This window comes from Crotalus tigris, unplaced genomic scaffold, assembly GCF_016545835.1.
Source record: "Crotalus tigris isolate CLP2741 ecotype Arizona unplaced genomic scaffold, ASM1654583v1 scf7180000020376.317737, whole genome shotgun sequence".
NCBI classification, from domain to species: Eukaryota; Metazoa; Chordata; class Lepidosauria; order Squamata; family Viperidae; genus Crotalus; species Crotalus tigris.
Window position 1 is genome coordinate 49,323 of NW_024097995.1, and position 144,179 is coordinate 193,501.

A 144,179-nucleotide genomic window follows, 5' to 3' on the forward strand; every position below is an offset into this window, starting at 1 on the left:
GCTTACTTCCTATAATCTCCAATTTGCTGTTCACCCCTATCAATGATAGGATTTAGACTGATTTCCAGGTAAATTTGTAGTCCTAGGTGACAGAGTTGATAGGAATCTTTGAGGAACAATGTCCTCTGGAACATTCCCTCAGACTATATCAAAGTGACTAAACTGCGATAGAACTTAGAACCAGGGGTTCTCAACCTTGGCAACTTTAAGACTTGTGGACTTCAACTGGCTGAGGAATTCTGGGAGTTGAAGTCCACAAGTCTTAAAGTTGCCAAAGTTGAGAACCCCTGACTTAGACTGAAGTCTGGTAAAGAAATAATAGTCTGCTATGGTTATTACAGAAATGAAAAGGTGGAAGGAAGGCCACCCAACTTCAGGATGTAAGGCATGGAAAGGTTTTGAGAAATTTCCACCCTCCTTAACTTAGGCAGGAGATGGGGTGTAAATATGCCCACCTGATGGATGTGCATGTTCAGACAATTAAAAAGCATCAGTGATTTATACTCCCTGGTTGCATTTCAACACATGGAATGTTTGCTTTTGAGGTGGGAAGCTGATGTTCTCTGCTCAGTGTTAACAATCACTCAGTGCCTTGTAACAAGCCTTGACCTCTTCAAAGTTTCCAGCTGCAGTTTAAGCACTGTTGATAAGCTTGAATATGAAACCATCTGACCCCAATTCCACAGATTACATAGGAACACAATTTGAGGACAGGCTCTATCAAGAATTTTGAAGGCCTATGGGTGCCTTCATAAAAGGGCTGCTTGGAAAGGTGCAAATCAATTGCCTTCAAATTTGTTCAGTCACTAAGTCGTGTCCGACTCTTTGCAACCCCATGGACCTTGCACGCCGGGCCCCCTCATCCTCCACTGTCTCCTGGAGTCCGCCCAAATTCATGTCCACTGCGTTGATGACACTATCTAACCATTGCATCCCCTGCCGTCCCCTTCTTCTTTTGCCTTCAATCTTTCCCAACAGCAAGGTCTTTTTCAACAGTAGCATAACCAACCATGAACACTCATTTATTAGAAGGTTGTTTTCATACTTTGGGGGCTTTGGGCTGCAAATAAAATTAACCAAGTTTGTTTTTATGCTATTCCTAATCTGTTTGAAGGTTTTGTTTTCCAAACATCAAACACATCTCCAAGCAAAGCAGGTTCCTGAATCCACCTGATATTTTTATCTGCTTAAGAATCCAAAGACATTCTTATAAAGATGAACAGCAGTGGAACTTTCACATCATTCCTTGCTCCTAGGAACTCTCTAGAGAAGTCAAGATAGTTTTCTTGCAATATTTGTCTTCTTCCTGAAGCTGAAAGTGGGTGACTTGGCCAAAGTCACCCAGCTGGCTTTGTATCCAAGGCAAAACTAGAACTCTCAGATTCCTGGTTTCCACTAACCACTACACCAAAGTAGCTGTCAAAACAGGATGATGTTTTACAGCATCAAATGGATTTCCTGAGAAATTAAAATCAGCTGCCACAAGAAATGTAGCAAGTGTCAAGGATATATCCAATGGCACATCATTTGCCTTACTATCCTGGCTTGTATCCAGCATTTGGAAAGCAGGATGCCCACTTTGAATGCTGAAGGAAGCTAGAATTCAACAAGGCAGAATACAAATCAGAGGAATAAAAGAAAGAAAAGGAGAGAAGGAAGTGCATGCATGGCTCTTTCTCAGATTGATAAATCAAGAATGGATAAGTGGATAGAACCATCTGGGTCAACCTCAATTCCTGATGCTTTTGTAGACAGATCCATACAGGGTTTTTTGGCAACAGCATGGAAGTGGTTTTGCCATCACTTTATCCCAGTTTTTTTTTTAAAATTCCCAGTGTAGCCTACAACCCAGGAATTTGCTAATAGTGTCCCATCCACATATTAATCAACCTAAAGAAGGAAAACCAGGAAGTGACACCTTCTGAGATCTCTTTGAGTTGGCTCGCGTATAACTTCTTTTCTAATTTAGTAGAGGAGAGGGAACACAAATGCCATCATCAGTTGTCATCTTTATCCCCCCTCCCCCTGCTCCAGTGGTCTCCCATTTAATCTTCTCTTTGGGGGGCAAAACATTTGGGATGACCATCATATTGTACCTTAATTGGAAGCTCCTTTGAAAAGTTATCTTGGCTGTAGATTATTGTAGTGCAATAATGTAAAACATACCCATCCCATAGACAACCATAGGTCTCTTTTTTTCCCTGCAATGCAAACTGGGAATTTCTTTCAAAGCTGCCTTTTCTGCATAATATTAATATTAAGCTGCATAATATGTAGCTGCGTATTGTAGAAGTTCTCTCCTTAAACCCATTGAAACAACAACAAAAATAAATAAATAAATCAGTTCTACAAATTTTAACTCATGGCCTTATATACTGGTTCTATGCCAAGAATGCTGATGAACTCACTTTAAGCATCTAGTACTGTACATGCAGTCCCATATGGCAGTAAAATAGCATATCACAAATTGTCGTTTAATCTCTCTTGTGTCACAAGAGGCAGGTGAAACAAGATGAAAATCAGCAGCTACTGATTTTTTTTTTTTTTTTTTAAATGTGGTGGGTGGAAGCCGAGGAAAGGAAATAGATGCATTTATCTTCTCCCAGACTTGGTACTACACTTATTCCATGTGATCTAGAACAGGGGTCTCCAACCTTGGCAACTTTACGACTTGTGGGCTTCAACTCCCAGAATTCCTCAGCCAGCCATGCTGCACAAGCCCATGATTGGCACCGGTAACCTGGAACGTTCCACTGAAGCGAGGGAAACCTGCTATCAAGCCAAAAGCTGCTTCCCGAAAAGGGGGCAAAATAATGGAGATCTCCCCTCTGTCCATTCTGACTGAGGAATTCTGAGAGTTGAAGTCCACAAGCCATAAAGTTGCCAAGAGTTGGACACCTCTGATCTAAAGCAAGTTTGGAAAAGCAAGTTGTTCATGGATTATTTCATTCCTTCTAACCTCTTTAACCTGAATAGCAAGCAAATGCATTTTTTCAGTGTAACAAATATCTTTGTGGATTCTTCTGTGTTCCATTCATGTTGTGCAGAGGGAAGACTGTCATCATTTTAACATATTTGCCCATTTCCTTGCATGTGACCTATTAGCACCTGAGGGGGAAAAGTGTAGCTAGAGGTATCCTCTGTTGCTGGTACTTCCCTCTAATGTTCCTTTCAAATCTGCCTCCAGGACTTCATGAGACTCATGAGGATGATAAATGGAGAGACAGGCTATAAATGTAGTCAATAAGTATAAATAAATTGGGGACATGAACTGAAGCCACAGTATGTTCTGCCTTCTCACTCCCGCCACTCAAAAATGGTCAATTCCTTCCTTTTCCAAAGATTAGTTCCTAACCATGTTTGCCCACATCTATGACAAGTATCTGCCTTGTTCCAACTTGTCATGGGGAAGCCTGACAGATGGAGGAAGAAGAAGAATAGAATAACAAAGTTGGAAGGGACCTTGGAGGTCTTCTAGTCCAATCCTCTCTTCAAATAGAAAACCCTATACCAGTGTTTCTCAACCTTGACAATTTTAAGGCATGTGGACTTCAACTCCCAGAATTCCATAGCCAGCATTGCTGGCTGTGGAATTCTGGGAGTTGAAGTCCATATGCCTTAAAGTTGTCAAGGTTGAGAAACACTGCCCTATACCATTTCAGACAGATGGTTATCCAATTTCTACTTAAAAATCTCCAGTGTTGAAGCACCCACAACTTCTGGAGGCAAGACATTCCACTGATGAAGAAGAATGAGGGCAAATCTGCTTGGCTCACGTTAGTAACACAAAAGGTTTAACACATTCCCAATACTTGGTTGCTCTTTGTGTTTTGAATAGAGGAACTGCCATTTGCACACCGTGTAGAAATAAAAGAATACCATCTAGAATTAATGGGTTGAGTGGTTCACAATGAACCTCATGCTTGCTTTCAGCACCAATATGGCATTTGGCTCTTGTGACTAATGCCTCTTGCAGAAGGCCTTTGGAGAGGCTTCTATTTCCAATGAACAGGTGTAGGTAAAGTCTAATTAGCAACCTCCCAGGGGCTTTCTCAGAGGCAGAAAAACATTGTTACTGAACCTTGACAATTCCAAGTGCTTCAGAACAGGTGATGTTCCCTTAAGGGGCTGTTTAAACCTATCAGAACAATTGTGTCACTTATACGCTTAAGTGTTCTGCAAAATGAAATTCATTTTCAAAATGCCAGCAACCAAAGTGGAAATGTTGGTCTTTTGATAAAGAATGACTATTGAGCAGAAAAACACCAACCCACCCTTGACTTCTAACTGTCACAAATGGAAAAAATGTAAGCTATTCCTCTGTGATTTCACCTTTTTTTTCATTAAAATGTGTTATCTCTATACAGAAGTTCTGGGCAATGCTCCATAGGAGAAACTTCTCTTTTTCTTCTTCTTTTAACACAAAAGAAACTGAAAAAGAGCCTTTGTAAATATGTACCAGGAAGAAACAGGCAACAATGCATTCCTATGCCTAAAACATCATGCCAGCACAAGTACAAATAGGACAAATGAATAAACTTGCAGTTGGGTGCAAACCTTTAACGTAACAGAATGGTAGATATATATTTGGACATGTCAGACTAAATGCAAATAATTAAACAGAATGCTGAAATGGATCCAAAATTATAATCCTTAGCTCTAATTCAAGTCCTCTTTACATCATGGAATTCAAAAGATGTCTCTGGGCCAAACAGTCACTATCTCTCAGCCCCAAATTACAACTTAGGATTGCTGTAAGAATATAGGATACATAGGATATATAGGATAAACTGAAAAGAGATGTCCTTGTATCTGTGATCTGTCAGAGAAAAGGTGGGTTCTAGCTATAGTATAATGTAATACTATGGTGGCTTCTTCTCATACATCTTTGGCTATATCTCCTAATTAATCTTGCCCTTTCTCCAGGGCAAAATTCTTCCTAGCAGCTCCAAGGTCTCTATGAATTTATTCTTCCCTTGATTCTCCTCAGGAAAAGCTGCTAATATTAATCCTTTTTTACTTGATCTCTTAGGTTCAAGAATGAGAACTAGGGCAAATCCATCTGGAAAATAGCTTGTCCTTTCTGATGAAAATAGCAGAAATTGTGAATTTGGCATTGAACACTTACAGAGGGAGAATCGTTCAACAATAAACATCTTATATAGAATCATAGGGTTGGACAGGACCTTAGAGGTCTTCTAATTCGACCCGCTACCCAAGGCAGAAGATTTTATTCCATCCCAGATCAATAGCTCTCTGATCTTTTCTTGAAAACCTCCATTGAAGGTGCACTCACAATTTCTGGAGGCAAGCTGTTCCATTGATTAATTGTTCTTATTGTAAGGAAACAATTCCTCCTTAATTCCAGATTGGATCTGCCTATGAAAAGCTTCCACCCCTCACTTCTTGTCCTGTCCTCAGCTGCTTTGGAGAGTAAGTCAATCTCCTCTTCTCTGTGACAGCCCTCAAGTAGTAGATAACCATTAGGCCATCCCCTAAGTCAGGGATCTTCAAACTTGGCCCTTTTATGTAACAATCTTTTTTTATTATTTTTTTTCCGTCAACATATGTTAATTTTTCCAATCAAACAAGTTGTTTGGTGTTTGCTAAGCTAATACATGTTCACTTCCTAATCCTTCATTCTTTTCTCTAACCAAGAATAGAATAAATTCCAAATTTTATAATAGTCCGTATCTAAACTTGGCCCTTTTATGACTTGTGGACTTCAACTCCCAGAATTCCTCATCCAGGCAAACTGGCTGAAGAATTCTGGGAGTTGAAGTCCACAAGTCATAAAAGGGCCAAATTTGAAGATCCCTGCCATAAGTCTTCTCTTCATTAGGCTAAACATACCTAGTTCCCTTAATCGCTCATCATATGGTTTAGCCTCCAGATTTCTTATCATCTTGGTTGCGCTTCTCTGCACTCTTTCTTTTAACTGGGCTTGCTAGAAGTTGTATTCAATGCTTTGCTAAACTTGTGCTCAATTCTTCTTGCTGTGACTACAAATAAATAATGTTTCAGATGATGTAATTTTCATCCTAATGAAAATTCTGTCATTGTCCAGTAATAATTTTGAACATATATCCCTAGATTATGGACAGAGATGCCATAAATAATCATCCACAAAGCACTGCTTGTATTTTCATATTCTTCCATTCAGTGTTTCTCTCAGGTCCCTGAATATGTTCTTTTTAAAAATTAATGTTGCTTTATTCAGATCACAGCATATTGGTAATGGTTTTTCTGCTTCATCTGACAATCCATCCTTCATTTATACACACACACACACACACATGCAGTTAATGATGTTATGAAGATGAGTCAACACATGGCAAAATTTGGAGCGTTTCATAAAAGGAAAAAAAACTGTTATTTAAATTTGGCCATGACTATAAAGGCCTTTTGATGGATCCAGAAACATCAAGTAAGAAACAACATTGATTTCTCTTTCAGATCAATAGTTTTTCATTTTTTTCTCCATAGTTGTTTGCATACATATAGCTGGAATTGATTTATTGATTTATTAAGAATACTGAAATGCTTTAACTGTGGCTTTCAGGATGATAATATATTGTTGCAAGCTGTGAAGTCAAAAATAAACTTCATTTATACTGAAAGGAGATCCTGACAAAAAGACTTCCGTTTCTCTGAGAGTTTACTTTTCAAAAAAATACCTATCAATATGTGCATTTATACCAAATGACACAATTGGAGCTTAAATTTGTACTTAGTGATTTTAAAACTTTTTAAAGTACATATGGTTTAATAATTTTAATGAACTCATTATTATTACCCTTCCATTTTATTTATTTGCACCTGACAAATTTGGGATTCTAACTTGCTTCAGCCAAAGGAGGACCAATGATTGTAGACAATGGAATGACATCTAATACCAAATGAAAATCACTAGTTTATCATCCTAAAGCGAGCCAAGCTAAAACTCTCCCAGATCTCAGAAGCTCTCCAATTCAATCTCCAGCATCGCCAGTTCAAAGATCTCTTAGTACATTTGAAGAAGAACACAAGACAACAGCATCGTAGAATGGTGTTGTTCAATAAAAGTCAACAACAAGAAGTCAAAGCAGCTTATTCTACATGAACTCGAATGACGCCTGCCACTTGGTGAGTTTATCAAGGGAATGCAGACTATTAAGTGGCTGTGGCAAAACGCGGTCATCTCCTCTTTTTACCTATCCCAGATGAAGTTTTCAAGGGGCAATGAACTAGTTCCGTAAAACAGCTTTCTGTTTTTACTAGATCGTTCTAAGTATAATACAAAATAGTGGGTTGAAAGAAAAAGAAAAAAAATAATAAGTGCTTAGGTTCAAGGGAAAATAACACTCAGCCCACGAATTTATGAACTTACAGTCCTTTGCACTCTGAAATGTTTACTTCTCTCACCAAAGTTTCTTTCATCAGAGCAGTGTAATTCATAATACAGCCAAAAATAAATCTTGCCAGTTACTCCAGAGGCAGGCAGGCTGAGACTATAGAATGAAAGGTTGCAGGTCTTAACCCTCCTTTCTGAGAAGCCCTGTGTCTATATATGCTAACTTCACCTTTTGCATAGCTGTGCTGCTTGTTAATTTTCACTGAGACACTATTTTCCAAGGTGAGCATCCTTCCTCTTAATCCCAGTGACAGAGCTGTAGGGCTCCAAATGCTAGGGGAAAGAAAAGGAGAAGGAGTAGAAGGAGTAGCTATATGGTGCTTTCTCCTGGCAGTGTAGCATTGTGATGGGTGAATTGGGAATCAGATCTCTTCCCTCTGAGCTTTGTCATCAACTCAGTTTCTTAGGTTCTCCCACACAAAGCTTCTTTGACCTATGTATTTTAGCTATTTCCAAATTTAACACTCTGGTTAAAATTCATATTAACTTTATCCAATATATCCAATAGTTAGAAGGCCAAGAATTGTTGCCCAATAGCACTGTGGAGCCCATGATCTAAAAGATCACAACACTCAAAAGCAGTGGGAGCGGCCGTTCCTTATATGCTTTAGCCTCCAGTCCCCTAATCATCTTTGTTGCTCTTCTCTGTACTCTTTCTAGAGTCTCAACATCTTTTTTTCACCATGGTGGCCAAAACTGGATGCAGTATTCCAAGTGTGGCCTTACCCCAAATTCTTTGGGGATTTGCAAAATGTCATCTTAGCTTTGATGAAGATGTGGGTTAAACCACTTTTCCAAACAAGGACAATCAGTTCTATATTCAGGGTACTTCTAGACTTGTCATAATGTCCTTTGGCCAGATGTTAAAAGTCCTGCAAAATGCCAAATGTTCATATGTTTACAGAACTGTTATTGTAAGAAGCAGATGAGGGCTTTTTAACAGTACATCTAGCTCCTCCAGAAATGGAGAAAATCACATAGTAGGCTTTAGCTGATGCTAAGACAACATCTTCCTATAACAGATAGTCCTCCATTTAAAATTGGTCACTTTGCAACCATCTAAAGTTATGATGGACCCCCCCAAAATAGAACCCAGATTCAAAGTTCCAATGGCATTCACACCCCTATCAGTCACATGATCCCATTTTAGGTTCTCAACAATTGACCTGCATTTACAGATGTTTTCAGCATACTAAAGTCATGTGACCACAATTTACAATTCTTTATTTTTTTTTGCTGAAAACAGCATTTATTTCTGGTTTTCAGCAAAAACGACCATTGCAAACAATGAGTTTGCTTAATGACCATGTTGTTTGCTTAATGACCCCCACAAAAAATGTAAAATTGGGTCAGTCACATGAAGATCTGCTTAATGACCAGGACAACTTACAATGGTAATTCCAGGTTAGAGGCCCATTCATACATTAACCAAGTTCTTTAACCTGCAAAACTCAATTGTAGCTGTCCATGGTGCTGACTTCAATACCCTTTACTCAAACAGGTTTTCCCCCTAAGGCAATCTCCTGTGCTGACATCAGCAGTAGTGAAAACTGATGGGTGATCACCAGGAAATTCCAGGGCTGTAGGCTAGCCTGGGAAAAAGCAAGGTCAAAATACTTCCTGAAGGTTGCCAAGAAAACATGTGACATTCCATAAAGTCACTTTGAGTCATGGTTAACTTAATAGAGTTTTAACCTTTGCTTGCCTTGATTGAATTGGACTCCACCTCTTTGTCCAGTTTCATCTGCCTAGGCATAATTATTCTCCAGGGACTGAATTTTCATGCCACTAAGCTGCCCTTATGACCTCTAATAAAATATAGATGAATTATATGTCTAGCACATTGATTTCAATGACAATATAATCTGAAGTATTTTAACAATCCCATTAGAAGGAGAGTTACATGGGCATTAAGGTCCATGGTGTGCAATGTACCAGGGGACAGTGGAAACAGAGGAATGAGAAGGAAGTCAAAGTGAGGACAAAAAAAGACTATAGGCATTTCAGGTACATATGCCTTGGTTTAATTACAGTACAGATAGTCCTCAACTTACAACTGAATCTAAAATTTCTAAGCAGGACCATTGTTAAGTGAGTTTTGGTCCATTTTATGAACTTTCTTGCCACAGCTGTTAAGTGAATGACTGCAGTTGTTAAGTTAGTAACACAGTTTCTAGAGCCCTGGTGGCACAGTGGTTAAGGTCCAGTATTGTAGTCAAACTCTGCCCACAGCCTAGAATTTGATCCTGACGGGACTCAAGGTTGACTTAGCCTTCCATCCTTTCGAGGACAGTAAAATGAGGACTCAGATTGTTGGGGGCAACGTGCTGAGATTATAAACAGCCCAGAGAGTGCTGTAAAGTGCTATTGGGTGGTATATAAGTCTAAGTGCCATTGCTATTCCCCACTGTCTTCACTTGTCAGAACATCACAAAAGCTGATCACATGAACCCCAGGACACTGCAGCCTTCATAAATACATGTCAGTTGTCAAGCATCCGAATTTTGACAACATGACCATGAGGATGTTGCAATGGCCATAAGTGTGAAAAACGGTCATTAGTCACTTTTCTCAGTGCTGTTGTAACTTTGAACGGTCACTAAATGAATGCTTGTAAGTCGAGGACTCCCTGTAATGAATGTCATGTAAAATTGAATCTATTTTGCTGATTATGTCTACTGTATTATTAACAGAAAAACAGAACGGAAGAACAGAGTTGGGAGGGGCCTTGGAGGTTTTCTTGTGCAACCCCCTGCTCAGGCATGAAACTCTATATCATTTCATATACCATTAGGGCAACTTTAGTTTTGTTACTTGCCCTGCCAAATGTATAGTTTCTGGAGAAAATGCCACTAAAAGTCAGTTGAAAATGCTGTGTGAAAAAACTGTCTGCAAAAGTGATCTCAATATGCTTTAATTCTGAGCCATAACAGCAGATCCTCACTATAGTGGGCTTTGTTTCCAGAAAGCACAGCAGCCCACACACAAAGCTAAGGAATGCACCAACTGATAACTCAGTGAGCAATGCGTTTGTGTTTTGTGCAATCTTTAGGAAACTGGTTGCTGGTTTGTATGAATCAAGATTAAGACATAAATTAAGCATGTCTTCTCAAGCATCTCTGGGGGGGGGAGAGAGAGAGGGAGAGAGGGAGAGAGGGAGGGAGGGAGGGAGGGAGAGGGAGGGAGAGGGAGAGGGAGAGAGAGGGAGAGAGGGAGAGAGAGAGAGAGAGAGAGAGAATGGATATTTTTGTCAAATAAATTCAATGACCTGACTGAATTTTTGCAGCCAAGGTCAGTGGGGTGAGAAGGTCAAAAGCCTACCCTTCAATTATGATGACAGCAAGACTGATGGAGATACCAGTCTAATTTTTCTTCAGAAAATTGACCTAGTTGTCAAATCTTTCCTAAAGAGACACAAAAGCTTTGTGTGTTTCACTGTTTTTGTCAACTGAAAAAGAAGTGCAAAATGCAGCAATCAAACCAGAATAACAATGAAGCCTATCATACTGGATTCCAAATCCATTTTAAGATAATTCCTGTATTAAGCTAATTGAAAGGACACAAAAATAGGCATCTAGGCAAGATGCTTCAAAAGACAGGTTGGAGAATCGAAAGGAACTTTTTTTTTAAAGTGTTGATGAAATCAAATCATTAATTCTGCTTGGTTTAAGTTTAACTAGAAGATGGGAAGGCGCAGGAGTTGCTCTATCAAATGCGATAATTGTTAGGTTGAGCCAGCTAAATCCACAAAGCTGCTAGGATAAGGACAGAATAAAGAAGGACCGTTTCCCCAGTTCTGAAAATCAAAGTCAAACTGTCTTTGGCCCCATCTTTTAAGAATAGAACGGCTTGTCATATGTGAAAAAACAAAAAGCAGAACAATTCTCTTCTGGCAGACAATTATGGAAATAAATACTGACATAAGCATAAAACACATTTCCTCACTCTCATCAGCAGCATCAGTAGCACTGCTCCCAGTTGCTGCTTTGGTTCCAAGTGCTTGCTTCTCCTCCAACTGTAGTGCCTACTGGGTAGCCCTTATTCTGGCCATATGCCACTGCCTAATGAATGTTGCTGATGTGTGCGTATGTGTGTGTGTGTTCAGAAATGGAGAGAGAGAGAGAGAGAGAGAGAGAGAGAGAGAGAGAGAGAGAGAGAGAGAGAGAGAGGGAGGTGTGGCAGAAGAAAACTGCTCAAAGCTGGAGGCTGGAGACCGTGGTAAGGACAAAATAGAATGGGATCAATAGGTCAAGGAAGTTAAAAGTGCTTTGGGATATGTTTTCCATAAAATGAGAAGCGTGACCTATAAGTGTCAATCACATGAGCCTTGGGGAATAATCAGTAATGAAGAAACTGGGTCAGCTTCCATTTACATCTCATTCAAAAAGCTGTCATCATCAAGTTCAACACATAAGTTTGAGGAAGAAAAAAAAAATCAGGCCATGATCTGAAGGCACATGATATGGACTGTTCCTGAAATGAAGTATGTTTTGCGCTGGTCTAAACCTGAATAAGAACCCATTTGGATATTGATGGACCCATCCTTCAAGTTTAAAGAAGAAGAAAAAAATCTAATAAACAGGTGCTTTTCAAATGTAAAACAAGCCGAGAAGACTCTTACATAGTAGGTATTGTAACAAAGAGAAGTACTGTACAGGTAGTCCCAAAGGTGCTTTTTCAAAAGGCAACTGGACTTTGTTTTTCCTTGAAGACATTTCACTTCTCATCTGAGAAGCTTCTTCAGTTCTCCAGAAGTTCTTCCAGAACTGAAGAAGCTTCTTGGATAAAAAGCAAAACATCTTCAAGCAAAAACAAAATCCAGTTTGCCTTTTGAAAAAGCACCTTTGGGACATCCATGACCTGGATGACTTAGAATCTCCAAAGATAAATTTACAGTACAGGTATTTACAGTAAATGAAAATATCAATATGCCAAGCGGTGATGAATGTGCAAGAACTGTTCGTGCTATTGTGTTACCAAACTTCTAAAAATATTTCTCCCCAAAACCAGGAATGTATTTTACATTTTTTCTCTTTTTATAGCAGAATGGATTCTACTCAAATAATATGCAGAGCCATTCTTTTTGCTGATTTTCACATTCCCTTAAGTGTTTTGAAAATAGTGACAATATTTACATAAATTCATGACTCTTTCATATTGAAACATCCTGACTTCTAGCATGTGTGATCAACCATAGACAGAGCTCAGCCAGTACATGGCAGAGATTACAAGGTTAAACAAAAAACAAAAAAACTTGTGTTTTCAACATGAGATCTAGCTCTGGCAAGACAGTTTACATTTGACTGTCTCTATCTTGCAAAACTATTTTTTGCACCAGTAGATCCATAATTATCTACTACAGGGCTTGGAAGCTTAAAGAGTTCCTAAAATTCCATCCTAGAAGATGCATTTTTTTCCTGCTGCTTATTGGCTTCCAGAAAACATTCTTTCTATTAATGTCCTTCCTATGCATGCTTTCTGAATATTTAAGGAGCAGGATCAGAAAGGACGCAATAAGGAAAGAAAACAATGTCTTGAAATGTAAATTTCAACTGCAGGGCTACAGCAACTACAGAACGACTAATAGGGGCAATGTATATACTTTTCAAAATACATTACAGAGAGGAGAAAATACTGACCAAGATCTGTCTTGCTTTGGTGTCATTCTTTATTGTCATTTAGCTATACTGGTTTGAGGAAATTGAGATAGAGCAGGGGTCTTCAAAGTTGGCCCTTTTATGACTTGTGGACTTCAACTCCCAGAATTCTTCAGCCAGGCACGCTGGCTGAAGAATTCTGGGAGTTGAAGTCCACAAGTCATAAAAGGGCCAACTTTGAGGACCCCTGGAATAGAGGCTTCTTTTAAAGCCTCTCTTTCAAGCCCCTTTAAAAAACATCCATGTTAGAGGTCATCACTATTACTATTAATCAGCTTTAAAACATCTCCTCATTGGCTGCACTGGACAACCAAAGAGAAAAAAAAAATCTCCTTGGCAATATCCTTCATGTCATACCTGACTTCATACATGTGTTTTCTTAACTTTTCTTAACTTCAGGGTCCCAAATTCTCTAGCTGTTTCTCATGAGCCCCTTGAGCATTACTTGGTTGCCCTCTTCTGATTTTTCCCACCTTCATTGCATACTTTTTCAAACTTAGCAACCAGACACTCCACAGCCACAAATACACAGTGATCACATGCTGAGTCAACATCTTCACCATTTTGACTCCCACATCTTTTTTTTCACATTGGTTACAAACAGCTCGAATCCCTTTTGTGTACACATAACATTAGGAGATTTGCATCATTTTACCCCTCCTCAGAAATATCATTTGAAGCTAAAGAATCCTAAATGTTCTTTAGCTTTTCTCAGAAAACATGCCAAACATCCTCTGAATTTCCCAGCCAGCAAGAACCTTATTCAGAATTAGTGAGGATACACCACTGGGGAATTTACTATTTGATATACACATCTGGTTAAGACTCTGGGCAGTTCACCACAAATTTAAAAACTAAGATAAAGTGGTGCAATTGTGATATTGTCTTTACTGTTATTTTACATTTACATTGTGAGATGGCATGCCACATATATTTTCTAAATGAATAAATTCTTTAAGATTCTTTAGCAAATACATTTTCTGAATAAATAAATTCTCAGAGTTGGACTCATTCAATGGCTTGACCTAATACACACTGAAACAACCAGATCTTAGTGTCTTTTGGAAGGCCAATGGGGTTAAAAATATATGGATTTGGGGTGGGGGGTGGGGGGTATTAGTGGTGATGGCAGCTGCTGTGACAAAGAAGACCTGTGTCAATAGTCCGACTAGCAAACCCAACAAAGGCAATTACGTCCCAAAAGGTAAAACTTTATTGGATACACTATCTTGGAACTAAAGAAGCAAAACCAGCTCTGGGTTTTCCTGCATGAAAGCTTGGTTAGTTAAACAATAGATTCCTGTACCCCCACCCATCGGTTGTTCACATTGTCCAATAGTAATTCTTCCTTTTGTTATGGGAACAGTCCACTTCTCCATCGAGCACCTGCGGTAATGACCTTGGCATTTTGCAGGCTCTCATTGTCCATGAACAGCTTCCTGGCATTCCATTTCTTCCCTCCGCTTTCTAGCTCTCCCCCCTTTTCTATGGCAAGTTGATTAGCGATAGAAGGTAGCAGGCATCATAGTGATTCAATCTTGACAACCTGCTTCTCCTTGTCCCATCTGATGCCATGTCAATATTGTCAGATGTGGAGCAGGCAGAATTAACAGCAGACAGGCAGTCCCACTAATAAACCAGCCCTAGGACATACTGTTGATGACTTGCACGCTGATTTATACCTGGAAACCATAATGAAAGCTAATGGGTGTTGCATTCTGGACAAGTTGCAGATTCTGAAAAATCTTCCAGATCAGTCCCATGTGCACTGCAGTAATACAAACCAATGGTAACTAAAGCATGAATGACTGTGTGTAATGGCAGTGAAGAAGACCGTTGTTATCCTGGGAGAGTTTAGTGAGATATTTTGATTTCTCTTTTATATATATAAAGTATACATCAAAAGTCTAAAGGTTCAGAGCTTGTTCTGAGTTAGATGTCTATGGAGATTCTCTGTCATCCAGGTCATAGTTACCCCCAAGGTGCTTTTTCACAAGGCAACTGGACTTCCTTGTTTTTCTTGAGTTTTCGCTTCTCATCCAAGAGCTGAAGAAGCCTCTTGGATGAGAAACAAAATGTCAAGAAAAACAAGAAAGTCCAGTTGCCTTGTGAAAAAGCACCTTTGGGATGTTCTGAGTTAGCCTGCTTATTTTCTTTACTGTTGTTTACTGGATAAAAGAAGGGGGGGGGATGATCTTCTTATAACTTCAAAGCTTTCCTTGCTGTGAAATTCTCAGACTTTTGATTCCCATCCCAGAATCTTGTGCCAGCCGGTCAAGATCAGGTCTTACAGTCTCCTGACCACAGCAAGCCATGAAGTCATGGTGCCAGGTTTTGATTAAAACCTTGAGGTTGTTGTGGCTGTTTGTTAGGAACTTCTGCAAGGAATCTAGTGCTGGGTATATGGAAATTGACTGCCCTTGGGGTGCATCTCTGCTGTCATTATTAAGGAGTTCCTGACAGCTTGTAAGAGAGTTGGACATCATCTTGCTTGGTATGCATACTTCTTATGTGATGCTTTTAACTCTGTTTGCTTGAGCTAATAATAAAACTTAAAATCCCTTAATTTACTGTAATGTTCATTGTCTCTGGATTCAAAAGAACCAATTGCCTGAGCACCTGATCACTGCCCGTCACTTGGCAAATCATTGTGAAACGTAACTCCTGATCTAGAAGCAATTGGTACATAAGATCAATTAGTGCAAAGGCCCTTTGCATCATAGCTATCACTTGCTACTCAGGGAGATGAGAGAACCCCCAAATTATAAACTTGGTTTTGTCTGAGGGGGACCTGCCATCCTATCCAGAGCTAAAGATCAAAGATCTGTAGTACTAGGGAGGGGTGGAGAACCTTAAAACCTACAGCCAACCAATCTTTTTAGGATTGAATCTAAGCCTGTTTCTCCCTAGCCAGATCTCCAAGGCCTTCTATAAAGATTGTCATAGAAGATTTATAGTATAATATCCTCTTTGAAGTCCTCTTTGAAGACTAACACTGGGCACAATATTCCAAGTAGGTGATTGATTCAGTGGTATAAAAGCATGGATAATACTTGATATGTTTTTTTTTTTAACAATTCCTTTTCTATAAATAAATTTTCTAATCTCCCACATGGATTTGCCACATTCACAACAGTCAACATTCTTTGATAATATCCCAACAGCATTACAGTACTTTGAATTTAAGCACATTTTGCCTCAAGGCTTCCTGTATATCATCAAGAGGATGGCATATAACTGGAGTATTGGAAAGTGAGAAAATAAATCCCACTGTTTTGTTGAACATATTTGAGTTCAACAAAATAAGTTCATTGGGATGGCCTACAAAATATCTTGGTCAAGTCATTCCATTGAGGTGAGCCCTTATCTTCCATTCAAGGCTATATCTAAACTATCAAAAGCACTATAATGACCCCTATCTAACTCTTGTTAAGAGTTCACAGCCTTGACTGGCATAGCATTAACTTCATTCAAAAGATGAATCTTAGGGATTGCAACTATCTGAAAGGGATTCTCATCATTTGTCCCAGACATTTTCCATTAGTGCTAAAAATCAACTATTCAAAGTTCATTTTCTTTTTTTCTTTTCTGCATCACAGTTGCAGATACCACCTACATGCATACTTTTCCTTTTTGACAAAATAGCATTATTATACTGCCTGGCAAAATAATATTAATTTTTACCCTGCAAATAATTAGGGAGAAAAATTATAATTATCATACTGTGTACTGTGATGTGTAAATGTGCTTAAATTTGGCATAATCTCAGCAGAAAATGCTTTCCAAAGAGCAGGTCAGAAAACAAAGTCAAAGGCAGATGTATTTGAATCAAGCTAAAATCACAGCAATGGAGAAAGCACTTTGGTGAGACTGACACAACTCTCTTGTAGAACAAAGTCCCTACACTTTGATACAGAAACCTGTAGCCCCTAGCATCCACAAGACCATATTAGTTATGAAACTGTACTCAACCAACCATGTATTAGGGAGATATAGCAACAGTAGTACTATTCATAGTGTATGTTCACAGACAGCTGGAATCTTGAAACTCTGAAACTATGAATGATATCCAAAAATAATTATTATGACTCCCAGCAAGTTTCTTTTGAAGCCACCAATGTAAATATCTACTAAAAAAGCTGATTCAAATATGCAGTTGGAGAGGGAAAGTGGTTCAAATTTGCAATATTATCTTTGGAAACAACTGCAAATCTGATCTAATTTTCACAGTGATCAGACCTTGTCTTTTCATCCTGTAAGTGAGTTCTGAACAATAGACTGGTCGGGAACAACAGTAAGGATCTCATATTTGATATTCTAGCAATATTCCACAAAGAAAGGAAACAAAGAAGAATGGTCAAATTTAGCCTTCTGCCCAATAGAGTATTTTTAATGGTTAGGATGTTAGACAAGTTGAAGTCCCCACTTAACCACCAGTTACTCTCTCTCAGTCCAACCTACCTCATAGGCTTATATTAAAGTGAAAGAAGAAAAGTCAAGTCATAGCCTTAATTTCACAAGGGAAATAGAAATAAATTTCAAATCCTTGCCTTGAAAATGAAGGGAAAAGACTGGAACCAACTGAGAAAGTCTACAACAGACTCTGGAATTCAAAGCTGTATTCTATGAATACAGGCTAAATTCAGATTTACTGTAAGTAATCAGATTTTGTAGCTGGCTATTTGAAGAAGGACTACTTCAAGCAACTTCTATAAATTCCTCTACTCTTTCATATCTTTCATCTGCATTTAATGACTAGACTATTTTAATTTGGGTTTTTTTCCAGATTCTTGAAGAGCAATAAATGAACAGGATATCATTGTATAATTTATAAAGAGCGAGGAATGACTTGCATTGGGGAAAGTACTCAGCTGGTAAATTTTGAAATTTTGCTTAACAATTGCCACAGGGATTGTGGGGATTGCAGTTGCTAAGCCATGCACTCATCTGAAATCTTGCTTTATGGCCACATCACTTAGCGACCAAAAGTCCAGTAAGTCAAGGACTACCTGTAAGACAAAAGCAGGAAAGATTCTTTACATAATCAGATCTAGATTGTCTATTTTGTTTTTATGTAAAATTATGTAAATTTCTTATAACCACCCAACTCTAATGGACTCTGCACATAGAAATTAGGCTCCTTGGGCTAATGCAGGGGTCTTCAAACTTGGCCCTTTTATGACTTGTGGACTTCAACTCCCAGAATTCCTCAGCCAGGCACGCTGGCTGAGGAATTCTGGGAGTTGAAGTCCACAAGTCATAAAAGGGCCAAGTTTGAAGACCCCTGGGTTAATGATTCTGTTCCTTCCAATTACTAATAATACTGCAGCAACTGGTTTTTAAAAAGGGAACTATCTGAAATGTAGAAATGTTACATTTGTTCATATTGTGGTCTGCTGTACTAGGATGCCTATAATCCTCTGCACTCAGTAAAAGCAGACTGAAAACAAATGATTGTGTTTTCAGAGGTATAGGACCAACCTGTTTATTTTATTAGCATCTTATACAACTATATTTGCTCCACAATCACCATTTTGGAACTGATTTGGAATTCCTCTTTAAGTCATGAATGTGACACCCCACCTAATTTATGGACCTTGTCCTTCTTCCCTGGTCTGCATTCAGGGTAACAACTTGCCTGATGAACTTGAAAACATATAAATTCTTTTTGGGTAATTTTTGTTGGTCTATTTGGCTTGGATTGTTTTTGTTTTATTTTAAGCATGTAAAGTTTAATACCCATTGAAACATCTATTCTCTGATATTTTTATTGTGAGGTTTCATTAAGGCTCAGAGGGTAAACCAATTACTTATTGGATTAATCAGGCAAGATTGGACCAAGCTCAAACAAGGGAAAGAAATCTGATTTGTGGCAGGCAACATCAAGGGATTACAGATATTCCAAATCAACTTTTTTAGCTACAACTTACTCATTTAGAACAGTAGGAAGATATTTGCCTAATAGCAAGTTAAAGTTTTATGTTGGGATCTAGACTTTATCATATATGTAAGAGAAGATTGCCATTAAGCTGAGTTGATCCAAATAGTTAAAATGCTATTATATTTTGAGTCCAAGATAATAAGATTTATTAGTGAACAGATATTACAAAACACTTTTAATCAAATCTCTTACATCTATTCCAATTTTGACTCCAAGCTGACAGAAGATTCTATAGTGCTGGATGAGTATATACATTCTTTTATATGAAAAGTATGAGTATAAAAAAATGAGGATGTGCTTTTAAGAAGAGATTGGACAACCATTTGTCTGAAATGGTATAGAGTCTCCTGCTGGGATGGAGGCTTGGATTGGAGGATCTCCGGTCCTCCCTTCCAACTCTATTCTGTTCTGTTATTCTGTTATACTTTCTATGATCCTGTGTATCCATGTGATCAAGCCCCAGAAATGTCTGGAATGGTATAGGATCCCCTGCCATGGGCAGGGGGTTGAACTAGAAGGCCTCCAGGGTCCTCTCCAATACAATGTTCGATGTTATTTCTTATTTTTTTCCAGGATAACTGTTTGGTATGAGCCTTGGAAGAACTTCTTAGACCAGAGGTCTCCAACCTTTTTGGTCTATTGGGCCCGGAAATGGAGGCAGGCATCATTACGTGCATGTGGTGCACACAAATGGCCCCATGTGAGCTCATGCACACATGCAAATTGGGCTGCGTGAGTGCAAGTGCTGCAAATGGGGTGGGACTAGCATTGGCAAGATGCTCAGGGCCATGCTAGCACTGGTGGGGTGCTAGTGCCGGTGGGATGCTTTGGGTGGAGCTAGCGGGACACTCGGGATGGCTCTAGTGCTGGTGTGATGCTCGGGGGGGGGGCTAGCACCAGCGGGATGCTCAGGGCAGTGCTAATGCTGGTGGGATGCTCAGGCAATGTTAGCACTGGCGGGATGCTTGGGGTGGCACTAGTGCTGGTGGGATGTCGGAGCTGGCGCTAGTGCTGGCAGGATGCTCAGGGTGGTAGCAGTGCTGACGGGATGCTTGGGGTGGCACTAGTGCTGGTGAGATGCTCTGGGGGGTGGCACTAGTCCTGGCAGGATGCTCAAAGTGGCACTAGTGCTGGTGAGATGTTCGAGGCAGAGCGGTGCTAGTGCTGGCGGGATGCTTGGGGTGGTGCTAGTGGGAATGTGGGGAGTGAGTGCCTTCATGCAGCATGGTGGCCAAGAGGCCATGGCCCACAGGTTGGGGTCCCCTGTCCTAGACAATAGACTAACAAGTTGGAATTATGTTGTATCTGGTAGTAAAAGCTTTCACTTGGGCCATGATCCTGAGAACTCAGCATTAAAATTAACGCAACTCCATTGCTGAAAATAGCTTTGACTATGTCCTTCCTTCCATCTATGCAACTTTTCCAACCTAGCACCTTTTAGATGTGTTGGTTCCAGTCTCTGCCAATCCTGCATGTATAAATTCATAACAGAAGGTGACAGAAAACAGCCAATATGGATATCACAGCATAACAAAACATACAGTATATTCCTCATATTGGCCAGCTAGATTTCAGACAATGGAAGAGATCAGCATGGGAATAATATTGACTACCACTAGAATCCAAATAATTAAGCATAAAGCTCCTGCGTTCAAGATCAGCCCATATGAAGTCAAACCATGGATTCTTTCCTCAGCTGCATGAGTGATATAGAAGCAAATCACCACTATTTCATTTCCATTAATCATTTCCTGAAGGACCGACTTGTGTATGCAAAATACATGTTAGGAAGCAATAGAAGGGCTTGTTTTCTAATACAAAAAGGATCTTATCATAACAGGCAGGTAATCCCATAATACATAAATCACCTGTTTTTCTGATTTTCCTCCAGCTCGCCATGAGGGAGAGTGCTCTGGTTGCATGAGGCCTCCTTGTGCATAAGTTCACGCTGGAGAGCATCAAATTAATCTCTCCCTGCTTGAAGGTGACCTTCCCATCTCACCTTCTGCATTCTCCTTGAGTCGAATGCTTCCTACCTTGTGTGAGTAGCTGTAGGTTTCGAACTTCCTCTCTCACTTTCAGCTGGAGCACTTGCTGCAAAATGTGCTGACGTAAGCTCTCCTGAGCAATCCCCATTCGCTCAAGCTTTTTGTCGGTAAGCCTGAGCAGTGCGCGGCCTGGATCCGAAGGAAGAGACGAGAGGAAGAGGGATTACTCAAGCATTTCCATTTAATGAATAATAATAATAAAAGTTCTACATGCTGTCAATGCTCTCATTCTAGGAGACAAAACCTGCCTGCAGCGCAAATATTCTCTTGGAAACAATCTGATTCACAATGGGACAGATTGAGGGAATAGGTGGCCGTGAAATATATGTTGGCTCAGTGATTTAATTACATTCCACACTGGAGATCCAGGTTCCGAAGACAAAATCACTCATTGAGATTCCAGAACCTATACTTGTTATATAGGAAAGGAGCTATGCTTAATATGCTATAGTCAAAAGGGAGTTATGAGGACTGCACAATTGCTTAGGATGAGAACATATACCAATAGCAAGAGCGTTTAGACTTATATACTGATTCATAAAGCTTTACAGCCCTCTCTGAGTGGTTTATAGCAGGGGTCCCTAAACCTGGCCACTTTATGACTTGTGGACTTTAACTCCCAGAATTCCTCAGCCAACCATCAAGTGGCCAAGGTTGGGGACCTCTAGTTTACAGAATCAACAATCTGGGTCCTCATTTTACCAACTTGTGAAGGATGGAAGGCTGAGTCAACTTTGAGCTGGTCAGGATTGAACTGCTTGCAGTCAGCAGAGTTAGCCTGCAATACTGCATTTTAACCACTGCACCACCACAGCTCTGTTTAATATACTTAAGCTCTCAAGTTCAAGCCCTTAGGAGGAACATCTAGCAAGCAATGGGAGATGTCTTTGATGAATAGATAGGAAACCAATAGTACTGGCTGAGGATCATTTGTATAGCTCAGTGTAAAGTAGTTGCACTTATCTACAATATCTATTCTTCCAGTTTATTCAGATGTATCCCTCATAACAATGCCAAAGTAGAGTAACACAATCAATTAAACTATCAAAGGTATTTTAAAAAATAAAGTGCAACAGGAGAAAACAATCTTTAACACAAAACTTGCATATACAACAGGAATGTACTTGGGTGATGGGCTGATGGAAACATCAGTTAATAGGAACCAAGTTAATCTGGAACAATGTTCACAAAGGACTGTAAGCCCCAGCACTTCCTTGTCCTTACGTCCATCAAAAGAATGGCAATGTCTGTGGTGACATGGTGACCTCAGAATGCAATCTTTAACTGTCCTCAGGTCTTGGAAGAGTAATGCTGTATGGCCTTTTATCTAGTAATAGTAATAGTAGTAAAGTTGGAAGGGACCTTGGAGGTCATCTAGTCCAACCCCCTGCTCAGGCAGGAAACCCTACACCATTTCGGACAAATGGCTGTCCAGTTTCTTCTTCTTAAAAACTTCCAGTGTTGGAGCATTTACTGCTTCTGGAGGCAGGCTGTTCCACTGATTAATTGTTCTCACTGTCAGGAAGTTTCTCTGTAGTTCTAGGTTGCTTCTCTCCTTGATTAGTTTCCACCCGTTGCTTCTTGTCCTGCCTTTAGGTGCTTTGGGCTCTCATCTTTATTATTTTTTATAATTAACTCAAGGTGGCATATATTGGTCCAGGGTCATCCAACTGGCTTTGTGCCTAAGGTGGAACTAGAACTCACGATCTCCTGATTTCTAGCCCTGTCCCTTTACCAGTAGACTTTAGATAGCCATATTAGGAGAAATATTTCATTTTGGTATGGCTCCCCTTTATTAAATAGTAGCAATCCTAAAATCTAACCCTGAGGTAATTGTTCTTGTACTATTCATTGTATTTGAGTGATGTTGGGAGAACACTAGCTATCCAACACACTGAAGAAGAAAAGTTCAAGAAGAAAAAGGTAAATAAAAAATAAACATTTTAATTCTTGGAAGTGCTTCAGCAAATAATTTATTGTCCAGATGGGAACTATATTGATCCTTTACAAATCTTGGATATAAAAGACTGTTAAGACAGTTCTGTTTTTCAGCTCAATATATTCAGGAGGCCTTGATGATTTGAAGAGGAAGAAATAATCGTAACTCAAATTCCCGTCTGAAGTATAAATTCAAGCACAAATCATATTAAACTGCTTTGAAAATGCATTGTAAAATGTAAGACAGCCATTTTTAGAGCTTGCAGAAAGAACCTCAAAGACCCCCAAGGCAAATTAAATACAAATCTAAAACTTTGGCAGACTGACTTACACATTTACATTACTTATTCCTTGTACACTTATAAACCTATTTCTTAGATGCACTAACTGTTCAATAAATATGGATGTAAGTAAAGTCTTCTCTGAGGTAAGCTCAAGTCCTGGTAACTTCTGAATCTGGTCTAAAGTTCTTAGAGTTATCAGTGGCCTCCCATTCAAGTGTTAATGGTGCTTGACCTTCTTAGCGTCCAAACCCAACCAAGGTTAGCCAAGGTCAGCCAGCTGCTAAGGCTATGGATTGATTTTATTTTCAACTTGACAAACCAAGACCTGTTGGATCATCATTTCCTAGATAGTTTCTTACCTAAACAGAGAAACAAAATGACCAAGAGTAAAAAAAAGCAGTAAGAGTTCGAGTGAGTGTCAATGATTTAGAAGCTAATCAGCTTGTATAATGTGGGATGAATGATGCAATGTTAGGAATGACTCAGTAGGAGTCTGTATCCCTTTAAGAGCTTGAGAATAAAAGGGATTGGAGTTTGCTGAATTATCACATGTATGTATTTTGTTTCTAGTACATTTGTAGATATTGTAATATAAACCACCACTTAATACAAACCACTGTTTACTGTATTTACTCCTGGGTTACCTCAGCACAATAAGACTGTTCATGCCCCGACAGTGAGTTTTGATTTCCTGCCAGCTTGACCATGGCTGATTCCCCCCCACCTTTAGCAGATGATGGTGGGACCAGTCTACCTGGCTTCCAGAAAGCTAGAATGGGACCAGTCTACCAGATCTCAAGTGGTCAAAGACAGGGCTAGTCTACCAGGTCTCTGGAGGGCTATGCCAGGACTGGCCTGCTAAATCTTAGCAGCTGTGTGGAGGCACATCAGCACTGACTCAACTGTAAATTTGCTAAATTTCAACCCTACAGAAATCATGGATCCCAGATTTTGGATGCATTTTATAGGTTAGTCCAGGGGTTGGCCACCTTGACTCTTTTATGACTCGTGGACTTCAACTCCAGAATTCCTGAGCCAGCAGAGCCAAGGTTGCCTATCCCTGGCACATGATTCACTTAACAACTGTGGCAAAAAGATTATAAAATTGGGCATGATTCCCTTAACAACAGCCTTGCTTAGCCACAGACATTCTGGTCCAATTGTGGTCATAAGTCAAGGACTATCTACAAAGTATTCCTTTTATTTCTTTTTCAGTCCTGTTTTCCTTTTACCAATGGATACAGAAACCTTGAGCTACTAAACCCAAAACAGGATGTTTGGGAGCTGCTTAATGCTTTTGATTTCATCACCATCCACAATATTGTTGTATGAGTATTTCCACATATTTCCCCACAGGCATTCGGTAAAAATCAAAAGGGGTGGATGGCTGTCACCTAGAATTTTATCTGGAGGACTGCCCATCTGCCAAGAAAATACACAATATTATACTAGGAGTGATTAAGGAACACCTTGAGAATATAAAAGGAAGATAGGATTATAAATGTGTTCCCAGCCATGTCCATCACAAAAACATATATAGGTAAATAAGCAAACACCTTCTGGGATCATCCTTACAACATTTTCTCCAACCACTAAGTGCATTCACCATTCCCAAAAAGTTACCTACTATTGGAATAGCCCAATATTATCAACACTGAGGCACACATTATTTTCTTCCTTAGATTTTTCCCTATTGTTTTTTCTAAAGAAATGTTCTTGTGAAATCTTGCTTTGTCCTTTTCTAATATATTTTGCTGTATAATGCTCAGAAAAGAATGGTAGTATTCTTGTCCTGTAGAGGCAGGCAATAGCTTTACAATTTCTAATGCTGCTCTTGGATCTTTCTACATGAAGTTCATTGATATGATATATGTTTGGAGGGCAAAGAAAAAGCTATCATAGATGCTTCTTAATGTATTAGAAAGAGATCATGGCTTGCATGCAAAAATGCTTAGGACTGAACCTGAGTTCAAGTCCCAGCACTGCATGGAAAGATCTACCTTTGAAACACTGCAAAATCATTATCAGTCAGTGAGCTTGATGGACTGTTAAGATCTATTCTTATCTCCTATTCTCTATTGCCTGGAGAAGAAAAGGTCACTTTTCTTGTTTTCTGACTAGTAACAGAAAATTCTCCTGTCTGTCAGCCAAAAAATAGCAGCAATGTTTCAACAGAATGGAATTACCTCAGTGGGAGGCAGGATCACAGTTTTGATGGAGTCAACAAATTATAACTTGAGATTAACCAAGCCTCGTGCGATAGCAATCTGCAAAATTAATTCTACAAACCAATCCTTATGAAAATATTAGTTTACCTTCAGTTCTGAACAAACGTGCAGTGCTTCACAAACATACAGATCCTAAATCTTCTTCTTTTTTTTAACCAAATACTATTAAGAATGTCAAACTGAGGATGTTGTTAATATTTATAAGGTTAAATAATTGACGTTAATATAAATGGAAAATTAAAAGTGCACTATATATAAAGGAGAAAAGAATGCAGACAGTGAGCTATGCTGTTCAACCTATATCTCCTTAACTCTCTATAGAGATTCTATAGGAAGTTTATTGATTTAATAGCAGGATTATCTGATGGACCTTTTTCGTGATGAACCTTTCAGCCAAGTCTGAAAGATACCAGATTTAGGAATAGTGTGAAAGTTAAAGGATGATGTTTAGCTTTGAGGATCTGTGTGTCAGCTAATCTTGGTTGATGGGCAATGGCTACACAATTGCACAGGCTAGTATCATGTAAGTAAGCTACTCTTGTATTGCCATTTCATTGGCATATATATGGAAGATGTGATGCCACAGCTGGCAAACAGGTTTCAATCAGCCTGCAATTTTATTAAAAATATAAACTGTTTATTAAGTTTTCACAATTGTAAATACAAAGCCTTCAGCTCTGCATCAACAAAACAGTGTCCTGTTTTTATCTTCTATTCATACACATAATGCTAATCTATTCTAAAGCAGATAGGTATTCTTAGAAGTATTCAGCAGTATTCTTAATTGCACATTGTTAATCCAATATTATGTATAAACAATAAAGGCAGCCTTTCAAAAGTAATGAAATGGGGAAGAGTGAAGCTTGCCAACTGGATTGTGAGAAAGAAAGGGAGGAAAAGACACATTCCGCAAATATGAAAACTCTTTAATACTTTAATATAAGGTATCCTCATTTCTTTTAGGCCCATCTGCCAAAATGAATTTCTATAACTGGTAATATATACAACCTACCAAACACAACAGCAAATCCACAAAACACAGTACTTATTTGAAAATAGATGCCAGATCTCCAAGCTGGCTTTTAAAAAGTTTGAAGAACGTGAAATATTATTACGAAGTATTTTTAAAAAATACAAAACAGATCAGTATGTGTTTGATTGACTGGTGAAAGACTTTTAGTTGTGTCAATCATATCAAGGTGGACTGTGTTTGGAAAAATGGGAATCCCAGAAGATCTTATTCTCCTCATGAGAAATGTCTATCGAGATTCTCAGTTATCCAGGTCATAATTGTCCCAAAGATGCTTCTTCAGGAGTCAACTGGAGTTTCTTGTTTTTTTATTTGAAGATGTTTTGCTTCTCACCCAAGAAGCTTCCTCAGCTCTGACTGGAGGGTGGGAATGGTGAAGAAGCTTCTTGGATGAGAAGCAAAACATCTTCAAAGAAAAAACAAGAAACTCCAGTTGACTCCTGAAGAAGCATCTTTGGAACAATTATGACCTGGATGACTGAGAATCTGCATAAACATTTAGTGATGCACTTTGGGAAGAAAAGAGGAAAAAAAAGGAAAAGAAAAAGTTATAACTGGCTTCCAGTCTTCTTAATAGCAGTTACAAGTATATTTATATCTTTCTCTCTCTAAGATTAAAACATAATTTCCTTCTTTCCATAGCCTACCCTTTGTAATAATCAAATCCCTAAATCACAAGTTCACTTTCTTTTTTCAGCAAAAAGTCCCTAAGGGGTTTCCAGGAACTAATAACTGTAGTTATAGTCTTTTCAAACAACTCAATTTTGTCATCTCTGCTAATTCTATCATTTTCACCAGACATACCTCTGCTGTTATTCAGGTCTTTCAATTTTTGTGTATGTAATAATGTTGTAGCAGTTTTCATATATAAAATCAATTTTCCATAACTCTTTTCCAATTATCTAACCATTAGTCCCAACAAGAAGAGTTCTAGTTTCAATTCAAATTATCCTATTTTGGACCATTATGTGAGGAATTGGTTCTCTGAAGAAGGCTCTAATGCTAGGAAAGATGAAGAGGGAAAGAAAGAAGAAGAACAAGGCAGATGGACTCAGTCGTGGAGAAAATCTATCTGTTCACTAAGAATTGACACTGATTTGATGGCACATAATCGGTAAAGGAATCAATCAAACCATATACCAATAAGACATCTATAATATATATGTGTAAAATATGAAATTTAAAATAGCACTAGCATTGAGACTTATATATCACCCCATAGTGCTTTACAATTGCTCTGGTGTTGTAAAGGATCAAACTCTTGCCTGCAATATTGTATTCTAACCACTGCCACTGAACTGGCCCTAGTGCCTGGTGGAAAAGCCAGGTCTACAAATAAACAGAGTTGGGACCTGTCATCTACCTATTCCTCCAAGTTAGGTGATCATGTTCTGATTAGAGGAAGAGGTAATGGTACCTTTCTTGCCACTCTTATCTAATAAGAATGCTTCAACTTCGTTTTCCTTTCTCAGTTAAATATTATTCCTAAACCAGATATTTGACAGGAAACTGGATAGTGTATAACCTAGATGAACATATCTGAGAAGGGCAACATACTTCTTAGGCTTCATGCCAGTTTAGCCACATCTTTGTCTTGGCTGTGTAGCTGGAGCCTGTTGATGGTGATGGTGATGATGTTAGCCAATCAATAGTGTTTGACTCTTGGCTTCCAGGAACATTTCAAGGTGCTGATTATCACTAATTAAGTTTTCATTATAATGATGATGTTATCCATTCAGTTATGTCTGACTCCTGTTGATTCTATGGGCTGAGTCTCTTTACATTCTTCCAATCTTGCACTACTTCTTTGAGTTTTTCTGTGCTCTGGCTGGTGTCAGCTTTGATGATGTTGAGTGACCATGTTCTTTGGTGGCCTGGTTTCCTTTTACCACTAACTTTTCCAAACATAATCATTTTCTCCATTGAATTCCCCAACATGGCCAAAGTAAGTGAGATGCAATTTCATGATTTTGCCTTCTAATGACATGTCTGGTGCTATGTGTTCCACTACTTGCATGTTAGTCGCCTTTGCTGTCCAAGGAATTCATAAGAGCATTCTCCAGCATCACAACTCAAACGAGTCAATTTTCTTCCTGTTGTGCTTTTTTAAAGTCCGACTTTCACAACCATAAGTATCTATGGGGAACATAACAGAGCAGACTAACCTAAATTTGGTTACCAGTCAAAGCTCTCTTTTATGTTCCTTGCTTCTATTTTCACGATTTCAACCATGAAAGTATAGCCCAGATTACTGAGAGAATGTTCCAGGATAAACCTGAGAACCATCAAAACAGGTTTCTTATTCTTTTTTTTTTTTTTTTTTGACAATCACTGAGTCAAAGTCAAGAAAAGCAAGCAAGTATCTGGTCGAGAAGAATGGCATCTTTGCATTTGGCATAAAGCATATATTTTGCCAATAAAAACTTTTAGAAATCTTTCAGTGCTGTTTGCTAGTCTTGCTTGTTTCAGATTACACGATATCAGGCCTTTTGTTTTTCAAAATTACATTATTTTATTTCAAATAATAAAACAAAATGAAGGACCAAAGAAACAAAGGAAATTGCGACATGCATAAAATTGTAATGTTCCATTTACATTTGTGTTAAAATACTCCTTTAATTCTGTTGCAATTGTAAGCATGAGGAAAAATATTCCTGTGTTCCAGATTAAATTTCCTACATGCAAAAGAAAATAAATGCAAAAATGTCATTTCTAATAACAAATAATATATTTACAAGAACATAGATTTTTTTTCCCTAGAAGGGTGCAATAGCTCAGCAGTTAAAGCCACTGAGCTTGTCAGCTGGAGAGATGACAGCCCAGGTTTGAGATTCCAGTTCTGTGCAGCCTAGCTTGCCCCAGCTCCTGCCCACCTAGCAGTTGGAAAAAAGCATACAAATACAAGTAGATTAATAGGTACCACTATGCCTTTGACATATAGCCATGCTTTGGCCACATGATATGAAAATCATCTTCAAACAACGCTGGCTCCCTCAGCCAAGAAACAGAGATGAGCATCATCCTTTGAGTTGGACACCACTGACATGGAAACTTTTACCTTTACTTTTAGATTTTTTCCCTAGTCTCCCTCTTGCTCTTTCTCTCCAAGCAAGCAAATAAAATTGACATTCCCTCATCAATTTTTATTCACAAAAGTAAGATTCCACTAGATTCAACAGGAGATGATCAGATGCTTCTTGGACTCCAAAAGGTTATGGTTATGTGTCAGGATAATGATTTAAAGGTTAAACAGCTTATGTAATGATGCAATGTAATATAAGGTGGATGATGCAATGATAGCAATGACTCAGCAGGTGTGTGTATCCCTTTAAGATTCTGAGTATAAAAGGGAAGGCTTTGCTGGAGTCTTTCTCTCTCATTCATTTCCTCCTGTAACTGCTGTATATTGGAGTTTGCTGAATGACCACATGTATGTATTTTGTTTCTAGTATATATTGTAGATAATGTAATATAAACCACCATTTAATACAGACCACTGTTTGCTGTATTTACTCCTGGGTTACCTCAGCACAATAAGACTGTGCATGCTCTGACATTATGTTGCAGAACCTGAAAACTACAGTACTTCTGAACCCAGTGCACCCACTTTGATCTCACTGCTAACAACCAGTGGTAGGTTAATGCCAGTGAGTGGGATCTTTCTCCTTAGAAAGCAGATATCACATTTAAGATAAAAATAATAACATGGTAACTTTTATAAATTAATGCATTATTCTGTAAAAAGTATCTTTTTCTAATTTCCTGAAGTAAGATGCACAGACAAGTTTGGCTGTCAGTTAAGGGCAGGGAAAGAACGCAGGAGTCTTCATACAAGATGCAGAGAATACCTCTAGCTTTGATAACTTCAAACAGGTCTCGCAAGGGAAAAATGTGATTCCAACCCAGCTGTTATAATATTCTTGAAGAGCTTTCACCAATCTAAACATTAAGAAAGAGAAATTTGACCAACCCAGTACTTTTTGAAAAATCAGATTCAGGAAGCAAAATAAAATGAGATATACATTCTGAATGGGCCTTTCAAACAGGATATTCTTTTCATCTTTCTTGTTGAAGGTCTAACTATGTTTCTCCTCATTATACAGTCAAGTCCAAGCATTGGGTGCCCTTTCAATTGTCCAAAGAAATTTTGTTAATTTGCCATGTTGCCACAAAATTGCTGTGGCTTATTGTAAAGGCCATATTGATTTTTCAGCACATTTGGGATTGTTTTGAGAGAAACCTGGCTTTTCAATCTTGAAAATGCAGCCTTTTAGAGTTGGATCAAGCCATTTTCCTTTCAAAACCCATTGACTGTTTCTGAAAAAATAGATATGATCACCCCTAATGCACAAAAAAAGATATCAGACAAAAAAGGTACAGAATTGTGCATACTGACCAAATTAACATTCAAAGTGCAATCCTGAAATCCTCAGAAATGTCAGCCTCACTGCTGCATTAACACCTTTTAAGAACACCAAATGATTTTAGTGAAATTAGTTTTAAGAGGTGTTGTCAGCTTTATTTCAGATAAAAGTAGATAGTCAATGAATGTTAATACCCATTAAATCAGTCTCATCCTGATAACCATTTATAATCTTCATTTCCTTGTTGCATTGTTTATAAAATAAAAGTGAATCTGTTTCAACAGAATTCAGCAATATATTGTGTAACACCACACACTGAAACTTAAAATTGATTTTAGTAGTTGAATCTACAACAAAGAGGGCCTTGATTTTATCTCAGAAAGTAGCTCGTTTACCAGATGAACAAAACAACAACTTCAAGACTATAAATACCTTTATGATAGTCTCCCTGTAAGAAAAACTGCAGTGGTCAGTTAGTTTTACTATTCAGACATAGATCTAATGACTGCATTTGTACAGTATGTTAAGACTGGCTAATTTGACCTCGTTTTAAAGTTTTGTGCTTGTTTCGCAAAGTTCAACCCATTTGATTAGTTGATGGTTTACTGCATTGTACAAGCCAATTCAGTAATTAAGCCTCTTTATTAACATACAGTACAGATATTCCTCGACTTACGACAATTGAGCCCAACATTTCTATTGTTGAGACATTTGTTAAGTGAGTTTAGCCCCATTTTACGACCTTTCTTGCCACAGTTGTTAAGTGGATCACTGCAGTCAATACGTTATTAACCCAGTTGTTAAGTGAATCCGGTTTCCTCATTTACTTTGCTTGTCAGAAGGCTACAAAAGGTGATCACAAGACCTTGGGAGACAGCAACGGTCATAAATAAGAACCGGGTGCGAAGCATCTGAATTTTGATTACTTGATCATGGAGACGCTGCAAAGGTTGTAATGTAAAAAATGGTCATAAATCACATTTTTCAGTGCCATTATAACTTTGAATAGTCACTAAATGAACTGTTGTAAGTTGAGGACTATCTGTAGCTACTCTTTTATAACAGCCCTTTCCGATACACAAATAGCTAAAGTTTTGATGTCTGACTTTACAACCCAAAATCATCACCTGGGAATTCCTTATACACTAAAACTGAGGAAGACACTCTCTCAGATTCAAACTCTGTGAAACAAAACATTGTCTTAACAACAAATTGAACCATAGCATACCATTTCTATGTATTACTATCTGTTGTAAAAACAACTTTTTCAGACTTGTCCCAAGTAAAAAGGATAGGCTTCTTTGCTCCTTATTTCCAAAAAACATCAAGTGGTTATGATAAATAATTACCAATGTTGATCTTCCCACAGTTTTTAGGCAGACCATGGATCCCATTGTTTTTTATAACTGAAGTGTTTATTCAGTCTACAAGCTCTCTGTCTGCTTATTTTACCTAAAAACTTATTTCCACTCTTTTCTGCTCCTTCATAACATTGCTTTTCCAGGCTGGAATGGTGACCTTATTTTTCCTCCAACCTCTGATGTATGTTATTTTGTTACCCAACATTTCTTTTAAGGCTAGATCCTGGATTCTCAGTTCCTTTTGCTTTCTACTTCAGCTCTTTCATCAATATCCCAATCTGACAGTCTGGTAAAAACTTTGATGTATGTCTCAGCTTTGTAGGTTCCATCTTCCTGTTATCTTGAGACCTGAATAAGAGCTACAAAGTATCTTTGAGAAGACTTCCAGTCTTGCACAGTAGCGCAGCAGCCAAGGGATTTTGGGGCTCCATGCCCTTTAGCTGAATTTATTCCTATTAGGGGACCCTAAATGGGCCAGAAGCCATCCTGAAGAGGTGACAAAGAAGGAAGGAAGTCCCACAGACCATGGAGAGATGGTGATCGACCCAATCAGTCCAGGAGAAGCTTTCCAAAAACCAACAGGAGAAAGGCTAGCCTAACTTCAGAGTCTACCCCAACCTACAAGCAACCAAAGTCAAAAGGCACTATTTTAAGCTGATTGTAAACAGCACTTTTGAACCTGGGTAAGATCATCAATTTTCTCTATCCTACTTTCCTGGGGGAAAAAATTCCCAAGAAGCAAAAAATCTCCGAACGTAAAGAGAGGGGAATTTTTGCCCCACCCTTTTACTAGCGGCGAATTAAACATTTATGGAGGACCAAAACATACAGAAATGAAATGAAATGAATATAAAACCTACATTTGGATAAGTTTGGAATTGTTGAATGGTTAAGATTCTCATTTTAAAGGCAATTTTCTATTTTGATAATTTGAAAAATAAACCGGTGCTGACATCTAGTGGTGGATAAAGACTATGACAGCTATGGCTTTTATACAGGACTTGGCAAAATCTGGAAAAAACTAATCTGTGTTTGTGACCTTCAAAGCTATAACAATAGAGAACAGCTGTGACAAAAGAAGAAAACAATTTGGGTTGCAGACAAAGAGAGGATTATAAACTTCAGGAAACCTTTTTGAACCTTTTTGGATTATAAATACCTACTAAACTGTTGACTCTAAAGCTATTTGCAGAGAAAAGAAAACCTCGATTCTTGATCACTATGGAAAATCAGAGATTTGCAGAAAGAACTAATCAAGAAAAAATAAATACCTTTCAAGAGGAGACATATGAGATGCTGCAACTAATTCAAACAACAATGACTTCAAACCACAAAGAAATCCAAAATAACTTTGAAAACTCTTATTCAAAACATTGTCGGATCATAGCCCTGTATGGTTGGAGTTATTTGCTGAAGATGGGAACAGAAGCTCTTGGAGACTGAACGAAAATTTATTTAGATATGAGATGCTTTCGCAGAAATGTAGAGAACATTTAAAAGAATTTTTTGCTTTGAATATGCATAAAGGTACTTCGATGGCAATGGTTTGGGATCTAGTAAAGCTTATATGAGGGGTTTTTTGATTTATATGAATAATGGATATAGGCGTAAACAGAAGTAAAAAAATAAAGAGCTGGAAGAAGAGATTAAATCGAAGAAAAAGGCTTTTATTTTAAACCCATCAGATAATAGATTAAAGGTTTCTATAAATATGTTGAAAGAGCAATTTAATATGTTAATGGCTGATCAGATTGCAACTAATTTGCGTTATGCGAAACATAATACGTTTTGCAATGCAACAAGCCTGGTAGGTGGTTAGCTTATCACGGAAGAAACAGAAATCACGTATTATAGAGAAAATAGAATATAAAGGTAAAGAGGTATATCAACAAAAGTTGATTAAAAAGAGTTTTTTAGATTTTTATACAAAATTATATGCTAGTGAAAATACACAAGCTTTAGATATACATAGGTACCTACAGGCTGCACATTTTCCTAGACTTTCAAATGAACAACAAAAGGAGATGAATTGTTTAATTATTTTGGAGGAAATTATTTGGGCAATTAAACAGTTAAAAGGGGGTAAGGCTCCTGGTATAGATGAATTATTAGCAATTTATTATAAAATATTATCTGTAGAGATGATAGAACCATTAAAGAATTTTTTTAATAGTATCCAGATTGGGGGAGAAGTGCCTCCGTCATGGAGAAGGGCTTTTATATCGCTGATTCCAAAGGAGGATCAAGACCTTACCCAGCCTAAAAATTATAGACCAATATCGCTTTTGAATACAGATTATAAGATTTTCTCAAAAATATTGGCAAATAGATTAATGCAAGTATTGGAGCAAATGATTCATGGTGATCAGTCTGGATTTATAATTGGAAGATATATGAAATATAATGTAAGACAAATTGTCAATTTAATTGAGTATTTGGATAAGAACAACCAACTCCCTGCGGCATTGATATTTTTGGATGCTGAAAAAGCTTTTGATCAGTTGAATTGGCAATTTTTATTGAAAGTTGTTGATAAAATGAATTTTGGGGATAATTTTTTATATTCTCTTAGGGCTATATATCAACAACAATCGGCACAAATTATAATAAATGGGGGATTAACAGAGGCATTTAAAATTGAAAAGGGTACAAGACAAGGCTATCCACTACCGCCATTGTTGTTTGTTTTAACATTGGAGATTTTACTGATTAAAATTTGTGAATCAATATAATAAAGGGAATAAAAATAAAACAGAATGATTATAGATTGAGAGCTTTTGCGGATGACCTGGTTGTGACATTATCTCAACCGATTCAATTGGTTTTAGACTTGATGGAAGTTATAACTCAATATGGGAAAGTTTTTGGTTTTAAAGTAAATAATAATAAGACTAAAATATTATCTAAAAATATGACTATGAAGGAAAAGGAAATGTTAGTTCAATTGACAGGTTTCAAAATAGTAAAAAAGGTTAAATATTTGGGAGTATATATTACAGCTTCTAATGTAAAATTGTATAAAAATAATTATGAGATACTATGGTTTAAAGTGCAAAGGGACTTAAACAATTGGAAAAAATTACAATTATCCTTGTTGGGGAAAATTTCAGCTGTTAAAATGAATGTTCTACCAAAGTTTCTCTTCTTGTTTCAAATGATACCTATTTTGAAAAAAGATACCAATTTGGATGAATGGCAGAAGGGTATTAATACATTTATTTGGGCGGGGAAAAAACCAAGAATTAAATTTAAGATCTTACAATACGCACAGGGAAGAGGAGGACTTAAGGCGCCTAATTTGAAATTATACTATGATGCGGTGGTTTTAACATTGGTTAGTGACTGGCTTAATTTAACAAATAAAAGTATACTTCATCTTGAGGGATGGGATTTATTATATGGGTGGCATGCATACCTAATTTATAATAAAAAAGTTGACAAGGTTTTTAAATCTCATATTTTAAGAAGTGCTTTATTGTGTATCTGGAAAAAGTATTATTATAAGTTAAATTATAAAATACCAATCTGGGGGATTCCTGGACACGCGATAGAGGGGGTATCTATGGGTGTGAATTTGGATAGGATTTCTTATAAGGAATTACTTAGATTGGTAGGGAATGATTGGCATTTAAAATCGTTAGCTGAGTTAAAGCAAGAAAATATTGTACAGTCTTGGTTTCAGTACACTCAATTGTTGGTTAGGTGGAAGTTAGATCAAAAGGTTGGTATTACACTAACAGAGGAGAATTTGGTAGAACAGATTAAAGATCAAAATCAAGCACATATAAAGAGAATTTATAATGCTTTAATAGAATTGGATTTGGAAATGGAATTAGTTAAAGATTGTATGGTAAAGTGGGCCCAAAATATTCAAGAACCGATATCACTGGATATATGGGAGGTAATTTGGGTTAGAAATGTAAAATTTACTCAGGCCCAAAACTTAAGAGGAAATTTTTACAAAATGTTTTATAGATGGCATCTGGATCCTAAAAAGTTGTCTTGTATGTATCCTAATTTACAGCCCAAATGTTGGAGATGTGGTAGTTTGGAGGCTACTTATTTTCATATCTGGTGGACTTGTAAAAATATAAAAGCTTTTTGGATTAAGATTTGGTGGAACGCTCAAAAGATTTTTAAGAGAAAGATAAAATTTACTCCACAATTATTTTTACTGGGTGTTATTATAGATTGTGATACTAAAGAAACTAATTTGATGTTGAATTTGATAACAGCAGCAAGGTTATTGATAGGGCAATATTGGAAGAAGGATTGCTTGCCTACTATAGAAGAATGGATGCTTAAAGTATCAAACTTAGCAGAAATAGCTAATATTTCTGCTTATTTGAAGGATCATTCACAAGAAAGATACATTTCGGTTTGGAGAAGATGGATAGATTATATTCAGAATAAATATGGGACTAAAAAGTTCCATTTAGTTTATGAGTAAATCTTAGAGTATTATTAATAGTTTATTATAGTGGAATATTATTATTATTTTAGTATTAGTATTGTTTAACAATTTGGATATTGTATTGTTTAATAATTAGTTTAATAATTAGGATATTATGTTTGTTTATGTTTTTATTATTATTATGTTTACTTTTAATTTGTTTATATTTATGCTAAAGGGGAGTTAAAGCGCATTATGGACTTGGTTATAGATATAGTTGGTTAATGTTAGTTAGATTATGATTATTATAATTGTAACCCTGTATTCAGCTCTGGGAAATGGGGGAAGGAGAGAGGGGGTTAAGGTGGGTTGGTTTTGGGGTTTATATTGTAACTTTTATAAAACTCTTCAATAAAAAAACATTTTTTTTCAATCCATTGTAATTTTCTTAAAATCAATCACATTTAAATATCTAATATATGTCCCTATATATAAGCCATTATAACTTTGAAAACATAATAACTTTGAAAACATAAACCAATTCATCTCCCATTTAACTTTACAACAAAGAAAAATCCCAGGAAATAACAATAGAGAAGGAGCAGATAAAACAGATAACTAAACACAAATTTGAGGATAGAGACTCAAAGATGGAAGTTAACACAACAAAGAAGTATGATTTAACACAAGTGGGAAAAAAATTACAAGAAATATTGGTTCTTTTTTTCTCTTTTTTTAGTCTTATTTATTCCTTAAGTAAGGTAAAAGTTATGGGATGGTTTACATGAGAAAAAAATAGATCAAATATTTAAATGTAATTAACTTTGAGAAAATCTTAACCAGTAAGAATGTCTTGAATATTGTGGGAAAAACAAATGTAAACAAGAACTGTAAACGGGATCTATGATGAGGCAACCAGAATGACTAGATAGAAAAGAAATATTATATTGACGTGATTATTATTTGTGGAAATATTAGAAAAAAATTATATTCAATTGTTATCTATCAAAACAATAAGAATTGTATTAACTTAAGGTTGGTAAAAAACATTATGGGAAGAAGAGGAAATCAAGTAAAGCTATTATGTGGATTATAGATCATAGAAACCAATTGTTAACAAATGTTTTTTAAATGTAAACCCAGACAACACAGTTTACCAAATATTAAGGCGACCATGTTAAAAAATTAATAAAATATATTATATATATAAAAAAGTATCTTTGAGAAAATAACATTGGCAATGCCTTCCTACACCCTGGTATCTAGCAACTACTGGAAAATTAATGCCTTTTTACAGCCTTGTAAAAATCCTTCAGTGCCTATTTAAAGCTACTTTCAAGTGATTCTGTCACAACCGCAGCTGCTCTAAGTGCCTTAACTACAGGCTTGAGCAAACAAACTATCACAGTGAGGAAAGTTTTACATAACATTTCTGAGAAACCTAAAATGGTACGAAACCCCACTGATACACTGGAGATTTTTTGTTTTGGTTTTCCACAGAGATGTGTAATTTAATTGTAGATCTTTGCTTTTTGCTAGATGAATTATCTCACAGCTCAAGCATACTGCTGAATAATTTCTGCAAGTCAGCAGTTCAAAACTATGTAAAGTAATTGAAATTGCTTATCCAAGACATAGCATGAAATATACATAAACATTTTCATAGAAAAGAAGTGGCTCTAGATAGGTTGAGCTTGGGAAGATGGATTTTCAACTCGGGGTACAAAAAGAAGTACTGCTGGGGTATCTGTTTCTGGGCGATAAAACCATTGGGAATCTGCATTTGGAGCATCTAAATCAGTGGTTCTCAACCTTTTTAATGCTGCGACCCCCAACCAGTCGTAAGTCGAGGACTACTCAACCGGTCGTAAGTCAAGGACTACTCAACTGGTGCAGCACCGTTTGCAGAATGGGACTTTTGGCGGGCTCAGCAGGGCAGAGACAGCCTGGACAATTCCCATTGGCTTTTGAAAGCCAATAGAATTAGACTCTATTCAAGAGAGTCTATTCTATTGGCTTTCAAAAGCCAATAGACTAAAAGGGAGTAGCACAGCTAAGGAAAAGGAGAAAAAAATGGCGGACTGCATTGTTTGGCGACCCCCGTGAAATGGTCGTTCGACCCCAAATGGGGTCCCGACCCACAGGTTGAGAACCACTGATCTAAATGCATATAAAGCCCTTCATGGCTTGGGACTGGGTTATCTGAGGGACCGTCTCTTGCCAGTCACATCCATCTGATCCCCTAGATCAGACATGTCAAACTCGTGACATCATGTGATGTCGTGCAATGTATCGGGACAGTTTTGCCATTCCCAGCAGTGGGGTGGGAGCGGCTTCCGGATGATGCATCTGGCCCACAGGCCAGCAGTTTAACACCCCTGCCCTAGAGCAGGGAGGCAAGGAATGATGCGGGTCCTATTCCCTAAGGAGGTACAACTGGCAGGACCCAGAAGAAGGGCCTTCTCCGTGGTGGCTCCCTCCCTTAGGAACATCATCCCTTCAGAAATTAGACTGGCCCCCACTTTGACAGTCTTTCAGAAGGTCTTGCCAGTGGACTGGGGAACCCAGAATGGGAGGGAGCTCATCAAGTGGCTCATTTGACTGTGTGTTGACGCTGGAGGGGGCGAGATATTGTTCATTTATATTTAGTATTTTGTGCTTTTATTGCTTGTAAGCTGCCTAAAGTCGCTGTAAGCAAGTAGGTGACTGTAGGAATTTCATAAATAAATAAATAAATGAACGAATGAACGAATGAATGTAGACTTTTTGTCTTTGCGCCATTGACCACATTTATAACAAGTAACCTGTCCTTTGTAACACTTAGCACCTTTCAATGGACTTGCAGCAATTAGTTTAATGGGATTCTTACGTGAATCAAGAGATCCAAATAATTCCAGCCTGCCTTATAGCAATGGTAATCCTATAATAACTGCTGAGTTTCCATCATCTCTATGAAACGTAGAGTTAGTTTTCAGATGAACTGAGATGGTCCACATGTTTCCTGGCTCACAGCATTAACAGACAGGCAGCTGCCTTAGTCTTCCTGTTCTTGATTTTTCTGTTCAGCATAACTGGGTATGTTTCTCCTCTCTTGCACAGCATTAATATCATCTCCCACAGCAGGCTGGTTTAACTGGGTTGATGAATGAAACCATTTTCTGAATTCACACTAGACACTGAACTTCAAACAATCAAAACAGGTTGCATTCATACCACACCGTAAGCATCAAAGAAAACAGAAGTAGGCTAATACTAACTGGAGCAAATGCATGACATTTTCATATGATCTAGTTAAATATGTTGTGTGAACTGCCACTGTGTGCATGTGTGGGTTGCTCCATACAAACAAGAGTGCTCCTTACCACTAGCACTTCCACTAGCACCTGTCTTATAGCACACTTCTTAGCACTTAGCACTTAGACTTCTATACCGCCTCACATTGCTTTACAGCCCTAAGTGATTTATAGAATCAGCATACTTCCCCCAACAACCTGGGTTTTCATTTTACCAACCTCAGAAGTATGGAAGGCTGAATCAACCCTGAGCCCCATCAGGATCTGACACCAGGCTGTGGGCAGAGTTGGCATGCCTGGCTGAGGAATTCTGGGAGTTGAAATCCACAAATCATAAAAGGGGCAAGTTTGAGGACCCCTGCAATACTGCATTCTAACCACTGTGCCACCAGGGCTCCTTGGTGTTCCTTAAGTTTATCTTGCAATGTAAGCAGACTTTGATGGTCCAAAGCAGAGTTATATGGACAACCCAAGTAATCATGCCATACAGTACATGAACTCAGGAAGATGTTATTTTACTTCTCCTAGCAGTAAAGGACTGAAATGTTCTGTTGGCCCATGACCCAAGGCTGCCCCAATCTTGCCTTCTCAGAGATGACATAAGGCTGAGCAATGTTGAAAAAGTGCCTATAATAATACTTGCATCATCTCTATAGGGCCTTCCTCATAAAATTTCCTTAAAAACTGCTTTCCCCCTGCACAATTTATAAGCAATTGAAGGGAAAATATCTCCTTGGTTGCTTGCATTATCAACTAAATGTTCTTTCTTACCAAATGGGCAAGCAACTGAGGCAAAATAAAAACTTTTTCCTAGTATTTTGTTTTTAAAAGCAAAACCAAAGCACTGGAAGTCCAGGTCCTGGAGGGGAGAAAAGATTTTTTCCCCTTCGTGAAACTTCAAAGTAAGAAGAGAAACACCTCCCATTACTTATGGCCATGCTTTATTTGTTCTGACATCTGAAATCCCAGAACTCACAAATGTTCAAGCTTGATGAACAGAGTTAACCCTGGTAACTATTGGGCTCCGAAACAAGGGAAATCCAACTTAAAAAAAAAAAAAGTCCTAAAATTCTCCTGGAGAGAAAAGCCAAAAAACAAGCTTTTCACTGCCTTTCAAAGAAGGTGGCAATCAATCAAGGATGTTTACAGAGATAATCTTCTGGTTTTTCTAATTCTGAGTTGGAAAGAAAAGGGAACCAACCATAAAATGAATGGCAAAGTTTTATTTTTAAAAGTGCCATCCATTAAATGGTGAAGAAATCCCTGCCTTTATTTTGATCTAAGGATTACTCACAGGCTTGTTTAATTTTGTTTATTTGTTTGCTTTAAACTTTGCTTTTCTACTGGATATAGGATGAAAGACTGCTAAGAAAATTAAAAATAAACAAATAATAAAAAGTTAAAATGCAAGCACATCTAGGAAAACAGGTGGAAATGATACTGATGGAGCCAAGTCTTCTTTAGGCCTTTTGGTCTGTTCCACCCTACCTGGTTTTCCATTTGTTTGTTTGTTTAATTTATAAGTTGCCCATTTTATTATCCAAATCATATAAAAATTAAACCAAGAGCACGAACAGTATCTTCTCCACCAGCCACCTCCACCACTGTGTGTTCCCATCAGGGCCCCAGACCAACCAATAAAGACACATTTTAAGTCCCTTCCAGAAGGCCAAAATGGGGGGTGGCAGATGTTACCACCTACTACAAGTAGTTCCATGGGGGCCATGGCAGAAAAGACTGTTCTCCTAGACCGCACCAGTCAAAATTCCTTGATTGACAGGATCCACAGCATTCTCTAGCATATCTAATCTAATCTACAAAGGATGGAAACTAATCAAAGAGAGAACCAACCTAGAACTAAGAAGAAACTACCTAACAGAGAGAACAATTAACCAATGGAACAGCTTGCCTTCAGAAGTTGTGGGTGCTTCATCACTGGAGATTTTTAAGAAGATATTGAACAGTCACTTGTCTGAAATGGTATAGGGTCTCCTGCTTGTGCAGGGGATTGGACTAGAAGATCTCCAAGGTCCTTTCCAACTCATTCTGTATTCTATATTCAGATCCCTTCTGCTACAGAAAGTGGAGTGGGCAAGACAGTTCCTCAGAAAACCTGTTCCTATGCCACAAAGGGCTTTAAAGGTGATAACTAACAACTTGATTGAACCAGAAGCAAACTGGCAACAATGCAGCTTGCATAACAGCGATGTTACATGCACCACTCTAGGGGCCTCTAGAATTGTGTGCACCACTGTGTTCTATACTAATTGTAACTTCTGAATACTCTTTAAGAATAGCCCGATGTCGTAGAGCACATTGCAGTAATTATGAAAATCATAATAACTTATGAAATACATCACACATTCTTCTAGTCCAGCCTCATGCTTCTCAAAGCAACCTCTGGGAAGTCATTTCATTCATATTTGAAAGTATCAACTCATTCCTTTGGTAGTTTCATGAGAATTTTAAGAGCGTATAGAAAAACCTAGAGATTCTATATAGCTTCATTTTCCTTGAACTTAAATGCAGTCCAACTAGTGACTTTTCCCACATCTGGTAGAGGAAATTTCATGATATAATTACATACTTTGTCAGAAGAACAGACTTCTGTGGGTCATAATCAACAGTTTTGCAACTTGTTGTTTTGCTGATGAGTCAGTGTAGACAGGTTGTCAGGCAGAATTAAAAGCTAAACACCCATCACATTACATACTTTTAAATCTCAGTATTGGTCTCTCTTTTTCTCCGATTTCCAGGATCCAGAGTCTTCATATCCAGAACCAGATCTCCGAGTTGGCTTCTCTTTCACCTTTCTCAGCACTATGGACTTCTCCAGGGAGCTAGATCTTTGCATAATGAGTACAAACCATGGTAATTTAAACCTGGTAATCTGTACCTGGTATGCCTGATGTGCTTGATGATCCATTTGCTTGTTTTCCTGGTTATCCACGGTTTTCTAAGGAAGTTTTCAAATTCCAAACTTCAAAAGTATCAATACTTTTTCTATCCTGTTTCTAGTTTCTATCTCAGTCCAATTTTCATTTCCATAGAGACAAACAGGGACAAACACTGTCTGCATGATTGGAATTATTATAGGGATAGAATATTTTAGGTATCAGAGCATCTTTTCCAAGGCCTGTATTGCTACTCTACCAATTGGTATTCTGAGGCATATTTCTTGACTATTGGTTCCTTTACTGTTGATGGTTGATCCTAAAAAGCAGACACTATCCATCACTTCAATACTTTCATTGTCAGTTCTAAGGCTGGTTGTTCTTCCTGTTGTCATTAGCTTGGTCTTGTTTATATTTAATTTTAATCACATTTTTTCACTGTGCTCTTGACTTTCATTACTAGAACTTGCAGATCATTTGTCTATTCAGTTAACAGAGTAGCATTATTAGCATATTATTAGCATATTAGCATCAAATTGTTGATGTTTCTTCCTCCAATTTGGAAACTATGCTCATCTTCTTCCAACTTAGCCAGCCTCTCTCTCTATTCAATATATAGGCTGAATAAATAAGGAGAGAACATACAGGCTTTCTTGTATGTTCTCCCCTTGTATATTCATTTATTTATTTCCAAATAAATGTATTACATTCATTTATTTAAATAAGTAAATAATATAAATAAATATGAAAGAAAGAAAGAAAGAAAGAAAGAAAGAAAGAAAGAAAGAAATTTTAAAATAAATTTATTTATTTATTTCCAAAGCACCAGAAGACAAGAGAAGGAACAATGGGTGGAAACTAATCAAGGAGAGAAACAACTTGGAATTAAGGAGAAACTTCCTTACAGTGAGGACAATTAACAAGTGGAACAGCTTGCCGTCAGAAGTTGTAAGTGCTTCATCACTGGAGTTTATAAGAAAAGACTGGACAGCCACTTGTCTGAAATGGTGTAAGGTCTTCTGCTTGAGTATGGGGTTGGACTAGTAGACCTCTAAGGTCCATTCCAGCTCTATTCTGATTGACGGATTGGCTTATTGCACTCCTTTCCCTGTTGGTTTCCCATGAGGACCATTAAATGTTCTGAAACTTTAATTTTTCTTCCACACTTGACATAGTTAATACAATCGAAGGCTTTTCTAAAGTTAACAAATCATATCCTAACCTCTTTTTTTTTAATTCCTGGCTTTGTTCAGTGGCTTAATATTGAACATAATGAACAGAAATCTTGCAGATTTGAAGATACTGTCCACAGTTGTTGTTGTTGTTTGAGATGAGGGGATACATTTAGTAGTCACTCTCTCTCAGCCCAACTCAGTTTTACAGGGTTGTTGTTGTGGAGAAAATAGGAGGAGGAAGGAGTAATAGGAATGTTCACCATCTTGAGTTATTTATAAAAAATAATAAATGTCAGATGAGAAAGAGAGAGATAGAAAGAGAACGACTTGAATTTTAAGGCAGCAATCACAAAATACTGATTTACCTGTACCAGGTAAATGTTCTTATGGGCATTCTCTACTATCTGTTAAATGTTTGGTATCTGATGATAACTCAATAGCAAGATTCTGACAGAGGATACTTTATCCTTTTATTGAAAGGGAAACTGCTACAGACTTTTTGATAATAAGTCTTCCACTTCTAAGAAATTTGCTCCCCCATCATTGAGTTCCCTTGATAACCACACTTTGATGAAGGAGAGACATAACTAACCCTTCACCAGATAATGGAAGAATCTCCAAATGTTATGAACTTCCAGTCTTATCTTTCTTCTTTCCTTGGCTTTGAAAAGACCATTAATATCTCTGCTACATATGATGTTTTTTTGCTTGATATAGAATAGAACAGAACAGAACAGAACAGAACAGAATAGAATAAAACAGAACCTTGGAGGTTTTCTAGTCCAGCCCCCTGCTCAAGCAGGAGACCCTATACCAGGGTTAGGCCACCTTGGCTCTTTTCTGACTCGTGGACTTCAACTCCCAGAATTCCTGAGCCACCATGGCTCAGCTTGGAAACCTCTCCCTTTCCCCTCAGCATGGCTGGCTCAGGAATTCAGGGAGTTGAAGTCCATGAGTCATAAAAGAGCCAAGGTTGCCTACCCCTGCCCTATACCATTTCAGACAAGTGACTGTCCAATCTCTTCTTAAAACCTCCAGTGATGAAGCACCCACAACTTCTGAAGGCAAGCTGTTCCACTGGTTATTTGTCTTCACTGTTAGGAAGTTTCTTCTTAATTCCAGGTTGCTTCTCTCTTTGGTCAGTTTCCAACCGTTGTTTCTTGTCCTGTCCTCTGGTGCTTTGGAGAATAATTTGACCCCTTCTTCTTTATGGCAGCCCCTCAAATACTGGAGTACTGTTATCATGTCACCCCTATATCTTCTTTTCTTTAGATTAGCCAAACCCAAGTCCTGCAGCCGTTCTTCGCATGTTTTAGTCTTCAGGCCTTTGATCATCTTAGTTGCTTGGCTTCATTATTTTTTTAATTTTAAAAAGATCCAACAGAGGAAGCAATAATATCTTAGGGTAGTGATTTGGGATGCCAAATTCAGGCCTATAAATAGTGGCCATTATTCATTCCCTTATTCATTCATCTGATTTACATCCCATCCTTCATTCAGCAGCTCAAGGCAGTGTACCGTATATAGCATATCTGCTCCTTCAGCCTATTTTTCCTCAGCAATCTTGTAAAGAAGGTTGGGTTGAGAAAGAGTGAGTGGTTGAAAGTCACCCAGTGAACCTCTATAGTTGAGGGTGGGCTAAAACCTGTTTCGCTCTGCTCCTAGAAGAAAATTTCTCTACTACTCATTCTGGCTCTTAGTACAATTTTTAATAGCTTCAGACCAGCCTTGATTAGTTTCAATCCATCGCTTCTTGTCTTTCCTTAAGCACTTTTATACACTGTGAGGGCACAGATATTTCAAGGTATGAATGAGGATATTTACCATCAGTTTGCCTGTTGCCAATATGTTTTTTTTTTTCAAATAGACTACTGCCTGCTTTTTAACTATTCAAGAAAAGGTTTTTGTTTTGATTTTTTTTTCATGTTTTGCAGGCTACTGAAAACATTTTTAAGGATTGGTTCAAGAGTGCAAAGCATCACTCTAATTGTTTCTAAGGTCCCAACTCCTTGTATGAATGTAATTAAATAATATATCTTTCCTATGACAATAGAGAAAAGGAGAAAAAAAAACAAGAGCAAAGAGAAATTTAAGTGTTCCTCTCCAAGAAATTTTAAAATCAGAAACCAGCAGTTAAATTACAACTTAATAAAAAAAAATCATGACAGAGGAAAGTCATTCTTACTAATTTGTTTATTCTACTTATATCCCTTTTGCTGATCCAATTGAATAGATAAAGTAGCTTATATTTAAATTTTGCAAAAATAAAACAGATAAAAACAAACTGATTAAAATACAAACAGAACACATCACTAATTTTTGAAAACAGAAAGACGCAACATTAAGCGATGACTCTTGTAGCTTAAATGGGAAATTTTAAAAGGATCTGTTGAATTAAACTACTCTTTTTTTTTGATCATTTCGATTCATTCCCAAAGGCTGGAAGATATATTATTGTGTCTCTTGGAACCAGAGAAAACGGCATCGTATTTTGTGTTCAAGCTCCCCCTAGAGGAGCTAAAAATTATTATATGTCTCCAGAGCATCCTGCTGGAAAATCCATTACAAATGAGAGCATTTTTTTGTCTACCAATTTATCAGAGATACTTTGCACAAAAACCTATGGTGTGATATCTCTGCACTTGATGAAATGAATGGAAAATGAATGGGGGAAAAAAGCTTTTGAGATGATGAGATTTATGGGGTTTAATCTGCCACAATTTATTCACGCCTATTGTAATTAGAATCCAGTTCCCCAACATCTATGCAGAGTTATTGGAAGACATCCGATCTCTCACAAGGCTAAGCAGGGCCAGACGTGATAAATACTTAGAATATCAATAGGAAATCCAAGCATCTACCCAAGACCACTTCGTTGTTTGGTGTCTTCAAGTCAGCATTGACTCCGGGCAAATGCCTGGACAAATCCTTGTGTCAAGCTACGAAGAATGTTTATGCTATTTCATCCATTACTACTTCCTAGCTTGCCTACAGATCGGGGGGAGGGGAGGGAAGAAACAGAATGCAGACTCCAGACATCGGACTACCATGATGTGAGGACCAAGGTCATCTGAGAGACTGTTTACTGAGAACCAAAACACTTTCTCATAATAATTACCTCACACTTTATTGGACAATGGGACCTGCATCGTAAGTGGGGAGGGAGATCCTATACTTTTAATATACTCATATTGGCACCAATTAACCAGAGCTGATTTTCCATTCATCTGTGCTGAAATGCTGTACTCAATAAAGTTTTGCATTAGAGACTGGATCGTCTCAGCTGTCCTTGCTTTGTTGGGTTCGTCAGTCACCTTGCAGTTTTCCTGGCAAGGTTTTTCAGAAGTGGCTTGCCATTGCCTCCATTCTAGGGCTAGAAAGAATGACTGGCGCAAGGTCACTCAACTGGCTTCATGCCTAAGGTGGGACTAGAATTCATAATCTCCTGGTTTGTAGCCTGTTGCTTTGACTACTACACCAAACTGGTTCCATACTACAGCTAAAAAGCATATGTGGACACATCCAAGAATCAAGCATGACTCAAAGGAGACATTCATTTAGAAATGACTTTCTGATATCCATATTGAATGTAATTATTTTTCTTTTTTAAAAAATAATTAATATATACACATGCAGACATTTTGAATTATAAACAACTTGGGGGAAAACAAGAGAAGCAGAGGAAACAACAATTACATGAAATGCATAGTTCCTAATATTTTGGAGAGATATACCATATTTTAAATTCATATTCAATATTTCTATCCTAGCACTTATTAATATTAGTATTACTTTGTTAACCTAACTAAAAATAAAGACAAAATATGATTGAAATAAATTTTAATTAAAGGGATCTTCAAGAATTTTTGCTGCTGGGTTTGTTTTTCAGCCATGGTTATTTTCTACAATTTTAACAATCACTGATCAAAAGAAATAAGTAATTTATTTTCCAATGTTTTACTAGGATCAATCTGGCAGGCAAAAAAACAAAATCTAAATTAATTTCATGTATCCCATAACTGTATAAGTTCTGGAAAAAAATAGGTCATAAAGTGGCATTATCATTAATTATTGAAGACTGTTAAGCAATATTTTCAATCTCCTCCTAAATTTCCAAACCAAATGAGTAACTAAATGGACAAAGCCACTAGAACATTCAGCATTACAATCCCTTCAGCACCATTTACTTCCTTTGATTAATACAATGCAGTTTTATGTGAATTTCAGATAAACTATACATTTTTTATAGCCAGTTCTTGCTTAATGGGCAAGCCACTTGTTTCAAGCATACTGGCCAATTGGGATAATTAAGGAATTTGATTTTTATAAATTCTACTTTGTAAAGAATGGACTAATGTGTAAATGATGGCTTAGCTATGCATTTTATTTTGTAGTTCCACTGCAGTTGTTCGCTGCAGCTTTCTACCATCTAAACACATTAAAATAGGACTCCGTACTACCTATCTAGCAATTTGAAAGCATGCAAGTGCAAGTTGATTAATAGGTACCACCTTGGTGGGAAGGTAACAGCATTCCATGCACCTTTGGCATATAGCCATGCTGGCTACATGTCCATGAAAAATATCTTTGGACAATGGCCAAGAAACAGAGATGAGCATCACATTCTAGAGTCAGATACAACAGGACTGGGGAAACCTTTACCATTTACCTCTACTCTTATTTGAATATATGTTTGGATATGGTTGCCAAACTATAGGTGATGATTACAATGAAACTGATGATTTCTCAAATTGCACAGAACTACAATAAGAAAAAGACTGATTTACTCTTAACGCTGGCATTATCCACTCCAATCTCACTGTCTAGCTCAGGGGTCTTCAAACTTGGCCCTTTTGTGATTTGCGGACTTCAACTCCCAGAATTCCTCAGCCAGTGTGCCTGGCTGAGGAATTCTGGAAGTTGAAGTCTACAAGTTATAAAAGGGCCAAGTGTGAAGACCCCTAATCTAGCTAATATGTGATGATACCTTGAGAAGAGCTGTCTTTAACCAAATGCACTTCATTCAATGATTTATCCGTTCAAATGTAATAAATAAATTCAATCTAGATGTAACTCTCTGCAATCTTTTTCTTGCATTTCTACTAGTAGAATCAAGAAAAGTAACTGCTTGGACTTTATTATTGATATTCTTGCGCTATATTTCCCATATGGATTAGTGGGATTGCAAGCTGTCATTCTGAAATTCCCAGCATGCTGAGGAGCAATGTTAAGACAATTGTATTATGGGAAGAATTAAGTGGCTGGTCTGAGAAAGAGACCCAGGCCTTTGGGTCAGAATGAGTAGTGTCCCCATTTTTAGAAATTGTAATATACTTCAGCAGAATTGGCCATTTATTGCCCATTTGGTTTTCATGATATGTGCTGGGTTTTTTTTGTATTTGTTGGTTTTGACTTTCTTTCAAGTTGGGAGCCATATACATGCAATAAATAAATAAATATCTTAGTGCCCTACTAGAGCAACCATTTTTCAAGGCCTCTCCCCTCTGGAATCAGCCAGAGAATTTAGAAACTAATAGAGAATATATGTAGTTTAGGGTTGAGCTGCACCTATTCTCTGTGGAGCCCTTGGTGCTCTCTGGACTTGATTGTATTTTGCAGATATTTCATTAATTGACGAGGTTGCATCTTCAGTGGTACACTACACTACAGTTCATCTGGCAACAAAAAATCTGCAAGAAAACAATAGCAATAGCCCTTAGACCAGTGGTTCTCAACCTTTTTAATGCTGCGACCCCCCAACCGGTCGTAAGTCGAGGACTACTCAACCGGTCGTAAATTGAGGACTACTCAACTGGTGCAGCACCATTTGCAGAATGGGACTTTTGGCAGGTTCAGCAGGGCAGAGACAACCTGGGCAATTCCTATTGGCTTTTGAATGCCAATAGAATTAGACTCTGTTCAAGAGAGTCTTTCAAAAGCCAATAGAATAAAAGAGAATAGCACAGCTAAGGAAAAGGGGAAAAAAATGGCGGACTGCGTTGTTTGGCGACCCCCGTGAAATGGTCGTTCGACCCCAAATGGGGTCCCGACCCACAGGTTGAGAACCACTGCCTTAGACTTATATACCGCCTACAGTGCTTTACAGCCCTCCCTAAGCACTTTATAGAGTCAGCAAATTGCCCTCTCTGATAATCTGGATCCTCATTTTACAACCTCAGAAGGAAGGAAGGCTGAGTCAACCTTAAGTTGTGAGGATCAAACTGCTGGCAGTGAGCTGAATTAGCCTGCAATATTTCATTCTAACTACCGTGCCACTATGGCTCAACAACCAAGCTCAGAGACCACCCCACAATTTAGCAACCTGTGGCTCTGTCACATCTCAAGTACATTGTTAATGAAAGGTACACTGTATAGATTTGGATTTAGGTTTTGAAGAGACACACACTCCTTTCTGGCACATGAAGCTGCCTTTTGATAAAATGATAAGCTCAGCTTCTTCCCTAATAGCAAAGGTAAATGAAGTAGTTGTAGCCAAGGATTCAAGAAAAGTCTTGTCCAAAGAATCATGTTCCAAGGAAGACTTTCTAAGTGGTGAAACAATGATTCTGGGGGGCAACCACCAAAGATCTTATTTTCGAGATCTTATAAAATATTAAACAGAAGTATTGTTGTTTTATTAAATTATTGTTTGTTCCTCCATTCTTGCCTGTCCCAAAGATCTGGTTCATAGATTGAATTTTGCAATTATTTAAAATTATCATCTTTAATCTGGAAAAGTTCCTTATTTGCATTTCCTTCTAGAGCTTATCTACAAAAGCATTTCATTTCACAGACACTGGGGACTAAAAAAAAAGGAGGACAAACCATGTCTGGTGCGTTATACAAAAATGATACACAAATCCTACTCAAATTTTCCAGTTGAGTTTTACTCATGATTTGCACCAAGGGAATAGACGCATAGCTTATGCAACTTCACCCTTCTTGCAATTTCATAGAATTATTCTCTTCTACTTCATTTTTAAAAAATTGCATTGAGAGGAAAAAAGTGTTGCTCATTTGTATCGCTGTACTGCCATTGTGTTTCTTTTTATTGGGTATGTTTTATATATTTTTCCTAAGTAAGCCTTTGAGAGTCATTTTGATTGTGGTGGCCTAGAAATATGTCTAATAAATATTCCTGGGAGAACAGGTCTCAGGTCATTTTATCAATCAAAGTCTTTTCAAAAATACAATAAAAAAATAAGCACGTTTGCTACTCTTCCACCCACATATTTCACTTTTATACTAAAATGTTTTTGTTGTTAGAAACCTTAGTTTCCAAGTAAATTATCTGAATTATTAAGAGTATAGTTATCTAACTACACTTCAGAGTAATGGTAAACAGAGGATACACACTGTGACCGAAAACAGTTTAGGAATATATTATCTGATGAGCCTGTGTTAACCCCTGTACAAGGAATATAAACACAGAATTTCTATGTGAAGACATGGGGTCTTTATCCCAATCTGGAAATAGGTAGTACAGGGAGTCAAGCAAAAGACACACCATGGAGTCTCCTCTGCTTTTAAAAAGGATTTAAGAAAGGAGTACACTTTAGGTAAATGGTGCAACACATAAAGAAGCAATTTGAATTGGCTTCTTCCAGGAAGTGTTTTATAGCTTCCCAATCTAGCCTACAACACTGGTATTTCTACAAGTGCCAAGCCTTAGACCCCACTTAGCTTTTGGGACAACAGAAGAATAGCATTAGGACTAGCCCTTAGACTTATATGCTGCTTCACACTGCTTTACAGCCCTCTCCAAGTGATTTACAGAGTCAGCATATGGCCCCCAACAATCTGGGTCCTCGTTTTACTGACCTTGGAAGGATGGAAGGATGGAAGGCTGAGTCAACCTTAAGCCGTTGAGAATCGAACTGCCAAACTGCAGGCAGCCGTCAGCAGAAGTAGCCTGCAGTATTGCATTCTAACCACTGCATCGCTAGGGCTCAATAAATGTAACAAAAGTGACAGAAACTAGAAAAGAGCAGCCTGCTTCTTCTTTTTCAGATGAGGTCCATGTGGCTTCAGAGAAAACATGGAAGGCAGGAGGAACCTAGAAGCACTGAAGGATTAGAACAGGGATCTTCAAACTTGGCCCTTTTATGACTTGTGGATTCAACTCCCAGAATTCCTCAACCAGCATGCCTGGCTGAGGAATTCTGGGAGTTGAAGTCCACAAGTCATAAAAGGGCCAAGTTTGAAGACCCCTGGATTAGAAGATGATACTGTATCAGAAATTTAACTCCTGCTTACTTTTAGTTATAGCCAATAATGAATTCCAATTCCTAACACCTATGCAACTCACATACACTTTCCAAATATACCAAGCTACACCTTTATATATGAAACATGTTCCTTTCCAAAGAGCTGTTATTATCAGGAATATTATCAGGACAAGATTCAGCAGTCCATTTGCATTTAAAAGACAAAGGCCACGCTTTTGAAGATAGCAAAGTCCACATTTTGGACTGAGAGGACCATTGGTTTGAAAGAGGGGTCAAAGAGGCCATCTATGTCAAAACTGAACAGCTCTCCCTCAACAGAGGGGGAGGGATACGACATCAGCTATCTCCAGTCTACAACACAGTCCTTTCATCAGTTCCAAGAAGGCTCCACACACATTTGCACTACTCAGATGACCCTGAAGACACAGATAAATCTCCAAGTGGCCTCAATGACTCTCTAAAAGAATGCAAATGACCAGTTGTCTGCAAGGAATATAAATCCTTCCATTCCCCACCATCCAGTCAGAGCTGAAGAAGCTTCTTGGATGAGAAGCGAAACGTCTTCGAAGAGAAAAAAGAAAGTCCAGGTGCCTCATGAAAAAGCACCTTTGGGATGTTCTTCAGTTAGACTTAGAACTGAGGAAGCTTCTTGGATGACAAGCAAAACATTTTCAAAGAAACAAACCAAGACAATCCAGTTGTCTTTTGGAAAAACACCTTTGGGACCTCCAAGGTCCCTTCCAGCCCTATGATATTAATTACTTTTATTTACATCCTGAGTTTTATTCTTAAACCACATCCTAAATATGGTCATGCCTCACTCCCCAAAAAGGCCATTAAAACTGATTTTTTTTAAATCACAGAATGACTCCCTCATTGCAAATTTTCTTTTTATCACTCCTTTAAATAATGTTGCATCACACGCTGTTTGTTTCTTCCTGTCCTCAAACTGCCCCAGAGAATCACATCCATTTTATCTAACAGAACCCCCATATAGAACAAATTACTCATATATGGCATTAGAAGAAATTAAACATGTGCACATCTATTTTAAAGTGAAATATGTTTGATATTTTCATACTTTACCAGTTATGTCATGCTGTTTGAATGACTCACTGTAGATTTGATACTGATTGGGGCAATGTTTCTTCAACCACTTGCATACATCTTGCTGTGTCCAAAGGGCCACTGGCTTTGTCAGCTTCACAATATGAAACTGGAAATATAAAATAAGTTAAACAAAAGTTAAACTGATGATTTTGCTTCCACTTCACATATCCACCTGCATTTTGTGCACTACCATGAGCCAGGATGATCAGATCCTGCAGAGCTAAATTTTCTACTTTGCATGAAAAGGTCAAGGATGAAAGGATTATGATTAATCAGATACTTCTTCATGTGGCTAACAATTAATAAACCCTGGATATTACAGATATTTCAGACTCTAAAGGCAGGTAAAGAAATCTCAAATTCAGTTCAAGTAATCATTTGAGTGATCAGCAAATATTTCCAATTCATCTCTATGGATTCTTTTTATGCCACAAAGAAATATCAGCCTTTGGAAAGCTGATCTCAGTGATGTTAACAGTTGTCCATGTAGGAGATGACCAGGCTAAGCCCAAGGGGAGGGGTCAAGCATGTCATCAGTTTGGAATCCCTTCCACCCATAAGAGATCTAAATTCAACCTTCCTTGAATTCTGTTAACTCTTATCTACCACCAATTTCCCTTGACCATTAGAAGTTCAGATTCTTCTTGAGAGCTAGCATGGAGTAAACTTGTACTCATTTGAACAATCCTGGTTCCTGATTTCTTGTGGCTAACAGTCTTCTCATCCAAGAGTCCTTGGAAATAATAGCTTTGAGAAAATGTCTGTCCATCAATTTCCCTCTGAGGTCTAGAATCTCCTGGTTCTTGCATACATGGATCTATAATCTGCCTCTATCTGTTTCACGGCACTTGGCAGAATTTGGGAGTGGTTGCCCTTGAAAAAAAGAAGCAGATTACCTTGGGACTTTTGCCTTTCCCAAACTGACAAGTAATGGCCTACTAGTCCTGCTTTTTGAAATATTGCTGCTGGGACTGCCATATCACTAAAGCAATTTTAGCTGACTAATTGGATGAGTTTTAATTCATTAGGCAAATGATCAAAGGTGACATAATTCTGTGTAGGAAACCACTCCTTTTGAGTGGGGGAATGAAGAATACCAAATGTGCCCAACTGAAAAGTTGTGTAGGACCTCCCTGCTGAGAAAAATGAGGGAGATATGTCCCCTTCTCAGACACACTTGGTATCAGCAATCTGGATTGCTGTGGAGGAGAGCCCAAACTTTGAGATGAGTTAGGCATTGATAGAGTACACCAGAGCTGTCCAACCTTGGCAACTTTAAGACCTGTGGACTACAATTCTCAGAATTCCCCAGCCAGCCATGGACACCTTTGTAGTAGACAATACAGGGCTGTTTAGAGAAAAACTCTGACTTCATAGCAAGGCAGTTTCCTTTGATCCTGACTTACCAAAAACATGAGTGAAAGACAAATGGGTGAAGAAGTCAAAGTAAAATCATCAGGGCACAATAATAACAATAGCAATAGAACTTATATACTGCTTCACAGTGTTTTACAGCCCTCTCTAAGCAGTTTACTGAGTCAGCATATTGTCCCCAACAGTCTGGGTCCTCATTATACCGACCTCAAAAGGATGGAAGGCTGAGTCAACCTTGAGAAAAATCGAAAAAGCAATGAAACTATAACTATGGGAAGTTGCAGAACCATAAGATTTAAGAAAGAAAGGTGTAAAGGCTTCAGGAAGCTTGTGGGGATGGAGGTGATTAGGGAGGACTAAGATGTAAAGGATATTTTATGGGGGGGGGAGTTGGCAATGCTTCATTGACCACCTTGCCCCAGAACATCTTCGCAAGCTCCTAGCCAATCTTGGTTGATCTTGAAAAAATGAACAGAATCAGATCTGGTTAATACAAGGTGGGAGACCATCCAAAAGTCTTGGGGCTGTACGTTAGTCCGTGAAGTCAGGAAACGTTCATAAAGAAAGCAATAGCAACCCATTTTTGGTTGCTGCCACTGAGAAATGTCTCTGGCAACCTGGCTAAAGGATTTAAAGTTGAGGGTCAGTGATTTACAGCCAAGTGGTGGTCCTGGCATTCTAGCCATAGCCAAGAACACTGTATAAGAGTCTGGATTTAAAATTGACTCAAGAGTGCTTTTACCTAATCTCAGATCACAAAAGATTATGAAAATGAGTGCCAGCATATAAATTTGTGCGCAGAAATGGACCAGCAACCAGCATAATTGTTTAAGAATACTAAACAGGTTCCAATGAGTGCTTAGGGGATGATAGGGAACCATGCCAAAGGACTAAGTATGGGATTCATGTTCACAAGTCTATTTGGGCTGGATTATAGTATTTTGTAGATTAAAGCCATGGAGCAATTAAGCTCCTCTGCAACATCATTATTAAGAGTCCATTTAGCACTTCCTGTTTCTTCTTCTTCTTTCCTACATGTGGCAGTTAGAGGAACAAACTTCTTACTTTTAAAGGGAGGCAAGATTCATAATGATGCACATAAAGAAATCATCTCTTTACAAAACAGAGCCACACCTTCCTACAAAGCGGTTGCCAAATGATATGAATTATTGCTGCATTAAACAGCGGGAAGAGGGTGGTCACTGAATATGTAACTGAAGTTGCCAACACATGTAGATTTAATAGTGGAAGAACTCATCTAAACAGCCTGATTTCCACAGCATGAAGACACCACACTTACAGTTGCCAAGAACATGTCCTCAAAACAATGTCTCCATCTCATAAACAAGTTATTATTTAAACAATGTAAAACTGGTCCAAAATGTACCGGCCCAAAGATGGTATTTTCCCAGTTAATATAACTGGAGATCTGTCATGTGATATTCTAAGCCACATACAAGAGTTATCTTGGGTGGTTAGAGACCTGCAGGACTCCAGCAGGCCCCCACAGTAGGATTGTTTACTCCCATCTACCTCCAAAATAACAAATTTTGCTGTAGCTGCCCTACAGTCTTCTGCTGTTGTCCTATGACCTTTTTTCCACCAAGGAAATGCTTTGTAGTCACTGTAGACAATGTTATAGAAAGCAACAGTTACTGAATGACAGATGCACAGCCTCTTCCACAGCTCTTCTAGCCTACAAAAAAAGCAGTCAGAACCTGGAGATTCCAAAGACTTCAGTATAGAACATGGAAGAGAGGATCTTCTCTCCTGTCAGTGACCTGAAAGTGCACCCATTGAGTACATGGGATTCCCTGTCCCAAGGCTGAAATCTCAGTGAAACAAACAAGCCAAGCCAAACCTGCCATCCTGCCCTTTCTTTGAAAAGAAACCAAGATGGGTAACACAGACATTTTCAACTTCTGGGAGAAGGTCCCATTTAAATGCAAGCCTGGCCTCAAAAGCTAAGATCAAATTTGTTCCAACTGGTCTCCTAAATGAGAACCAGTTTGGTGCAGTTCCTAAGGCACTGAGTTAGAAACTGGGAGACTGTGAATTCTAGTCCTACCATAGGCACAAAGCCAGCTGGGTGACCTTGTGCCAGTTCTCTCTCAAGCCCAAGGAAGGAGGCAATGGTAAATCACTTCTGAAATATTGACTACTTCAGGGAACTAGTTCAGCCAAGAACTGAAGTAAAAGCAAAGACACACATGGACGTGCATGTACACACAGACACACAAAAAGTTTCTTAAACTGACTTGTGAAACTTGTACTATAATGGACATCTAACATTAGAACTATCATTAAAAAGCCACAACAAAGAAAGTTCTTTCTCCATCAACTCAGGACTGCAGAAAAAACAATTGCAACCAGCCTGCCTACCACTAAGAACCTGTATACTGCACACATCAAAAGGAGGGCTGAGAAAATATCCACAGACCCCTCACATCCTGGACATAAAATTTTTCAACTCCTCCCCTTGGGATGCTGCTATAGGGCATTGCATGCCAAAACAACTAGACACAAAGACAGCTTTTTCCCCATGCCATCATTCTGCTGTAAACCTAATTATCACAGTACTGTCTTATTTCTAAGGATATTTACCCATGTAGTATGGCTGTATAACTATTATCCTTCTCATCTTTTCTACTACGTTCTCCTATTAGAGAACCCTAACCCTTATTATTATATTACTTTGTTGTTTGTATGTACAGTGAGAAGTTATGCACTGGAGACAAATTCTTTGTGTGTTCAGTCACACTTGCTCAATAAAGCTATTCTATTCTATTCTATTCTATTCTATTCTATTCTATTCTATTCTATTCTATTCTATTCTATTCTATTCTATTCCATTCCATTCCATTCCATTCTATTTGTTGTACTGCCCCAACATCAACAATCTCATGAAACTTTTTTTTCCCTACATAGAATAAGGAGAGACTCATGAAATGGGGATTAAATGCTTCCAAACTCCATGCAAGAGAAACAAATTTATCACCCAATTTATTCCTCTCTTTGTGCATACAACTTTTAAATGTTATTACTTTTACTGTTTCAATTTATTGTATAGTGACTCATTAGTGTCCCATCATCATTGTTAATGCTGTAATTTTAAGCAGCTACTCCGTAACTATCTCTTAATCTATTATGGGACTTTAAATTATAAACTATTCTTGAATCAGACGCTGCAGTCAAATTAATCATTCTGGACCACAATGTTGCTTGAAATCCTTTTTGGGAGGTCAAGTTATGCTAGACAGATAATATATTCTGATGATATTTACCAAACAACCCATGCTAATTTCTTGCTTTCCTAATGTGCCCATTTCAAGATCTAGCCGTGAACTGTGTGCTGCCTCAAATTATTATCCTCATATTAAAACCCAGTGTTTTCCATCTTCTGTTAATTTTATTCAACTTGTAGATTCTGCACATTGCGTAAACAACAGATAATACCATGATGAGCAAGCATTTCCTCAGCTGTATACAGTCAAGGTTATTTTTAATCAGGCTATGCAGTTTACTTGCAGTATTGATTATCTGAATTTCATACATCAGGTTCATGAGAAGATTTAATTGGATTGATTTCTTGCTCAGAGGTTCTGGAGAACATTAAGTCTTCTTAGGCTTCAGTTCTTTTCAGCCATTTATTTTTTTTATCGTTTCCAGTCGATATTTTGCTGCTAAGCAGCTGTTACACAGCTGTCAAATGGTCCCCTCCCCCTTAAACTGCATTGCATTATAGAGAATAGAGAGCAGTGTTTTTCAACCTGGGCAACTGGAAGATGGGTGGACTAACTGGCTGGGGAATTCTGGGAGTTGAAGTCTACCCAAGTCAATAAGTATTCTTGAAAGTATTGCTGCCTCATCTGAATAGAGTAGTACAAAAATGTCCTACATAGTTATCTTCCAGTACTTAAGTGGCTGTCACAGAGAAAAGGAGGTTGACGTATTCTCCAAAGCACCCGAGTAGCAAACCAGACCAGAAGTAAAAGGATGGAAACTCATTAAAAAGATTGTCAAGGTTCCGATATACAAGACCAAATAAATCAGAACTCCGAGGCTTGAGATTTCCTCAAGGAACATGTTTATTGGTTACATAGCATCAGCACGGTCAAAAGTGAAACCAAGTCTGAAGTTCCCTTCAGAAGCAACAATATTACAAAGTTGAACTTCCTACCCCAGAGCTATGCAATCAGCTATGTTCCCCAATAGAAGAGTTTTGTGGGCTTTCTAACTAAATGCCCCAAGCCCAGTGGTGGGATTCAAATATGTGAACAACCAGTTCTCTGTGTGGATGCCGCTTCTGGAAGTCTGGCCTGGACAACAAAAAATTAGCTACTGGTTCTGCCAAAGTGGTGCGAACCAGCTGAATCCCACCACTGCCCATGCCCCTATCTAAATGACAGAAATGACCTTGGTTCCCACGGGACAGTAAAATGTTTTAACTAGTAGAAATCCTTCATCCGCCTCCCAATCCTGTGGCAACTTAGAACAAAGGAAATGGCTACAGCCAGGTTCATTGTAGAGTTGACAGAGAGATCCAGCCTGGAGAATTTTCCTGACACAATTAATCAGTGAAATGGCTTGTCTTCTGAGGTTGTGGTGCTTTATCACTGAAGATTTTCAAGAGATTGGACAACCATTTGTCTGGAATAGTACAAGGTCTTCTGCTCGAGCAGGGGGTTGGACTAGAAGACCTCCACGCTCCCTTCTGATCCTATAACTCTATGATTCTCTGTGTCTTCAATCAAGTTTGGAAGAATGAATGTTTATGTGTTGGAGATGACCCATCATGGAGAGATGTATGACCCAGTAAATTTGTTCAAGCACTTGAACCCTGGCACTACCCTCACTGCAGCATTCTCCACCATCCCTCCTTGTCTCTGAGTAAGACAGGCTCATTTCCAACAATCCACTTTGGAGTGGAGTAAATCACCGATTCATTTTGGATAGAAAAGCAGTGACTTAAAATCTGGAACTCAACCTCTCTGCCTGGGGAGCTTGCCAATCGCTATTTCAAATGACAATCTGTTGTATATCGTGTTCAGTTCCGCACATAATGGTTTCTTCTTCTTTGCTTGTATAAGAATATGTGTGTGTTTTCATGCAAGGCTATTTTAAATGTTCCCATTATGCATGAATACAGATGCTGCAAGGCAAAATTCTTTAAAGCAATTTCAAGTCATGACTGCTTTGCACATCCACAGGAAGCCAACATTTTGCTTTTTCAGTATGCTATGAAGGACACAACAGGAAAGTCATAATCAAATGGTCATGGCACAGAAATTCTACATTTTCAGTAGCAGACAAAACATATTTCCAATATCATTTTCATTTTCAGCTGAGTATTACATCAGGACTTTGCTCTGCTTTAATTTTTCTACATGATCAGTTATCTTCAATGAGCAAATATGTGTTTAAATCAGTGTTTCACAATCTCATCACTTTTATGATTTACTTCTGGCTGGGGAATTCTCGGAGTTGAAGTCCACACATCTTAAATGCTCTGAAACTGACTCTGACACTGGTACTTGGCTCAATAGTAGTAACTGTGAGAGGGATCTCAGAGTCCTACTAGACTATCACTTAAATATGAGTCAGCAGTGTGCTGCAGCTGCCAAAAAAGCCAACACAGTTCTAGGATGCATTAACAGAATGATAATACCATTTATAATGCCTTGGTTAGGCCATACTTGGAATACTATATTCAGTTTTGGTCACCACGATGTAAAAAAGATGTTGAGACTCTAGAAAGAATGCAGAGAAGAGCAACAAAGATGATCAGGAGACTAAAGGCTAAAACATATAAGGAATAGTTCTGAAATTGGGTATGTCTAGTGACATGATAGCAGTGTTCCAATATCTCAGGGGTTACCACAAAGAAGAGGGAGTCAAGCTAGTCTCCAAAGTGCCTGAAGGCAGGACAAGAAACGGATGGAAACTAACCAAGGAGAGAAGCAACCTAGAACTAAGGAGGAATTTCCTGACAGTTAGAACAATTAATCAGTGGAACAACTTGCCTCCAGAAACTGTGAATGCTCCAACACTGGATGTTTTAAAGAAGAGACTGGACAGCCATTTGTCTGAAATGGTATAGGGTTTCCTGCCTGAGCAGGGGGTTGGACTAGATGACCTCCAAGGTCCCTTTCTATTCTGTTCTGTTCTATTCTATTCTATTAATTCTATTCTAATTCTATTCACGTGTATTCCTTGATTTACAACCAGTTGCTTAGTGACCATTCAAAGTTATGAGAGCCCCCCTGAGTCTCTCTCTCTCTCTCTCTCTCTCTCTCTCACACACACACACACACACACACACACACACACACACACACACACAGTCACGTAACCACATTTTGGACAGTTTGGCAACTGATCTGCATTTACAGCTGTTTTCAGTGTCCTGCAGTCCCCATGAGCATGATTTATTATGTTTTTGCTAAAACCAGCATTTACTTCTGGTTTTCAGAAAAAGTGCCCCATAGTGAACAATGGATTTGCTTAATAACTGCAGATTCCCTTAACAACCATGATGATTAATAATTGCCACAAAAAAGGGTCATAAAATCAGGTCAGTCATGATGGGTGATGCACTTTATGATCATCCCGACTTACTATTGCAATGGGCAGTCTCCATTATGGTTGTAAGTCGAGGATTATTTATACTAGTTTAAATTATTATTATAGAGCTGAAGAGGATTATTTAGGCCCTTTAGCACCTTCTGTTCAGTGCAGCAATTTTCATCAAACACAACCAGCAAAGAAAAGCCCATCAACTAATTAGACAACTGGCTACACCACAGAACTGCTGTTCTGGTTTAACTGTGTTCTTAGGAATGTTTTCTCAATAAAGGTAAAGGAGTCCATGTGGATTTTACTCTGCCAGTCGTTGCCGACTATAGGGGTGACATGATAGCAGTATTCCAGTATTTGAGGGGCTGCCACAAAGAAGAGGGTGTAAAACTATTCTCCAAAGCACAGAGGACAGGACAAGAAACAATGGTTGGAAACCGAGTAAAGAGAGAAGCAACCTGGAATTAAGGAGAAACTTCCTAACAGTGAAGACAATTAACCAGTGGAACAGCTTTGCCTTCAGACGTTGTGGGCCCTCCATCATTGGAGGTTTTAAGAAAAGACTAGATAGTCACTTGTCTGAAATAATATAGGTTCTCCTGCTTGAGCACGGGACTGGACTAGAAGACCTCCAAGATCCCTTCCAGCTTAAATTAAATTAAATTAAATTAAATTATTGCATATCCTGTCTCTGCCTGGTTACATGACTCAAAGTGAACGCACTAGTCAAAAGTGGTCTGCATTCTGGCAATGGCCCAGTGTCTATTTTACAGGGACTTTCAACATTCAATATTCACAACATTTTTGGTCTCAGATTGCTTGTGGTTCAGCAATGCTATTAAACAAAATGCAGATCTCCAGTCTAAGAGAGATAGTACTTGATATAAATCCAAGATTTCAGTAACATACAAACATTCCAACTTTTATTTTGCTATTAATATAAAGACATCAAATACAAAAGAATACAGTCCAATGGCTATTAAAATTTTAAAACAGTCCATTAGCAACCATCTAAAGAAAAAACAACTAAGCCTTCTTGTCTTAAGCATAAATACATTCTTGGTGATAAATTAATGCTGAAGTGTCAAAATACTTACTAGAAGCTACTTCTGGCCTCCTTAAACTGTTCTACAGTTCTTCTCCTCAAGGACATGTACCTTGCTCATTCTTTTTCTTTTCTCTTCTTTAAAAAAAAGCATCGATTTTTCTCTCTCTTAAAAAAACCCCTCATGTTCTGGAAGTTAAAAATAGACGCCATTTTAAACAAAGCTATATGGCTGTTTTTAACAGGAAATGGCCTGTGTTGGATCCCTGAGTAGAGGGTAGACTAGCCTGAAAGTGCAATTTTATTTCAATGAACCCTGGGGAATTGAAGTTGGGTCTTCCTTATAACAACAGCAGTTTTCCCACAGCTCCATTTAAAGCAGGGCCATTCTACAGCTTGGTCCAGAAGACTATATCATAAGCAAAGTCAACTGATCTCAAAGTTAATGGGACAACTGCTCTGATATAAAACCATAGAGCAGTGCAGGTCAGGGCCATCCTTAATTATTTAAGGGAGAAAACTGAGGGTTTCAGAGATTGGAGCAATAATAAAAGCAGAGAGAATTATCGTGCATGTTACTAATTCTAGGAGTTACTGAATATAAAAAACCTAGGAGATTACTCTCCAGGACAGTGTTTCTCAACCTTGGCAGCTTTAAGACATGTGGACTTCAATTCCCAGAATTACCCAGCCAGCATGCTGACTGAAGAATTCTGGGAATTGAAGTCCACAAAACATAAAGTTGCTAAGGTTGAAAAACACTGCTCTAGGACACCACTTCTTTTGGGCAACCATGAAGATCTGCAGAAGAATCTTTTTTTTTTTTTTGCATATCCCTTTGCCATCTTTCTGCCGTGCAGGAAAATCCTTCCTCAGAAGTTGTATTTGATCTTCCATCAACTCAGTATTTAGAAAAGCCACTAGACCTTTAGTAATTATGTGATCATTTTTAATTTTGTTGTAACATTTTCAATCCTGCTGTTTCATTTTATTAGCTGCTTTTAATAGTCACTTCAAGGAAAATGATGATAAATATGCATCATCGAATCATGATCGCACAGAAGTTTTTTTCTCTAGAATTATATTTCTCTAATCTGAACTTTCAGATCTTCCATTAGAGTCACTGCATAACTGACTCCATCTGCCTTGTGCTGGTCAGGCTCTTCTTTTTCCTTCCACCTTTCCCAGCATTATACATTTTTTAAGAGAGCAATGACTTTGTATAATATGCCTAAAATATAATAATTTGAGCCTGGTCATTTGTGCCTCAAGTGAGAAGTCTGGCTTGATTTGTTTGATGATCATTTGTTTTTTGGTTATCCATAGTATCTTGAATCTTGTCCAACACCAAAGTTGAAACATGTCAATAATCTTTCTTTCCTATTTCTTCAAAATGCAACTTTCACTTTCATAAAATGCCACACCGTTGCCTGCATGATTCTGATCCTTGTGGGTAAAGACACATCACAGCCTTGGTATAACATGTTTAAAGCCTTTATTACTAATCTACTAAGTGCTAATTTATGGCATATTTCTTGACTGCTAGTTTACTTTACAGTTGATAGTTGATCTTAAAAAGTAGACGATATCCCCAACTCAATACCTGTCATTAGTTTGGTCTTTTTATATTTAATCTTAGTCCCATTTTTCACCGTGCTCCTTAAACTTTAATTATTAGAGCTTGAAGATCATTTGCATTTTCAGCTATTAAAACAGTGTCATTAGCACAGCACATGTTATTGATGTTTCTTTCTCCTATTTTAAATCTACATTCATCTTCTTTCAATCCAGCTTCCCTCAACATGCATTTAGCATATCGCTTAAATAAATAAGAAGATTTACAGCCTTCTATCATTCCTTAGTCAATCTGGGAGCCAGTTTATTTCACCCTGCTTTGTTCACCATGCTCTGTGGCTTCCTCACCTATATGTAGCCTTTGCATGACAATAAAGAGATATTCTGGAGTTCCCATTTTCTTAAGCAGGTTCTGACATGGTTCAGACAATCAAAGACTTTTCTATAATCAATGAAACACAGGTTGACTTCTTAATATTCTGTCTTCCTCATCAGTAATGTTTCTTATTCCTTGGTCTTTTCTAAAGCAAGCTTGATCATCTAGCATCTCCCTTGCTGTCCAATCTGCATTGGATGATCCAAAGCAATATTTTTGGAAGAAATTAAGAATACTGTATGATAGTTTAGTAAGTTTTCCCTCTTTGGTACACAGATGTAGATTGATTACTTCCAATATGTTGGCAACTGTTTAGTTCTCCAGATTAGGTGATGTAGTTTGGTTAGAAGTTTTACAGATATTTCTTCTATTGTTTGACATATTTATGTAGATATTTTATCAAGTCCTGCAGTCTTTTGATTTGTGATAACCAGAACACTGATCTATCTTCACCTTCAAATACTGGAGGTTTCTTAATTGTTGACATCTCTACTATAAATACTCCTTCCACCTTGGTTTGATCTTCTTTGAATTGATTACTATCTATACTATCCTTTAGCATTCCAGTTCAAAACTGGGATTTGGTTTGGAGATCTTTTGGAAGACTTTCCTTGCTTTCATATCTTTTCCAATAGAAGAGAATATATGTAGCTCAGGGAAGAACTGTGGAGTCCTTTATGACTCTTAACTTGGTTGTTTGTTTGCAAATGTTTGATTACCTGTCTAGGTAATCTCATAAATGCTGCTACAGTACCTACATGGATAATGAAATGTCTACAAACAAACAACCAAAAGCAGAATATATTTTATATCTGTTTAACTCGAATCAAATTTATAAATGGCAAGCAGACAAAGTTCAGATTTTCAGGGCTTGGGATGTTTTTTCCCCTTTGCTTCTTAGATAATATTTTAGGTTTTATTAAAGCCAGTTTGGTGTAGTGGTTAAGGCGTCAGACTATAAACTTGGAGACTGTGAGTTCCAATTCCATCATAGATACAAAGCCAGCTGAGTGACCTTGGGCCTCTCTCAAATCTTAGAAGGAGGCAAGAAGAAACTTTAAAAAAAAGGCTTATATTGCATTGTTCCCACACTTCCTGTCTCAAAATGAAAAAAAAATGGAATTCAGTTATGCAGATCCCTCAGATAAAAAGAAGGTTCATCAGAGGTATTGTAGATGTGTGTGAAGCCACAGTTTCAACTTTTTACCAGTAGTTGTAAAAGGGGCTGCCATAAAGAAGAGGGAGTCAAGCTATTCTCCAAAGCACCTGAAGGCAGGACAAGAAGCAACGGGTGGAAACTAATCAAGGAGAGAAGCAACCTAGAACTAAGGAGAAACTTCCTGACAGTGAGAACAATTAATCAGTGGAACAGCTTGCCTCCAGAAGCAGTAAATGCTCCAACACTGGAAGTTTTTAAGAAGAGACTGGACAGCCATTTGTCCGAAATGGTGTAGGGTTTCCTGCCCGAGCAGGGGGTTGGACTAGATGACCTCCAAGGTCCCTTCCAACTTTACTACTACTACTACTACTACTACTACTATTATTATTATTATTATTATTATTATTATTATTATTATTATTATTATTATTATTATTATGTATAACACTTTATCATACTCTATTTTCTACCTGAGAAGAAATGCACATTTTATCATTGAATATCATCTTCTCTCACTGAGTGAATAATATTTTGCAAGGAAACACTCTGGATTTTCTGTAGCTTTCTCACCAATAAAATGGAACAATCTCAAACAGGTTCTCCTTTATTTGTGCTCATCTTCCTTGATCTCTGCTTTCCAAATGAGCTACACTGACTAGAAACTATGAGAATTATTGTCTAATAGATTTTGAATTATCATCTTTAGTACGTCTTTACAGATTGCTAATTCTTTTACTAAAAGAAAAACCTAAAAAAATATTTCAAGCTACTTCCTAAATCACTTTCCTCAACATACATTTCTTTCCAGAGTAGTGACAAAAAATTTACCTAAACTCTTCAAACACAATAAAAAATGTCCAGATCACAACCCAAACAAAAAGAGGAAGTTAGATCATCATATTTAATATGTGACACTTAATTTCATGCTCTGTTTGTTCTTCTGTGCCAAGAAGAAAAAAAGTTATATCACACTTTCAATAATAGTAATAATAAAAACAAAACTAAACAAAAATGATAGCTTGTGCAATATTTGAATGCATGTTCCAGAGATGGGGACATGAGCACTCAAGTCACATGAGCACTCAAGTCAAACTCTTAATAACTATGCAAAGTTTAATCTATGATTTTGTAAAATCTATCTCTACAATACTTTCTATGAAACATGCTTTTCAAAGATCAATGTACTTGCGGGCATTTCCACAACTTTATTTACTGTTATTTCCTTCCTCTTTAACCCAAGCATCTGTACTTCAAGATGGCAAAGATCTGAAGCACAATGTTGGAGCAGCAAGCAATAATTTGGTTCACATATTGTAACTTTAGTTTTTTAAAGGGGTATCAATAGTCAAACCTGACTAACCAACAAAGTACCAGTTTTAATTTCTTTGGTGGCTGTTCCTTTGCTGAATCACTTTCCCTTTGCACTGACAAATGTATGATGAATTTATCCATGTTTATCAATATGCAACACTACCAGCTAGCTCAGGGGTCTTCAAACTTGGTATTTTTAAGACTTTTAGACTTCAACTCCCAGAATTCCTCAGCCATCATAGTTGGATTCTGGGAGTTGAAGTCCATAGGTCTTAAAGTTGCTAAGTTTGTAGACCCCTGAGCTAGTTGGTTGGCCCTTCTTCCTCTCTCCCTTCTGAGCTCTTTTCACAGTGTAGTAAGAACGCACCCCCAATCCCTCCCCTGTACCCTTAAAGACACAGGAATCAAGTGCAAAGCAAGAAAAGCTCACAAAATAAAGAAACACATAAACTCCAGGTTTTTTTCTTTAAGCTGCCTCAGGCGTGTTACAATGTTGTAACCCAAGACTGAAAGGCTCCAGCAACTGCGAAAAGCGCTAGCCTTAAATTAAGCCTGTTTACCTTCAAATAAAACTTGCTAAAAGCCATACACAGACTCAAGATAAGGGGGTAAAACTAATTACATTTGTTTAAAGGAATTAAACCTATGGAAGCCAACATTTTGGACTCATTGCTAGCCTAAAATACAGACTAAAACATTCAAATAACCAAAGCACACAAAGGAGCCTCTGAATGACAAAACGCTGTAAAAACTGTACAAAAATCCTTATGGTAACCCAGTCAAGCTGCCAGTTGATCCAGAACTAAATAAACCCACCTCTTTTCCAACATGCTGGCTTTTCATTTCATCAGCGCTGATTGCATTCTTCTGGCTGGAGAAAACAAACCAGGGAACTTTTTCTTCCAGCAACAGCTTCTTCTTCTTCTCTGTCCCTGTTTCCTCCCTGCCTGCTGACCTCTCCTTCTCTTTCCCTACTGTCTATTTTTCCCTTTTCCGCCCAAACCACCTCCTTTTATAGCCTCTCCTCTCCTCCCCCCCTTTTTCTTCAGTTCACCTCCAGCTCTGTGCTGCTTTTGGAAGCGCCAATCAGCTGGAGCCAATCAGCTGGAGCCATGCTGGCTCCTGGGGCTTCTGCCATGCCCAGACAGTCCTGCAGCTGCCTCTCCCTCAGGCTTGGGTCACTTCGGCTCATTCCCCTCCCCCGCTACACTTGGCTAGCAGTCACGTACCAACTGCCACGTGGCAAAGTATTACAGGTGATACATGTACCACCAGTTGAAAAGCCCTGGACTAGATGACCTCCAATGTCCCTTCCAACTCTGTTATTCTGTTTATTGGAGCCAAAGTATGAGTTGGACTTAATACTCAAAAGAGAGCAAGAAGCTCTTAAAGAAGAGAATTAATTATTTGACACCCAACAAACAAAGCATATTTTTCTTCTGTTGATTAGATTTTAGATTAATCATACTGGATTCAATTCAAAGTCTTCATATACATCATTTTTAGATGACACAAAATGTTAAGATTTTTGAGTATATGTTTATAGCTCACAGCAGTATTTAAAAAAAAATTGGAAGCCAGAATATTGAAACTTGAACTTCTTCCATTGCTAAGAGTTCTTTGGAAGAAGGCGAAGATAAACTGTAGTAAACAATGATGCCATCATGCTCTCAAAAAGAAATTGGGTTCTCTGGCTGAAATGGAACAAATGTACCCACAGCATGAAGAAGCCTAGTTGAATAGAAGTTTTCAGGACCATGGACAGATCGCTTGGGAGGGAACTACAATCATTTGCCTATTTTCCAACCACGCCAATCATTCTATGAACAAACTTGCCTTTCATCATGACATACAGTACACACATACACACACCAAAGCCTGTTTTCCAGTAAGGCCCTTTATGCTCCTATTCATTCTGCTGTTACATTCATCATTTACAGAATGTATAAAACTTAACTCTGTTTTTATAAAGCCCATATGGCAGCAGGTCATGTTGGTGCAGATACAACATCCACTCCAAAGCTCTGATCGTGCACTGCATAACAATATGGAAGTGCTTTGCCTGCATGAGGCCAAAGGGGGTGCTCTAAAAAAGCCACCCAAAGGGAAGATGCAGAGGCACCTGTGGTGTTCAGCCTATGGCAGAGGAAACCTGGATAGGTTGGCTGGAAAGCACTTTTGGAGAAAGCATCAGTCATTCTTGGCCAATCTGTTAAAAGCTGTGTTGTTGGTTTTATGTCCAGGCAGTAATATAACATTTGGCCAGGTGATTAAGAAAAATCCAGAAAGCAACAGGAAATCCAGAAGTTAACCTCCACCAAGCTATCCAGATGTCTTGAAGAAATCAATCACAGTCATGGGAAGATGCCTCTGTCTTTCTCCAATAGTTAGTATAATTGTCTATCTGCTAGATTTCTACCTAGGTTTTTTAGAAGCTCAAGCCAATTTATATGGAAATTTCCCTTTGTTTTCCAGAGAGGGAGATTGATCTGAGAGTGAGGAACTGACCCAAAGTCATTCACTGAGTTTCATGTCCCAACACTTCAATCACTATATTGCACGGAGAATTATGATGAGGATTTCCTTTGTCTTTCAGAGGTTAGGGTTTAGATTTAGGGTTAGGTGTTTGTTCCTTTGCAAACCAATTGTTACCTGGATAATGTTGCTATGTTCCAACTGGCTTGCGCTTATCACTCTTACAAGGGGTGAGCATTTACGTTCTGAAGCACTGAAAAGGGTAGCTTTTTCTCAGGGCTTAAATAGAACACAGAATAATAGAATTGGAAGGGTCCTTGGAGGTCTTCTAGTCCAACCTCCCAGTCGAGCAGGAGACCCTATACCAGTGATGGTGAACCTTTTAGAGACCGAGTGCCCAAACTGCAACCCAAAACCCACTTATGCATCATTAAGTGCCGAATGGGTATGGCCCATTGGGTGGACGTGGCCCATTGGGTGAGCGTGGCTGCAGTGGTAACGACAGACCGGGTGGGACTAAAAAGTTCAATCAATCAATTCCAACTTTGCAAGATTTTTTTTCCCGCAAGAAGTTGAAATTGACTGATTGATTGAATCTTTTTTTTTTTTTTTTGCACATGGTGGCAGAGGCCTAAAGTGAAAAGGTTTTATAAAACCCAGCTGAAGGCCTAGAACTGGGGTGACGGCGTGCATGGCTGCAGTGGTAACGACAGACCGGGTGGGACTAAAAAGTTCAATCAATCAATTCCAACTTTGCAAGATTTTTTTTCCCGCAAGAAGTTGATATTGACTGATTGATTGAATCTTTTTTTTTTTTTTTTGCACACGGTGGCAGAGGCCTAAAGTGAAAAAGTTTTATAAAACCCAGCTGAAGGCCTAGAACTGGGGTGACGGCGTGCGTGCCCACAGAGAGGGCTCTGAGTGCCGCACCTGAGTGCTGCACCCATGCCGCATCTGAGTGCCGCATCCATGCCATAGGTTCGCCACCACTGCCCTATTCCATTTCAGACAAATGGTTGTCCAGTCTCTTTTTGAAAGCCTCCAGTGATGCACACCTAAAACTTTGGAAGGTAAGCTGTTCCATTGGTTGATTGCTCTCATTGTTAGAAAATTTCTCCTTATTTCTAGCTTGCTTCTCTCCTTGGTTAGTTTCCATTCATTGTTGCTTGTCTTGCCTTTTGGTGCTTTGGAAAACAGTTTGACCCTTTTCATAATAGAAAAGGAAGATCTTAAAAATTCCCATCCCTGCACCATGGTCACAATCCCCTTCCCCCGACACGGTTTGAAACTAAACTTATTATTACAACCACCATTTCAACAATGTAACATGTAGTCTAGACCTGGGTTCACGTCTTCCTCTTAGCCTGAATCAGTTACAGAGCTAGGTGCTGAACTGTTATTTCGACTGCTTGCTCTTCCTTAACCTTATCAGTGTTCTGGTTGCTCTCAAGGTGAAAAATCAAGACGAATGGGGACATTTTTTTTCTGAACGCTGAGTTCAGCCTTCATTGTTCTCTGCAGTTGCACCGAACTGCAGAAAACACCCTCAACCCATTTAAAGCAAATTGCTAAAGTCACTCTTTTGAGTCTGAGACAATGATTTTGCTCCTCTCGTGATTAAGTTGTTAAAGGAAAAGTGAGAAGCGAGAATTGGTATGCTGGATTCTGAAGGACATGAGATTTGATTTTCTACTTGAGTATATTGACAGTTAGAGCTAAAAGAAATTAATCCATCACTTTTCTCTTGCTTTTGTTGATCACCAGGAGTCCTCAAACTCCTTTTGAGATAAGCAAATAATAGATGGCAATGTATGTCATGTAATTCTTTGCTCACTTAATTGGATTACTTCAGCCTCAATCATACAAATCAATTGCAGAAATGCAAGAGTTGGGGAAGCAGAAAAGCAGCCAGCCCATTCTTTCATCCTGGAGTCTAGAGTTGGCAGTTGCTTTCTGACACACCACCAAAAAAAAAAAAAAAAAAAAAAATCATGTAGAGACTAACACAGACAATGGAGCAGTGATTAATATCTAAACTGTACAAAAGGTTACAAAAATGCATTACAGTAAAACCTCGCTTTTCCAAACCGATTGGGAAGAAAAGGTGTCTGCTAAAGCTGAATGTCCATTAAATTTGAATTTAATGATGAAAATCAGGACATATGTAGAGGCTGAATTTTTCTGAAAGTGGATTCCGTGCCCACTGTTCTCTGCAGTTACAGAGAATCAGAGAGTATGCTTGAGTCCATTTGCAGCAGATGACTTAAAGTCCTTTAAGTCTGATACAAAGATTTTGCTCCAATTGTGATTAAGTTGTATCTATGTAAGTTATCTGATTTTTGCACATTTTTTATAAAATGTCCATATTTTGGACATTGAAAATGTCCAGTTTGATTTAGTGATTAAAGCATTAAGGTAGAAACTGGGAGATTATGAATTCTAGTCCCACCTTAAGCACAAAGCCAGCTGGATGACCTTGGGCCTGTCAGTGTCTCTCAGTCCTAGGAAGCAGGCAATGGCAAAACACTTCGAAACATTTTACCAAGAAAGCTGCAATAGCAATAGCACTTAGACCAATATACCGCTTCACAGTGCTTTATAGTGTTTTCTCAAAGCAGTTTACAGAATCAGCATCTTGCCCCCAACAATCTGGGTTCTCATTTTACTGACCTCAGAAGGATGGAAGGCTGAGTCAACCCTGAAATGGTCAGGATCGAACTGCTGGCAGTGAGCAGAGTCAGTCTGCAATATTGCATTCTAACCACTGTACCACCAGATAGAAATAGATAGATGGATGGATGGATGGATGGATGGATAGATAGATAGATAGATAGATAGATAGATAGATAGATAGATAGATATAGACAGACAGACAGACAGACAGACAGACAGACAGTTTTACCCAAAAGCAATTTGACCAAACAATTGATACTAATATACTCTTATTTCAGATCATGTGTCATTTGCTCCAAAATTAACACAACATTTAATACATGATTGCCAATGAATTAACCTGAGTCCCCTTGACTCCATCTTATTCCAAATGGATGTGGCATTAACTTAAAAGTAATTTTAACTATAGTAAAATTAACATGGTCCAGGCTAAGTTTACCATCTCTCAAAGGAAGAGTAATTAGGTTGAAATTAACCTTATTCCTCCATATTTCTAGTTAGGAACATGTCCATTTTGCTAGCCATAGCAAAATTAAGTAGAAAGTTAAGGATTGCTGTACTTTATTATAATGTCATTGATGGGTTATTCTCTCCAGGAAATTCATAATAGTACACATGCAACAGTTCAATACAGACTATTGCTGTAATGGAATGTGAACAGATAGGATGAAAAGGAAACCAGCTTCCAAACAAGTACAAATAACAAAGGGAGAAAATTTTAACATAGTAAATTTATGATTTCCACCGAATCCAATATGTCAACAGTAGAACATTAGCTGACCTTCTCCAATTGGTTTCAAGGTTAGAAACAAACAATGGTCAGTCTTATGCATGACTTATGATAAAATTTTAATATCAAAGTCAATGGGAAAGCCAGATTCACTTAACAACCATGTTACTAATTTATCAACAGCAGTGATTTACTTAGCAACTATGACAAGAAAGGTCTTAAAATGGAGCAAAACTCATTTAACAAATGTCTCACTTATCAACAAAACGGGGTTGATTGTGGTCATAAGTCAAGGACTACCTGCACTTCAATGTAAAGTCCCTGTCATTTCATTCTTGTTTTTTTTAAAAAAAAAGCTATCAAAATCAATTCATGCACTTCTATGTAGATTTTTAAAAGTCATTACTTACAAAAGCAACCCCAATCATTAATATTCAGTGAAAATATCCAATCATTGACGACATTCACAATAATAAACTGATCGGTTCAACAATAGCTTAGCAGAGACAACTGTGACAAAACAAAAGGATGCTCTGACATGTGAGCAGAAAGAAGAGAGAATTAATACAACATGTCTGTAATTTAGAGATAAAGGAAATATTTCAAGTGATGTCTCATATTCTGGAACAGCAACGTAAATATACTTGGCGCTCAGTACAAATGTGAGCTGCAAAAAATAAATTATCATTCCTTTCAAGCTCTGGAAATGGAATATTAATCTGCAAATCCTTTTGCCTCTTAAAGTGGCTACTTGTGCTGCACATTATCAAAATGTCAATCACCAAATTGTCATGCATAAAGATGCAAATCGCGAAGGCATTGCCTTAGTATTTGTCAGTATTCAAACATTATACAAAGGATTAGATATCTGTTTGTCAGATAGCATAAGCCGCCTTTCCAATGGTTCCAATATCTGAGGGGCTGCCACAAAGAGGGGAGTCAACCCAGGGCTTTTTTGTCTCATAGAACGCCCAGAACTGAGTTCTGGCACCTTTTTTGGATGGAACCTTGTAGGGTAGGCAAGGCGGGTTGTATGACGTGTGAGTTCCGGCACCTGTTTTTTTTTTTTCTAGAAAAAAAGCACTGGGTCAACCTATTCTCCAAAGCACCTGAAAGCAGGACAAGAAGCAATGGATGGAAACTAGTTGTCAATGCTGCTAACATTGGATGTTCTTGCTTGACAATATATGAAGATGGAGACATTTTCTATTTAACCTGTGTATTACTTTTAGAGTAAAAATTAGATGGTGCTGGAAGGGAAGGGGGAAAGAATGTACTTGGGGACTAGTTAGCCATAACAATATTTCAGTAGCTATTCTTCAAGGCTAGTTGTAATAAGAGGAGATAAATGCTGGCGGGTTATGGAACAGGAGAGAAAGTTCATACTTCAAACCAATTGGAGAATGTGATTTATGACTGTTAAATGAAGGAGTGAGTTATGCTTAGATATTGTGTGTTGGGGGAGGAGAATTCCAGATTTTGGCTTCTCTATGTATATGCGGAAGCTATGTTGCAAATTAAAGGTTCTTTAAGGTAAACAATGCCTCAAAGTTCTTTGAAGAGCTTCTTCTTTTGGAACCATGACACTAGTTAAGGAGAGAACCAATCTAGAACTAAGGAGAAATTTCATGACAGTGAGAACCAGTGCTTTTTTTGTAAAAAAAAAAAAAAAAAAAAAGGTGCTGGAACTCACCCACGTCTTACAACCCGCCTTGCCTATCCTACAAGATTCCATCCAAAAAAGGAGCCGGAACTCCGTTCTGGATGTTCTATGACAAAAAAAGCCCTGGTGAGAACAATTACTCAGTGGAATGAGTTGCCTCCAGAGGTTGTGGGTGCTTCATCACTGGAAGTTTTTAAGAAAAGATTGGACAACCATTTGTCTGAAATGGTATAGGATTTCCTGCTTGAGCAGGGGGTTGGACTAGAAGACCTCCAAAGTCCCTTCCAATTCTGTTATTCTATTATGAAAGCCAGCTGGAGGACCTTGGGCCACACTCTCTCAGCCCAAGCTATCTCACAGGATTGTTGTTGTGGAGAAAAGCAGAGGAAGGTGTGTTGGACATGTTCACCGCCTTGAGTTACGTGTAACAATACTAACGTCCTACCTAATGTCCAGAAATCAAAAGCTTTCTATCAGAATTCTTTCCCCTCCCATTTGAGCTGATGAAAATACAGTAAAACTAATTCCAGAAAATCCATTCAAAGGCATATGTATGCATGAAAGGGCCAAATGGATTGAAATTCCTGTCCGATGGGGTGTAAAGTAAATTTGGACTCCTGGTGACCTATTCATTTATGTTGTTGTTCTAACTCTTCGCATTTGATGGCCAGATACATTTTCCCTCTCCCCCCCCAAAAAAAATAGTTAGATTACAGCAAGCAAAACTTGATGATTCCTTTTGTTAACATTTACCTGCTTACCTAAAAAAATAAAAAATAAACAAACAACAACTGCAAAAACTGGGCAACCACACAAAACAGAAAAGAAAAAGGACACAGCAAAACTTACAGACAAGCTCATTTTTAATTTTGAGGCTGATAGAGAGAATTCTCTCTTCTCCCCTTCTCAAACACCTGACTAAAAACTCAGCATTTTCAAGGACTGAGAAGTGTCTTTCCCATTGCTGATATTTAGTAACCTCTTTTAACCACTAATCAATTTCACAATGCACAATTTATGAGTAATAATTGCACAGATTAATGAATCTATTATTCTAAACACAGATTGGACCATCTTGCAAATGTTATTTGCACCACTTGCTGTGATGCATTAAGTGCCTAATTGGATTTAAGCATTAGTTAGATTCCTTGATATATGTTATTTATTTAATATAAATATGCAATTTCTTTTCATCAGTATAGTAGGGCTCTTCCACGCTATCCCCAAACCATTTCCACCACGTATAATAATTCATGTGATTTCATGATTAAATACTAGAAATATCTTCTGCAAAAGTGTTACAAAACCTGCTGATACCTTTTTGTAACAATAACAAAAAAGACATTTCAGTACTTTTGTGATGCAATTAATATTGGAAGCACTTCAATATGAAAACTTTGGCTCAAAAATATTTTCATTCCATCTGCCTTAAGACCTTTTCATCTATTTTCTCTTCCATTTCATAAATGATCGGAATACTTTATTAGAGTTTTTTAAATCACACACACATAATTAGTTTTTCAAACTATCAATTAACTGATGCTCAAGCAAATTAAACATAGCAAAAACAGTGGAAAAAAAGCACTGAAAAATGAAACCACATCTTACAGTATAATCCATTTTGGAAATTAATAGCAAGCTATCTCCAATAAATCTATTGCATGCTCATCTTTTTTTGCACAACCCACATATTTATTCTTTTATTTTACTTCTTAATCAAATTTATGTGGCAACCCATCTCATGAAAAGTGACACATATATTTTGTCCATTCCACTTTCCGTGCACAATGCCATTATCATGTTTATCTTCTAGAATTACTTTTGACTTAAGCTTGATTTAGCCTTGTCTGCAACTGTGTGTAGGCGTTGACGCATTCCCACACTGCAAAAAGGTTGATGGATAAGTATAGGTTGCAGATGGTTGTAAATGGGCCCGATGCTCATAGCTCCCAAATCTCAGTTACATGTTGTGGAGAGAGGGGTATCCTCCCTGCTGATTGGTTGATATCTTCTATATTTTCTGTGCTTTGTTGTTTGAATGCCCCTTAACCAGAACATTAACATTTGCAGAAGTATAAATGCAACCATCTCCAAACAACAGACGCATACATTCTCTGATGTGCAGTTATGCAAAGTCTAAATCAAGTTCATAGTCCCAGAAATATAGTAATCTGCTTTGAAAGTAAGAACACAACACCATTTTTGCTAGTACTTTGATTACTCCCTCAGGGGAGCAATTTGGGAGTTCTTTTGGACCCTGCACTTAACTGAGGAAGCTCAAGTGACAACAGAATTACTGTATGGTGTTTTTATCAACATAGTCAGTTACAATACCTGCAACTCAATAAACCTCATTTTTTGCTTTGGTTGTAGATACACTATTGATATACAGGCTGGACTCCTATAGTGGACTACTCTGAATTTAGAGATAGTGTCAAAACTCCCAACCTCCAGTGATGTGGGTAGACCCAGCAGTCAGTTCACATCATACCTATGCTAAACCTGCTACAATGAATTAATTTACTGTTTTGTTATTTCCAAATGTTATGGAAATAATGTTATGGGCCTATCTGATGAATTATACTCTGAACTGGAAAAGCAGAGCTTGATAGATTGTGACCTCACAGTTCGGGAATCAGCAAGCTGATAGATATCTGCAGCTGAGGCTTGAAAGAACCAGACCGGTTGGGTCATAAGCCTGCAGTTCTGAAGCAATCAGATAATCATAGTGGGTTGAGTCAGATGGTTCAGAAGGCCTAACTTGGAAAAAAATACTCAGTCCTTTTACAGCAGGGGTGTCAAACTGCTGGCCGGATGCGTCATGTGGAAGTCAAGCTTACCCCATTGCCGGCAATGGCAAAACTGGCCCAATACATTGTGTGACTTCACATGACGTTGCGAGTTTGACATGCTTGTTTTACAGGAAGAAAGATTAAGGAAGTAAAACAAAGGAGGAGGAGGGGGAAGGAGGAGGAGGGAAAGAAGAGGAGGATGAGGAAGAGGAAAAGAAGGAGTACTGAGGAAAATACAGGTAGTCCTTGATTTTCAACCATTCTTTTAGAGACCATTTAAAGTTACAATACTGAAGAAAGCAACTTATGATCAGTCCTTACATTTACAACCAAGACAGCATCCCCAAAGTCAAGTGATCATAATTTAGGCACTTGGCTACCAGCATGTATTTACAACAGTTGCAGGATCCCAGGGTTAGGTGATGATTATTTGTGATCTTCCCTGCTGGCTTCTGACAAGCAAAGTCAATGTGGGAAACTGGGTTTGCTTAATGACCCTATGATTCACTTAACAGCTGCAGTCATTCAGGTAACAGCATGTGGCAAAAAGACAGTAAAATTGGGAACAACTCACTTACCAACTGCCTTGCTTAGCAAAGGAAATTCTGGTCCCAATTATAGTCTTAAGTCAAGGATTCTCTGTCATTACCTGCCCAGAGTCATTTTATAGGAGAGATGGACGGCATAAAAATTTAATTAATTAATTAAAAATATTGCTATTAAAGATCTTGAGAGTTGGACTTCTGAGAGCAAAACAGCTACCAGCCTTCAGATGGGCTTTCTGAATGTAATGGTTGACCTCTCAACTTTGCAAGACTATACATATAGTCTTTGACTTACAACTGTTCTGTCAATTTCTGAAATGAACCTGGCTGAAGCCATCTTTATTGTTCTAAGTTCCCACAGGTTGGGGGGGGGATGGGGCAAAAAGAAAATGAAAGTATTGCTAGACTAAAAACAGAGTGGTCCCGTGGGAACCAAGGTCATTCCCACAGGAGCTGGAAGGTGGAGAGAAGAAGTGTCACCGAACCCACCAATTACTTTCATTGGGTAGTGTGATCAATAGCCTAGCAGAGGGGAGGGGAATGGTACATTTAGTTACGTTGAATCTCTAAGGGGAATTTTAGAGTTGGTTTTGCTTTTGACTGTGCTGCTATTATGTATCCAATAAACATGTTCTTTGAGGAAACTTCAAGCCTTATTTGGTTACATTAGTCGGAACCTTGTTCAAAATTCAGATGCTTGGCCACTGGCATGTATTTAGGATGGTTACAGTGTCCCTGGGTCACGTGATCCCCTTTTGTGACCTTCTGATAAGCAAAGTCAACGAGGAAGCCAGATTCCCTTAACAACCGTGTTACTAACTTAACAACTGCAGTGATTAATTTCACCACTGTGGCAAGAGAGGTCATAAAATGGAGCAAAACCCACTGTGTGGGTTAGCAACAAAAATTCTGCGCTCAGTTGTGGCCATAAGTTGGGGACTATCTGTAGTTCTGATTCCTAGATCTTGGACGTGTCTGCATGAAATTATTTCTTCTGAGAAAAGATGGCTGGGACATTACAATCAATAACTTCCCAAGACCTTCTTCAAATTTAGGCTGCAAAGGACAAGGATGGGTCTTTTCTACTATGATTCCTGTTTTCTAGAATCAGCCTCCAGCTAGATTTGTCAGACCACCACTTTGATAGCTCTCAAGACAAAGCAATTTTCTCTGACTTTCAACAGGTTTCATATCTGCAATTATTTGTTTTTTTCTTTTAGTAGTCTCATTATTACTTATGAGCATTTATTAGTTTTACTATAGGACTGGGCTTTTTTAAAATCTGTAAACTACCTCAAGGGAACTATATTCTTAATGGCAATCTATAATGCTTTTCAATAAAGCAAAGTAAATTAAAATTCATTACCACATGCTAGGATGTGGGGGCCTCAATCTCTTTAGTGACATTTTTAGATTACATCTAAAACATCTCCATTTTAAGTATTTAATTTGGCTAGTGGATTTATCTTTAAAAAAATGGTGCAAATTGGAAAAGGAGGTAAAATTGTGTCATGCAGGTTGGCTCCTGGTGGAGAAGGCTGCAATTATCATTTTATTTATTTATGGTTATCATTGGTTATCATTTCTTATCATTAAGTATATAGTGGAGAAATATTAAAGAACACCCAAAACACCAATGAGTTACTTGATTCTTCTAAAAGTACAGTAGGACAACAAAGAGGAGATCACATCACTTACTCCATTTAAAAAAAAAAATCAAGTTTTTTTTTCACTTTGAGATTAATTGCCTTTGGCTGAGTTATAATAACAATGCACCAATTAGTTTTTAAAGGAGAAATGTAATTCTACCTTTAATGGTCAATATAAAAGAAACTCAATTATGTCAATGTTTACTCTACAATGAGCACAAATCCTTTGGGATTTGGAATTCAATTTTTGTTCAAAACTTTCATACCTAAATTACCAAATATAATACTGTACCCCAGTGAGTTATAAGAAATAAAAATATGTACAAACCCATATAAAAGTTCTTGGTATGGATTTTTTCCCTTCTTTCTTGAACATAACCAAATGATTAAAGTATTTCCTTTACTTGATGATAAAAATCTTGTACACATATCTAAAGCTGATGATACAACTTGAGAAATGAAATATAGCCCTAAACATGATGGCACAGTTACAATAGTTAAAAAGAAACTGATATGTAGAATAATCAGATGCTTATCAGATATATTTTAAAGTATAGCAGTTTGTTTTCTAAATGTGACATTTACATAACAACATCAGGCCAATATAGGATAAATCTAACCAGATGTGACGTTTCCATTTACAGTATGACTATAACCATGTGTTTTCTTAATCTGAACACTGAACAAATAGAACACAAAACTACAATTAATAGAAAATGGGAATTGTTGATTACAACCATAAATAAAGGGAATATTGTCTACTTTCTTGAATGGCCTTCTTCAATCCTCCACAGAATCTCTGAGTGTGATATGTGCATTTCAATCCATGAAGGAAACAGGAAGAGGTATTGCATAATGTTATTACATTAATATTCTCACCAAACTCACAAACATATCCATACATTCTGGATTCCACAGGGAAAAAGACAAGATCCTTTATAAGTCCAATCCAGTCCAGTCCCTATTCTTGGGGAAAGCACCTTTGAAATAAGGTAGTCCTCAACTTACAACTGTTCATTTAGTGACTGTTTAAAGTTACAACAGCATTGAAAAAAGTGACTTATGACCATTTTTCACACTTACAACCATTGCAGCATCCACGGGATCACATGATCAAAATTCAGAGACTTGGTAACTGACTCATATTTATGACAATGTCCTTCTGACAAGCAAAGTCAATGGGGAAGCCAGATTCACTTAACAACCATGTTACTAACTTAACAACTGCAGTGATTCCCTTAACAACTGTGGCAAGAAAGGTTGTAAAATAGGGCAAAATTCACTTAACTACTCTCTGTTGGGTTCTGCTCTGGTCCTTAAGTCAATCATGGCTGGCTGAGAAATTCTGGGAGTGAAGTCCACAAGTCTTAAAGTTGCCAAGTTCAGAGACTGCTAAATTAGTCTACTGACAGCCCAACATCTGATATTTTTTGCAACTGGCAATTCTACAAAAAGGATCACTGCAAGTCTCTTTGGCATTACATGGTAGTCAATCTTAAATAAAAATTTAAAAAGAAAAATATTCTCTTCTACAAAGGCTGGCTTTTCATGGTGATACATTTTCTGAATATCTACCTTCGAGCTTCCAGCACAATGAAGGATAAAGAACGATGTTCACAGCAGTTTCAATTATTGCCAGGAACCAAGACAGTAGGCTTAAATCGGAAAGGATTATTTGCCCAGTCACTGCCATTGGATTCATTTGGTATGCTAAGATATCATTTGAATAATTCAAACTGGGTTTAATAGGCTGCCTGACCCCAGACGCTATGGGGTTTTTTAAGCCTTGGTTTATCACTGTGCTGTTCCATCTTCCAGATTCAAAGATAAAGGTATTTTGGAGCACGTGGGGATGGACCTTAACATCTGCCAGCAGCTGCTCAGAGCAGCTATGCCTCATCTTGAGGTCATTCATCTGAGGTCTGCAGCCACAACAGGGACCCAGGGAAGAAAGCATTTTGTTTAAGGAGCTGCCAACAAGCATTGAATGGACAGTTCTGTGTGTTCCAAAGCCTATTTTTGCCTTTGAATCTGGAGCACTGCATAACCCTCCTACCCAGATTAGATGCAGAATTTACAGGCTCCTGCCAACTTTCTGCAGCCCCCAGAGCATTTATGAAAAGGGAAAAAAGATAAAATTAATCATTTTATTTGTTTCTTTGTTTGATGAGTTGCTTGGTTAGGAGGAATAAGATGGAGGGAATTAAAAATTGAATGGATTGACTTTAATCCCCTTTAACCCTCCTCATTCTCCCCACCACAGCCCTGTTGAGTTGATTTGTCATAGTAGTTGGGGCTAAATGGAAAAATTGATGCCAAAAGCTACCTTGAAGCATTAATTCCTTCTCTCCATTGCCCATCTCGACTCAGACCAAAGATTTTGATCCAGACCTATCAGATGATGAATGGCATCTATGGCCCCATTCCTTGATTCTAAGGGATTGAAGTATAAGGAACTTGTGGACTTCTGGCTTGGTGTTTTGTGCAAACATAGTCTATTGCAGTCTGTTCAATCAACTTATTAAATAAGACATGATACAGTGTCATGTGCCAATCCAACTGCTTCATTTGGAAGCCAGTTTTCCAAAATCTCACCCACACAGAATTCCCTTTGGTAGATGGGCAGCTATATAAATGTAGGAGAAGAGATGGCAGAACCTGGGGACAGAATGAAAAGGGGGATCAGCCTGGAATCCTTACATAGCCATAAAAGAACTAAGTCCAACCCCTCTGAGTGTCATTAATCCTTATCTAACTCTTAGAGATGCAGACCACTAGTTGAGAAGATTCTTGTGCATAAGCTTTTAGCAATAAATCAAGTTAATTGAACCTTGACATGTGGACTTGGTCTTTCGTGCTTGCCAATAAATTTGTTTAGTAAAAAACAATTATTTTAATATGAGTTGTAGTGGTTCTTTTTCAATGTTGGATGCAAAAGCTAATAAAGAACATGTTTGTAATACTGCCATCCTAATTTGTGATTATAAAAACATTAATAGGATTTTTTTTCTTTCTCTTTTTAAATTCTTGATTTTCTAAGCTATTTAAAAATAGAACGTTAATAATTTTTAAACTACTGTATAATGCATAAAAAGTAAAAGAAAGATGAATAGTATATTCCACAAAACAGACACAGGAAGGTTCTGATTTCAAATCTTCTATGCTTGAGTAGGATCAATGCTTTTCTTTGTACATAGATCTTTTTTTAAAATAAATTAAGTCGGACTGAGTGAGAGAAAAATATTGTTTAATATTACACACACACACACACACACACACACACACACACACTCAAGACTTCCATCTCCTGTGCTTTTTTATTATTTTTGACTGGAGAAGACAAGGATTCAATCTTTTGGGATTTAAAACACACTCACTGCACCAACCTATGGTCATCTTGCAACTGAACACATCTAACCAATTTGTCTTCAGTAACCATTCAGGCTTTTTTTCCCCAGAGACCTCTGGAACTGAATATGGAAAATATGTGTGTTCCTTACTAGACTGAACAATCTCTTAAACTTTGGCTATTACCTATAAACCTCTTTGGGGTATGAGATGGTACCGAGATGTCTCAGGAACTGCCTGGCAAAATGTGATTCTGCTTGTCCAGTCCAATCATCTAAACCAGGGGTAGGCAACCTTGGCTCTTTTATGACTCGTGGACTTCAACTCCCAGAATTCCTAAGGCAGCATGGCTGGCTCAGGAATTCTGGGAGTTGAAGTCCACGAGTCATAAAAGAGCCAAGGTTGCCTACCCCTTATCTAAACCAAGGGTGTCAAAGTCGCAATGTCACGTGACGTGTCGTGACGTATCGTGACTTTTTTTTCCATTGCCGGCAATGGGGTGGGCGCAGTTTTGTCATGACACATCCGGCCCACAGGCCGGCAGTTTGACACCCCTGATCTAAAGACAGATTGCTTGAAGATCCCACTGCCAGAGGAAGTATCTTCAGCTATCAGCCGAGTGTGGCAGATGTTTTTGGTAGTAGCAGCCATATTCTGCAACATGCTTTTTCTTGTAGCCCTGACCCTCCATACATTTTGCAATGCTTTGAAAACCATTCAGGTCAGGCATACCTCTGATTTGGGTGAACTGCGGGTGACCATCCATTATTTCGATTACATATTGTGGGTTTCAACCTCATTGGTTTTTTTTCTCTCCTCTTGTATACAGTCCAGATTCTGAATTATACAGCAGCTTACAAATATTGGAGGGAAAGGCAGAGAGTAAAGAAAGAGGTGTGGTAATACCCACCTTAGATGCTTCTGATTCCAGCGGCTGCCTTTGGAGAGTTTCTTTCAACTCAGGCAATTTAGAGGTTTCTTTCTTAAGTGAGGTTGGCTCCACTCTTTCACCTTCAAGTTGCAAGCTAATTCCTTCAGTACACACAGAGAGATCGATGCCATTTGGACTGAGGCTGCAGGGGATAGCTGAGAAAAGGAATTAGAGTGAGTTTAGAGGTAGGAAAGAAGAGAAGGAAAGGCTGTTTTAAGTTGTTGTGTGCTGTGTTCTATCCTGCACACCTCCAGCATCTCACAAAGGAATGGCACTTTGAAGTGTGGGTTGAAATGGTAGGGGCATCAACCAGGAGCTAAATGAGTTTGCAATTTTATGGGGCTGAATGGATGTACCCTATGGTTGCACAAAGTTTATCAAGGATGCCCTTGATTTGATGACAAGATGTGTATTCCTCCGAAGTCCATTTTGATTGGTTCTAGCAATTTAAAAAGTGAAATGAGTGAGTTAAGCACAAAAAAGACAAAAGGGTGATCTAAATTTGGGGGCATATTTATTCTGGAAGACTCTGGGGACCACAAAAGGAATGCTGCTGCCACCACCACCCCATTTTTGTACCTGTGCCCCTTAATCAAAAGAGGGTATTGACTACACTAGTACTGTTCCTGCAACTGTTCTTATTTTTCATATAAGATGAAGGCCCTGTTCTGGGCCCAGTACTCTTCAACATCTTCCTCAATTATTTGGATGAAGGGATAGATGGGGAACTCATCAAATTTGCAGATGACACCAAGTTGGCAGGAATAGCCAACACTCCAGAAGACAGGCTTAAGATACAGAAGGCTCTTGACAAACTTGAACATCTAAAAAAATAAAATTCAATGGTGAAAAAAGTAAGGTGAAATTCAGTGGTGAAAAAAGTAAGGTGAAATTCAGTGGTGAAAAAAATAAAGTGAAATTCAGTGGTGAAAAAAGTAAGGTGAAATTCAGTAATGAAAAAAGTAAGGCATTTAGGCAAGAAAAACCAAATGCACAGGAATGGTATAGGTAGTACCTGGCTCAATAGTAGTAACTGTGAGAGGGATCTCAGACTCCTAGTGACAATCACTTAAATATGAGCCAGCAGTGTGCTGCAGCTGCCAAAAAAACCAACACAGTGCTAGAATGCATTAATAGAAGGATAAAATCAAGATCGCATGAAGTATTAAATACCACTTTATAATGCCTTGGCAAAACCACACTTGGAATCCAGTTTTGGTCACCATGATGTAAAAAAAGATATTGAGATTCTAGAAAGAATGCAGAGAAGAGCAACAAAAATGATCAGGGGACTAGAAGCTAAAACATATAAAGAATAATTGCTGGGATTGAGTATGTCTAGTTTAATGAAAAGAAGGACTGGGGTGAAATGATAGGAGTGTTCCAGTATATCAGAGGTTGCCACAAAGAAGAGGGAGTCAAGCTATTCTCCAAAGCACCAGAAGGCAAGACAAGAAGCAACGGATGGAAACTAACCAAATAGAGAAGCAACCTAGACCTAAGGAAGAATTTCCTGACAGTTAGAACAATTAATCAGTGGAACAACCTGCCTCCAGAAGTTCTATGTTCTCCAACACTGGATGTTTTTAAGAAGAGATTAGACAATCATTGTCTGAAATGGTATATAGGGTTTCCTGTCTGAGCAGAGGGTTGGACTAGATGACCTGAAAGGTCCCTTGGAGGTAATTCTGTTATATAAGAATATAAAGATAGTCCTCAACTTACAACCTTTGGTTAACGACCATTTGAAGTTATTCGGCACTGAAAAAAGTGACTTATGACCATTTTTCACATTTATAACTGTCGCAGTATGCTTTTGATCGAAAGTTGGATGTTTGGCAACTGGCATGTATTTACAGGGTCAACATTTGCATATTTCTGACAAGCAAAGTGAATGAGGAAGCCAGATCCACTTAACAACCATGTTACTAACTTAACAACTGCAGTGGTTCACTTAACAACTGTGGCAACAAAGGTCATAAATGGGGCAAAATTCACTTAACCTTAGCAACAGAAATTTTGGGCTCAACTGTGGTTGTAAATTGAGGATTAACTGTATTATAGAGCACTCAAGAAATTTCCCTCTGTCTCAAATGAATGCATTTGAAAAGGAAATAGGTACAAAAACCTATTAAAAAGGAAATAGGTACAAAAACATGTTTCCCTTGCACATTCATCATGTTTTGTAGCTGAAATAGCATGAGGGGTACATCACCTAATATTCTCTTGGTGTTTTAGATTTCTCTAATCAGGGAGCAGTATTCAGGGATTATGGAAATTGAGATTCAAAATACCTGAAGAGCCCAACACCATTTTCCTAAGAACGCCAATTACTTTGGAGATTACTTTTCTGCCAACTTCAAGTCAGTGCGTTTCTGAGTGGCAGGTAAGATGGAAGTTATTTTATCCATGGCTAACCAAGCAAAGACTGGCACCTCACTGAGACCAAGCAGAGAAAGTTACTGAGGCTGAGAAACAAAAGAGGATATTTCAAAACATGACTAATAAAAAAAAGATGGATGCTCCAGTGCCAACTTTATCTGGGAGGAAAAGGTATTAGCTCTTCACCTTTGCATTCAGGGAAAAAGAGGTTCAAACAATTCTGAGACACCACCTTAATGTATTTGCTCATGAATGAGGGTAGAATTGTGCTTATTCACTTTCCAACAGCCTGTATCCTAACTATTTCTTCCTTGATTCTAAGCCTGATTAATGAAACTCTGTGTAAGGTTTGTTTCCCTGGTCAGGGTCTGCTGCTAGGGTCTTGACAGAGTACATTTTTCACTTGTAAAGATTGCATTTCTACCAGTTTAATCTTTAAGACAGTTATCTTGAATAACTGCCTTGGAAAGAGGAAATATTTTAAACCAACAAAAAAAAAAAGCCAGGGTAATTATTGCACATAGACATAGCACAGAAATACACATTTCAGCTTCAGGATCAGAATATTAGAAAAGCCTTCCTACCAGACCCCCTATCTTTCTGAAAGTCCCTGAAGACCTGGCTTTGCCAATTGGCCTGGGGACCAAATAGGGAAGTTCCACACTGGAGGTGATTGCTGGATTGAAGGCAAAGTCCACCTCCCCTCCTTGTTTTCTGCTCTCCAACCATCCATATATTTTTTTTTGTTATCGTATTAATGTTTGGAGTCCTGGTGGTGCAATGGTTAAGTGCAGTACTACAGGCAAACTCTGCTGATAGCACAGAGTTCCATCAAGGTTGACTCAGCCTTGCATCCTTTCAAGGACAGTAAAATGAGAACCCAGATTGTTCGAGGCAATAATGCTGACATTGTAACCCACCTAGAGAGTACTGTAAAGCATTATGGGGTGATATATAAGTCTAAACACTCTTGTTATTGCCATTGTTCTTGTTGCCATTGTTTATTTCATTGTTCTGTTATTTTATTTTTTTTCTGTTTACACTCAGTGGAGAAAGCAATTGTGTTTGGAAGAGTTAGCGGTAAAAGGAAACCAGGCCACCAAAGAACATGATGGCTGGACACCATCAAAGTTGACACCAGCCACAGCATAGAAAAACTCAAAGAAGTAATGTAAAATTGGAAGACGTGAAAAGACCTGGTCCATAGAATCACTAAGAATTGGACGTCACTGAATGGATAACATCATCATTATCTGTTTACACTCATTTCATTGTCTTCCTTTTTATTATTGTAAATTGCCTAAAGTAGCCTCATGGTAAGATAGGTGGCAAATAAATGTAACAAATAAAATAAATAAATCCCAAAAAAGATATCTTCTCACACTCATCAGCCTGAGAGTCAGAGTGTTTCAGGCTGAGCATCTATTCTATATTATGGATGTTCAACATTTTGGCTTGCCTGGACCACGTTGAATGAAGAGGAATTGTCTTGGGCTGCATATAAAATATATAATATAACTAATGTATATAAATAACAAACTTCCTTTATTTTTTAATATTTTTATTATATCTTGTGGCACTGCATTACTAGCTGTCCAGGGCCACATGTCGGTTGGAAACACTTGGTCTATATGTTCATACTAACTTTCTTTCTTTTTTTACTGAAGACAACATCATGTGTTTTACTAAGGCCACTCATACAATGTCAGCCCCACTGTGCAGGCCAAACTGAGAAGCCCCAAAGGCTAGAATTACAGTACTTGGCTACAGCAATAGGTTCTTGCAAAGTCTGATTGCATATTACTTCCCACTTCCCTTCATACTTGTGTGAATTAGGGAGGTGCCTGCTTGAATCTTTTATACATGTCTTCTTGTTTTGGACTTAAGCCATGTTTTTCCCTTGATGCTTTGGTAATGAATCTGGTCTATCTGTCAAGATCATCTTCCTTACTCTCTACACCAGTGATGGCGAACCTTTTAGAGACCGAGTGCCCAAAAACTGCCCCCCATCCCCGCTCTGCCCTACTCACTGGGCCACCCACCACCTCTACAGCCCGCCACAGATCACCCAGGCAGCCCAGCAGCACCATGGCGGCCATGCCCTCTGCCCGTGCCCTGCAGCATCATCTGTGTGCAACAGGGCGCAAGGGTGGAGTCTTGTCCCCACTGCCCAGCTACCATGTCCTTGGCTGCGCTGCTTCGTGTGGGTTGCACTAGGGCGACTCTCCTCCGGGGGGGGGGCTGCTGGTTAGGAAGGGGCCGTGGGAGGAGACAGGGCTGGGGAGATGGTGCGTGTGCCCACAGAGAGGGCTCAGAGTGTCACCTCTGGCACCCGTGCCATAGGTTTGCCACCACTCCTCTACACATAATTAATGAACCACTTTCTTCCATTTGCAACAAATAACCTCATAGACTATTTTTGTGCTAGTAATCTGGCCGAAGTTTTCTGCCTGTCCAGATTACAGGTATAGATATGAAATGAAGGAGAAAAATAGCCAGCGTTCGTTGGTCCAATTTCTACTGAGACCACCTAATCCCTTATTTACTCACTTCTAACATTGTCAGCTAAAAATAGGAACATATAACAAGAAAAGATCTGGACCCAAATCCAACAAATAAAGTGATACTGTTGTTGCTCTTTCCTTTGCTCATCAAGCCAAGGAAAACATGAAGACTAGGCTTTCTAAAATTAAATTGCAGATCTTTCCAAAAAAAGGGATGATATAATAATGATGGGAGTTTTCAATTACCCCAACATCTGTTGGGAGACAAACATTACCAATTCCTGACTTGTCTTGTTGACAGCTTTCTCCTTCAGAGGATAAAAAAAAAAAGACAAAGGAAAATCATTTATCCTTGACTTGAAAACCAAATGAGTCTTTAAATAGAAAAGAATATCTGTAGCTCAGAGTCCAACTGTAGAGTCCTTGGTGCTCTCTGATCTGGACTGTTTGCTAAAAAGATATGCCATTACCCAACTAGGGGTCATGGGTAACTACCCATTGTTGAGTAATGACATTTACACAAGCAAACAACCAAGTTCCACACTAACTAGCATTGATTCTGTGACCTAGGTAGTACTAAAATGTCCCGAAAGCAAATAACCACATTCAGAGTACACTAAGGACTCCAGATGAATCTTTTCCCAGGATTGGGCATCACCTGTAGAGTTGAAAACACCTTCAAAGGATGAGGAAAAGATTATTTTTTATCATGGTGCCTACATGCACACAAAATCCCATTTTGTCCTTCAAATTCAGAACTCCGTTTAAGCCTTTTTTACATTAACCAACAAAAGAGAGGCATTTTTGCAATTTGGGCGGCTTTATAAATTGTTCAATAAATAAATATTAAATCAAAAATGGGAAAAGAAATGTCAAGAATCTTAGAAAAGAGAGACTGAGGCACAATGGCAAAAAGTTCCACTACAGAAGGAAGGAGCAATCAAGCACACAAAACCTCAGGAAAAATTGAAAATAAAATGACACACTGAGGAACTGGAAGCTGAATCAACTCACCAAGAGTCAATATACTCCAATAGACTGAAATTGTAAAGATGGTGCTCAGAGCAGAATGAATTCAGGTTGGTGAAGGCTGGCTAAGTAAGAAAAGGAATTTCTTCATGTATGTTCCAGATAACTGAGGAGAAAAATCAGCTTACAGTATACTCAGTGAAGGCACTAAATGCTAGCCGATAACTAAAAAAAAACAGAAATCATAAATCTTGTTTAGGCTCAGTCTTCTTAAACTAGAGTCATGATGAAACCTACAGAACTTTTTGTAGTGTATTATCTTTGATATCCACCTTCCTTCTCTTACTTTTCCTACAACAACAACAATCAACAACGAGGTGGCGCAGCAGTTAGAGTGCAGTACTGCAGGCCACTTTAGCTGACTGTGTTCAGCAGGTCAGCAGTTCAAATCTCACCGGCTCAAGGTTGACTCAGCCTTCCATCCTTCCGGGGTAGGTAAAATGAGGACCCAGATTGTTGGGGGCAATGTAAATATATATATACATTGCTTATTAGTGTACACTGCTTAGAGAGTGCTTGCACTTAAAGCGGTATATAAGTCTCACAAATAAATAAATAAATCCTGTCAGGTGGATTGGGCTGAGAAAGAGTGACAGGCCCAAGGTCACCCAGCTTTCATAGCTAAGGCAGGATTAAAATTCACAGTCTCCCACTTTCTAGCCTGGTGCCTTAACCACTAGATGAAACTGGCTATATAAATGCTTTAAATAAATAAATGAATGAAGTATTCACATAACATTCTTATTGGCATGTTAGTTAAGTGTTGGCTAGATGGTATAACAATTAAATAGAAATATAATTAGCTCAAAAATTATACTCAAAGAGTATTTATAAATAATTCCTAATCAAACTGGACTGAGGTGTTGAATGCAATGCCTTAAGGATTGCTTCTAGCCCTTATATTCTTCAGTATTTTTTAAAAATTAATGGTATGGTCTAAGAGATGGATGGAATGCTTACTGAATTTGTAGATGAAAAAAATTGAGTATGATATCCTAGAAGACAGTCATAACATTCACGTGAATTATAGGGTACATTATATTGCAAAGCAGATTTAGTGAAAGCATTGTTACAACATTGCACAACTCATATGTATTGAACTATATTAATAATTATACTGTACTAATTGGCAGTGTGCAAAAGCAAAAGTATCATTTGTTCAGCTGCATAAATATTTCTTATTCAAGCATTCTATTTTAAGAATACAATGGTTCCATCTTAACACTGCCTTCTGAAGACTGGAAAAAGAGAACTGAACTTAAACAAAAGTTGGATCCTCCATAATTTCATATGGAGTTGATTTATTTCAAGAAAAATATCCATTTGTAATTCATGCTATATACCAGTGGTGGCGAACCTATGGCACGGGTGCCAGAGGCGGCACTCAGAGCCCTCTATGAGGGCACAAATGCCACCGCCCGAGTCCTAGGCCTTCAGCTGGGTTTTATAAAACCTTTTCACTTTAGGCCTCCGCCGCCATGTGCAAAAAAAAAAAAGGTTCAATCAATCAATTTCAACTTCTCGCGGGAAAAAAAAAGATCTTGCAAAGTTGGAATTGACTGATTGAACTTTTTAGTCCTACCCAGTCTGCTGTTACCACCGCAGCCACGCCCACCCAATGGGTCACACCCACCCAATTGGCCACACTCACCCAACTGGCCACACACAGCCAATGGGCCATGCCCACCCGGCACCCGACGATGCATAAATGGGTTTTGGGTTGCAGTTTGGGCACTCAGTCTCTAAAAGGTTCGCCATCACGGCTATATACCCAATAAATGTTTTAAAATGAAGAAATTGTTGGATGGAGAAATAGTGGACACCTTCTCTCTCTCTCTCTCTCTCTCACACACACACACACACACACACAGAGAGAGAGAGAGAGAGAGAGAGAGAGAGAGAGAGAGAGAGAGAGAGAGAGAGAGAGAGAGAGAGAGAGAGAGAGAGAAAGTATATGCCTGGTATTTTACAGTCCAGATAGTTGAACTATATAACACATCACTTATAAATGAAAAAAGGAAGTTCTTGAATACTTCTAATATTCCCTACTTGGAGCTCCATCGGTTATTTCTTAAGACCTTTTTCCTGCCTGCAGAGCATAAAGAGCAAACGTTCATATTTTGTGTCATTCTCCTTTACATAAGGGAAAAGAACTTTGTGCAGATACTGACAAGCTACTAATATATTGTTGAATACATCAGAAATCTGTAAGCTGGTAAGAAAATCCATTTAACTATATAAAAGCTAATGCTACATGAGTAAATAATTTCCTGAACAACCATGTTAAGAAAGAGGAGAAAACATCTAAGCTTTGATTATGTGTCCTTTTAATGCTTTTCAATACTTTCATGATCCTTTTCCACAATCCAGAGTCTGTTGCAGTTGGGGAGGGGGGGCTAATAAATTCTAAATAAATAATAAAGCACTCACTGTTTTGAATGTATAACATCTACAAAAAGAGAAGGCCAAAGAACACGAGGCAGAACCAGAAGAAGATAGACAACCTCAAAGACATGCTACAATAGCATGGCATCAAATGAACAACAATTAAGGCCATTAGATGTGCAGGAACCAGAATTCTTTATGTACCCCGACATCGAAAGAGTAAAAGAGGAAGTAAAGAAGAAGACTTTTTGATGAAGTTCACCACAAATAATGAGTAAATTAAACTTTCTCTGACTTATTGATCTTACTAAATTCAGGATGAGATGGAGTCTTCCTGATATGGAGGATTTATTTGGGTGATTTATTATCTTTACTGACCAAATCTTAAGAAATCAATACTAACGGCATTTGGATAGGATTTCAATTTCCTGGAAGATATGAAACCTGCGTCAGAGCCTCATATTAAAACAAAATTGTGCAATTGTAAAATAAACCCCAAAACACCTATGTTGATGTTACTCCTCTATATTATTACACTTCTAACTCACCACAGCTAAGACCCTAACTCTCCACTAAATTTCTTTTGGAGTCCAATGGATGTGAAAAGAAAAATATTTTATTGAATTACATTAATCTTAAAATTATAGGATTCCATTCAACATACTTTAAAACTCCAACCACTGATTTGTTGAAATATAATATTTCAATTATCAGCAATATCCAAGTACCCAGGGATTTGGCAGGAGATGTTAGTTGATACCACAAGCATTGTGACATACAAATGATGTGAATTATATATTTCCAGAATGTCAATTTCTTTTGAAAATTGAAATAAAATTTCAATTTCCATTCCCCTTAAAAACTTGCAGTTTTTAAGCTAAGAAAACCTACTGTGCTACAGTTAAAAAACAAGAACTAAGTGCCTGCCATGCTATCAAAGGGGTCAAATACTATCTGCTCCCATAATGGCTTTTGAGATAAATCTGTCACTTAAATTCTGTAAGGAAATAGAGGTCAAACTGTCAGCCCAAATCTTGTAGGGAAGTTATAATTTAGATTTTAACAAAAAAAAAAAAACACCCACCTTTAGGAGTTCAGCCTATCCCTTAAAAAACTCTGAAAGTATTTCATCCTTGCCAGTCTGCCAGGACAGCCATTTTACAAAGATCCAAATCCCATTGTAACAACCATTTTGTGAGTGCTCACATCTCATGCTCTCGACATTCCAGATATAATGATCTATTCAAAAACATTGCTCAATAACTGAAAGCTCTGCAAGTATCTGGGTTCTCCTCTTTTCCCTTTTACAAGGTGGGATGACAATTGCTTTCACCCTGGCTTCTAAGACCACACCAGAATGACAGAATAGAATAGAACAGAGTTTGAAGGGACCTTGGAGGTCTTCTACTCCAGCCCCCTGCTCAGGCAGGAGATCCTATACCATCTCAGACAAGTGACTGTCCAGTCTCTTCTTTAAAACCTCCAGTGATAGAGCGCCCGCAATTTCTGAAGGCAAACTGCTCCACTGGTTTATTATCCTCACTGCTAGGAACTTTCTCCTTAATTCCAGATTGCTTCTCTCCTTGATCAGTTTCCAACCATTGTTTCTTGTCCTGCCCTCTGGTGCTTTGGAGAATAGTTTGACACCTTCTTCTTTGTGGCAGCCCCTCATATACTGGAACACTGCTATCATGTCAACCCTATTTCTTCTTTTCTTTAGACTAGCCAAACCCAAGTCCTGCTACCGTTCTTCATATGTTTTAGTCTCCAGGCCTTTGATCATTTTAGTTGCTCTTCTCTGAACTTTTTCCAAGGTCTCAACATCTCTTTTGTAGTATGGTAACCAAAATTGGCTGCAGTATTGTGGGTGTGGTCTTACTAGGGTTTCATAAAGCACCACTAATACTTTGTATGATCTTGATTCTATGCCTACCCAGGATTGTATTAGCTTTTTTGGCTGCTGTTGCACATTGCTGGCTCATAGTTAAGTGATCATCCACTAGGACTAGGACAGAGTTGGAAGGGATCTTGGAAGTCTTCTAGTCCATCCCTCTGCTGAAGCAGAAGCCCCTATACTATTACAGACAAATGGTTGTCCAATCTTTTCTTTAAAAACCTCTAGTGATGGAGCATCTCCAAATTCTGAAGGCAGGCTGTTCCACTGATTAATTGTTCTCACTGTCAGGAAATTTCTTCTTAGTTCTAGGTTGCTTCTCTCTTTGATTAGTTTCCATCCGGTTCTTCTTGTCCTGCCTTCAGGTGCTCTGGAGAATAAGTTGAGCCCTTCTTTTTGTGCCCCTTAGATCCCCCAGGCACAGCCCACATGGAGCAGCGCAGCCAAGCACATGGCAGCCGGGAAGCAGGGGCAAGACTCCACCCTCATGCCACATCACATGCAGAGGATGCCATGGGGTGCGGGCAGAGGGCATGGCCGCCATGGCGCTACAAAGCTGCCTGGGCGATCTGTGGAAAGTGGCCCTGCGGGTGGGTGGAGCAGGGGGCAGAGTGGGGGCAGGCCAGGGGGGTGGGCCAGGGGGTAGGCCAGTTTTTGGGCACTCGATCTCTAAAAGGTTCGCCATCATTGAACTAGATATACCCAATTCCTGCAACTGTCCTTCAAATGTTTTAGCCACCAGTCCCCTAATAACATCTTCCCAAATCTCAAGTATTTACGATGGTTGCAGCATCCTAGGGCCATGTGTTCATGGCCATTTGTGACCTTCCTAGCCGGTTTCTGACAAGCAAAGCCTATCTGGGGAAGCCAAATGACCATGTGATTCATTTAACACAGGGGTTAAGTCGTATCGCGACTTTTTTGCCATTGCCGGCAATGGGGTGGGCACGGTTTCGCTATGATACATCCGGCCTGCAGGCCAGCAGTTTGACACCCCTGATTTAACAACTGCAATGATTCATTTAACAACATGGCAAAGAAGAGGAAAAATCAAGTACCACTCATTTAACAACTGCCTCACTTAGCAACAAAAATTCTTCCTAATTATGATCCTAAGTCAAGGGCTGTGGGCAAAAATGTGGGCAAAACTCATCAAAGGAATCCCCAGCATCTTACTTAATTACCAACAAGCAACAACAACAAAACCCCACCGAAGAGCATACATCAATTGTTTCTTATAAATAGGAACATTTAGAATGTTCATAATTCATTGTTTATTCAATTAAACAGTTATAATGTGCAACCAGAACATGCAACACTGGTTCTCTTCTTCCTCATAATGCTCATTATCTAACGTTCTGGCTGCCTTCACCCACCATTTTAAACACATTTCACATGTTCTGATTTTTAGATTATTATTCATTTATAGTAGACTATAAGCCCTAAGCCATGCATTTTATATCTGAAGCAATTTCTTTCTGTCCAGACTTATCCAAGATTCCCAGATGATTGCTTTACTCTGAGAAGCCAAAAGAGAGAGAAATAGAGAGACAGAGACATAGAGACAGAAAGACACAGACAAGACAGATTCCAAACCAAACCAAACTGCAGATAAAGAGATGGATTTGCAATTGGCATAGCTGACATTAATTTCCTACATTATCAAAAAGTTACTAGCCAAGCAATTCACAATTTCCCCAGAGATGCAAAGATTTGTATCATAATTTAAATCAAGTCAGGGTGTTTATCACATTGCTAATTTTATAAAAATGAAACAAATTATCCTTCCAATTATATCCTAAACTTCTAACAAATTCTGGTGGGATTTGGGGGAAAATACAGGGGTAAAATAAGTAAGTAAGTGTAAGTAGGTTTAAATTAATGTGAGTTATACTGGGGCCTCCCTAATTCAAAGTGAAGCTAAAATTTAACTAATTTAGACATATTGAAATAAATAAACCTAAATCAAGTCTTAATCCATATAATTCAATTTAAATTAAATGTGACTGTTTTTTGTCCAAGAATTTTAGAAAATTGCTACCCTAAGGAGCAAGAGAATTTATCTAACCAATGATTGATCGATCAATTAATTTTGTGAGAAACCTCTAGGCTGGGGTAGGCAAACCTGGCTCTTTTATGACTTGTGGAGTTCAATATCCAGAATTCCTGAACCAGCCATGCTGACTCAAGAATTCTGGGAGTTGAAGTTCACCTGTCATAAAGGAGCCAAGGTTGCCTACCCCTGCTCTAGGCTATTATAAATGAAAATCCATGGAAATAATTCATAATTACTGAGTTACAAATTTAGAAATAAGAAAGGGTTACCACAGAAAAACAATATCCAAAATGTTTTTTGATGTTCCACTCTGAACAGCAAATAGTTTAGTTATTCCAACTCTAAGCCAGCTGTCCCTCTGTCACACGGACTGGGAACGATAGATGTTACTGCCTACCATAATCAGAAGTCACTAGATTGAAAAATTCACCAAAAGATATTAATTAACTGGAACAAGACTAGAAAGGGGCTATCAAGATGGTGAAAAGACTAGAAACCATGTCCTATGAGGGGTTTAAGAAACCTGGGGATGTTTAGCTTGCAGAAGAAAACATTGAGATAACAGCTGTCATCAAATATCTGAAGGGCAATCACATTGTAGAAGGTTCAGATTTATTTTCATTTGCTTCAGAAAGTAATAGGGTAAAACTTCAAGGATGCAGGTACAAACTTAGACATTAGCTAAAACTACTTGACTATAAAAGTTGCCCATTAATGGAGTAAGTTACGGCATGGAGTATTTTCCTTTCCTTCACTGAAGGTTTTCAGAGGCTGAATAATAATCTGCCAGGAAAGATGTAGTGAGTCCTACAGAGTGCAGGGAGTTGACTTGATGACCTCTTAGATCACTTCCAAATCTACTCTACTTGTCTAAAATTCTATACAGTATTTAAACAAAGACTGCATCCAGTTGGACAGCTAGCACTATCTCAGCCACTGCTATTTCATTATACACATTAGATTGCAATAAACCAGAGCTGACAATCTTTTCAAGATCCAGGTACTAACGCACAATATCAGAAGATGCTCCAAGTGGCTATTGTTGGAAAAATAAATAAAATATTGCCAAATGATCAAACCTTATGGAATAAAACCTTGCATGATGTTTTTCAACGTGCAAAATTTTAGATGCTCTTAACATTCTTTAATTTTTATTCCATTTTGGGTATCGGCCTTGGTTTCAGGTACCATAGGATAAGTCAGGAAAGGTATATATATTTAAATCACACAGTTTGATACTTTTTGATTTGCACAACGTTATGATAAAAGAATGAAGTATTTCTCAGAAGATTGAAAAGAAAGGGATTATGTTATGATAAGGATACTGGAATTTTTTCAAGACATTTTTATCTAGCATCAAAAGATTATTTAAGAAATAATATTCACATTATTTTTAAGAAAAACAAATTCAAATTCAGAATAGAGCTGGAAGGGACTTTAGAGGTCTTCTAGTCCAACCCCCTGCTCAAGCAGCAGACCTTATACCAGTGGTTCTAAACCTTTTTAATGCTGCGACCCCCAACCGGTCATAAGTTGAGGACTACTCAACCAGTCGTAAGTTGAGGACTACTCAACTGGTGCAGCATCGTTTGCAGAATGGGACTTTTGGTGGGCTCAGCAGGGCAGAGACAGCCTGGACAATTCCTATTGGCTTTTGAAAGCCAATAGAATTAGACTCTATTCAAGAGAGTCTATTCTATTGGCTTTCAAAAGCCAATAGAATAAAAGGGAGTAGCACAGCTTAGGAAAAGGGGGGAAAATGGCGGACTGCGTTGTTTGGCGACCCCCATGAAATGGTCGTTCGACCCCAAATGGGGTCCCGACCCACAGGTTGAGAACCACTGCCTTATACCATTACAGACAAGTGGCTGTCCAGTCTCTTCTTAAAAACCTCCAGTGATGGAGCACCCACAACCTCTGAAGGCAAGCTGTTCCAGTGGTTAATTGTTCTCACTGTTAGGAAGTTTCTCTTTAATTCCTTGAGTTTCCATCCATTGTATCTTTTCCTGTGCTTTGGAAAATAAGTTGACTCCCTCTTCTTTGTGGCAGCCCCTCAAATACTGGAATACTGCTACAGTATCATGTCACCCCTGATCCTTCTTCAAAAACAAGAGTACACTCTTCAAAAATGAGAGTACATTTGTGTGCTAATCACAGCATTCCTTAAATAATTAAACTATTGACTATGCTGAACTAAATGTTAAAAATCAGCAAGTAGTGATAAGGTTAGTAGCTTGATATGTCTCCTAACGTATTTAAATCATACCACAGAAAAAAGATTGGCCAGTAATACTAAGAATTATTCAGTCCAACAGCAACTGTGCTAATTTTGTTGTCTCTTCCCACATACAGTAGATTCTATGCCATCTGAGGAAAGATAGAAAATACAGGACAATGCTTGATTAAAATCCCCTTTCAAAAAGGAGATGAGTGAATTCACAAAATGGAGGAATTTGCAACATGTTGAAGAGACACAGGGAGATGTGCCATTCTGTCACCTTCAACTTCAGTGTATTTGAAGTTGCTTTCTTCCATTTCCAACTTTTCCATATATCACATTAAGAATCTGAAAGCAAGTCTAAGCTTCACCTAAGGAATAAGATGAAAGCCACTGGGCTTTTTCTTATAGGAACAAAATGGGTTATGCATCCTTTAAACCATAGAAATATGACTTCGCTTCGCTGCTCCGTGACTATGCCTTAATTACTGGAGCCTAAATAAATGGGAAAGTCCAAAGCAAGAAATGTAAAGACGCATGCAGGCAGACTCCTCTGTGAACTGATATTCAGAGGAGGGAGAAAAATTGTATTTTTTTTTATTCCTTGGGACAAATCATTTGGGAACAACTGTACCTTGAAGGTTGCAAGTCTTACAAATACCAGCACACCTATGCAGCCTGTTAATGGAAGAAAAATAAGTCTGGTCCACCCTATTGTGAAGCAGAGTTCTGCATAGTGGCTAAAGGTGCTGGCACAGGAGTGGAGGGATTGTAAATTCTAACCCTTTTTTAAAAGTTAATTTGGGGCCAGCTGCTTTCTCTCTGTCCTAGAAAGAAGGGACTGGCTGACCACATCCAAAATGTTGTCAAGGAAACTTCAGGGACCAGTTCAAGCAGTCTTTAGGAATCAAGATTGACCTGAGAGACTATCCAATACCATAATAATTAACATGATTTTCCACAATTAAACATTCTGTACCATGATTTTGCACAGCAAATGCCAAACCTCTTATAGTAATTTTTGTCTCTATCCAGTTTAGAAATTCACAGTTTTGCCAAATCGTATTATTTCTTGAAAATGATTAGAGCCAAAATGCATTGTGTCTTTCAATTTGCTAAATGGCAACTATTTCATTAGAAAGGACTTTATGTTTTCCATCTTAGCAAAGATCATCCAAAACCCACATCATGCATTAGATCACTCCAACCTCAATCTCCAGTCTGGAACCTTCCATAACTATTTTGGCTTCAAGTCTTAGAAATTCCAGCCTAATTTAATCTTTGCCCCGAGTAAGTGGGCATACATCCAAATGAAACACTGCCACAATCAGCTTGTTTCATTTCTAGGGATACTAGTGCAATGCATTTGAGCTTTATGGCAGTGTTTTACAATCTAGGCAATTTTAGGATGTGTGGACATCAACTCCCAGAAATCCCCAACTAGTCATGCTAACTAGAGAATTCTGGGAATTGAAGTCTATACATCTTAAAGTTGCCAACACTGCTTTATAGTATGCAAGCACCATATTTAATTCTCTCAAATTAATTTTAATTTATTTATTAAATTTATCTGCCACTCATTTTGCTAGTCAAAGCAACTGTAATGTGCTGGAACGTGCTGTTTCGTAAACAGATCCATATATTTTTATAGGCAGAAGTTCAAAGCCTGTTATACAACATTTGTCACTTAGATCCTCGATGGGAAAACCATTAAAAATTCCAATTGTAATTAGACTGAGGGCTAAAAAAGTATCTCACACAAAGTAATGACAAACACTTTTGCACTCTTGTCAAGAAAAACAACTGGATGTTTTAACAATAATTGACTTTGAATTAAAAAAAAATCCAGTTTTTTGCATTTAATCTACTGGGTTCACACTGGGTTTAACTGGATTGGGTTCAGTTATTATGGCGCTTAACCATAATAATAATACTTTATTAAATATATATGCCACCCAACTCCCAGCAATTACCATTGCCTTACCATGTTGTCAATCACAGGTAAATCTCCAAATAGCCTCAATGACTCTCAAAAAGACTATTAATGACCAGAAAACTGCAAGGAATGTAAATCCTTTCATTCTCCATCATCGGTCAGAACTGAAGAAGCTTCTTGGACGAGAGAAACAAAATGTCTTCTAGCAAACAAGAAAGTCCAGTTGCCTTTTGAAAGAAAGCATCTTTGGGATGTCAAGGCAAAATACAATTTCTTGGTTTGGTACTTAATTAATCTGGCTTTGAACCAACCATCTTTAGAAGAATAAATGTTTCATAGCTGAAAATTCTCTGTAACTATAAAATCTCCATTTCTAAATAACCAGCAATAATAGTTCTACTGAAAAATGACCAATACCATTAATTCTAGGAGCAATACTTAGCAGTGCTTAGATTTTTAAAAAATACAGATATAAGATTCAATAACTAGTTATAATTTAATAGTGCTGTAATCTTTGAATTTAAGAGCAAGCTGTTAATCCTTCTTTTTGTAGGAATTAAAATAACTAATTTATTGGTTGGACACTGACAAAGAGTAATTCAACACCTCCTACAGCTTATTCATACCACAGCAGTCTACATTTGGCTAGGAGGTTGCACATCCCATTTATATAAAACTGCAATAGCAGCTTTTCAAACTTCAAAAAAAAAGTATGCATATAAAATTGTTGCTTTTGTTGCAACAAGACTGTTTGCCAAGACCTATTTTTAATGCCCAGTTATTGTATGTTTAATGGCTAGTCATTACTCATTGCATGTCCTCTTGCAAAAAATACAGCACGTTTATCAAAAGCAGAATGTAGATTTAATCTGTAGTCATTAAATTATAGAATAGGGGAATAACAGACACCCATTACTGAATTGCTGAATGACTAGCTATGACTAGCTAGTTAGATCCATTTTACCATCCAGAAAGTGGTAAGATGGATCTAATCAAGCTTTAGAAGGTACTATAAGCTTTGGGATATTTCTGTAAGGGAAACGGTGCACTAACAAAGAAAAGACTTTGGGCTTCCATTTGATAATAAACTTTTCTCAAAAATTTCAATAAAACAGCAGGATGATTTGAGCTGAATGAACTAAAAAGTAGAAAAAAGAATGTCCAGAATTGCAAGAGACGGGAGAAAGAACTTTCTCTATTTCAATAGCACAGTACAGTTTCTATACTGCATACTTCAATCACCTTTAAAGCATTCCACAAAAGTCTTGAAGTTTGGTGAGGTTTCCTGTAAAACTGCAGTGCTCAGAACGAGCATGAGAATGAAACAATATACATCTATAGCTTAGATACAGTCCGAGACTTCACAATACCTCCATTCATATAGACGAGTTTGATTATCAGAATTATAGGCTTAAACTGACCCTCTAGAAAATGGACTTTTTCCATACTCTTTTTTTTTCTTTTATGAATAGGGCTGCAGCGACCCAATTTGTATTGTTTATTCCACCAAAGTTTTTTGATATTATAAAGTTTACATTTTTAAAGTTTATAAATTTATTAGATCCTTGTTGCCTTCAAATACGTTGATGAAGCAATGGAGATACAATAATAAGGAATTAGGTACCTGATCTGACACACTCTTAAGACTTGTAGCTAACATATACAGGCAGTCTCCGACTTACATCCATAATTGAGTCCAAAATCTTGTTGCTAAGCAAGAAAATTGTTAAGTGAATTTTGCCCCATTTTACGACCTTTCTTGCCACAGCTGTTAATGAATCACTGCAGTTTTTAGGTTAGTAACTCGGTTGTTAAGTGAATCTGGCTTCCCCATTGACTTTGCTTATCAGAAGGTCACAGAAGGTGATCACATGACCCCGGAACACTGCAACCGTCATAAATATGAGTCAGTTGCCAAGAGTCCGATTTTTTATCACCTGACCATGGAGATGCTGCAATGGTTGTAAATGTGAAAAACAGTCGTAAGTCACTTTTTCAGTGCCATAACTTTGAGCAGTCACTGAACAACTGTTGTTAAGTTGAGGACTACTATAGGTTAAACACATTGCCTTACAAAGCATAGGACAAAACAGCAAACTAATATGAGATTTATTTTTATTTTATTTTTTTAAAAAAAGACCTATTACAGTATGTTTCAATTACTGGTAATGGATCAGGATCAATATGTCAGGATCCAGCTACTTTCTGATCTTGGGCTGAACCATTTGGAGCAGGAGAATGGAAATAATTGTATTCACTAATATTCAGAGAGAGTTAAAGTGGATTTCTTACAGTCTAACAAGCCCATTTGTTAACACCTGCCCTAACTGTAGCTGCTTCTGGGTCGTGCCCCATAAAATCAGTTGAAAGGCTGTTTCTGATTGCATCTGTGGCTCCTTCTGGGAAAACTGAAAAGCTTGAAATCTAAATTATCAGTATAGGTTTTGACTGCAAATGTTTTGCAAAACAAATCTAAGCTAAAAATCTGGGTGCATATTGAAGTGTGCATACAACATTTGTACCTAAAAGCAAATTCAGGGGTTAGGTGCTGTTAGAACTATAGCTTAAAAACAAGAGGGAGATAATTGAATACGGAATGTAAGTTTTGGTTAAGTTAAAATTTGAGCCACTAAAAAACCTCCAATAACCCATTATCTGGAGTCAATCCTACCGTTCTGTAGATAATGAGAAGTTGCTTTATCTCTGTCTGTCTGTCTGTCTGCCTGTCTGTCTGTCTGTCTGTCTGTCTCTCTCTCTCTCTCTCTCTCTCTCTCTCTCTCTCTCTTTCCCTCCCTCCAGTCTGCTTGGCCATAACTCTTAAGGATGAACACAAGCTCTGGAGTTCTAAGACTTGTATTCCAATTCCTGAAAACCAGTAAATATGACTTTTGTTGTTGTTTTTATGTCCAATTCTCAGAGCCTGCCTGGACAGGTCCTTGAAGTTTTCTTGGCAAAGTTTTTCAGAAACAGTTTGCAATTTCTTCTTTCCTAGGTCTGACAGAAAATGACTGGTCTAAGGTCACCCAGCTAGCTTTGTGCCTAAAGCAGCACTAGAACTCACAGTCTCCTGATTTCTAGCCTGATGCCTTAACCTAGCGGTCCCCAACCTTTTTGGCACCAAGGACTGGTTTCATGGAAGACAATTTTTCCACAGACTGGGGGGGGGGAGGAGGCGTGCCAACCTATATCCTTCACAGTAGAGCTATTAGATTCCTAATAGGCCATGGACAAGTACCAGTCTGCAGACCAGGGATTCTGGACCCCTATCTTAACTATTACACCAAACTGGCTCTCTGCCTATGTAAAAGGTGGTAAAAAATTCATGGAAGATCTCAATTAGCACAGGGTAGACACCTTCCAGATATGTGGGAACTACAACTCCCAGAATCCCAAAGGAGCATGACAACATGGGCTAGAAATCAGGCAGGTGTTGCTCCAACGCAGCAGAAATGCAGATAAAGAAAACTATCTTAACCAGGGACATTGGGGTGGGAAGGGGGTAAAAAAAAACCTTTAAATGGCAACTGTGCCTGCCCAGTTAAAGCCCATCCCTGTTTATAGATTTCATGTGTATATCACACATACAAAAAGGTGGGGGTTTGATAAGCTGGCAACTGCCTTCTGAACTTTTCTTATTCCTCTGCAGCTATTCCTGGTCTTCTCCTATCTCCACTATAGCAATACAGTAACCAGTTCTTCTACTGTATCAAAGAGAAAAATAACAACAACATTTATGTTAACAAAGATCACAAAACTGTCAGCTCTGACCTATTTCTTCCACTTCAACTAGAAGGAAACAAGCGATGTTACCTTCTAAAATCAAAACATTCCTGACAGCCATCTCCATAAGTTTATACATTTAAAGATGGCCTGCATCATCCACCACCACCACCATCATCCTCATTGTCATCTTCATCATCCATCATCATCCTTTTGTAAATGTAGAACAAACACAAGCACCTTACAGAATAAGTAAACTTTGACTCAAAGAAACAGTCCTAATTTCTAATAGAAATCAGTATATATTCACTTAACAGTTCCATGCCCTGTATTCTGCAACACAAGGTTTTTCAAATTATTAATATTAGGAACATAACTATTGTATTTAACATAACTTATTGGTATCATATTATGATTATTATTCTGTGGCTTTGCATATACACTGAGAATTTCTGTACTGGAGACAAATTCCTTGTGTGTCTAGTCATACTTGGCCAAGAAAGTATTCTATTCTATTCTATTCTATTCTATTCTATTCTATTCTATTCTATTCTATTCTATTCTATTCTATTCTATTCCATTCCATTCCATTCTTTGACAACTTTATATAGCTGTCCATCTCAGAAAACAAGTGATTCTGGGAGGCATACAACAATGCTAAAAAACAGTTAAATAATAAATACCGCAAACATTTTTTTTTAAATTAAAGAAATATAAAAACAAGGGTCAAAAGAAGAAATAGCAGGCAGGAGGTGCTAATAATTATGGAGCCTAATTAATTCACCAGTCCTCAGGAGTTTTCAGGTCTGATAGCATAGCTATCAGAGGGATCTTTGGAAAGTCAGAAGTGATTGTGCCAGCCCCACCAAAGAGGGGAGGATATTCTGTAACCCATGAACCACAGCGGAAAAGGGCCACCACATAGGGGCCACCAAATGTAGCTCCCTAAAAGACAGAATTTGTAAATGCCCTCTCTGGGATGGGCAGACATAATTGGGAGAGATGATCCCTTAAATCACCTGGTCCTATACCACGTAGGGCTTTAAAAATCAAAAAACAGTTCCTTGACTTGGATCTGGAAACAGATCCAGTAATCTATGCAACTTAAGAGCAGAGGTGTAACACACGTTCTACCAGAAACACAACATAACTCTCCATGCTGCTGCATTGTGCACTAGCTGAAGTTTCTGGATACTCTTCAAGGGCAGTCCCTTGTAGAGCATATTACGATAGTCCAAATGAAAGTGAGTAGGACATGAATGACCATGAGTACGGCCCCTCAATCTAGGAATGGGGGCAACAGGCACACAATACAAAACTGTACAAAGAACCTCCTAGCTACAATTGCTCCAGGGCAGAAGTTGTAAATCCAGGACAGCCCCTAGATTCTGCACAGGGTCTACTTGGGGCAGTGCAACCCCATACTCCTCCCTTTTCTCCGCCTCTCTTTTGCATGTGCACAAATCTATATTATTCACACTGGAAATACAGAATAGTCAACTTAATATCACTTTCTGAGTAATGGATCCTGACTACTTACTTATATAGATATGGTTTTTTAAACCATAATTAGGTTGTTAAGCAAAGTGATCACTAAATAATAATAATAACAAAGTTGGAAGGGACCTTGGAGGTCATCTAGTCCAACCAAGTAAATAAAACAGCAACTGTGCTTATTATAATCTTCCTACAGCTTTCCTTTGCTTTATAGGCTTGTGAAGGTCATAAATATGAGGATTGGTCATAAAATTATTACTTCATCCCCATTGTAACTGTGAATGGTTGCTAAATGAGCTGCTCATTAAACGAGGACTCCCTGTACACATGCAGAGTAAGCTGGTGATGACTGGACAGAGCAACTGATAGCCAAGCGATACAGTAAAATCTCTCTGCTTCCTTCTAGGAGTCATTCACATTTTTGTAACCTAAGCGTGACAGCCTTATGCATTGGCAAAACCAGAATTTCTGCTACATTCTCGCCTTCCGCATTCAGAATGATTACCACTGTTTGTATTCTGATAATGAAAGAGGAAATTAATACCCAATAATTACATTTCCCTAACCATCAGAGACTTGTGCCCTTTGTTCTTTGCAATGCCTGGCTCATACTGGTAATTTTCAATAGATTCCCACTTACAGTTTGATTAGGAAATTAGCAGGCCATATTGTTCTTTCTTTATTCAAGCTTTCCCACCAAAAAGGGAAGACTCTCCTCTGCATTCTGCTTCTGTGCTTGAATAACTACTGTAAATTCAAATAAGGTGGCTATAGAAAAACCTTGGCCCTGCAGATATCCAGCCTCTCTTGCTCCAGCAAGCACAGAATAAGAAACTTTGTTAGGATACATTTCACGTTTTGCAAGGAACGCTCTGTCCCTATCTGAAGTTATAGCTGGACGCCAGGGAAAGATTTTGTCCTCTGTTTTTCATGCAATCTGAAATATTTCCTGTTGCTCTTTGATACAGAAAGTTATTACCGGATTGATTCAAACCACCAGAATATAGCCGAGTAAATCTCTGGGCCAATCTTTCTTCTCAGACAGAAAGAATGGGGAAGATGCCAAAAAAATATACTTTTTGGCCGCAGGAGAAGGAAACACAGAAGCTTTAATGTGCAAATACTTTCACAGGGCTGTCAAAAGCTGACTTGATATTAGCAGTAAGTTTAGACCTGAAGATTTATAATCTGAACTGACTGCTCCTTAGGACATAAATAAAATAAATAAATAAATAAAGAAAGAAAGAACAAACAAACAAGGGGGAAAGACTATTGTTTCGAGTTTCTATTGTTCCCAATGGCTGAACACACTGGAAACATCCTGTTTTGTACCAAGCTGTCTATAAAAGTTTTTAGGGCATTTGGGTTGAACTAATTATGGATCCAAACACATGTTCTTAATTCCTAATTATTTATTGTTTTCTCTATTTGCTCTATTTATATCCCTCCTTGATTACTTTACAAGTGTAGCGTAACCCTCTCAGGGGCCGCCAGAGCCCAGGCCCTCCTAGCCCCTCCCTTCTTCCTGTTATACCGGGCACCGGCACTCCCAACAAGTTGGTGGAATGACCTGTTTCGCAGGAGCTCGCGCAGAGTGAGAGGGAGGCAGGTTCCCTGTTTACCGGAACAATAGCTGGCCCCTGGCCATGGCAGTCAGTATGCGACAATGTTTATCAGCCCCCTGGCAGTCATGGGAACAATAATCGATCACTTGAAAAACAAGGGGGGGAAAAGACCCTTCGGCTCCAGGCAACAGCAGGAAACACTACCGAAGATAGTCAGCACCCCGCAGCAACAGCTCACCCTGTAAGGGCAACTCCCCACAATGTCCTCAGCTTGTACAGGTGATAATAATCAAAGTTCGGATGGCCGCTGGTCTCCAAAGCAGTAGCAACCAGCCTCTCCGTCTGTCATCGCTTGTAGCCCAAATCCCCCCAAATCCCCTCCCCTGTCCTTTCTAATTAAAACCTGAGTTTTAAAACCCCAGCAAACTTTCCATCTTCTCACTCTCACTCTTCCCTTCGCTCAGAATATTCCCCCTGCGAAAGAAAGCAATAAAACTCCACTCTCTCCCTCTCCCTCTTATTTCAGGGGAAAGGAAATGCATAAAACCCCAAACTCCTCTTTGGCTTCACCTGGTCTCTCTCCGGCCACAACAACAACAACCAACCCTCTTTTCTCCTTCTACCTTTCTTTCCTTCCGAGCAGTCCATGCCCACCATGCCCAAACCAGCCACAGCTGCTTGAGCCTCGCCCTTTCCTCCCTCCTGCAAAGCCTTTCAGCCAGTCCCGCTACACCCTCCCCCCAACTAAGAAGTTTCTTTGGTCCCCCAAAGAATAGTAGATTTTCTATTGAGTCAACCTGCATTTCGCGGTCGGCATCACTTTCTCTATGCTGTGACCAGGCCATCGTATGTTAATCTCTTCACTGGATGTATCACCTGCCTTGGCCTCTGTACTTTAGGCTCAACAATATTGCGGGCACCATCCTCCCGCAGCTCTCCACCCCCGGAGGCAGCCGGGACTGACAGTTCCTCCTCTAATTCTGGGGATCGTGGGGTGTGTGAAGTAACCAGATCCATCTCCAATGACTAACTCTGTGATCTCCGGGGTCAATGCCCCCTCCTGTCCCAACAGTCCCCCAGGCTGGTTTACTACCTCCAGTCCTTGAGGGGTCCTCTCCCACTCACAGACATTAAGTTCAGAAATATCGGGCCCAGACTGTTCTGATTCCACCTCAATACCCACAGTGGGAGGTGTGATCCTAGTATTCCCCGATGATCACAACCAACCTATACAACTCTCTTCTTCTTCAGAGTCTTCCGTTTCCCTTCCTGCAGACAGATCGGGTTTCACCCTAGTTCATAACCTTCTTTCTACTGTGTGGGGCTCTGTTGCAATGGCTGGTTGGGTAACTTGTATTGCCTCATTCAAGGGCAATAAGTGGTTTCAATGCCACACTTTCAACAGCCCTGAACTTCCCTCTGGTCATATCCGATACACTGGTAATCCCAACAGCTTCTCACTAACCACATACAGCTGGGAGCCCCACTTATCTGCCAGTTTATGCTTCCCAGAGAGACCCAAATTCCTTAATAACACCCAGTCACCAGGTTGCAAATCCTGAGCTCTCACTTTCAAATCATAGTTCCTCTTATTCCGCCGTTCCCGGACCCCTGTGGCCCCTGAGGCCTTCTCGTAAGCCTCCTTCAAATTCTTCCTCAATCTATCCACATAATTACAATGTGACCTAACTGAGGTCTCATCCATCGAGGTGCCAAAGACTATGTCTACAGGCAGGCGGGCTTCCCTGCCAAACATCAACCGATACGGGGAATACCAAGTGGCATCATTCTTCATGCTATTGTATGCATGCACGGCAGTAGAAATATTGTTTCTGTTCTTCAGTAAGTGTCCCCAACATATCCAAAAGAGTACGATTAAACATCTCAGGCTGCGGATCTCCTTGTGGATGATAAGGGGTGGTACGTGACTTCCAAATGCCCAGTAGACCCAGTAATTGCTTAACAAGCCTACTTTCAAAGTCTCTCCCTTGATCGGAATGTATGCGCTGGGATAACCCATAATGTACAAAAAACTTCTCCACCAGTACTTTGGCTACCATAACATCACGCTGATCTTTTGTCAGGAAAGCCTAGGCATAACGAGTAAAATGATCAGTCATGACTAACACATTCCCTCACCCACTTACATCCGGTTCCAGGCAAAGGAAGTCAATGCAAACCAAATCCATAACTTTGCAAATGGCCCATCAGTGCAGTCCTCGAAGGTAGGGTTTTCCTCTGGACACAACGCAGACAGGATCTGCAATAATCCTTGACTTTTGTCTTCATGCCGGGCCAATAGAATCAATCCATTACTAACTTAGAAGTCTTTTCCGGCCCCAGATATCCATGCTCATCATGTAGCATAATCAACACTGCTTCTCTGTGTTTCTCCAGAAGCAAAAGTTGCCACCTTTCTTCAAGCCCATCTGAAGGGCCCCTCCGATAGACCACTCCATCGTGAAGCTGTAGTCGGTCCCACTCCTTGTGCAACACTCAGGTTCCTCTCGATGAATCGGCAAGTAAACCCTCCCGCTGGCCACTTCTCAGAGCTCTTTTGACCAGGCCACAAAGGAGATCCGCCACCTGGTCCCTCCTCAGATCTTTCTTAGTCAGAGCAAACCTACCTTCCTCTCTGACCTGAACAGGATTGCAATATAGTTTGGGAACACCTGCAATAGTAACTCACATTGATTTAGCCCCAGTTTCTCCCCTAGCTCGATGCTGAACCCCCTGGTACAATGTGAATACCATCAGGGGTCAATTGTATCCACTATCTGATATATGCCCCTGGATCATGGGGTCTCCTTGACTAAGCATCTGCATCTGTTTTCCTCACACCTGGGTGGTATCTCAAACTGAACCTAAATCCAGAAATGAGGTATGCATGGAAACTCCACCCTCAATCACTGTCAGCCTTGCATGTTTAGGCCAAATGTAGCTGAATAATTCCAGGAAGCAAAATTCATTAGCTTTACACATGAATAGAGAAGATGTTATTTGCAAGCAAGTTGCACATCGAATCACTTCCAGCCTTCATTTCAATTAAGAATAAATCCATGCACACACTTGCTAGTTTTACCAAAGCAGCATCTTCTGCTGAAAAGATAAACATCAGATCTCTTTGGAACTAGAAATCATTTTGATAAAAATGTTTCTGTCCCACACATTGGTGACTCGGGTTGAGATCCATCCCAGGGCTAACCCAGTCTCTTTCTTCTTCCAAGCTCAAAGCTGAAAACAGTCTTGAAGAAGAGGTGGAGGAAATATAAAACTTATTGCAAGAACCATTGATAAAGGGGGGAAAAGTCGTGTAGATGCATTTAAGTTTTTTATCCTGAATTTTGCAAAATGCCACAGCTTTGATCATATTTCTGTCCTGGCTGTTTAATCTTCCTGTTGTTTGTTTTCCTAGGCAAGGCTCCAACGCACTGCACATATGGGTCCCAGGCCATTGGGGGCTTGTATTTTTCAGGCAGCAGCCCCCGCTGCCACATGGTAAGCTGCTTTCCAAACAGAGGGGAATTTCAAAAGCAGATTGTAAGATGGCATTAATGATGGTTCCCTAAATGAAGCTGAAATCTTTTTAAAAAGACTCCTTTGGATGAGCTTAAAAACAGAACATTTTTAAAGTGTGAGGGTTTTTTTTTAAAAAAAAAATCTATGATTTGATATTCTTGCATTGTTTCCACTGTGAAATTTTTATGATTGGTTGGGGGGTAGGTAAGTATATGGTAGATAGATAGATAGATAGATAGATAGATGGATAGATAGATAGATAGATAGATAGATAGACGGACAGACAGACAGACAGGCAGATACAGACAGACAGACATAATAGATTATGACTGACATAATAGATGATAGGCATAGATATATAAAGAGATAATAAATAATAGAGAAGCATAGATAGATAGATAGATAGATAGATAGATAGATAGATAGATAGATAGATAGATAGATAGAGATAGATAGTAGACAGACATATAGATGATATAGATATATACAGATAATAAATATTAGGGATATGATAGATAGATAGATAGATAGATAGATAGATAGATAGATAGATAGATAGATGGATAGACAGATAGATAGAGATAATAGACAGACATATAGATGATATAGATATATACAGATAATAAATATTAGGGATATGATAGATAGATAGATAAATAGATAGATAGATAGATAGATAGATAGATAGATAGATAGATAGATAGATAGATACAGATAATAAATATTAGGGATATGATAGCTAGCCAGCTAGCTAGCCAGACAGATAGATGATAGATAGATAGATAGATAGATAGATAGATAGATAGATAGATAGATAGATAGATAGATAGATAGATACTGTATTTTGCAAAATGAAAGTTTTGTAGGAGACAAAGTCTTATCTGGAGATGCTTAAGTACATCAATAAATCTTATGCTGGGACAGTGACTTTTCTGATTCTCAGTGCTACTATGGCAGTAATTGAGATGATCTCACTCTCAGTGGAATAGGAGAAGAATAGTTCAAGCCTTAATTGCATGAAGAATAGCCAAGACCAGGGATACTTACTTACACACAATGGCTTGTTGGTGGTTTAGGTAGAAAACAAAACTATTGTTTTATGGTACAACAAAACAAGAAAGGATGGCAAGACCACTATTCTCAGCTGTGGACTAGATTCTGCCAGGAACATCAGGAAAAACACTAGAAAACTTGGAATTTAATATTTAGAGTAGGTTAATAGTACAGAAATGAGGAGATTAAAAAATGGGAGAAAGAGGCAAGAATTACCAGAAAGAGAATTTCATGGATTCCAGTAGCAGAGCATGCTGAGAAGAAAAGCATTAATGTAAGTTGCAACAGGAATGTTAATGCTATTTACTGCTTTTCACTGATTTATAGATTCTCATGCTCAGCCAGGCAATACATTTAGCTATTGAGCCTCCCTTGCAGAAGAGATGCTACTGGGGTGAGGCCTAAGTTACACTAATTTTATCAAGCAACCCCACTCCTGGAAACCTCAATGTCTAAAAACTATAATGCTAAAAGATCGGTTTTATTTTATTCATCTATATTTCATGTTCTAGACCACCCATCTCCCTCAAGGAGTTTCTTTTAATATAAAAAGGTAACGGTTTCCCTATTAGTAGTGTCCAACTCTAGGGCACGGAGCTCATCTCTGTTTCTTGGCCAAGGGACCCAGCATTGTCCAAAGACAATTTCTGTGACATTTGGCCAGCATCATTGTACACCAAAGGTGCACGGAATGCTATTCCTTTCCCACCAAAGTGGTACCTATTAATCTACTCGCATTTGCATGCTTTTGAACTCCCAGGTGGGCAGGAGCTGGAGCAAGTAACGGGAGCTCACCCCATTATGTGGAGCTCAGGTCTCGAACCTGGCATGTCAGCTCTCCAGCTGACAAGCTCAGCTTCTTTAACTGCTGAGCCTTCTTATCTTGTGACTCAAACCCGTGTAGGGATTATCATTCTAATCCCATCTTTCTTGTTTGAGGACTTTCTATCTCTTGAAGGGCTTCTTATAAAATCCTCAAGGCTTCAAAAGATTGGCAAGATTCAGACCACTCTCACCATCTCTCGTGGACCAACACAATAATTTCCAACACATAGACATTTGGAAAGGATTAAGGCTTTCCTTATTTTTTTTTTTTTTTGAAAAAAATAAGGGCTTTAGCCCATTTCAGAAGTTTCAAGCCTTCTTTGCAGGACATCTAGCCAGCACAGAAAACTACAGTACTTCCTTGTTCTATTTCATAAAGGGGAACATTCCTGTATGATCCAGGGCTGATGACAGCCATCTGGGAGAAGATCCAGGCCTGAGTTCATCCATCATGTTAATGGGCAACAGTGCGGTTCGGTAGAAACTCAGATCCTCGGGTTTGTAAGACAGGCTTAAGGTCTTGGCAATGATAGGCGAAAACAGCCCCTTCCTGCAAGGAGCTGTCAAAAGGCTGCTGCTCAGGCCTCCTTTGAAGCCTCTTCAGGTGAACCTCAAGGACAGACTCCACCATGTAGTAGCCTTCATGTCTGCTGGCTTCACCTGATGCCCAGAACAGAAACCAGAAAGTGCTTGCAGGCAAGTAGGAGCTCAGTATCTAACACAGACTAACAGCTGCAAATGAAAAGGACTCAGATCAAGACACGGTGGGATTCCACGGACGCCTTCGGAAGGGAGTGCAGGCTCTGAATGGGTCTCCGTGGAAGGAAACCGCAGGCTCCTTTTCCAGGGAGGTGGGGGCGAGCGGCCGGGCGAGCGTTGCAGTGGAGCTATGCGGGAGCCTGGCAAAGAGGGAAGCCGTGGCGGCTGTCCCTGGCTTAGCAGGTCCTCGCCGGTTCACCTCTCCGCGCCCCTCCAAGCCTCCGTCTACGGCCAGCACCCTCCCCTCCCCCTCATTTTGCAAAGGGACGGAAGCCTTTGACCTGCTTCCCCCCTTCCTAGCCAGCCGACTCGGCTGCGATCGCCCCTCAGGTGAGAGCAAAGGACGGGGAAGGCGGTGAGGGCGCCCGGGGGCGCCTCTGGCTTTGCAAAAGGGAAAGGCAGGAGAACCGCAGCCCTTACCTTCCACAGCCATTCTCTCAGAGTTCGCTTAATGCATGCATAATTCGCCTGCCCAGAGATGCTTCTCCTCCTCCTCCTCCTCCTCCTTCCTCCCTTCTTCCCCCACCCCCTTCTTTCCTTTCTTCTCTTTCTCCCTTCACGGTTTTCTCTCTTGCTCATCTGCAACCGAGAAGTTCAACCTGCAGCGAGGAAGGCTTAGCCCCCTTCCCTCTGCAGCCTGGGAAATGGAGTCTCTGCCTCCCCAGTCAAGCTGCGCCTCGGTGGCCCTTGGTGGCGACGGAGCTCCCTCACTCCCACGGAGCCCCAGTCCTCTCCACCTGAGACCGTCTCCCGCAGAGGAGGACTCCCTTCCTTCTTGCCCGGCCTCAGGGGATCAAAACCAATGGGGAAAAGCAGACTACAATTCCCGACATGCAATGCCGCAAAGTTTAGCGGAGACCTGGAGTGGGAACGGTTTGATTGAGCGCTTCCTTGTCAAATTAGAAGAGGAAACAGGTAAAACCGGGTGGTTATCGGACGGCCTGGCAAAAAAACAAAAAAAAACAAAACAAAAAACAGCAGCTGGGATCAGAACCTTTCCAAAAGCAAGGGAGACTTTGCTTCCCAAATAGCTTTTGGCTGCAAACGTGCAGCAAAATTTGCTGATGCTACTAACAACATGCTACTTTCGTTATTTTATAGGCGAGGTCCAAAAGTAAGTTTGCACCTTCTAGGGTTTTTTTTTGTTTTGTTTTGTTTTGTTTTGTTTGTTTGTTTTTACCTTTTACCACATTTCTGGGCTTCTTTGAGGTACCTGTCTCCTATCAAGCCATTTGGATTTCTTAGAATCATAGGGCTGGGAGGGATCTTGGAGATCTAATAGTCCAACCCCTGCCCAAGGCAGGCGTCCTTAGACCATCTCAGACCAATGGCTGTCCAATCTTTTCTTGAAAACCTCCAGCGATAAGAGCACCTGCAATTCTGGGAGGCAAGCTGTTCCATTGATTAATTGTTCTCATTGTCAGGAAATTCATCCTTGCTTCCAGATTGGGCCTCCCTCTTACGAGCTCGTTGCTTCTTATCCTGCCCTCAGGTGCTATGGAGAATAAATTGATGCCCTCTTGCCTGTGAGGATCCTTCAAGTATTGGAAGACTGTTATGAGATCTTCCCTAAACCTTTCTGCAGCCATTCATTATACGATTTAGCCTCTACACCCCTTATCATCTTTGTTGTTTTTCTCTGCACTTTTTCTAGGATCTCAGCCTCTTTTTTGTATGGTGGTGAAGGTTGCTTAATAGTTTTCAGTCAGAAATTTCCCATCATTTCTAGTCTGGATCTTCTTCTCTAGAGTTTCTACCAATTGGTTCTTGGCCTATTCTTGAGCAATAGGGAAATTAAATCCATACTTAATCCTTCTCTTCATTAGACTAGACCAGTGGTTCTCAACCTTTTTAATGCTGCGACCCCCAACTGGTCGTAAGTCGAGGACTACTCAACCGGTCGTAAGTCGAGGACTACTCAACTGGTGCAGCACCGTTTGCAGAATGGGACTTTTGGCGGGCTCAGCAGGGCAGAGACAGCCTGGACAATTCCTATTGGCTTTTGAAAGCCAATAGAATTAGACTCTATTCAAGAGAGTCTATTCTATTGGCTTTCAAAAGCCAATAGAATAAAAGTGAGTAACACAGCTAAGGAAAAGGGGGAAAAAATGGTGGACTGCGTTGTTTGGCGACCCCCATGAAATGGTCGTTTGACCCCAAATGGGGTCCCGACCCACAGGTTGAGAACCACTGGACTAGACCAAGGTTGCCTACCCCTGGACTAGACATACCTAGTTCCCTTAGTCAGTCATCATACAATTCAGCTCCCAGGCCCCTTACAATGTTTGCTATCTCCTCTGCCCTCTTTCTAGGGGTCTGGCATGCCTGCCTGAGGAATTCTGGGAGTTGAAGTCCACAAGTCATAAAAGGGCTAACTTTCAAGACCCGTGTTCTAGGGCCTCAGCATCATAGTTTTATTCTTCAAAGCAATAAAATTCAGAAGGGAAGAAGGAAACAGCAGCACACTACCCTTTCTGGATATCCTCATTAGCAGAGGCAGTGATGGTGGATTAGAAACACAAGTCTATTGTAAAACTACACACACCAAACAAGTTCTCCGCTTACAAAGGAACAACCCAACTTTCCACAAGAGAATGTTGTGTAAGAACACTGTTTAGACAAATGCACTGCAACAACCCTGAATATCAGAAAAGGGAAAACAGATCATCTATAGCAGGGGTCCCCAACCTGTGGCCTGTGGCCCTCTAGTGGGCCATCAGGGGTTTGCAACCAGGCTGTGGAAACGGTGTCGAGGCCTCTAGTGGGCCATCAGGGGTTTGCAACCAGGCTGCGGAAATGGGCATCAAGCGCACACACCAGCATCCTCACTTCCACAAGCAGTGAGCCAGCTAGTGTGCACACTTCATTTAAGTGAATGGCAGGCTCACGTGCATGCCACTCACAAATGCCACTGCTGGCCACTCGCGCGGCACCATCTCCCCCCCCCCGCCAGCCCACAAAGCCTGAAACATTTGGGAACTCTGATCTATATAACATCTTCCAACAAAATGGACATCCACACATATTTCCAGTGGACAAATGCTTGGAAAATAAATGATTCAGTTCTCACCTTACACAGCCTAGAAAGGAAAGAATCGTTTCTGTGCATGCATTTGCAAAGGGTTTAAATGTGCCCCTTTTTTTATCTAACTGCATGCAATGGGACAGATGTTTAATGATGCATGTCTAAATTTCTGGTTACACTTTCTTAAAAGTGGAAACATACGAAGGCCTCCCAGGAGGCAGGCTGCAAGTCTTCCACCTCTTGACACATTGGCCAACAATATTGCCTCTTTTCATTATTAGCGTTTAAAACGATAATTTAGAAAAAAAATTAATCCAGTGGGACAAGGAAATGTGTAGATTCTCTGCTGTCTGTTCCTGGGTCAGAACAATTAACACTTGATGAAGATACTCTTTTTTTTCATTTCTCCACCCTCCCCACTTGTATAAATGTTTTATTTCTACTAATATGTGAAAACAGAATGGCAAAATAACACCGAACAAAGGCACTCCACTCTAAGTTGTGAAATAGCATCAAACACAATAAATTAAAGAAGTGGAAGGAATCAATTTTTTAAGCTCCATAAAATGAAATGGGTTTTGCTTCTGTCTTTTTTTTTTTTTTTAGTTGAGAACTGTTTAGATGCCTCCTAGGAAGATTCCTTCACGGCATCTCTTGGAAATTGTTCTTTGTCACCCCAACTCGTTCTGCATCTGATCCGTGAGTGTGAAAAAATCATGTTTTTCTGGCCTGGATCTCTGCTCCATTAGTAACGGACAACGCAATACAGGAAGTCCTTGACTTACAAGCACAACTGAGCCCAGCATTTCTGATGCTGAGTAGCATAGATGTTAAGTGAGTTTTGCCCCATTTTATGACTTTTCTTGCCACAGTGAATCACTGCAATCATTAGTGACGTGGTTGTCCCAAAAGTGCTTTATTCATGAGGCAACTGGACTTTCTTGTTTTTCTTTCAAGACGTTTCACTTCTCATCCAAGAAGCTTCTTCAGCTCTGGCTGGATGGTGGGGAATGGAAGGATTTATTCTCCTTGCAGACAGCTGGTCGTTTGCATTCTTTTAGCAAGTCGTTGAGGCCACCTGGAGGTTTATCTGTGTCTTCGGGGTCACCTGAGTAGTGCAAATGGGTGTGGAGCCTTCTTGGAACTGCTGAAAGGACTGTAGACTGGAGATAGATGATGTCATATCTCTCCCCTTCTGTGGGAGGGGCTGTTCATTTTTGAAACAGATGGCCTCTTTAACCGTCTTTCAAACCAGTAATCCTCTCTATCCAGAATGTGGACTTTGACATTTAGTGACATTGTTGTTAAGTGAATCTGACTTCCTTATTGATTTTACTGGTCAGAAAGTCATAAAAGGTGATCACATGACTCCAGGACAGTAGTTCTCAACCTTTTTAATGCCGCGACCCCCAACCAGTCGTAGGTTGAGGACTACTCAACCGGTCGTAAGTCGAGGACTACTCAACTGGTGCAGCACCGTTTGCAGAATGGGACTTTTGGCGGGCTCAGCAGGGCAGAGACAGCCTAGACAATTCCTATTGGCTTTTGAAAGCCAATAGAATTAGACTCTATTCAAGAGAGTCTATTCTATTGGCTTTCAAAAGCCAATAGAAAAAAAGGGAGTAGCACAGCTAAGGAAAAGGGGGAAAAAATGGCGGACTGCGTTGTTTGGCGACCCCCGTGAAATGGTCGTTCGACCCCAAATGGGGTCCCGATCTACAGGTTGAGAACCACTGCTCCAGGACACTGTTATAAATATGAGTCAGTTGCCAAGCATCCAAATTCTGATCACCTGACCACGGGGATCCTGCAATGGTTATAAGTGTTGATAGGAATAAGTAAACGGTCTTCCAAATTTAATATTGAAAGATAAATTTAAAATTGAATTTGCTGCAATGGAAATTTACTGAGTGGAGAAATAAGCCTGCCAAAGAAACTACCATGGATGGGAACCAGGAAAAGGTAGCATAAAGGGGGGATGTAAGATAAACACCTAGGCAAAAATTTATCTGGGTCTCCAGAATTGGGAAAGGAAGAAGACAAGCTATAAAAAACATTGCAAGAGGAAATGGCTAGCCAGGGAAGATTAAACTGAAAAACAGGAAAGAACCTATTGTTTTAAGGAACCATAAAATATCAGAGCTCAAAATAACTAACTGAATATGTCTAATATTTATATTATTAATATACATGTGATGTATGATTTGATATGTAGCAGGAAATGGCAATCGGAAAGAGTGTAACCTCATAGTACCTCAGCCAATGGGGAAAGAGGAGGGATGTGGCAGCTGGGACAGGGAAGTATAAAGAAGGGAATATTTTGGGTTGGAACTTTGGAGAGAATGAAGCTTTGATAGCTTCTCTCCCCACTTATTGCAATAAACAAAACAAAAGGTCTTCACTATGTCTTGGCTGGTTATTGGTCAGACTAGCTTGCCTCTTGTGATGAAAGAAAGTAGCCATAACAGCATGAAAAACAGTCATAAGTCACTTTTTTCAGTGCTGTTATAACTTTAAACGGTCACTAAATGAATGGTTGTGAGTCAAGGACTACCTGTATCTTTACTAGTGTGAACAATGGATATGAAGTCCCAAAGGTGCTTTTTCAGGAAACAACTGGACTTTCTTGTTTTTCTTTCAAGAAGACGTTTCACTTCTCATCCAAGAAGCTTCTTCAGCTCTGACTAAATGGTGGGGAATGGAAGGATTTATACTCCTTGCTGACAGCTGGTCATTTGCATTCTTTTAAATGAGTGTGAAGAGAAATATTCAGAGTACTATTCAGCCACAAAGTTTGTTCAATGAGTCAGGTGCTCCATATTGGCAGAAAACAACTTTATAGGATTGTTATGAAGAAAATTGGAGAAGCTCTGAATGCCCAGGTTGAAATTGGATTAAAGCTGGTATACAAATCTAATAAATTGATTGGACGGAACTTGGACACCATAATTTCAATGCTGGACAGGTTCTTGGGTTGCACCCACAATGTTTTAGATATTCTGGGCTGCACACAAGTGATGAGGAAGCTCAGTGATTATGCCGCAATACCCCTAAGAGTACTGATGAACCTACTTTATGCATTAGAGCAGTGGTTCTCAACTTTTCTAATGCCACGACCCCATAATACAGTTCCCCATGTTGTGGTGACCCCCAACCACTTATACATCACCGGGTGCCAGGGGCGTGGCCAAAGAAAAGGGGGAAAAATGGCGGACAGCCTTGTTTGGCGACTCCCGTGAAATGGTTGTTCGACCCCAAATGGGGTCCCGACCCACAGGTTGAGAACCACTGCATTAGAGATTAAAGTACAGCATATTTTTTTTAGCAATGATGAAGTCTGTAGGCCATTGGAAACCTAGGATCTTTCTTCTGGGTTCTAGTAAAGGATATTTTCCTTGTTAAGGACATTATGCTCTCCTACATGTAATCAGTTTGTTTAGTTCTAAGCAAAGCAAACATTGTAAAAACTCTGAAGAACTGGTGATGTTACCCAGTTTGGATAATGAAACATCTCCAACAAAACAACCAAGCTCAGAGAGCATCAAGGAATCCTCATTTCAACCATGAGCTACAGATATTCTCCTTTATTGATTGTTAAAAATTCTATTAGGTCTCTAGGGCTCCTGTACTCTGAGGAAGTCAACGCCTGATGTCATGCTCTTGGAATTTTCTTGAGCAAGGAAGAGCACACAATAGAACTTTTGTGCCAGACAAAAATAATGTGGAAATCCAACACAAAGTCATGTGTTTGTTACATACACATCCTGGACACAGAGGTGGAAAGATGCAAGACAACTTTATGATCTATTTCTTCCAAGAAACTTCCCCTTTCTGGCCTTGTTTCTGCAATTAACGACCTCGCCTGAACTTTTCAATGAATAATACAGTTGAACTTCTGCATTTTTCATGCTGCCAATAGATTAGAAGTCTTCTAGGACAAGGAACTCCAGTGTTGTTTTATGATCTTTAAACTAGTGGGTACTTCTGTAACCTATAAGCAATATTAATTACAATAAAGCCAAAAGGACACAAATAACTCTGGATGGGCATCCCAGTACATCATCCAGTGCAAACTCCACAAAAAGCAAATGGGCAAAGATGGTGTGAGTCTAGGTCAAAGCCACCATACCTAAAAGTGATAAAAGTAAGCAGAGTGAACAAAAGCCAGGAAAAACTCCCTCGGGGAAAGGAACCAAGTCTTGAAGGAAACAAAAGGACAAAAGTTGGGCCTGAGCATATGGGAAGCCTATCCCCAAGTTTCACCAACAGCTAACAAACAAAGGAGTTGGGCCAGAGCACATGGAAAGCTGCTCCACACCAACAAAGCAAGGACTTTGGGGAGATAAAAGGGGTCCTGAAGCCTGCCCACTCCTTGAGTCATTTTTGGATCCAGACTTGGCAGCTTCCATCCCTCTGGCTAGTGCCTGGCAGCCTAGTGGAGGACGTTGGGTAAGTGTGAATGAGAGTGTGCATGTGTGAGTGTGTGTGTGTGAAAGAGCAAATAGATATAAATTAACCAGTAAAGTTGCTGCTATTTTAAATTCACTGGGTCTCTGAGTATTCTAAAGTGTTCAGGGTTTTAGTTGGAAGTGATTTGAGTATGGCAATTTCCCAGAGCTCTGAGTGTGTGAGTGATTGACCATGAGCTGAATCTGAGAACACGTGTGTAACAGGACACTTCTACAGCCTATTAGCAATATTAATTACAATAAAGTCAAAAGGAGATAAATCGCTTTGAGTAGGCATTCCAATACATCACCCAGTGCAAACTCCACAAAAGCAAATGGACAAAGATGGCTTCATTCACCTTCATTCATGGCTTCTCTGTTGCTTTTACTACTTAGGTACAAATTCTGACATTGAAGAAAAATACTGTTCGGTAATAAATCACACCTTCCATTTGCTATGTGGGGTATGATGGAATGTGAACAATTGACTAATTGGCTCATTGTTCAAATTGCACACTCCATTGACTTTGCAACAGTTCACATATCCTACCAACTCACAATGTGTTTGACTTAGTGGGATTGTTGGTCAGCTGTTGTGACCTACAAACCATGATTTGCTCATTAGTTTCATGAAGGGAGATGTTGTATAAATAAATAATTAAAATCTGGCTACCCACAACTGACGATTCCCAATAAGGATGAACTTGATAATGTGTGTCTCCTGTTGGTCAACATAACTGATCACTCCACACAGGATGTTCACTTTGTAAAAACACAGAAATGTTTAGAGGTGGTGGAAGTCATGTAAAACCCCATACATTGGGGATATGAAATAATATAACATCTATATTTCTGCTCTGATAGCTTAAGGAAAGTTGCGTTGTTACATCCTGTGGGAAGTCAGCCCCTCACCAGAGAAGGAAATATTAAAAGGGCAGAATATTATATTTCCTCAAAGGATCTTAAAGAGGCAGAAAAGCATGCTCAGTTTTTCTTAATAGCCTCAAGTCTCCCTCCCCCAAGCAGAAACCAGCTCTGTAGAAATGCAGATTAATAATCCATTCAGGAAGGTTGTTGCCCTCCAGCTAGAAGCTTAGGAAGACAAAGACATCCAAAATCTACATACCCCACTGAAGGAAGATCCCCTCCTTACTCAGATAGAAGAAAAAATCTGGAGGCAGGAAGAAAATTTAATCACAACAGTTTAAATCTTTCCAAAATAGAAATAAGCCCTCCCCCAAAAAAGAATTAAATCACGAGTGTTTTTTAAATTAAAACAAACTTCCTATCTAGCTCATTTGTAGAACCCACAGCCTTAGATGAACCCAAGTGCAAACAACCAGGTATAACCTGAACAAACATTGAAGATAAGCGTAATCATAGGAATGCAGGACCAGCTACCAGCAATTAAGACTGACAGGATTAGAACAGAAACACAGAAAAATACATAAAATTAATGAAACACATCAGATTCTTTCCTGAGACAGGGATTAACTTTTAACCTTTTTCCTAAACTAGATTGAATAAAGAAACTAGCCCATCAACAGACACTGCCCCACGAATCAGGAATGACAATTTGAAAACTCAGAAATTCAACAAATCAAAACTGACAATTTTGAAAACCCTGGAAAGGTATAAAGACACTCATTGGGAGACCACTCTTTCTAGCTAGCCAAGAAACTTTGCTGAATGTCACTTATCCTAGTTTCTTCCCATTAAAAGATTTCTTTCCGGCAGCTTTGCTTCAATTCAATTATTTCTCCAAAGCGCTGATCGTTGCATCTTGGCTGGAAGAATCCCAAAGGGAGGGGCTCTTTCCACACCACCCAAACTCTAAGACAGGACATAATAGGATTAACCCACAGATGCCAAAGAGGCACACTCAGACTAAGATCAAAATATATGACGCAGGAAATACAAAGCCTCAAACAGGAACAGGAAACAATCTCAAGAACTCCAAAGGGTATAAAAACCCACTCCCTACATGTGCTCTCTCTCTCTTTTCTTCCTCAACCATCTTTCTGTCTGGCTCTCCTCTTCAATAAATTGCAACCTTCTTTCTAAAGCAGTTGCCATGTTGTTTATTCCCAGCTTAGACTGAACCGTGATGAAAAATGTTCCTTCAACAATCCTTTAGATAGAATAACAGTAGATACCCAGAAACCCAATATTGCAACTCGTAAGGTAAACAACTTAATTATTGCCAACGAAAATATACCAAACACCATGAGAAGGAAATAGCATTTTATACATTTTTATGTGAACAAGAAACATGTCCAACAACAACATGAACCTTCCAGATAATTATGAAATTTGAATTTTATCTGAGTTTTAAAGTTTCTATAGTTCAGGTATTTTATTGTTATGAACCACTCACAACTTAAGATGGCTCTCCATACAACTCTTTTAAATAATTTGTTTCTGTTGTTGTTAATTGCGAAGTCGTGTTCGACCCATCACGACCCCATGGACAATGTTCCTCCAGGTCTTCCTGTTCTCTACCATCTTCTGGAGTCCATTTAAGTTCACACCTACTGCTTCAGTGACTCCATCCAGCCATCTCATTCTCTGTCGTCCCCTGCTTCTATTGCCCTCAATCTTTCCCAGCATTAGGCCCTTCTCCAGTGAGTCCTTCCTTCTCATTAGGTGGCCAAAGTATTTGAGTTTCAACTTCAGGATCTGGCCTTCTAAAGAGCAGTCGGGGTTGATCTCTTCTAGGACTGACCGGTTTGAACGCCTTGCAGTCCAAGGGACTCGCAGGAGTCTTCTCCAGCACCATAGTTCAAAGGCCTCAATTCTTTGGCACTCAGCCTTTCTTATGGTTCAACTTTCACAGCCATACATTGCAACTGTGAAAACCATGGCCTGGACTATACGCACTTTTGTTGGCAGGGTGATGTCTCTGCTTTTTAGTATGCTGTCTAGATTTGCCATAGCTTTCCTCCCCAGGAGCAAGCGTCTTTTAATTTCTTGGCTGCAGTCCCCACCTGAGGTGATCTTGAAGCCCAGAAAAATAAAATCTGTCACTACCTCCATTTCTTCCCCATCTATTTGCCAGCAATTGAGAGGGCCGGATGCCATGATTTTGGTTTTCTTAATGTTGAGTTTCAAGCCAACTTTTGCACTCTCCTTCTTCACCCACATCAAGAGGCTCTTTAGTTCCTCTTCACTTTCTGCCATTAGCGTAGTATCATCTGCATATCTTAGGGTGTTGATATTTCTCCCGGCAATCTTAATTCCAACTTTTGTTTCATCTAGCCCTGCCTTTCTCATGATGTGCTCTTCATATAAGTTAAATAGGCAGGGCGACAGTATACAGCCTTGCTGGACTCCTTTTCCAATTTTGAACCAATCAGTGGTTCCGTGTCCAGTTCTCACTGTTGCTTCTTGACCCGCATATAGGTTTCTCAAGAGACAAATGAGATGGTCTGGTACTCCCATCTCTTTAAGAAATTGCCACAATTTGTTGTGATCCACACAATCAAAGGCTTTTGCATAGTCAATGAAGCAGAAGTAGATGTTTTTCTGGAACTCCCTAGCTTTCTCCATGATCCAGTGTATGTTGGCAATTTGATCTCTAGTTCCTCTGCCTCTTCGAAATCTTGCCTGTACTTCTGGTAGTTCTCGATCCACATACTGCTGGAGTCTAGCTGGTAGGATTTTAAGCATAACTTTACTAGCATGTGAAATGAGTGCAATGGTGCGATAGTTTGAACATTCTTTGGCATTGCCTTTCTTTGGAATTGGAATGTAAACTGACCTTTTCCAATCCTGTGGCCACTGTTGAGTTTTCCAAATTTGCTGTCAAATTGAGTGTAGCACTTTTACTGCATCGTCTTTTAAGATTTTGAATAGCTCAGCTGGAATACTGTCACCTCCACTACTTTGTTGTTGCTCAGATTTTCTAAGGCCCATTTCACTTCACATTCTAGGATGTCTGGTTCGAGGTCAATGACCATCTCATTGTGGTTATCTGGGATGTTAAGCTCATTCTTGTATAGTTCTTCTGTGTAGTTTTGCCATCTCTTCTTAATCTCTTCTGCCTCTGTTAGGTCCCTGCTATTTTGGTCCTTTATCATGCCCATCTTTGCATGAAACGTTCCCTTCATATCTCCAATTTTCTTGAAGAGATCTCTGGTCCTCCCTATTCTGTTGTTTTCTTCTATTTCTTTGCACTGTCATTTAAGAAGGTATTCTTATCTCTTCTAGCTATTCTCTGGAATTCTGTATTCAATTGGGTGTATCTTTCTCTTTCTCCTTTGCCTTTCGCTTCCCTTCTTTCTTCAGCTATTTGCAAAGCTTCCTCAGACAGCCATTTTGCTTTCTTGCATTTCTGTTTCTTTGGGATGGTTTTAGTTGCTACCTCTTGTACAATGTTGCGAACTTCCATCCATAGTTCTTCAGGCACTCTGTCTATCAGATCTAATTCCTTAAATCTATTTGTCACCTCTACTGTATATTCATTAGGAATATGATTTAGTTCATACCTGAGTGGCCTAGTGCTTTTCCCTACTTTTTTCAATTTAAGCCTAAATTTTGCAACGAGGAGCTCATGATCTGAGCCACAGTCAGCTCCTGGTCTTGTTTTTACTGACTGTATAGAGTTTCTCCATCTTTGGCTGCAGAGCACATAGTCAATCTGATTTCTGTGTTGACCGTCTGGTGATGTCCATGTGTAGAGCCGTCTCTTGGGTTGTTGAAAAAGAGTGTTTGTTATGACCATCGTATTCTCTTGACAAAATTCTATTAGCCTGTGCCCTGCTTCATTTTGTACTCCAAGGCCAAACTTGCCTGTTATTCCGGTTATCTTTTGGCTTCCTACCTTAGCATTCCAATCCCCCATGATGATAAGGACATCATTTTTGGGTGTTAATTCTATAAGGTGCTGTAGGGCTTCATAGAACCGGTCATTTTCATCCTCTTCAGCACCAGTGGTTGGGGCATAGATTTGGACTACTGTGATATTGAATGGTTTGCCTTGGATTCGAATTGAGATCATTCTGTCATTTTGGGGATTGTATCCCAATATTGCTTTTCCTATTCTTTTATTGACTATGAAGGCTACTCCATTTCTTCTGAGGGATTCTTGCCCACAGTAGTATACCTGATATTCATCTGAGTTAAATTCACCCATTCCTGTCCATTTTAGTTCGCTGATTCCTAAGATGAATTTTTTTCTACATTGGAAATATTAGTTTCCCACCTATCATAAATGCTTTTCTTTTTTATTTCAATGGCAATTTTGCACCACTAATGCTCTGCTGACGGTTTTCAGGAATTTTCTTTTTTAACTAATAGGTTCCAGGGCCTGAAAAAGTTTGTAAATTCCTGCTCTAGAGGTCTTACTGCTTTAAGGATTCACTACTTGTTCTCCTTTCAATCCTTTCTACAATCCACTTTTTCTGGAGCCCTTTTTATTATCCTATTCTGTCACCCACCCTTCTTTGTTGTTGTTGTTGCTTTTCTTTGCTACCAACTTCTCCTTTCTCCTTGATCGTCTTATATTTTATTTATGCTTAAGTCTAAAGTTAAAGTCTTGTTTGTTTGCATACTTCAGTTGTGTTTCTCTTCATGTGTGATGTTTAAAAAAACTGACTAAATAAAAGGAATTAATTATATTTAACATTTGTATTCTAGTGACTTTTGAAAGCATCTGTTCCTCTGCTGTTCCAAATATTCTTGAGATCCCAAAAATTATTAGGCAGTTTCCCCTTCAGGCTTCAACTTCTGTATTTAAGAACCTAGTAATTAGTCTCCTGTGTCATATTTCTCTGAAAAACAATGGTTCGTTTCCCATGTTTGTAATGCAGATTGAAGATTGGACATTGTCTAACACAATTACAATTTTGCATCTCAGCCACACGTTCTCTGACAGCCATCCCATTCTGTAGCCAACTTAGTTTTCTGGGTGTACAGTTTTCTTCATCTCAATAGAAAAACAAAAATTGCACTGGGAATACCCAGGTGCAACCCAAGTAATGAGAACTGGATTTTCAGAGTAGAAATAATTTTAATTATATTTGCCCTTTTCTCCAGAGAATTATATTGTGCTTCTTTTTTTTTATTCATTGGGTACAGGGAGTGCAATTTAGAAAGCAGTTTACTCTCTCATTAAACTCCAGATTATTTTTCTCTGAATGCCAACTAATCAACTTAATACTGCAAACAAATGGGACAAATCCATGCTGTCTCTCTTGGGGTTTTGGATCCCAGTGTATATAATCCCATTTTTTCTACATGGCTGTGTATTTAAATTCCCTCAACTTTATCTCTTCCACAAAGCTTTCTTCTACCAAGTTTAGTTCGTGTACATCAAGATACTCCAAAACTCTAGTTGCTGGTTATATGTTTGTTTCAATACTGCTATGAGTTTACAGTATATGTTGCTTTTCAATGATAAGAGCCCTGTGGAAATCTGCATTCAATGGGCCAATATTATAATAATAGAGCAATTGGGAACCAGAGAAAACAGAACTAGGAGTAGAAGATGCTATTATTTGAGATGCCTACTTAAGCTTCATTACATTACAATACTGGATCTAAGAAGCTGTTCTTCCTTATATGCGGGGCCATAGAGGTCTGCTGTATGATATGAATTCTAGGTGTGGATCCCAGTGTAGTATATTGTACCTGATTATATGCTGTTGTTATTATTACAGGAATCCTTCACTTACAACCACCCCTGAGCCCAACATTTCTGTTGTTAAGCAAGAAACAGTTGTTAAGTGAATCACCTCATTCATTAAGTTAGTAACATGGTTGTTAAGTGAATTTGATCGCAAAAGGGAATCATAGATCCCTAGGACACTGCAACCACTGTAAATACATGCCAGTTGGCAAGCATCTGAAATGTGATTAGGTAATCATGGGGATGCTACAACAGTTGTAAGTGTGAAAAACAGTCATAAGCCACTTTTTTCAGTGCCACTGTAACTTCAGCTAGTCACTAAAAATTGCTTATAAGTTAAAGATACTATTCCCCTTTGGGGGTGATTTTTGAGGTAGGGTGGTTTATGATTAAATAAATAAACAGCCCCCATTATTTCTTATTTATGACCAACCATTCTGATATGAAACCCTGGATATCATATTCTTTTGAATCATATTCAAAGTGGCACAATGGTTAGAGTGCTGTATTGCATGCCAATTCTGCCCACAGCCAGCAGTTCGATCCTGACTAGATCAAGGTTAATTTAGCCTTCCATCCTTCTGAGGTCGGTAAAATGATTGCTGGGAGCAAGATGCTGATTCTTGTGTAAACCACTTAAAGAGTGCTGTAAAGCACATGAAGTGTTATATAAATCTAAGTGCTCTTGCTATTGTATACTCCTTGGAAGGTACAGCTTCAGTGCTTCAAGATTTGTTTATATTTCTGCCCAAGTGTTAAAATATGCCAAAGGAGCTCTTTTCTACATGCTAGTACTGAAATCAGTAGATAATGTGGAGATAAAGAAGATCTTCTTAATGGTGATCTCCTTAGGATGCTATTTACCCAGGGGTCATATTGGATCCTCCACTTCTATGCCAAGGGAAGGCCTGCCAAGACTAAGGCTGCATAGGGATCAGGGCTTAATTGCCTGAATTTTATTTTTCAGGTATTCAATCTTCTGTTTTTACAGTGTAGGTCTTGCCTTTAAATCCATGAATATAAAAATCCATCAATAAAACATGAATTGAAAATATTTGAATACACAGGCAAACATTTAAATACAAACTTGAATCCTCCAATGCAAAACCTAAAGAAAATTGACCTGGATGAGTGGCAAATGGGATCAAGATGCTTAAAACCATCCATGGTCCAGTCTCTTAAAATCTTCTTCCCCACCATTGAGCAGCTCCACTCCATCCCCCACCCCCAATTTGTGCTTGTTTTGAAGAGTCAGGGAAATGAAGGGGCAAAGCAGCTACAATATTAATCTTGTAGAAGTTAAAATATCCATAGAATGACAAAGTTGGAAAGGACCTTGGAGTTCTTCTAGTCCAACCCCGTGCTCAGGCAGGAGGCCCTATATCATCTCAGACAAGTGGCTGTCCAGTCTCTTCTTAAAGATCTCCAGTGATGAAGCTCCTACAACTTCTGAAGGTAAGCTGTTCCACTGGTTAATTATTCTCATTGTTAGGAAGTTTCTCCTTAATTCCAAGTTGCTTTTCTCCTTGATTAGTTTCCATCCTTTGTTTCTTGTCTTGCCTTCTGGTGCTTAAAAAATAAATTGACCCCTCTTCTTTGTGGCAGCCCTTCAAATACTGGAACACCGCTATCATGTCATCCCTAGTCCTTCTTTTCACTAGATTAGACATACTCTATTCCTGCATGAAAAATGCAAAGCCAATCTGCAATCCATGTCAGATTTACTTTGTTTCCTGTCCCTGCCTATTTCTGGTGTTAGAAGTAAAGTCTTCATCCTGGTTCATCCAAGCCGGGAATAAATAAACAAACATGGCGACTGCTTTGGGAAGAAGGTTACAGTTTATTGCAGAAAGATGGTTCTTCAGGAAAGTGCAGAGGAGAGAGAAGGGGCGCGAAGGGCACAGAGAGCGATTGAGCACATGGGCAGTAGGTTTTATACCCCCCCTAGCCTTTTGTTTGGAATAGTTTCCTGTTCCTGTGGCATGAACCTTGAGACTGTTTCTGAGTGTTTGTCTAGGCCTTAATATCTGTGGTTTAATTCTGTTATCATATCCTGCTTCCCAGGTGATGGGGCTGACTCCTAGAGTTTGGGTGGGGTATGCAGATCTTCTCTTTTATCTTCTTGATTGCTCTGGCTCCAACTTTCTGATGGTTTACATTTGCATTTGTATGGGCCTGGCTCTTGCTTGGGGCAGAGAGATAGATTTGGGGCCAAGTTTGGTTTTAAAAAGTCATTTTGAGGAAAAATATATTTTTCTGCCCTTTTTAATATTTCCTTCTGGGCTAACTTTCATCACTGGACTACAACCTTTGATGTGCTTTGGAAGTTCTAGTCCAGTTCTCACACTGACCACGTGCACCACGACTACAAGAATACACCATGACAAGAAAAAACATAATACAGGTTCTCAATATGACAGGAGAAGAAAAGATTGCATATGCTGTGTATTAATTAAATCAGAATAGCCCTGTTAAGGAGCTCAGAAATGCTATTTCAAGTAAGCCAATATGAAAACCATCTTCACTGATCCATTTAATAAGGCTTCTATGGCTTTTCCTTGTCCAGGAACCCTTAATTAATCAAACCCTTGATGCAATTTAGGACAAATTACACTCTGCCTAACAGAAGATCTGTTCAAGGACATAAAAGCCTCATTTATTGAGGCAATTTTACCCAATAATAGTTACGGAGAAAGGGAGAGGAGGAGACTCTGAAAATATAAATGGATTGCCTTTTTACCTTAATTTTAAAAATGAAACATAATTGTGTCTCCCATTTCTAGTCACCTTGTCTAGGGTTTAATGCATAATTAAAGGAAGGTCAATCAGTCTTATGAATACTGACTTCCTTTCCCATAAATTAAGCAAACATAGATTATGAGATTTCGATGTAATTTCAGCAATTGTTTCTCTTTCTCATTTTATAATTCTTTTTTCTTTTTAATATGCCACTTTCCCCTTTTTAGTTCGTATCTTCAAAAAAAAAGTGCAGTTGGGGGGGAAGAAAAGCCATTTAAAATCTCCCATGTCATTTCTTCCATGGCAAACACTTTTCCTCTTTTAATCTGTGTTAGCTTCTCTATAACAAGGGCTGAGTGGTTTATTCTAATAATGCTTCACTATTATGATGGTAATGGTATTCAAAAAACTATCAGTGCCCATTTGCAAAAAAAGATTGCTTTAAAATAGTATCTCTTTTGTTTTTCTGGCAGAATGTTCTGAAGCTAGAAGGTCACAGATCTAATTGCTGGAAAAGAAAGTGAGTTTATATAAAGTTGTGCTGAAATTCTAATTAGACATTTATTGTCTTGTATGAGAGTTAAAAATAATCAGAATATAGTTTTCCCATATTCCTGCTTTGTTTGCTTTCTTTTCCTGATAGACAGTGGGTTTAGCCCTCATCTAAAAGATTTGTATTTTTACTCTATTTTTAATGTATTTTTATAACTCAACATTATTTTTACTGAGCCTGAATTTAGCTGTTTATGAAGTATTTTTATCTCAGTCCAAAAATCCCTGTTCTACTAAAAATTCCTGCCAGCTATAAAAAAACTGCTGCTTTCAAATGACTTTGGATGAGTTGAAAAAGTTACATCAGATCCAAACTAGTTAGTATTTGAAGGGCAGACCATCAGTACCTTTGAGATGTCAAAAATATAAATTCTGGAAGATAGCAATGAGAAAACACTTTTCTACTGATGCCAAGAAAATTACATGGATGTTTTCATGCTGGTACATTCATCTGACTTACTCTTTTCACCTGAAACTGTTATTAATATCACACATTGCTATTAATCAGATGACTCAATTAACAGCCTATATAATGTAGTGACTAACATTGTTGCTTTGGGATTAGAGATTCCATTTCCTAATCTCCATTAGAGATTCCAGGTTTTTTTCACTTGACTTTGAGCTAGTTACTCTCTTTCAAGCTAAACTAACCTATAATATTGATCCTTCTGAAAATAACATGGCAGTTCAGATGTCCATGTCTTAAGTTCCTGATGTTAAGAGAACTTGTGGGATCTATTTGCAAATACATTCATACATACTGTAGGAGAAGAGCAGGCAGAGCTGGGAGGAAGGAGTTAAATGTGTCATCAACTTGAAATCCTTACGTTCTTCCAAACTATCGAAGTCCTGCATTGAATTCTGTTGACCCTTATTTGATACCAATTCAGATCTGAACTTTAGTTGAATAGATTGTTATTACAGGCTTGAACAATAAACCTTTCTGAACTGCAACTTAATGTGTGATCCTGATCCTTTGTATCTGACATTAATTTGCTGCTCTTTTCCTACACATACATGCATACATAAAATGGGCATTGGTATTAGTTAGCTAAGTAGTGTAACAGGCTTCCATAGACTATATACTTAGATCAGGAAATTAAAGTTCAAAAGAACAAAAGAGTATAATTTAATTACAGATAGGCTCATCAGTGTCTTCTCCAGCATCTGTTTAACTCTGCCTTCCATATCAGCTTGCTGTTCTCCTGACCTAAACCAATTGGTTGTTGAAGCTGAATAAATGAAAATGTTAAATTACTGGAACTTTAAAATGTAAATCCTTTGCCCAAGGAATGCATATGCAAAGCTAGCATTCAGGTGCAAATAGTAAAAATAACACCACCAGAAGTGCTAATCATGTATGGATTAGAACAGGAGTAGGCAATCTTGGCTCTTTTATGACTCATGGACTTCAACTCCCAGAATTCCTGAGCCAGCCATTCTGGGAGTTGAAGTCCATGAGTCATAAAAGAGCCAAGGTGCCTACCCCTGGATTAGAGTTTGATTCTGTCTAGCAGATTCCCTAAACTTAGTTCCTTACAACAGGGATACCACAGTCCCATGGCCAGCTATAGTTTTGGTCTTTTTTTTCTTTTTAACCCAATTTCATAGATCCAAAGTCTTTTTCTTTAATATGTTCCAAAGGATTAGAACAGATTGTTGCCCTAAGTCATTTTTTATTAGATAGATTTATGGACTGGATTATTCTGTATTTATTTATTTGTTCATTCCCAAAAATGTATATTCCTTGGGGTCTTCAAGTACAACCCTAACACAACATTCTTTCTCAGTGTTTGCACTGAGAGGGGACAGGAGAGGCAAGAATAGGCTTCATCTTAACCATAACAAGCCCAAATAGTGATGGGGCCACCCAGTTAAAAAATCCAGGAAAACAAGAACATCAGTTGGGAAGGGCAGGAGAGCTGGATATTAGCACAGTTATTGGAATCTGCAGAAAAAAAAATAACCTCTGGCACTATTCAAAATAACAATGATATGAATTATGAATTATTATATAAATTAAATCAAGAAACTCCCCACTATTATGGTTTGCCAAAGTGCACTGAAGGTATACATCACTTAAAGTACATAATGAATAGCATTTTTAAAATATTTATTCATTTGATTTATTATTTTTTATAGCACTGAAGACCCTGGATAATGTACAAAACCTTCAAAAATCTAATAAGAAATTACAACATTAAAAACTGTGCATGTGTTTGTGTATGGGAAATTTCACATTAAGATACAGTGAAATTATCATTCTGGCAGAACAAACAAACTGGTCAAGAAGACCCAGGGGAATGAATTTATTTAATTTATTTTTAATTCATTAACCTAGCCCTTTCCCCTTTACATGTTGTGCATGCCTGGTCTAGACTAATTCTCAAGACTTGAGATTGTGTTAAAAAAAACCACATAATTTTACCTGTCTGAAAATTGAGAAAGAACATCTCTATTCCTGCTTATTTCTGCCCTAAGTACCCAAGAATCTTTGGAAAGCACCAAGTTTTAGGAGCAAAGACAAAACAGAAGAGTGAATAGTCTGTCCTTAACTGCACTGGACATATGTCCAGGTTGAACTTCCATCTGTCAATCCCCACAGGCTACAAGAAGCAAGATGTTGCTCAAGAGGAAACAACAGCCACTTGGATAGGACATTGGAAATTGTTGGCAAGCACTGCACAAGCCTGTGAGATGGACATCTGTCAAGGACACAGGGGGTGGGAGTGGGCAAACAAATAGCACTAAGTTCTCCCTAAGACAGAGATTTGCATTTCATTATCTGGCACAGGGACTCAGAACTTTCCAGCTTCAGAATTTATTGTGTATGAAATTCTGGAAGGACATTTGGTAACAGGGAAAAGTAATAATCAGGGACACTAATCTAAAGAACAACTGAAACTCCTTTTGCTATTATGATTTGTGTGTCCATATTATATATGAATGAAGAATGAATGTTTAAGTGTGTGCATATAGGTAATCCTTGATTTATGACCCATCATTTATTGATTGCTCAAATTTAATGACTGGACTTCAAGTGGCAACATGGCTGCATTTACAGCTGTTTGCAGCAACCTGTGGTCACGTGACCAGATTTTGCAACAGTTTTGCCAAAAACTGGCATTTTTGGTTTTCAGCAAAAGTGAACCATAATGAATAATGAGATTTTTTTAATGACCATGATATTCACTTAACAACCAATGTTTGTTTAATGACCACTGCAAAAAAAGGTAATGTTATGACCTACAATTGTAATGGGCAGGCTCCATTATCATCATATCTCAAGGACTACCCATACTATGTCTAGCTATAACCCAAAATATATGAGACTGTAGCAATGGAATAGAGCATATGGTCTACAGAGAATATACCGTATGCTTACCAAGGGAATTGTACATTTATATTAAGAGTACAAAAGCGATGTATAGTCTATTCTTTATAATGGTTTGTCCATGAGATGTTGCATAGAATTAATGGTCAATTGTTTTTCTGGCTACAATTTTGCAGGTGAATTGCTCCACCACTGCATGCTCAGTTACACTCATCTCCTTAGCTAATTTATATTCCTAAATGCTGGGATTTTGCCAGGCCTTCTGCTCTACTATAAAATTTATACTGTGGTAAATATATATTTAGTGACCAGGATGATGTTATCCTTTACAGTAGACCCACATCATTTGCCTTTTCTGCATATTAACTGTAATGAAAAGGGCTTTTATTATTGAATTTACAGGTAGGTTTTGAAAGATCTACACTGTTAACATTTAGAAGGTTAGCCTTTTGCCATCCCAAGTTGTAACAATTTTGTTACATTAACAATTTGGACCAACAAAAATCTTCCTCCCTCCCTCCTCTTCTTTCTTTCTTTCTTTCTTTCTTTCTTTCTTTCTTTCTTTCTTTCTTTCTTTCTTTCTTTCTTTCTTTCTTTCTTTCTTTCCTCTCAATTCTTTTATTTTTCTGAGTTGGGTCTTCTTAAATTGTATTTTTGTTTTTTAAAAAGTCTATAATCCACTAAAAAGGCTACAAAAAAAGAGAGAAATAGCCTGGAATGCAGTGGGGTTTTTTTTAGTAGCCCCTATAATTAGGTTCTGAAAAAGGGAGACATTTGACCATTAAATTGTTTGGTTTGGTTTTTTTCAGAACTATTAAAGTTTCCCCAAAAGGGACCTCACAAGGTGATGAGAGTAGCTAGCAACTTCTCATATATGGATAAGAAAAGTATCTGAACTGAAAACATTTGTTTTTGAGCGATGTATAGCTGAGTAGCAATTCACAGAAGCTTCCCTACCCCATTTCAAAATCATCACACAAAGCTATATCCATTCTCCTGTCAAGCACACCCTCCTGTTGATGTATGTCAGCCACTTGTTTTACCAAGGTTACTTCAAAGGTGTCTGCTTTGATTTCAAATTGAACTCATCATCTTTCAAGCTGGAGGCAAGGAAATCAATAGGATTCTCATATTGAACGCTGCAGGGCAGGTGAATAGTATGAACATTCTGCCTGTCCTGGATGTACTCATTGCTCTTGTGTGGTTAAATGACACTTGTCTTTCTATTAGAGTTTGGCATGTTGAGTGACATTCCTTACCCTGAGGAGCTACCCAGCAAATGAGACATATTGCTTTATTCCAATCAATATTAGGATGCTGGTGAATTTTTCTGCCTCTGAATTTCTTTACAGACTGAAATTCCAAATCTACTGATAGTCTTCTTTGCAGAATCAAACTACCCCACCTATTCCTTTGAAACAGAATCGACCACTTTTCCTGTCCTTTGCAGATATTCATGCCCGTTTGCTGCCACTTAATTATTCTTTCCCTTTCTCTAATCATACATGCATGTCCTGTACCTGTGTTTTAGTGATATGCACAAACGTTTGCATATATTGGGTTTAAAAACACAGTGTGAAAAAGAAGAGGAAGGAAGGAAGGAAGGAAGGAAGGAAGGAAGGAAGGAAGGAAGGAAGGAAGGAAGGAAGGAAGGAAGGATTGTTTAATGGTTTGCCATTATGTTCTCGATAGAAGAAAATATCTGTAACTCAGGGTGGAACTGTGGAGTCCCTATTGCTCTCTGAGCTTTCTTATTTGCTTGCAGACATTTCATTACCTGACTAGGTAACATCATAAGTTCTTGTGACAGTGGGGTTTTCTCCCTGGTTTATATACAGGAACTTGATCTACCAGTTTTGATTGGTGAGGCTGTGGTTTTCATCTTGGTAATTCTTTGATTAGGGTATTGTTTTCTACTTAACAGTTTGTCTGGAGGTAATCCCTCTTTATCTGAGTGTAGGCTGCTGGAGACAATGTGTTCTGCTTTTTTTGTTACTCGCAGGCCTAGAAACTGGAAAAAGCTAGTCGCTCAGGCCACTTCATCCCTGTGTGACCATTTGCTAATAATAATAATAATAATAATAATAATACCATCAAACATCCACATCTGCCTATCCCAGGTCCTGGGTAAGGACTCGATAGGTAGACAAAATGCCAAATCCAGTCTGAATATCTGGCTGACTGTGCGATGATCGATAATAATAATAATAAAGTTGGAAGGGACCTTGGAGGTCATCAAGTCCAACCCCCTGCTCAGGCAGGTAACACTATACCATTTTGGACAAATGGCTGTCTAGTTTCTTCTTAAAAACTTCCAGTGTTGGAGCATTCACCAGGTTGTTCCACTGGTTAATTGTTCTAACTGTCAGGAAGTTTCTCCTTAATTCTAGGTTGCTTCTCTCCTTGATTAGTTTCCATCCGTTGCTTCTTGTCCTGCCTTCAGGCACTTTGGAAAATAGCTTGACTCCCTCTTCTTTGTGGCAGCTCCTGAGATATTGGAACACTGCTATCATGTCCCCCTCTTGTCCTTCTCTTCGTTAAACTAGACATATCCAATTCCAACAACCGTTCCTTATATGCTTTAGCCTCCAGTCCCCTAATCATCTTTGTTGCTCTTCTCTGTACTCTTTCTAGAGTCTCAACATCTTTTTTACATTGAGGTGACCAAAACTGGATGCAGTATTCCAAGTGTGGCCTTACCAAGGCATTATAAAGTGGTATTAATACTTCACGTGATCTTGACTCTATCCCTCTGTTAATGCAGCCTAGCACTGTGTTGGCTTTTTTGGCAGCTGCAGCACACTGCTGGCTCATATTTAAATGATTGTCCACTAGGACTTCGAGATCCCTCTTCTTCTTAAAGAAGAAGCTCTTCAACTGAATAAACCAGAGAGCTTCATGAGAGCTTCAAGGTTCCTCTTGAGTCCCATAGTGCTAAAGCTTTTCTGATAAAAAGCTGAAGATGAATGTCCATGATATCCATGGATATTAAAATGCATATAATTGCACCCCACCCCCTTCAAGCCACTTAGTCCTCTTATTCTACAGGCCCATTTTGTATATTAAATTAATTTGCACAGACAGTCATTCAGGAAACAAAAATATGGAATCAGTAGAACTACTTGACCTGGACAGCCAAGCACAGGGCCAGAGTCCAAGAGCACAAAGTGTTCCCCAATTAAGCTTATCTTTTATCTGAAAAAAAAAAAAATTCTGATGAGGTCCTGAGCTTGGGAATAGGGAAAGAGAGTAGAAAGAACTTTGTTGTTTGTTGGTTGATGGAGAACCAGAAGCTTTCTAATTCAGACCCTCCTCCACCAGAGCAACTCTCCTGCAAGTTTAACAGAAAAGTTTTATTAGCCAGGCCAGTGGATCATCGGCTTGTAACATTGCTAAACTTTTGACTCCTGCATTTTTTAAGGCAGTCGATCTCACTAGTTAATGGCCCTTTTTCCCTGATGCTAGATGACATCTGCTTTTGAAATATTCCACTTGGGATGTCATTTTTCAAAGGCTGTGCCCGAAATGGCCGACCTATGGTGAAAGATGTGGCTTGCAAAGCTATTTTTTTATGTCCTCCCACAGCTGTCCATAATATCGAGGGGCCATTTAACCACACAAGAGCAATGAATACATCCAGGACAGGCAGAGTGTTCATACTATTCACCTGGCCTGCAACGTTCAATATGAGAATGGTTGCGGCCACAGCCCCATGCCTCCATATCAGTTTATAGGAACAGTACTTGGTGTCAATGACACTATTGTTCCTGCTATTTTATTCACAAAGCACTTACATACAGCAGGGTGCTTTACTGAACATAAACTCTTAACAACTTCTTTTTAGAAATCACTTCAACCATTATTAAACCAACGCTTTAAATGTTAGTGTTAGCACTATTTTTTTTAATAACAAGTTTTATTAATTTTTTAATTTTACATCCAAGTATTTAGGAAGCAGCGTGGTGATTGGGTAGTCAATAGTCCAGTAACAAAATCTTCCATGCATATCTCAGGTTGCATCATTAAAAGTTCTCTCTCTATTTCCCTTAATTATTATATCACATTCAGGTTAATACATTTCTAGTTATAGCTCAATCAGTCAATATATTTGTCAATATAATTTTACTTATACATATCCACACTGCTTTTTTTGTTTAAAAAAAAGGTGCCAGAACTCACACAATTCAAGGTGTTGGTTATCACTTTTAAAGCCCTTCATGGCATAGGACCAGGTTACTTACAGGACCGCATACTGCCGCACAGTTCCCAGAGACCAGTGAGGTCCCACAGATTGGGCCTCCTTCGGGTTCCGTCGGCCAGACAATGTCGGCTGGCGGGCCCTCGGGGAAGGGCCTTTTCTGTGGTGGCTCCGACCTGGTGGAATCAACTTCCCCCCGAGATTCGAACTACTCCCACCTTGCCGGCCTTTAAGAAAGCCATTAAAACTCTCCTGTTCCGGCAGGCCTGGGGCTGATGTCCCCGGGGGGGGGGGATATGATCGGACACGCTGTATGAATGTATTTATTTTATTGTTTTATTGTCATATTATTGTTTTAAATTTTGTACGCCGCCCTGAGTCCCTTGGGATTGGGCGGTATATAAATTTTAGAAATAAATAAATAAATAAATAAATAAATAAATGTCATACAACCCACCTTGCCTACCTTGCAAGGTTCCATCCCAAAAAGGTGCCGGAACTCCGTTCTGGGCGTTCTATAACAAAAAAGCCCTGCATATCCAAATCCTGTTTTTAAGTTTTACCTAATTTCAATTACCATGTTCCAATTTAGCCTTTAGTAAGCATAATATTTAAATTTCAGGTAGCCCAAATTTTCCTAATTTCATTACAAAATAGTCATCGTATCTAAAATACACATATTGTTCAAATAATTACATTCTTACTTTATTTCACAAGTATATTCTATTTCTCATCCTAGTACCTCATCATTTACTAATAAAATATCTTTTACTATCACAAATTCAATTCAAAACTATAATCTAGTGGCTAATTTTCATTTCTTTATAAATCTAAGTCCTAAATATTAAATCAATCAATATCTTTAAAACTCTCCTTAGCCCGCTAAGTAAGATTTTAAGCTCTTCCATCATCAGTCAACAAAAAAGAGAAAATTGAGAAAGGAAATCTAACTCTAAGTTTCTTTTTGTGCCAAGCAGGCTTCCCTACCAGTGCCTTTAAATCCTCAGATGGTCTCTCTTTATTCCTACACATGTTGTCTGAATCAAGGGAGAGCATCCAGTTATCAATTTTTCAAAGGAGCTGGGCCCTTCGTAGTCATTAGATTGTTGCTCTAATAGTTCAAATCTCAATGTTTGATTTAAAATTTTTGTCATCGGTTCAATCTGGTCTTCTTCTTCCAATTTTATCTGGCTAGAATAAGAGGTCATGTCCGATGTTGTAGTTGTTATTTGATTGTCCAGATTGTCTAAGTTCTCAATATGTTGTGTTTGTTGATCTTTAGCATCCTCCATCTTAATGTTGCTTTCTTCAGTTTCTGTTGCTTTTTGAGTTACAGGTAGTTTAATTGAAATCAAAGTTTGACTGTCAAAGTTCTTAGTAAATTGTACTTGTGTTGCTTAGCATCCTCTTTGATATTAATTTGTTCACCATTTCTGGAGAAAGTTAATTGTTCTAACTGTCGGGAAGTTTCTCCTTAGTTCTAAGTTGCTAGTTTCCATCGGTTGCTTCTTGTCCTGCCTTCAGGCGCTTTGCATACAAACATACCATATCATGCGGCCACTTCGGAGTGAACAGAAACTTTTGAATAATTCGGCAGGTTAAATGTAGGCTTTAACAATGCTTATTATCTAGAGTGGAAACACAAAGAACATTTAATGAGTGAATAAGTAAACAAATAACCAAGTTGTTAGATGAAAGTGTCCACATGATCTCTGGCAGAAATAAAACTTAAACTGGAGGACAGATTGCAATCTAAAGATAAAATGAAATACTCTGCCAACATGGGAAGGAGGAAATAAAATGCTTAGATAAAAAAAAATTAAATTCTCCGCAAAGCCAGGGGGTGTTTCTGATTAGCCTGGCCATCTGGACTTTCTCAAGACATGTTTCTGGAAATATTTTGAGGTGGTACTTTGGCTTCCTTTTTGTTTTACTCCTTTCCCACCACATTCTGGATTTTCTAGGTCAAGAAGAAGAGACTATTAATAGAAGAGACTATTTGTAGCTCTTGTGGTTGTTTTCTTGCAGATATTTCATTACCCAAATTAGGTAACATCATCAATGCTAGTGATGTTATCTAGTTTGGGTAAAGAAATGACTGCAAGAAAACAATCAACCACAGAGAGCACCAAGGACCCCTCAAAGAGACTATTGATTGGAAAGATCTTGCAGTTGGGATATGCTTCAGTGGACCCCGTGGGGAAAAGTTTATTTAAATTCCACCATTGGAAAAAGAAAATAAATTAGTTCTTAGGTTCTGGTGGCATTCTGTTCCTATCCTGCCAAATCACTATGAAACAACAGTTATCTATTTTCCATTTATCTATTTTCTTAATGGTGATAAAAAAAACCCATCACAAATAGAGACCACATTAGTTGCCTCTATGAACACATTGTCTGTCAACCCATTTTAATTTGAGGTAAATGAGGTTTATTAAATGATTGACAGAGTCATGGCAGTCCAAATTTGGGCATGAGAATGAGAATCATGCATTTGGGTTCAAATCAAGTTTTTCCATAGGTTTCACTGTGGCATGGTTCTCTCTATGAAAAATAAGTGATGAACAATGGAACATGATTCTTCTTGGGGAATGAGTGCTTATAATGAATCAGAAGTGCCTGAACATCAAGAAGAAAAAAAGAAAGATATCAAAGTTTATGAAATGGTGTATCTGCTGTTTGTCTATCTATCAGTAAAAGGGATGGCTATGCTTGGGATCTTCTGATATTAATTCGCTTTTAATATTTAATTACTAGTACAGGTCCTATTTGAACTCTCCATCAAATAAAAATGTTTTCCTAAGTAGAATAATAGTATAAAAAGCCAACATCTAACAAAGGATAATGTTTGTAGCTCACAGTTAAAATGAGAGATCCTTGGTGCTTTCTGCGCTTGGTTATTTTCTTGCAGATATTTCATGTCTAGTAGCATTGATGATGATACCTTGTTTGGGTAATGAAACATCTGCAAGCTTAGAGAGTACCAAGGTCACCACACCCACCCCACATCCAGCAATGGGGGAAAAGTCGCGATACATTGCGACACGTCACGTCAGGATTATCCAGAACTAAATCATGCATTGAGTATACTTTAATTTAGATTCATCCCACAGTGAGGAATAGTAGCTTGGCAGTCACCTCTTATAGCCACTGCTGAGATTCTTTTTATTTTTACTTTTCTTTTGAAAACATGCAAAAAATATTCATGATACATTCATAAAATATGGGTGGGAGAAGCAAACGATTTCTTTAATTTCCCTTTTTTAGAGTTAAAGTGAAAGGATCCCCCCTCTTGAAAAAAACCCAATGATAGTTTCACCTGGCACAATGACATTTTTTGAACCTTTTCTATTGATCAGCTGTAGGGAGAACTCCAATTGACTTAAGATGTTCTCTTCCTATTTTCTGAATACTGCAGCATTAAAGATGATTACCTGTATAACTTCAAATGTTTAGAAAAGGAAAGAATGCTACATAAAAATGCTTGAGACTGCTTTAGTTCAGAGTTTACAACAAGGTCCTGGAAGAAGTTAGGTGTGAAGAAAAGAAGTGAAATACCCTCTTTAAAATTAACATCAAAGTCATAGGACATAGTAATGGTATCCATACAGGGAAGCAGAATGACCAAAGCAGTGTTGTGATGCAGGTGACACCTTTTTTGTATCTGCATCATGATATCGCACAGAATGCACAAGGGATATTGCAAGCTTGTAATGCAACACTTTGATCATTCTTTGATGATTCTTTTTCTAAATTAATTTTTATTGAGAATTTTTATTTGAATAAAAAAATAAAAGTATAAAAGAAGGAAAAAAGAAAAGAAGAGCAAAAAAGTGCAGGAAACAATACAATTAACAGAAAGGGGAAAAAGATAAGCAAAGAAATAACTTCCAACCTTCATTACATCAGTTGCAAACAAAATTATTATCCCTTCTCTGTCTTAAACGTAACGTATTTAACACTTTTTCAAACATCCACTATAAAAATCATCATTTTAGGTCTTTACTTTTTCAGCAAAATGTCAATACACAGTTCAGTATTCCACAAAAGTACTAGTTATTTTATCTTCCATTGTGGATACTTAAAAATATATCTCCATTTTATACACATGTAGTCATCTTGCTGGCCAATGAAATAATTTCCTCCTCTGTGAATTTCTCCATCATAAACAAATTATATTCTTCTGGACTGGTCTAACAATACTCTCCCCCTCCCTTGTATAATTTTCACTCCCTTTAATAATAATCATTCTTCTTTATTTCAAAATTCATAAAAGGATAGCGCCAAAAAAAAGGACATTTGTCTCTGTCAACATTCCATACTTTTCTTTAAGTACCTTATTTTCCCACAACTTCAGGTTTCCCTTCTTTTTCAATTTAACTTGGTTTAACACTCCGCCAGTCAGCTTCCTCAACAAATTTTAACATTCTTCTTTTCCATGGAGATGCATATTATCTGTTTATTTCATTCAAAAAGTACTTTAAATAAGGCAATATTCCAAATATAACTGTCCCTTTAATCCATTTTTAGCTTGCTTACACGAAATCCTGGTAAGATTTTTGCATTTAATCCTTTTTAAAATCTTAATAACTCCTTCCTTCCTCCCTCCCTCCCTCCCTCCCCTCCCCTTCCCTCCCTCCCCTCCTCCCTCCCCTCCCTCCCTCCTCCCTCCCCTCTCCCTCCCTTCCTTCCCCTTCCTTCCTTCCTTCCTTCCTTCCTTCCTTCCCTTCCTTCCTTCCTTCCTTCCTTCCTTCCTTCCTTCCTCAAATTTAGATCACCAGAGTTTGTATTGCATAAAATTCCCAAGATCAGGGATAGCCAAAGAGAATAAACTACAACATTTTCTTTGTGTAAATTGTTTGGGAACTCACAGGTGTCTAGAAATTGTTTCTTAAAAGTTACATTTTTATTCATACACCATTTTTCCAAGCAATGAGAAATCCCACGGGTAGCATGCTATGGGTATTGCTTCCTATGAATGACAGAACACTGGAATTTATATCTTCCTACGTCAGTCTCTCAAGTTGCATCTCAAATGGGGGAGGGGGGCATCTATTTCATCAGCTCTGTCAGATTGTTCCTAACTCAGAATTATTTCATGCCAGTTAAGAAGTGCTATCCAGTGATATGTTTTTACTCTTCCCTCCCCTTCCCCTCCTCTTTTTCTCTTTGTATTCTGTCTTTCTGTTGCAAGCTGCAGCCAGAAACTATTTTGTTTTTAGGGATCATAGATAGGAGTCTGTGGGGACACAGTGTAGTAACTGGACAGACACCATTAAGCTAAAATATGATAGTCAATTTCACCTATTTAAAGAACCGATGATTACATGGAATACATTTGCATTCTATTGCTCCAGAGCATACATTATAAGAAGGAAGATTTTAATTAGATTCTAGGAAGAATTTCTTGATGGCAACATTTATTTGGCAACAGAAGAGACTCAGTGATTTTTGGTCCAAGGATGGGGTGAGGTAATGAGTTTGGGAACATAAAAGGAACGGCAGAAAGAGCAGAGTAGCAGAAACAACACGTTTTCAACTATATTCTTTTATAATAATTTTATTAACGTTTGAAAATATAAAGTTAAAAAACTAATGCAAACTAAGAAAAATACAATAAGAAAAAAAGAAATGTGCAGAGGAGAAAGGGGGAGGGGTCTTGAAGCTCAGTGGTTGTTGTCGTAATTGTTACCTCTAGGACAGGGGTGTCAAACTCGCAATGTCACGTGATGTGTCATGACGTATTGTGACTTTTTTTCCATTGTTGGCAGTGGGGTGGGCGTGGTTTCGCTATGATGCATCTGGCCCATGGGCCGGCAGTTTGACACCCCTGCTCTAGGAGCTCTGGTGGTGCAATGTTTAAACTGCCGTATTGCAGGCAAACTCTGCCCACAACCTGGAGTTTGATCCTGATAGTGCTCAAAGTTGACTCAGCACCCACCATCTTTCAGAGGTCAGTAAAATGAGGACCCAGATTATTGGGGGCAATATGCAAATAATGCTACTACATTGTAAACTGCCGGGAAAGTGCTCTAAAGCACTAGGCGGTAGTATATAAGCCTAAAATGCTATTGCTATTGCTCTGCCCTGTAAACCTTTCAGTTTATTCCTCAATTTATCTCTCACAGATTTGGAGAAGATGAACATTCAGTGTAATGTCGGATTCTTCACCCTCCATTCAGCCTCAGTTTCTAGATTTGTGGAGTTTGTGGAGATTGTTGGAGGCAACGCATTAGAAAAATACCAGGACAGCCCAGCACAACCACCCCCTGAATACTAAATAGTCCTGCTGTTCTGCATCCCAAAGGTAGAAAATTATGAATTCTCTGACAATTCTTATTATTCGAATTCACT

General features: G+C 38.7%; 1 protein-coding gene across 5 annotated transcripts; it reads right to left on the reverse strand.

The window, feature by feature from the left end:
* Positions 1 to 13,918: 13,918 nt before the first annotated feature.
* On the reverse strand, positions 13,919 to 113,669 carry SAMD12 (sterile alpha motif domain containing 12). 5 transcript variants are annotated; one of them, XM_039366801.1, is made up of 5 exons: positions 113,322 to 113,468; positions 83,539 to 83,714; positions 53,344 to 53,443; positions 21,028 to 21,168; positions 13,919 to 18,059 (listed from the first exon to the last, which is right to left on the reverse strand). In XM_039366801.1, the coding sequence occupies exons 1-5, from the start codon at positions 113,332 to 113,334 to the stop codon at positions 18,049 to 18,051; spliced, it is 441 nt and encodes a 146-aa protein (XP_039222735.1). In that variant the 5' UTR covers positions 113,335 to 113,468; the 3' UTR covers positions 13,919 to 18,048. The 5 variants fall into 5 exon arrangements, with proteins under 5 accessions (XP_039222735.1, XP_039222734.1, XP_039222739.1 ...); XM_039366800.1 differs by having other exon boundaries at positions 53,314 to 53,443; XM_039366805.1 differs by lacking the exon at positions 83,539 to 83,714 and having other exon boundaries at positions 113,322 to 113,669.
* Between the last annotated feature and the right edge of the window lie 30,510 nt (positions 113,670 to 144,179).

Coding starts and splice junctions, on each gene's coding strand:
- SAMD12 (XM_039366800.1), bottom strand. Junction 53,444..83,538: donor TGGAATCAGAAGCATCTAAG/GTGGGTATTACC, acceptor TTATATTTCCAG/TTTCATATTGTGAAGCTGAC. Junction 21,169..53,313: donor CAAACAGCATGACATAACTG/GTAAAGTATGAA, acceptor CTTCGGATCCAG/GCCGCGCACTGCTCAGGCTT.